The sequence below is a fragment of the Melopsittacus undulatus genome, chromosome 3 (genome assembly GCF_012275295.1).
Source record: "Melopsittacus undulatus isolate bMelUnd1 chromosome 3, bMelUnd1.mat.Z, whole genome shotgun sequence".
NCBI lineage: Eukaryota > Metazoa > Chordata > Aves > Psittaciformes > Psittaculidae > Melopsittacus > Melopsittacus undulatus.
In genome coordinates this window covers 20,336,226-20,440,168 of record NC_047529.1, presented here as the reverse complement: position 1 = coordinate 20,440,168, position 103,943 = coordinate 20,336,226, and the positions used below count along the sequence as shown (strand labels likewise).

The 103,943-nt window shown below is 40.7% G+C and overlaps 4 protein-coding genes across 6 annotated transcripts; 2 read left to right on the top strand and 2 right to left on the bottom strand.

Annotated features, from left to right (window-relative positions):
• Nucleotides 1-7,560: 7,560 nt before the first annotated feature.
• UBXN2A (UBX domain protein 2A) lies at nt 7,561-25,584 on the top strand. The gene is made up of 7 exons (XM_034060736.1): nt 7,561-7,693; nt 10,898-10,951; nt 12,374-12,506; nt 14,284-14,393; nt 15,861-16,001; nt 21,067-21,231; nt 24,001-25,584. Exons 2-7 carry the CDS (start codon nt 10,911-10,913, stop codon nt 24,278-24,280), a joined length of 870 nt encoding a protein of 289 aa, XP_033916627.1. The 5' UTR covers nt 7,561-7,693; nt 10,898-10,910; the 3' UTR covers nt 24,281-25,584.
• A 2,514-nt stretch (nt 25,585-28,098) lies between these two features.
• On the top strand, nt 28,099-64,125 carry MFSD2B (MFSD2 lysolipid transporter B, sphingolipid). The gene is made up of 14 exons (XM_005146442.4): nt 28,099-28,225; nt 32,001-32,117; nt 35,604-35,728; nt 40,718-40,841; nt 42,900-42,978; nt 47,004-47,173; nt 49,304-49,394; nt 49,489-49,610; nt 51,936-52,019; nt 53,705-53,785; nt 57,832-57,941; nt 59,244-59,387; nt 60,927-61,103; nt 62,117-64,125. The coding sequence occupies exons 1-14, from the start codon at nt 28,181-28,183 to the stop codon at nt 62,166-62,168; spliced, it is 1,521 nt and encodes a 506-aa protein (XP_005146499.1). The 5' UTR covers nt 28,099-28,180; the 3' UTR covers nt 62,169-64,125.
• Nucleotides 64,126-66,805: 2,680 nt separating this feature from the next.
• On the bottom strand, nt 66,806-75,686 carry LOC101868584 (WD repeat and coiled-coil-containing protein). 3 transcript variants are annotated; one of them, XM_031046673.2, is made up of 5 exons: nt 75,654-75,686; nt 74,972-75,057; nt 70,718-72,596; nt 69,429-69,546; nt 66,806-67,403 (listed from the first exon to the last, which is right to left on the bottom strand). In XM_031046673.2, the coding sequence occupies exons 3-5, from the start codon at nt 72,575-72,577 to the stop codon at nt 67,132-67,134; spliced, it is 2,250 nt and encodes a 749-aa protein (XP_030902533.2). In that variant the 5' UTR covers nt 72,578-72,596; nt 74,972-75,057; nt 75,654-75,686; the 3' UTR covers nt 66,806-67,131. The 3 variants fall into 3 exon arrangements, with proteins under 3 accessions (XP_030902533.2, XP_005146498.2, XP_030902532.2); XM_005146441.4 differs by lacking the exon at nt 75,654-75,686 and adding an exon at nt 75,215-75,593; XM_031046672.2 differs by lacking the exon at nt 75,654-75,686 and adding an exon at nt 75,507-75,581.
• A 12,123-nt stretch (nt 75,687-87,809) lies between these two features.
• Nucleotides 87,810-102,676, bottom strand: LOC101868416 (WD repeat and coiled-coil-containing protein-like). The gene is made up of 3 exons (XM_005146440.2): nt 100,757-102,676; nt 92,223-92,343; nt 87,810-87,976 (listed from the first exon to the last, which is right to left on the bottom strand). The coding sequence occupies exons 1-3, from the start codon at nt 102,674-102,676 to the stop codon at nt 87,810-87,812; spliced, it is 2,208 nt and encodes a 735-aa protein (XP_005146497.2).
• Between the last annotated feature and the right edge of the window lie 1,267 nt (nt 102,677-103,943).

The window sequence follows — 103,943 nt, the reverse complement described above, 5'->3', positions numbered from 1 at the left end:
AGTTTCAAGTTGACAAGCAGGTATTCTTTATTACGGCGCCGGGAGACACGGGGGATAGCTCCTCCTAACCTGTGTCCCCGTATTGCTCTAAAGGCCATCCTTATATAGTCACTGGGAATATTACATCATTTCCAGAAAGTTTCCCGCATTCATACAAAAATATGATGGTCGTTCCCAGCTTAATTAACATTACAGACATAGCAATCATCCTGTTCTTTTACTTATCAATAGGTTTTAACTGCTGCCATCCTGGCCATCAGCTAGTCCCAGGTGCTACCCACCCCCTGGTCGTTTTCCGTTCTGTTCTTGTCACACCTTTTGTATTGAGGTTCTGAGGACCTGAAACTGCCTTCAGGCAAAACGGTTACTTTTCATTACAAAGCCAAACTTATCATTACTTTAGAACTGATCACATTTTGTGCCTCTTTATTTCAATTCTCACCACAACTTGTTGCCCTTTCTTGAACTTAGCAACAGTTCTTGCACGTAAGCCCCAAAACCAAAAGCTATGTAAAAGAAACGTAGCTGAGTAATACAAGCGTAGAACTGTAGATGACAAAGTACCAACCTTTTGATTTTCACACTGATTTGTTTGGCACCACTGGGCAAGTTGTTTCAGTTGTTTTCTGCTTCTTTAACAAGAAAGAATAGTATAATAAAATTACTGATCATGTGGCTCTGGCTGTTAGGCTTGAGCAAGCTTTATCAAAGTATTTTTATTGTTTAAAGATGGAAAGTGCAATCATGTTTTAGTAAAGAACAGTAAATGCAAAAAACTATTATTCCACTTTACTTGCGTACTCCCACATCTTTTCAAGATTAATGTCTGAAAAAGAATGGTAGAGCATATGCTTCAAAATACAAAATACACAACAATGACATTAGGCCATATAATAAGAAAATAGGCTATTTAGATTTCCAAGCAAAAGTTTTCCTACTGTGAACAGTGACAAATTTTCATTTTTATGAGATACTGCACAGTACAGTGTGTTTTGGTGCAGGAATTACGGTATTTTTCTCATCTGATATTCTCTATTTAAGGCTTTGAATGTGCATTAGCAACAGTACTTCATCTCCTGTTCAAGAATCTGCAGGGTCTTTCAAAACTAGAGTTGTTCTATTCCATGAGATCAGTTATATTTTGTATCCTTTGTTTCTTCATTTAGTTGTTTAAAGGTTATGAAAGGATGTAGCAATTTCATGCATTTGTAGGCTAAAGGAGTATGTTAAAAACTTACAGTGGATTCTGAAACTGGTATTGGAAATCATTTCCTTTTCTCCTTCAAAAGTAAGAACAGAATGAAACCTCAAGAGACTGTCCCTTACCAAACACATTGTGGGAGTGGACCAGGAGATGATATTTACTAAGAGTTATCACAGCCGTACATATGATGACAAGTAATGTACTTTCCATTTTCTTGTCCTGTTTTGCTGATGGGCTGTGTAACTCAGATATGGTATCCAAATTCCACTGGTCTGAAAATTAAGAATAATGTATTTATCTTCTTAAAGTTTTTGTATGCATCACAAAAATATCATCCCCATTTTGGGAAAACCAACAGATCAATCTGTGGCCCAAAAAAGGGTCCAGACTGCAGCAGTTCTAGTGAATGTCATAACTCAGGATTGCAATGCATTGGCAGGACTGTTTGAGGAAACTTGCATAACATCTGTTTGCAACATGCCTGATTCAAACCAGCACTCTTTTCTCTCATGAATGCTGATGACTTTGAAAAAGTAAAATAAACTTGATTGTTATGCAAGCAATTGATTTTCCTGGGTGCCTATCCAGATCTGCTTGAAGCAACAGAAACACCACAACTTAAAAGCTATTTATTTTACATTTACTAAATTTATATATTTTTACCATAGCTATGTCCTTTTTTCTTCTTTTTAGTGTTCTGATCTCACTCCTGTGAGCCATACTCAAGTGAGTACTCTTTATGATGCCAGAGGGACTACTCTTGTAGAGGGATTGATGTAGTTAAAAATCCTTGCTCACTGCTTTGAACATTTTTAGTGCTGCATTCTTATTATGTTAGCATAGTATGGGACATGTAAACACATGCTTCAGTTTTGATGTTCACTCTCTAGGTTGCTTTTCACAGATGGTTTTATTTTCAAGTTTCTTAGTTGTCCCTCTTACAAGGTGTGGCTAGTCATTTTGACCCAAACAGCTTTTGGCTTAATAGCATCTATGTAAGCTCCATTGCCATATTTTAGTACTGATGATATAAATAAGTAAATCATTAATTACAATGTTTCCTTGTTTATTTGGAATTTTGCTTGTAATACAGAGAACATGTTGATATACGATTAATATCTTATACCACACATACTTAGAGATTTAAATGTGGTTGAATAATGAAAGATTAATTACTGTAGAAGTGGATTTAGACTAAATTCACTAATCCAAGAATTTACCCATTCCCACTTTTTGTTATCTGTATGTGCAGAAAAATATTTGTGAAAAAAAAGTAGCTCCAAGTAACAAAAGACAATGAAGAAACAGATGGGAGAAGGACTGGAGCCACACTCCACTAAGTATTGCATAAAAAAATTGTAGAGCTGATTCCCAGTAAGATTCAACTTCAAGATTTGTAGTTTGGTCTTACGGACTGATGTCTGAATGCTTCTGAAAACAAATGCCATTGGGAATGACTGTATTTCAAATGGAACCAATTTATAACAAATGTTGAAGCTTACAGCAGTGTTCAAAACCCTTTTATCTCTAGTTGTTCACAAAAGACATTAAGATATCTGAAACATGTATTAAGAAGCCACAACATCTGCTGTGGCAGGTACACCACTGGGAAATGGGAAAAATATGAACAAGTACTCGAGCAAAAGAATCTTGCTCCATTAAACATGGCTCAGGGAATAAAATCTTACTGGAACCTAGCAATGTAAAAAGACATTAAAAATGGCCGGGATGGAAAGGTTTCTTTGCTCCATGAGTTCTATTTAAGGACACAAAAATATTTGGAGATGGAAGATTTTGTTGTCACATGTCCCTATTTTACAAGGAAATCAGGAACATATTACAACAAAAGAAAAAGTCCTTCATCCCTTATTCAGAACTTCTGTAGAGCTTTTCAGCCTCATGAGGACCAGAGGGGTCTATTCAGTCAGTTATCATTTGCTTCAATCATGGGCAATTTACCAGAGATTACTTTGCAGTATCTCTGAATAGGTATAATATTCCAAAGAATGGAAATCAAATCATCTTTTCAGGACTCTATTTATAAGCTCTTCTGTGCCCCTCTCTGTCATGCTGTCAGCTCATCCTGGTTTCGGTTGAATCTTGAAATAAAAAAGATTCAGAAGAGATCTTGCTTTTGTAAACCTGCCCTAAGTCTTGTCCTGAGGGGATGTTAAGAAATTAAAGATTGTGTGATTTCTCCTTTGAGAACTGTCCATCATGAAGATGGGATAGAAGTTTGGAAAGCCCAAAGAAGTGGTGTCCAGTAGTCAGGATTGGTACTACCTTGAACTCGAACATATGTGGTGATACAATCACTCTACATTGCAGGCATTTCGCAGTGTTATTGCAATTTTAGTAAAGGTCGCTCATTTCTGAAGACTAACATGGTAATTTTTAAAATGTACAATAAATATGTTTTAGAATGAAATAGTTAATGTTCAGTTCTGTTACCACCACAGCTCTCTGAAGATTCTTTTCCACACTACAATAGATAGTATTGGTGCAACTTGAACCAGGATCAGAGAGTAGATTTCTCAGACTACATTAAATGGGAGCTGTAAGAGTTACCTCCTAATATTCCAAAATTTTTTTTCCATCACATCCAGCCATTAGCTTCCATAACATTTTTCCCCACTCAGCTAAGGTTACAGTAGATAGTTTTTCTAATACTAATAATTCTGTAAAACTCACAGGCTGATGATATTTTAAGCCAGGGATCTGCAGTGTCTGTTTTTCACTATCATTCAGGGTGTAAATGACTTCTATCTTGGACAAAAGTGGCAAATCATCTCACTTTGGTGTTTATGATCACTAATCATATGAAAGCAGCACTTCCAGCCTGTTACTACGCTGGGTGATGGATAGTTTTGTAGTAAGAAACAGATTCTGTCCTAAAATGCTTACAATAAAAATAGGCATTTATTAACTCATTTGTAGGATAAGCTTTAGGACCATAAGAATCCAGAATGACTTGATGAAGGTAACACAAGAAGCCTGTCAGAAATATCATTTGTCCATCAATCTCCCGGATCCTTACACACAGTCTTAACTTTAGAAGTATGTTTTCTTGTTACAGACCCAAGAATAATCTCATAAACTACACTTCCATGTTATAGTTGTAATTTCATTGAAGAGTGTCTTTGAGAATTCACATCCTATGTTATTTCCAGATCTGTGTTACCTGCTACAAACAGTTGCTTAGGCCATCCTGAATTTTTCATGGTTTTAAGCATTCCACTCTACTTGTAAAACTGAAGCTATATTCACTTCTCTTGTGGGTTTACAGACCAAGAGTCCAGCAGCATGTGTGGATACTCCTTTCATTTCGTGGAGGTAGCACCCTCTGCACAAATGCTGGTTCACCCAACATCTCCCATAAAACAACAACGCACTTTTCTATTGCACAGCAAACTCCCAGAAATGGCAGTTCCTTGAGCTTCTTCTCCCTGTGTGGCAGGCTGCAAGGTTTAACATTCCTGTGAGGAGCATGTGGGAAAAGGACACTGTGCAGAGGAGCGTGCTGTCTTTGTCAATGGAATTGCCAAGTACAGAATAACCAGATTCTGTTTATTCTACAGTCCCAGTTTCCTCCTGTTCCATTACAGCTCTGTGTGCACACACTTACAAAAGGCTTCAGGCAACGACTGCTATCTCAAGTTAAGGTCAATCAATATAGCTGACTTGCTGATGTTTAATTATAGGTAGCTGATGGTTTCCTCTGGCACAGATTAACCTTGTTAAATATATGGTTTAAAATTATCCCTTCAAAATTAATTTTCTGCTTGTTTTTAGATACACCATGTGCACTGGTTCTCCTGTGACCTTGATGGGATGGGTGGTGACAGCTAAAACATTGCTTCACTTCATCAACACTGAGATTCACTCCTACATTATAAAACAAGTTCAAGGGTTGTTACTGTCTTCCACACCAGTGCATCTGATCTCTCCTGACAAAGGGGGCATGAGATTGTTGTATTCATCTCATGAATACTCTGTAGAGTATGTCAGTGAACTGTTTGGGCTGTTTGCTTCTATTCACCACCCAGTAAGAAAAGGACCATTTGCTTCTGTTCATCTTGTGTACTATTTCTTGCCAGAGAAAAAGCTGTATGAAACACACAGTCTAAAAGGATTTTAGTGACATCCTGATTGTAACAACTTGAAAATATTCAGCTTTTAAGAAAAACTGATTTGCTACATTATACAGGACTTGCAGACACAGTAACATCTTCCTTAAGATTTTTCTTGCTCCTATACTTTGCCAATAGTTTCAGTCCTGAGAGAGAACAGCTGTACCTAGAAGAGCTTTTAAGAAACCACTATATTCACTAGGACACAGATGCCTATTGTAATAGGTCAGCATGTCTCCAGCTGTACTCTGATTTCCAGTAATAGACCTAATCTTCTAAATCAATACATGATTGCAATTGGGAAGCTTGCATCATTACACCAGGTAAGACCAATCTTGCCTCCCTCCATGCTTACCTGTGGGTCTGTGTAGTTTTTAGAGGAAGGGCCCCCAAGCAGGAGTTAAGCATATTACTGAACTTCTGTGTTTAATGACATGGAGCCAATGTGCTTAAAACATTGTAAGAAAACATAAAACAGTCCAGAAAATACAAAACAACCTTCTGAAGTTTTACCTAGGGCTTTGTAAATTACTTGGACTTTTCAACAGTGGTATGGTATGATAGTCATTTTAAGTTCTAAACATATAAAACCTCATTTAATAGAATCCATAAGTAACACTTGTGACAAACAAGTGCCTTCTATCCAAAATTATCAGTTTATTCAAAACATTAAATCCAGGGAGAACAGAATCTCAGAAATCTGTATGTTTAAATAAGACTTCATGTCTTTTATACCAAAACAAAGGGCAAATTTCTTATTATTTTCCCTGAAGATTCACAGGTAGGAGCTGTGATTAAAACTTAACAATTAATCCAAATTGCCTTCTAAAGACTTAGTGCATTGTGATGTACATGAAAAAAGAGGAAGAAATTTAAACTGTCAAGGGTCAGATTTTACTTCTTTTACCCACCTTTACTGAACTCTGAGACTAAGCAACTTATTTCAGTGTTTTTGAAGAATGTGATTGTAATTGTTACAATTAATAGATTGTGGGAATAGGTCCCACATGAAGGCGACATTCAATGGAAGTATCACCTTTGATCACACTTGTAAATTCACAGTGGATTTTCCATTAATTAATATGAATTAGCTGGTTGTGGCTGTTCAGTTTGGGTTAATTCTAAATGTTTCACAGTGCACCACTAATCATTGAAAAAAAACCCCCAACCTTTATTGAAAAGCATGCAGGTGCAACCCATGGATCACCCGGAATCTCTGCTTTCACTCCACTCCGTGAATGTTCCCAGGCACTAACTGCTCTGCTGCGGTGTTTGCTTTGGATAGCTCCTAGCACCACCACCCACCCCGCCAAGTAGGACTTCTCCAGGGGCCCAACACACCTCAGAATCACAGCTCCCAGCTAGCAGGGCAACTCCGCCAAATGCTTCTTGCCTTCCTGAGGATCCTGTCTCTTTCTCTCCTTTCTAATGTACCCTGGGGAACTCGGGGGCTCTGCTTTCCAACCACCACGCTGCTCTTTTGTCCTCCGTGCAAGGCCTTGGCAAAGCCTCTTTTCACATATGTCAACACTCGCCCTTAATTAGTCCTTCCAGCATAATGAGGCATTCCATCGCCAAATGGCTCAGTGTGCGGCTGTTCCAGCCGTCGCACGGCTGGAAGGACAAAGGGCCGGGCCAGCTCCGCGCCAGTGCTGCGGGAGCAGCCGGGCAGGCCAGAGCAGAGGTGTGGGCACAAGCCGGCTGTCACAGACACTGGCCCCATTCTCTGCTATTGTAGTCGCCGCTGAACGCTGCGGTTTGTCCGCTGCCCGTGCACATACAGATGTATAAACTCTCTTTTGTTCTTCAGCCAGGAGGGGAAAACTGCCTTGGCAGTAGAACGCATTGACTTAGCAGACAAAAGTCTACCCGCGCCTCACGGGTGACAGCAGCCCCGTACTCAGGGTCACCGGCCACGGTTCTGAACAAGGTTGCTGTCTGGACATTTTGTCCCCTGCCCTCAGAGAGGGGAGAGGAGGGCCGGGCCAGGATGCAGTGGGCCGTCAGTTCTGCCAGCCCCTGCCGCTCCCGGGAGGACAGGGCAGGGGAGGATAACCACCATGGGAAGCTACGCTTCGCCCCGCACGCCCCTCCGCACCCCCGCCGGTACGGGTCCCCACACCGCCCCACTCCAGACGCTGCGCGGCCCTCCCCCGGCCCACCCCCCGGCATGGCAGCCGAGGCCCCGCCCCTCGGCGCTGGGGGCGGAGCTTTGCCCCCCGGCCCCGCCTCGCCCGGTCCGGGCGGGGGCAGCGGCTGTCCCGGCCGTTGGCGGCCGCGCGTGCGCGGTGTGCTGCGGGACACTGGCGAGCTGGCGCGGCGGGGAGGCCGGTGTGGGGCTGTGGTGGCGGCTGGCCGGGTGAGTTGCTGTGGGGCAGAGGCCGTGCTGGTTGGGGCAGCGCGTTTCGCCTCAGCCGCGCTTCTGCCAGTCCGACTGGGTTTGAACTTTGCCCGCGGCCCCCCTGAGGGGAAGGGCGGGATGAGCCTTCTCGTTGCTTCTTCCTCGCCGCTTCGCCCCGCTCCGTCGAGCGGCCCCGTGTCCCGTCCCGCGCGGGGCGAGGCGTCAGAGCGACGTCCTTCGGCGCAGGCAGGGCAGGCAGGGGGTTGTGCCCCTGGGCTCTACTTACTCCGCCTTACAGCCCCGCTATGGTCTGGTCTCCTCTAGCAATGCCTCAGGCGCCGTCCCCCGCGGGGCCGCCGTGAGCTGCGACCGGTGACTTTAGACACTGGCTTCGGCAGGAAGCGCGGAGCGTTGCCCGTGCGGGGCTGGGCTGAGCGGAAGAAGCCCGGCCTGGGCACCGGCAGCGCGGGCAAGCGCCGGTGAGGCAGCCGCGGGGTGGGCAGGTTTCTTTGCAAAGTGCTCAGCCCTTCCAGCCAGCTGGGTGGGGGCAAGAGGTGTGCTGTGGTTTTACACGGGCTTATTGGTCACATTGAGGCCATTAGGTTTGATGTTTGTCTCGCTTTTAATTTGCGCTGGCAGTTTCTCTATAGCTGCTTGTTTATTTGTCGCACGGTAAAACGCATTTTTCAGTCATAATTTCTACGTGGTGTAGTGCTAGACTGCGCTGTGCTGTAAATAGCTTTCAACTTGAGAAGTTCACTTTCTGCCAGAGTTAGTAAGGCAGGCTTTCATGAGGCCCGGGGCTGTATTTGCTTGACAATTCCTGCCCTTCAGACCGAGGAAAGCATCAAAGGTAGTTTCTGTTTGCTTTTCTTGCATTAAAATAACCGGATGCATGGGCTGAACAATACTGAGCGGAAAAATTTCTGCAAAAACTAGTATGTCTGTAACGATGTAGGTGAGAGCTGCTTCTTTCCAAGAACCATCTATAAAATGTCACTGAAGGGTCAGCAGCCTGTTCCCCGTGGAGTCGGTTGCAGGGCTGGAGCTTTGGCTGATGGAAGGCCTTTGGGGCTGGAGAAGCTAATCTGAGCTGGGAAAGGCCAGGAGTATCCTCCCACAGTTACTAGATGTGGCTGTGGTGGGCTGCTGCCAGCTTCTGCTGCTTCCACCTCCAGAGATTAAATTTAAAATGCAGAAAGTTCCAATCTGTGATACTTTTTATTACTGAAAAACTGTGTACCCAAACTCTTAATGTTTCAAGTGTCACCTAAGGATGACTGTCAGAAGTTGGCAGGAGAGGTTGGTTGTGCTAGTCGGGTTGGCTTGTTGAAGTGCTTGCAATGCAGTCTGATCATTATCTTCTAATGGCTTTTTGGTCATAATAAACGTCAGGATGCTGTATAGGGTGATTTCTTTACCTTGATACATTAACACAAATGTTTCTTCTAAGCGTAATTGCTGTTGTACTTTAGAAGGAACAGTGAATTTCACAGCTGACCAGTTATGAATATTGTTCATGCACATTTGAGGCCAGCTTAATGTAGCAAAAGAATTAATTTGAAGAGCTGCTTCATTGTGTCTGTCTCTTTTAACAGCTCTGATGACATGTCACAGGGAATCAACAAAAGCAGATGGCTGGAGGTGGCTCTTGTTGCTTTGGGGAGTACTCTGTTGAGTAGCGAAAGATAAGAAGATAAGCACATTAACACAAAAAGTACTTTCTGCTAAAGTGTGTTAAAACTTGAGAGCAGATTGAAAAATTGTATTTTTAAGCACATATATTCGCTATACTTAATACTGAAAGTTCTTTTTTCCAAGTACAGGTACAAATTTCCAAGTACAATGATCAGATATGCTTATAAAGTCATAATGTACCAGCACAGCCTCGTAAGTGTAATGTTCTGGCAGAACATTCAGGAGAGATGACTGTTCCTTATCTTGTGTGACTTATCAAAGGTGTGCTGAGAATAATGTTTTGACCTAATATATAAGAGCATTGGTTATGTTGAGGGCTGCCTAAACTTAAAACCTGTTATGGACATATTTGTTGACTGTTTGGCCATCTTGGGGGTTTCCTGCAGGCTGATTATATAATACGTTCCTACAGAAGGTGTCTCACGAAGATTTAACGGGTATCAACCTCCTAAGGAACTTGAATTAGTACTGAATAACTGAATGGCTTTTCTTGCTAGTGCTGTAGTGAATATTCTTTCCCCTTCTTCATCTTCTTAAATTAGGTGTCAAGACCACTAAAACTTTATTTTAGTCTCACCATGCTTTTCAGAACAGTGGCTGTTACTGCTTGCTTTGACACTTAAGAGCTGTGCAGAATGTCATTACTTCATTCCAAACATACCAGGAGCAGAACATCATCTGTGTAACCTGTACTCATCAGTCTTCAGGAGTAACTCTTCAAACACAGCTGCAGTTTAAGATTTATGTTCTCCGGGGGGGGGCTTTTTCTAATTTTAGAGTGATTTTGGGTTTTCTGTATGGATTTTTTTTTTTGGGGGGGGGTTATGTCTCTGGCTTTCTGTGACTTTCTGTAACTTTTTTTCAGAGAGCTCAGAACTGAGTGTAATGAGATCAGTATGGCATTCTGCATTTCTTTGACTCTGCAGACTAATCCTGTAGTATATTTAGTACTTGCAAAGCCAGATTTCCCTTCCAGCTAAACGGGAGACCAGAAATTCACAGTTTCTGGGATGCTGCACCAATATGTTGAGGTATGGTAGGAAGCAGAACCTGACAAATGTTGCACCTTTTGATAACACACACTATCGAGATGAAGGTCATTAGAATGCCTGCAGTAGCAATGCAGTTTTTCTGCAACTGTCTCAGTGTGTGAAAAATCAGTGGCGTTTAAAATCATGTGGCTCAGAAAAGGCATATGATATTTTTGCTTAGCATAAGTAAGGGCATGTATTTTCAGTTCACATTATTATTGTGGAATTTATTTTGTACATTTCTGAAAAAGTAACCTTCCTTTTGAATATCTGAGACAGCTGCATGGTTCATGTGTCATTAAATTAGAAGCTGCAGGAAAACAAAGAACCATCTGGGGACTTGGTGGGGGGCATTTGGAGGTTTCTTGTTAAATGTACTCAACCCAGGAAAAACTGTAGTGTTTCAGCTACAAAAGGGTGCAGAGTGTGCTGGGCATTTTATATAATGGTTATAGTTTGGTGTTTTTTTAAACCATCTTCTTTTCATAATTAGGTGAAGCACCAGAATGAAAGACATGGACAATATCAAAACTGTCAAGAAAGAATGGTAGGTGCCAGTTCCTCCCACCCCCTTTTTCCTCTTCCTTTGCTATTACTGTTTGAGTGTCCTGCTGTGACTTTTCAAACTTTGTTAATTTTTTGTGTTCACCTGCTCCACATACATTAAAATTTAAAAAAAATGTTTTTCTAAAAGATTTTTTACATACTTGCAATGTTTTTTGAGATGGAAAAGGCTGCGTAAATACTTGTATTTAAAGTAGAAAGGCAGCCTGCAAAATGCTAACTCTGTGCATCTCTGTATTTGATATGGAGGTGTTTGGTTTTCCAGTTCTTTTTCCAAGGTAAATCATTAGTGAATACCCAGATTAACATTTCAAGTTTCTTTTGTTCCATTAGGAAACTAAAGTGGGGACACCCCATGTCTGAAATCTCTTCTTTCAGGCTGTTGAGTTTTTCTTTTGTTTAAATATGTTAATCTGTAGGGATTTTTTAGTAGTGCATAGATGCTCTGCAAACAATTCCTTTTTATGCAAATGTATCTAATTACCATTCAAGTAAGCATTGCTGCCCTTGAATTCAATGCAGTTTTACATAAAACTGGATATTTGTCAGGAGCTGCGATTTTTTTTCTCTTCTGAATTGCTTAAAATAGACTTTTCTGAATCTCCAATAGGAACAACTCCTGCAATGTTTACCAAAAGCTGCATAATCCTCTTACTATGGAAAGGATCTAAACTGAAAGATAGTTATTCATTCAGGTTGCATATTTCTGCATTTTGATTGGTGAAAATCGAGCAGAAATGGCTGTCATCTGTACAGTGTTCTACAAAATGATGTAGTTGACGCACCTTTTTTAATATCCTGGCAGTCTCCATAATACTGAGGTCTTCTATTTCATTTCTTCAGTGTGCTCAAGTAGTGTTGAGTTGATTTTTATTAAGTTTTCCATATGTACTTTCAAGGACATCAATGATGATTCTGTGATGGTGATGGGGAGGTCAGGGTAGGAGTGGGGAATGTAAATCCTCGGGCAGTTTTCTTGTATGTGATTTTCAAAGCTTATGGCAAAGGAATTCACCCAAGCCTGTACTGTGGAAATGCTTTAAGGAAGGCCTTTTGCTGGTGTGCAGTTACATGTTTGAGGGTCTGAATTAGCAGTATGAATCATCTAACTTGCGTTCCTTGCGCTGATACCAACTTTAGAAGCTTCTGCATAGATGAATTCATCTTTCCTATTGTAATTCTTTAACTTGTGCTTCTGAAATGCAAATAGTAGCAGTAAGAGATTCATAAGAAGTTTCTAGAAAAGGCACAATATAGAGTTGACCTGATGTTTTGTAACAGCTGAGTCACCTGGGTGTGAGGAAGCATCCCTTTTACACCTCTTGGTACTGACCTTCTAGGGTAATTGCTTGTCTTCTAACCTGTTATCCAAGGGTTCATTTTTACTTATGCCTTTGTTCTGCAGGTGTAAATCAGGAACCGATGATCAGATTTTGAATGGTACGGAACAAAACTGTGAATACTTTGTAGATAATCTTTTTGAAGAAGCTCAGAAGGTTGGTGCTATATGTATGCCCCCAACTACAGTCAAGAACCAGGTAGGCAGAGAAGACAAAAATACTCATATTTGAAGTAACAGCACTCCAGGGTTACCCCAGAAAACATGTTAGAAGTCCAGCAGCCTCATCCAGTGCATCTGTAAATAAGTAAATGCACGTGGGATTTAGCAGGAAGAATATCTCCCATCTCTTAGTCAGCGAGGCCTATGCTTCAGTGCTTCTGGCTCTTACTTATAGTGGGTTTAGTGTTGTTCTAGGACTTACACTGGCATAGGCTAAGGCAATTCTGCTTTATTAGTAAGAGGAGTGAGCTGATCATGAGGTGCAAGGAATCATGACAAGTACTGTTACATAAGAAGTTTAAGAGTTGTAGCTTTTTCCATCTAGAGGCATAGCCCAGATTTTTTTTATTCTCTCTCATTTGTATAGTTGTGGTAGTAGTGGAATGTTTACTATGGCTTGTATCTCAGTGATTCTGTCCTTTTCAGATTTTTTTGTTATTCCCCAAAGACTGGTCAGGGGCTGGAGAAACAGCCATGTAGAGCAAAAATATCAAGGAGAAATTTGCAGTCGGCACTGCTGGAAATCATGTTAGTGGATCCAGGAAATTGCAGTTCTGAAGTAGTGTTCCATGGCAGTACTTCTGTCAATGTCTAAATGTGCAGTTGGTGTGGAATAATTAGTTTATGTTAAACTCGCAAACTGGCTTACTGTAGAGGAACTCTCCCATGATGAGAACTTCCGTAGGCATAGGTGCCATAAGACACAAGACTTAATTTCATTTCGCTGAGTGCTGTGTGCCTTTTTGACAGACTACTCAACCAAAAGAGAAGGTATTTTCTTCAGCAGTTTGCCCATGCTGTGTGTTCTATCATCATCAATGTGTTTACCAGTCATCTTCTAAGAAGTTAAACCGCAAAAAAGAAAAAAAAAGATTAAATTGTCTAGTGTCAAGCCTAGTTCAAGTTAATTTCCAGCTGAGGTGAATTCTGCGTTTGTACCTGCTTTATATACCTCACATGCAGCCAAGTATCCATCAAGACAAGGTTATTTCAGGGATCAGACCTTGATGATCAAATGCTCTTTAAATGGTGTGATGCATAAATATGAAAATGTAATCCCAAATATATCCATGTTAAATTGAAGAAATTTTAGTGAATATTGCAAAGGCTACAAGTTAAAGTAGTGACTGTTTTCTGGCAAAGCTAGTAAGCTATTGTGAATTTTTTTTCATTACCCTAATACCAATGCTTTGAATATACCAGGAATTCCAGGGTGATATAAATGTATGACTGTCTGAAAGTAAATTTTCTGATACTTGCTGCATTTCCTGAGTGAAAAGCTTCTGCATGAAGTATTTCAATGCCTTACTTGCAGAAAATCCTCCTGAATGATTAAAACAAGGATTTACCCAAATAAATCCCCAGCTGGACTATTCTGGTTGCTGGTGTTCGAACACCAGGCATGTGTGTGCTCTCAAATTAGCTCTTGAAGAGTTGCAGCTGGCTGGGATATTCCAGCTCTTTTTTTTATTCTTTCTTTTTTTTTCCTGTTGAATTGAAGGAGTTCCTGACATAGGGAAGCAAAATGATTGGGTAAGGTTTATTTCTAACTCTGATTGACACAAGATATTTAGAAATGTCACTTACCCCTTGCAGTTGTTCTGCCTGCTGGCACAGAGCTGAAACAGATTATAGCAAGCCTTCTCTTGGTATTTTTAGTCCATGCAGTGGATGATTTACAATTATAGGGTACTGTGGGTATACCAAGCTGTTCTTACATCAGTGGTGTTATGAGAATTGCTCTTACTTTATAGGTTGATGTAATCATTAAACTTTGGAAAAATGGGTTTACAGTAAATGATGGTGAACTTAGAAGCTACACTGATGTTGCAAACCAGCAGTTCTTGGACTCCATAAAAAAAGGGTGAGTTTTGTGTTCTTAATCAGCCTGAGTTAGTGTGCTTTGGATATCACTTAGCTTATGCTCTAGGTTTTTTACATAGCTGCTTGGCTTTGCTGCACTGCAGTATCCCTGTAGGAGTGCAGGCCGCCGCCTGACTCAGTTCCTGCAGTGCTAATGGCTGTTTTAACATCAACAGGTTTAATATAGCTTTCAATTGCAGCACTCATACAGTTGCTGATGAAATAGATAAAAGTGAGTGTTAATGGGGGGCACAGCAGGTACAGAATGAAATAACGAATAAATCAGAGTACCCAGTAAGAGCTACTCATCAATGGTACTTTGGCTAACAAACTCAATGCACAAGTGGTTTAGCATTTCTGGTTTTATGGTCTTTGTTTCCTTTTTATTGATGAAAAGCCTTAAATGGGCACAGTTTATCCATATAACATCAAGAAACTCCAATCAGTCTTAAATTTCAGACAGCTTTCCCAGTCCAAACTTGCTATCTCAGTCATTTGTGGGTAGCAGTCCTACTGTTATCCCCTTGCTATCAGGATAGCATGATTTCTGGTATTTGCTAGTGTTTGCAATGTTACTTTAAAAAAGCAGGTTGACCATACAAACCAGCGTAATTTTGAGCCTTTAATTTGTAGTCTGTTTCCTTACCCCATTCAAATGCAGACGCAAATAAAATCTTATGAAGAATATAAAGTAATAATTCCTTTTCAAGTATGGGAAACTACTAATCCATTATAATTTCTGTATTTTGCATACTTTGCTAGCCCATCAAAACCGCTATTTTTACACTCTTTCTCCTCTGTAGCTGTTGCCTGTGTTAGTTGTAATAGCAATTAACTGCACTTTTTAAAGTGCTTTGTTTGCTTTGTGTGCATGCATCAAAAGTTTGCTGCCTTTCTTCCACTGTTTGCTTGTGAACATACTAATTACAAGATGGTTCCTGAATAATGGTTGATGGTAGAGGAGCACTTAGTACAGCCCTGTGCCAGCTGAGCCCCACCACCCAAAAATGTACTGTCTGCATCAGAGCTTATAGACAAAGGCATTGTTGTGTTCTGCTTAATGCAAATAAAGCATTACTGAGGTGGTATTACTACACTAGAAGTGTAGCTGTTGGCAATGATCTAATTTTTAAAAGCTGAGATTCATGTTTATTTGTAATTAAACACATTGTGTCTAAACTCAGTTCTTTCTCTTTAAAAGCCAATTGTCTTTTCTCTTGTTTCATTATGGGGATAAAATAATTGAAGTCTTTGCTGCAATGTATGGCAATACTGAACTTCCTGCACATCACATGCTTTGGAGTGGCAACTGCTGAGTAAATTTAAACATCATCCAACTTGCATGTTAATGTCTTTATTATTTGCTTTTTAGTTAATTTGCAGTTCAGGGACTGTAGATACCTATTTTGTATACTGAAAACAGGATATACAATGTAGCAACTCTTTTTATGACTTTTTTTTTTTAAAGGGAACTGCCTTTTGAGCTACGGAAAGTTTTTGATAAAGAGGAGGTAGACGTGAAAGTGGAAGATAAAAAAGATAAAGTGTATTTGTCATCACAAAAGCCAGTGTTTCATCCTTTTTCCGGACACGGTTACCGATTAGGAAGGTGAGTAGTCTGACGTGATCTGTGACTGAGTAGCTGAAGGGAGCTATACCTGTGGTAAAGGATCTCATAATTCAGGCTAGAGGTGAACTCTGGAGTTCTCTAATCCAAGCTCCTGCTCAAAGCAGGATTAGGTGTGGGAGCAGATGAGGTTTCTCAGGCTTTTATTGAGTTGGACTTTGAAATTCTGTATGAGTGGAAGCTGTGCAGCCTGATTCAGTGCTGAACTGAATGGGAAGGCATGAGGACTACTGGTCCTCATGGGAAAGAAAATTTTCCTGTGTCGATTCTGAACGTCTCTTGTTTCAGTTTATGTCCACTGTGAAGAGCTTGGCTCCCTCCTCTGGATGACCTTCTGGTAGACCCTGGCAGGCTCCTCTTAGGTTTTTGTCTTCCAGAGGCTGTACAATCTCTCCTCATCCAACCTCTCCTCACAGGGCAAATAGTCCAGCCTGTGGCTATCTTGGTGGCCCCCATGGAACTTCCTCCAGTTTATTTTTATTTTCGTTACCAAATCTGAGTGCAGTATTTAGGTGTGTCTAACATTTTGCTGCAGGTGTCCCTGCCCATGGCAGGGGGGTTGGAACTAGATGATCTTGAGGTCCTTTCCAATCTTAACTATCCTATGATTCTATGATTCTATGATTACTGGCTCTGACAATCTACTGTTTGCTGGTTAATACAACCAGGATACTGTTGGCTTTCTTTATTCAAGGTCTCAATATTAACAGAACTGTTTCCAGCTGAAAGGCTGTCACTGTTCTATTCAGTGATTTAAGAGAAAAGAATCTCTTTTAAAGCTGTATGTGCAGTACATTTTGCAAGAAGAGTGGAATATGACAATCCTATAAAATGAAGTAGTAAGGTTATTTTGCATTCTCTTAAAATTTCTTAGTATTTAACCATATATTTATTGCAGTAAGACATTATACTGTGTTACAGCGATCATCTTTTGTTTACTCCCTGAGTCTCTTATGGTTGATAAGTGTCAGCCACTAATGCCAGTGCTAAAACTTGGCTGGATTTATAACCAGACAGTACTGTATTTTGAAAGGCTGTTGCAGAGGGGCAGGCCAGGAATTCATGTATTTGATCCCTGTGACTTTTGCTTCCTCCAGCCAAATTATATCTTATACATAGCCGTGTGGTGTGAGACTTGCATGCCTGTAAGAGCAGACTTCAGCCTAGGGAACAGAACCCATTCAGTGACAAGGAGCCTACAGGAATCCTTCACAGGTGGGACTGCCTAGTGACCTGCTGGGTGGCTTGGCAGATTGCAACATGTTAGGTGAGAAGCTGTTCTGATTAAGCAGAAAGGTCTTTTTGCTAAGGCCCAGTGCTTACTCTGAGGGAAAGTATGACCTGGGTAGGAACAAATGAAGCAGCAGGGTAAGAAGATAATAATGTGCAGAATAAGAGACTGATAATAGTAAAGGATGAGTGGTTCCAGGCTGCCTCAGAGAAGTATCTGTGTTATCAGATTTATCCATTTCTATAGCACAACCATTCAGTTGCTGCATGCTTGAGTAGATACGGTCAATAGGGAAAGTCTTCCCTTGAGAGATGGATTAAATGCTGCAGGACTTGATTTTGGTAGCACTGAAATCCTGAGCAAACAAGAGTCAAGAGCTTAACCTTATATAACAGTAGACCTGTATATAGCAAAAGGAACTGTCTTCAGTGTACTGAGTTTCTGCTGCTAACCATTGCTAAATGGGAGGGTGTTCTATTGCTTGTCATGCTCGGTCATGCTTACAGCAAGGAATGATCTTGCTTCCCAGAAGGCAAGTTAGGCTTTGGAAGCATACTGTTCTGTGGATTTCAGTTGGCTGGTCGTGTACACTGAGAAATCCTGCAACTTGCTCAGTTTTGTGTTTTTTTTTTTCTTTATGGACTAGGTAAAATGCCTTTTTATCTACTCTTGCTCCAGTCAGTGCTATGCTATCAGAGCCTGTCCTTTAAAGATTAGTACATACTTTTGCTGATGTTGGAAACATGATCTGTAAGTGCTCTTACTCAATAAACTAGTGCTCACTTCCTGATGTTAATAGATGTCCATTGCATATGCTACTCTTTCAGCAAAAAGCTTTGTGGGGAAATAGTAGCGGTGCCAAGACCTGTAAGAAGTTTTAAGTTGTTTTACTCTCTTCCCACAGTTGCATTTGTGTGCTTAAACAGAAATGAGACATATGACTGAACAGTTTACTTCAGTTTATGACCCAGTTAAAGTTCTGCTTTACAAAACCATTTTTTTTAATAATCTATAGATTTTCTGCCAGTGTTCCCAGGCGGAGGGATTATGTGGCATACGAACCACTATGAAACGGTCTGTTGAGTGGCTCATTATAACTTTTCATAGAGGGAAAAATGGAGGAACTAGAAATACAGTGGTTGATATAATTTATGAGCTTGATCCCTCTCTTTGTTCTACTGGAGAAACAAATGAGACTTATTTTCCAGTGTACCTTATGAACCCATATGATTGATTGATGGCTTGGCTTCACGAAAGAAGATTTGGGAAGGGCTTGCCCACACTTATGCAAGCTAGCTAGGCCCTGGCAGATGATCCCATATAACTAATAGATATATTCTGATTTGTCTACCGCCATTCAGCTGCATTCAAGAATTTGGGATTATAACAAGATTTGTGACTACACTTTTCTATTCAGCTTATCAATGCATTTTAAGGACTGCCTCAGAAGCATGTTAATTAAACTGTTGACTGAAATCCCTTGTAGCAAAGTGGCCTTGCTCTATAACCTCATTCGGGTAGAACACTGTGTGCCAAGCTTCTTAACCATTAGTCACAGTAAGGTATGATACCCACCTTGGGTTTCTTATTTTTAGAAAATTGACAGGAGGCTCTTACGTGTCTTCAATTTTTAGTTCACATCTTCTTTGTATAATCTTATAACAGAAATAAGCCTTTAAAAGGGGTGATAATGCTTTGATCTGAGGCTAATAAGAGACTTAAGTTCTTGCTTTGTGATTTTGGTCAAAACTCCCACCACTAGATGGTTTTATCTGTCAATATGTGTCAGCAAAGTTATTAAGTATAGGAATGTTTTAAACCTTGGTGAATATAGATCTTCTGACTTTATCTTGCAGCTTCACTTAGTATGTTGCCTGCCATTTCAGACATACATGCTATTGAAAGAATCGTTTTCAGTGCCTACCACAAATTCTGAGATGTGACTGTGAGGGAAGTTGTTTTGAGAATGACACCAAAATCCGTATCCATTTGAGGCAGTTATGTGAACTACAACTGTGGCTAAGCTACAGTGTAGTTGAGCCCAGGCTAAAGCAGCTGCCTGGCAGCTGCATGGTTGACTACCACTCCAGCTTTCACTATACTGGGGTCAGCTGGTGCACACATAACTGCATATGCATCAGTGTCTGGACCTGGAACTGAGCGCCAAGGAACTGATAAAGTAGACAGCAAACGCTGATCACTGCTGGACTGAAGAAGGGCTTAAACTTTTGTGGAGGTTTTTTTCTCTGCTTACAAGACTGTTTAACAGTGTTGATGGTACTCAAGTGTTTTTTCCAGATCTGGAGGACAGGTAGGTTTGATTTTGTGTTTGGGTCAAGCATGAACAGAGCCTGGGTGTGAGATAAGTAAATTGGTAGAGGTAGGTGGATAATAGTAAGTCACCTGTACTTGGAGCACCAGGATATTATACAGATGTGCCTCTTGGAATATGTTCATGCCAAGTTCTTGTGCCCCAGCTGATTTCTGTGTAACACAGAAGAGTTCTGTGCTTCTCATCTGCTTCTAGTTGCAATGAACATCACTTACTACTCACTTAGGAATGAGATTCCTTGAGTCTCATTCTTTTTGCAGAGTTTCAATGGAAGAAATAAAAAGTGCCTCTACTGGCTGATACCCTGGAAGTGAGAGCACTTAACTAGGCAGTGGGTCATAAATTTTTTAAATACCTCAGACTGAGCAGGACTTTTGAGCCCAAGACTTTATTAGCCTGAATATATTAAGTCCTTAGCCATATTTGTTTGAGTAATAAATTTGCTGTGATTTTTCTACTTTATGATTAAGACATATACAAGAACATAAGGATGCAAAGCAGGTGTAGTATTAAGACTGTTGTTCTGTGGCCACTGGTTACCAACTGCTCTCTCAAGAAACAGTATCTCATCAATTTTCTGTAAAAAGAGAAAGCTTTTCAGTAAACCACCGTGAAGCGTTTGTGTAGTTTGTGACCACAGCTGAGCTCAGAAGAAATGGTAACTCCTTAAATCACTGCTATTGTTTTGCGAGCAAACATCTGGTTATACTCACGTGGGCTGAGGATATGCCTATTGGATCAGGTGATTACTTAAACAGTACATGCTGAACGAGCCTAGTCCTGGGAGCAGCAGTAAACTCTAGACATTTCTTCAGAATAAGAATTTTTGCCAGTAATTTATTGGTTTTGAGACCACGCACTTGGACTGAGGTCCCTGTATTCTGTGAAGTCATTTTATGGATCTTTGCCCTTGTGGTAGTGACTTGGAAAAAACCCAAAATGCAATGCTGTGTGCATCAGGCTGGATTTTTCATATGAACTCAGTTTCTCTGATAGGTGAGTAATGCTTCTAAGCTGAAATAGATGCTCCTGGGGTCTAAACTGAGGCTAACAGCATTCACTTAAATTGAATTACTGTAATCACATTACAGTGAAAATTAACATTGAGTATGCAAATTCAATACTCAAACCCCTTAAAGTTTCACCTGTGTGATTAGAGTACAAAAAACGCACGAGGAATGTTCAGACTGTTTTCTCTCTTGTGTATTCCTATTTAATCCTTTGATATTTAAGTTCCCTTCCATCTTGTAAAAATGTTTAACATGAGCAAACTGAAATTCTTTAGCACGTTGAAGTCTTCAAGAGAAAGTATTGGCATACGGTTTAACAGAAAAGCTGACATTTATGTCAGTATTCCTGTATTTGTTAGAAGTCATCAATGCACCCTGAACAGGGCAGAAAGCTCCAGAAGCAAAGATCTGGAGGGAGGTTCAAGCTCATGTAGATGCACAGAAGTGATAACGTTATCTGGCTTTTCTTTTCAGTGCTACTCCAAGGATAATCTCCAAAGTAAGAGATGATCATCAAGGACCTGACAACAAAAGGCACCTCCCTTTAGTACCCTTAAACAATTTGGAGCCTATCACTAACATCCAGATCTGGCTAGCTGATGGAGAAAGGATAATTCAGAAATTCAATGTTTCTCACAGGTAAGATTTATTTTAGCACTGTCATAAGCATTTGCATCTGACCTGCTTCTCTTATGCCTGTAGGTATGAAGTCTCTAATTTCTGTGAATCGTCTTACCTCCTCAGTTCACATAACACTGGACTGCTGTTCAGCTCCATCTAGAAAACTGCCTTTCAGATGTTAAGAAATCTTTTAGCTAATGAGAGGAGCATAAGGAACATGTGAATTGATGTTAACAGATAGCACATAACTGAGCATAAATGAAAATCTGAGGCAACTGTAGGAGTTGTTGGTAGGTTAGTGGAAGTTAAGGTGTATGTATTGCTCATTACTAGAGGAAACAGCTTTTTAAGATTACAGATCTCTCACAAAATGACTACACCTGGAGCAAATTCCTTAGCAAAAAGTTTGCTAGTCACTGGGTACAGGCAACACCACAGGTAGGAGCTGGAGGGTATGACTCTAGGGTTGAGCCACAGAAACATTCTGGGAGGATCAAAGTCAGTGCACTAAGCAGTGGAGGTTCATCACTGGCACATCAATGTGGACACAGTAGAATGTATGCAGTGTGTTTAATGCTTAATTGGTTAAATTTCCAGCTCTCAAAGAGGCTTATAAATGGGGATTACATAAGAAAATATTGGCACAGCATATGTCTGCAGGAGCTTTGAGAAAGTAGGATTAACTGTTTAAATTGTAGATCTGCTGTCTTTAGAGACCTTTCTCAAATTTGTAAATTAAGAAGTTACTCCAGTACTAGACAGTCACATCAGAGAAAGGATATGTTTCCTGTGCTTCTCCATGAAGCAATTTAGAAGTGATCATAGCTCTAATACAACCCAGGCTGCTGTCAAGGTAAACTGTGGTTGTCTTTGGCTGGTCAGAAGAAAAGCTCATCAGCTGAAGGTTAACGGCTATAACTTTTTCTGTGACTTGTACTAATTTATTACCGCTAGTGGCATAAGGTATGAACTAAAACACTGTTGCAATATACTGCTAAATGATGAACTGCTATTTCAGCTATAAATACTTCACTGAAGGGCTTAATATCTTAATTATCTCAGGTTTCACACATTTAGGTATATTTAGAAGCTTTTTGTCTTCATGGTAAATAGCAGTTTAAACAGCTGCTAAGTGCTTTTGGAGGATTAAAAAAAAAAGTGAGATAAGCAGAGCAACCTTACTGATGTGATGCTCTTTTTGAAGTAGTTTGAAATAAATACTCCATCATAACCTGTCCTTTCATCACAAGATCAGCATATTTGTGCTACAGACAGTATTTGAATATGACCTAAAGAGAAATAGGAGGAAATCCCTCTAGAGTCCAAAGCCTTAACCATTGTGATTGTATATGTAGCACTCCTTTCCATGGAGAAGCAGAAAACAGTCAACTCTGTTAATTAAATTATAGGTCAATAACCTGTAGCATATATGTATATTGCAGTGCCAGGGTACATAGATTACTTCTACCCTTTTACAAATAGGGTGTGTAACTGCTACTTTAGATAAGACTTGCTTTGTGATGAAAGATTGAGGTTACAGCATTGGGGCTGTAGTATGGGGAGTGGAGGAGACATGAGAGTAAAGCACCCAGCAGAGCAGTGCTGTAGGAACAGCACACCTAGCACTGTCTTGAGTTGAGCTGTGTTCTTCCTTGAGCAGTTGTGAAGTTAGTGTGACCCTAGAACATCGGCTATGTAGCCTGGACAGGAGCTTGTCCATCCTAAAGAATGTAGCTGGCAGCCAATTGCCTGAGCTGCAACTTTTATATCATGCGTGTAGACGCCTGTAAATGTCAAAACCAAAATCTATCCCTGCTTGAGGTTTTTCAGGCTTTAGGCCCCTAAGACCAAGCACTGTCTCTTGATTGAGGCCTGCATGCACAGGAATTAAAACCTGGCTGTATCTGGCCTAGTAAGTATGGCTAAGCCATGAAGGTCATCTGTGCTGTCTAACTGTTAGGATGGTTTTGCCCAAGCCAACTAGCACTTCCTCAAGCAATATCTAGGCTTGGTTTGGATCTTAGCTCAGATCACTGAGTATTCCAGGATGCAGTAAACCCCACTGGCTAACTTACGCGTGGTGGAGAGGAAGGATGAGTTTGATAATTTGTCAGTAGCAGGAAGCTGACAGGTGGCCTCAGGATGGGGGAATGACCATTGACAATGTTTATTTTACTGGTATAGATGTATCCTGTCATCTTCATTGTCTAATTAAATTGGTCAGTCCTGACTTCCATAGCAGAACCTTGGTCTTGCTCACTTGTTGCAAGGTTCTTCACAACAGGCAGATTGAATCTGTAATGAATTCACTGATACACTTGCTTGGGTTGAAGGAGACTGTATTTAGACCTAGATAAGCTATCCAGACAATTTTTGCAAACCTGTTTTTTTTTAGTGTTATGATTCTGCTACATGTACCACACACTGGAGGCATGTTTAATTCTAGGTCTTGGCTACAGAAACCTCAGGTAAGGGCTCCACCAGCTGGTTAAGAAATGATAGGCTTGTGTAACTACCATCTGAGCCACAGGGAAACGTTTGAGTGCTCAGAGTAAGATACTCATCCTTTTTTCCTTGGGAATGCTCTCAGAGCAGGTGAACCTTGGTTGTTGCCTCCCAAGTGGATCAGGCACTTTAAGATTCCATTCATCCACTCCTCCATTTCTGCGCCATCAGCTATTTCATGAAGAGGTTGTCTCATTCTCTTCTTGTGGTGACTGTGTTGTGCATATGGTCTGTATTGGCAGTGGAGTGCTCTAATGCTGAGTTCTCTTTCTTTCTTCTCAGAATAAGCCATGTCAGAGACTTCATAACAAAGTATCAAGGATCAGAGGGAAGTATCCCCTTTACGCTGACAACTTCGCTGCCATTTCGAGAGCTGCGAGATGAGACGCTCACGCTAGAGGAAGCCAAGTTGCAAAATGCAGTTGTTGTTCAGAGACTTCAGAAAACAACTGAACCTTTCAGGCTCTTAACGATGAAAACACCTGACAATGACTATAAAACTGCTGCTACACCCAATGGACAGCTCAAGAATGAGCAAAAAAACACTATTAAAAGTACATGATCAAATTGGCTTTTAACTGGCCAAAACCTGCATGCAGGTTGGAACTAGACAAAACCAAAAATGTAACCAGCAATATCTGGATGCACTCTCATCCTCCCGTACTGTGCTCTTAGAGAGCAAAATTTGTGCTGTGCTATCATTTGCTGTAATAGAAGTATTTTTAACTAAATTTGGTGGTTAGAGACTGGCTATAATGTAGCAGAGGTAACTGTAGAACAGGTCATCCCTAGAATTTCCTTAGGTAGAAAGCTTCTAAGTTCTTTAGTGAGTATATTTAAGTGGAACAGTTCTCTCAGACTTAATTACTACTGACAGCACCTTTAAAGGAACAAATGGTATTTATTTTTGCACTTTGGACAGTGAGACTGAACCGATTGTTTCACTTACATTTTAAAGTAAGCTGCTGCAGTTTGCATTCTTCTCACAGTAACTTTTAGGCAACAGATGTTCAGGGAAGCTCACATTTGAACTCTTATCTAACTTGTAAACCTTCAGTATCTTCAGGATTTAACTTCTTCACAAGATCTGCAGTGTAATGTTCTGTCACGTCTTCACATGGTGGTAGGTGCATGTGTGAGAAGATAGAAATGAGGTAGTCTGGCTCATACTGCATATGAAGTGCCTCAAAGAGAGATCTGAAAGAATTGTTATTACTAGTACTAGTGGTAGAGGGGGTTTCTGCCTCTCTCGTGCTGCTACGAGTGTCTTAGAGATTGTGATGTTAAACTACCTAGCTCATTAGGATAGAAATCCACTTTTATAGCCTTGTTGCACAAAAACTTAAACTTTTGTGGAGATAACCATACAGAATAGTGGCTTAGACAGATGTAGTTGGCTTCATACTATGTATCTGCCTGTGTCCTGAACTGAGACAATAATTGCATGTGGCCAAGTTTCAAAGATGCTGAAAATCCTTATTTGAAAACAGGTTTCTTTCCTTTTCCCCTCACTCCCCCTGCCCCATTTCCAACCAAATTTATTATTTTTGTATTCATGTACTTGACGCATAAAATCTGTAGCCAACTATTCCATGTTTTGCTAAAGGAGATATCAACATAAAGATTAAATATTTTGTACTGTGTTTGCCAAGTAGCATGTGGGTTTGTGAATGGAACTAGAGTCTCTAGTAAGCTTTCAATGAATGTTAACTAGTCTGTGCTACCTATGCAAACAGATGATTGTTGGATTGTAATTCTTTTGCATTGTAAATGAAAGATGGGTTTGAGATTTCCTGGTTTTGTTCTAATTAGAAAAATTATATAATTGGACTGACTTGAATTTCATAAAAGTTCTGTTAATTCAAACTAGACATGTGCTTGCTTCATTCCCAGGAATGTAAGAACTCTTTCGTTTCATCATCTCTCCAGGTATGTTTGAGGGCAGTAAAATGAAAGACAACTGCACAAATACCTATTCAATGTATTCAGAAAGCAAATCTCAGAAACCTATGTAGTTGACTGTTCTCAGTGCTATAAAGTTGATGTGCTGCTGTGTCATTCAGGTTTATGTAGCAAATAATCCCACTTGACTCCTCTACTATATGAAAAGCCTACCAGATTTCCCATAGTAGAAGGAATGTGCAGACAAATCTACTAGTAAAGTTGAAGAGACAAGTCACTCACAGACACGGATCTAGCCCTCAGTCTGTAGAACTTCCAGAATAGTGAATTTTGTTCATCAGTGCTTTTGAGTTTGTCTTAATGTAAAACTGCTGAAAAACCGTACATGCTTGATTGTGAGCTCAGTTGTTCTTACCTAAAAGGTGCATGAAATGTCAAAATACATACAATTAAAGCTAGTCATAATCAAATTAGTATATGCTAGTCAAAATAATATACTATTCCTGTATTTATAGCGTAGAAATTCAAAGGAGTAATTAGTGTAAGATTAATAAGGAGGGGAAGTGTCAAATTTTAACATTGGTAAATCCGTTTTGCTTGTTATCAAAAATCATGGTTTTGGAAAGGAGTAGTAATTCAACACTAATTCATGTGTGCTACCAGTACCATAAGAGACTGGGTAGCTTGTCTGGCTATCTATTGTGCTTTACTGAAATAGGCTGGTTTTGACTACAGCTTTGGTGTACTTCTGTGTAATTGCAATTTGAAAGTGTCACAATCTTAATTACAAAATGAGAGCAAATCTTTAAAAAATCAGGAGTGATGCTGACTGCACTAATCCCTGTCAGGCTAGAAAGTGCCTTTGAAAAAAAAGGCAACAAACTGTGATTGGGTAACTCACTAATTTGGAGAAAATCTTTGGAATGAATACAGGGTTCTCCTAAATCTAATTGGTTTCAGTTAGTCTGTAAAGACTGATTGGCTACCTGTAGTGCCTGGACAGCTTAATCTTTTGCTTAGTGGTGTAGAGAGCTATTGTGCATTGGTCAAACAACAGTAAAACTAGCCTTATCAATGCTTGAGTTTGTGAAACACACAAATGCTATTAGTTATTGTTTCTCACAAGCTTTCAGTGTTTTGAGTAAAGGCTGCGTATTTAACATAATTTACAGCAAAACTCAAATAGCCTGGAAAAGAAGAAAGGAAATGTTTTCTCCAGGTTTTCTTTTTCCTTTTCCAGATGCAGGTAGCAAAGATTTAACATGTTGTGAGGACATTGTGTGAAGAGAAAATAAGACCCTAAATGTTGAATTTGAATGTTAGATACATACCTTGTATCTAGCTTGGTATTTTAAAGAACTTAAATGTTGGGGTCAAGGGACTGAGCAGTCCACCTCTGCTTTGGAGCCTCAGACTTCAGGGGCCCTTTGGAGCCCCAAAAGCTTCAGTTTTCAACAAGGCCTATTAAGCCCACAATTTATGTTTTATGTTGAAGTTTTGTTTCTAAGATTTTTTTTAAACACCTTGTTCTTTCAGAATCTCACCATTTTTCTGCAATTGTTCTTGTCAAATGACTTTGTCCAGGATTTGCATCAGTAGTTCATGGTGTAGTTTGCAATGTCTGTCCAATACCAGAGTTGACCCTGTCAACAGCAGAGCTGTAAATCAGCTGAGCCAGGAAGCTTACTTGAGCAGATCACCAGTCCTCGGGTACTTGTTGGCTTGTTTAACCCATCTTTTCTCAGGCTGTTGAAAGAGTTCACACTTCAAAATGCAGTTGTTTTGGTTTTTTTTCCCTTGGTACGGAGCATGCTTACAAGCCCTTTTTCCTGTGGGCAAAAGGGGTGATGAGCTTTTGCTGCCTGAAGAAGGGTGTCGGCTCCACCGCCTCCGAAGGCAGCAGCACCAGTTCTTTCCACAGGCTGTTTCCTGGGTCAAGTGTGATCTCGGGTCCAGTTGACAGACGGCAGCATTGCTGGCAGGCGTGGTTACAAATTCACATCAGTCAGGAAACTGCATCTCTTTAAAGGGCAGAGCTGATGTTTTTACACTTGGAGTGAAAACAGCCCCAGGAACCTTCAACCCGATGAGGGCGCACTCCCTGCGGGGCCAGGCAGGAGCCGCGGTGCCGCTGAGGGGACCGGCGGGGCTGGTGCTGTGGTGGCCCCTGGGACGCGCGGGCTGGTCGGTGAGCAGGAACAGAGCTGTACAGGCAGGGTTTAACCTCGCGGGCGGCTCCCGCGGCAGCCACCGCAGGCAAAAGTGAGGAGCAGCCTTGCTCCTCTCCACAGTGGAGGTGGCATGAAGGGACTGAGGCGGAGGGGCTGCTGGCGCTGCAGGCTCGGCGATCTCGGCTGTGCAGCCCTGACCCGAGGCGGGGAGAGAGCTCCTCCCGTGGGGAATGCCCTCTCCCGAGCTCGGAGGGCAGCAATCAGTACCTTTGCCCCTCCAGAGGCTGCGGGAGGGCGGGAGCACGACGCCATGCGCTGTCCCTCGCCTTCCCTCCGCGCCCCGCCCCGGGCACGCAGGTGCAGGACGGGGGTGGTCTGTCCGCTGTGCCATGGCCGGGGCTGCGAAGGGCAGCCCGGAGCGCCCGGCGGAGGAGGTAAGGGGATGGGGTCCAGCTCTAGTTTTCATCGCCGGCAGGTTATGGGGACGACCCTGGTGGGCACTGTCGGGGGTTGGGGCAACCCGTGTGCTGTGTTAGTGCTTTTTGCGCGGCGCAGCCTGTCTCAGCCGGGTATCTGAAATAGCTCTTCAGCCCTTACCACCAGCCTTCTGTCTCACCAGGCAGCTCGGTGAAACTCTGGTATTGTCCTTCGAGTGCACTGCATGATATTTACTGCCCATCTCGGGGGTGGGTGTCCATCTAGGGTCCCTTTCCACACCCTTTCCTTCGGGACTCTGTGATCAAGGCAGGTGGGTTGCAGGAGAGGTGCGGGCAGGATGGGATCTTTCTCTTCAGACAGCCTCATCAACTTAGAACTTGCAGATGTGTGTTGCGAGGGAGAGAGTATCTAAATGCTTCCTCTTCAGGTGCCGTACCTGTCGAGAGAGAAGTTGGAGAGGGAGGTGAGAAGTGAGTGAGGACCCCTCTCGCTCTGTGGCTTTTGAGGGGGCATCTGATCAAACTGGAAAAGGGGAAGCTTCTAAACAGAGGGACCAAAGTAAACCTAACAATGTGGTGGAGGGCATTCAAACCATGGAGCTCATCGGACCTTGTGGGCGCACGTTGCTCTGGCTTGAAGTTTTGTGTTCTGAAAGTGTCAAAGAGTGGATTCGTGGGAGAAACCTGAAGATTTTTAGACAGATATTCCATCTTTGGCTCACAGAGCTCCTCAGTGTTAGGTCTGTGGCAGCTGCAAGGGTATCCTGGGAAAGAACTACTGTATCCTGCCTCATTCATGCCTTTGCTAGGTGTCTACAACCAAGCCCTGCTTCTGTCACTTCTTTCACTCAGGGGTGGGCTGATGATGCTAAGAAACCTGAATAGTCTTCAAGATACTTGATGTGAGAGACCTGGGATGCTGCCTGTGACTGTCACACAGAGTTGAGGCAGTTAGTTGTATGGTCACTCACAGAACAGAAACATTGCCAGTATTCTGTGTTGAGAGAAAAGCTGACTCAAAAGCTGCTCCTCCTTAGCTACATTTTCATTGTTTCTCAGATAAACCTAGACTAGTGTTTATCTTTGAGTCACAGGTTTTGCTCTCTTCTTACTGCTTTAAAATTACTCGTTGGCTCACTTCTGGACTCAACTGATAAAGAATAGCTTAGGACAAAATGGGGCTGTTCCCTATGCCCATAATGTGCATGCAGTATATCCACAAAGTTGCAAAGAGTTGTTTTCAGTGTGCTTAAATACTTTCTTTAGAAATAAGATGGTCTGTTATAACCACTGTATTCAATTTTTATTCTGTTGGGGGGAGGAACATGTACAAGAAACAAAAATAGGGTTTTAACTTACAAGAGAATTAAAAATAAAGGAACCACAGTGTATGAGATGCATTCATTTTCTATGACAATGTTCAACCTTATTCTTCTAATTAAGGAGCAAAAGCAAATCTCCTTACTATTACGCTTTCTTGGTTTACCATGAAACACAATTAATTTTGATGTGATGGGGGCATGTAGAAGTATAAAACTGTCAAATTAATCTGAGAACAAAAAAAGATTATAACTTAATTTGACCCTCCTTTCTCTTACATCCCACTTCATCTTTTCATGTTTCTTCTACAGCTTGTAGAAGCAATTTGATGTTGACATTCAACTACACCACAGGGGTCTCAAAACAAAATTTTCATTGTAAATACTTTGTATTTTGTTCTTTATTTGACCGCTGCCTACACATCCAGATCTCCAGTGAATTTTCTGAGTACTTACTGCCAAACTTACACAGGTGAAAGCTTTCACTGGATTTCACAGAAATTGAGCAATTTCTATTGCTTGAGGAAGCAATGCAGCAGGGAAGTTCAACAGGGAAAGCCCTGTTAGCTGCTCGTGGCTAGTGACTGCCATTGATCACACCGCTCTGTACAGATGTGATGTTATCTTTCTCAAGACAGTTTCTGGTGCCATTTATTAGCAATATCATGTAAAATCAACCAAGGCTAGGGGCTGAATCCTCTAGATCCTTAACAGACAACTTCCATGTCTGTCTTTTCTACTCTTATATGTAAGCCCAGGAAGCTAAAAAGAAGGAAAAGTACCAGCTTTACTGGTGCAGAGACCTACCTTCATTTTTACCACTGTCTCATAGGATACTGAGGTAGAAAACATAGTGATTACCATATAACTTCCATGTGGAGAGTCAAAACAGATTATGGGCTGCTGCTTTTGGAAAGTGACACCAGAATGTAGACTCTGAATGATTATTCCTCAGCAGATAAAAACTCAGGGGCATTCAGTTAAATTGCTAGGCAGAGGATCTGCAGTGAATGTGGTAGCATTTCTTTACATCGTAACTGTCAGTCATGCATAGAACTGCCATGGTGCATTATGGCTTAATAGCTGAATGAGTTCCAAAAGTAATTAGGCAAAATAAAAGGAAAACAGGTATTGAACAGTGATCAGGATGTAACCTCCATTTTACGAAGTTCATGAACTGCTGATGCCCTGCATTTCTGTGGGTGACTGCATGCAATATCTCTGTAGGCTGTGTCTGACAGCTTATTTGATTCTGTAAATAACATTCATAAACAAATTCTAGTGAAAACTCACCTACTTACGTACTGCTGTGACCAAAGTATTAAGCTAAAGGTGATCTGGGAATGTGATTCAGAAGGTAGTTGAGCAGCATCCTAGGAGTGTGTGGAATCACAGTGAGACTGCTTTTCTGAAAGATGTATTAAGATTGTAGATTTTATAATCATGAAACTGGTGTAAAGACAGGAGTGCTGCCTACAGCCTGTAAGTTTGGATCTTGGTTGACTGTTTCCTGTACCACAACTTTAATAAAAGTAATTGTTAAAATCTTAACATTCTTTGTGTTATAAAAAGATTTTGGAATTGTGTATGCTATATATAGAGGCATTTACTTTTTCTGTGTTATCTTGGCCTTAGCTATTGAAAGGACAAGGAGCAGTGGTTTATAAACTGAAAGAGGGACATAAGGAAGAAATCTTCATGGTGAGGATGGTGAGGCACTGGCACAGGTTGCTAAAGAAGCTGTGGCTGCCCCATCCCTGGCAGTGTTCAAGGCCAGGTTGGATGGGGCTTTGATCAGTGTGGTCCAGTGGAAGGTGTTCCTGCCTGTGGGAACAGGGTTGTAACTAAATGAGATTTAAGGTCCCTTCCAAGCCAGACCATTCTGATGCCAGGAGGGAACAGAGCACAAATATTTGGGATCTCTTCAGTCTGCATTTGACTGTGGAACTTTCCTTCTATGAATGTTGTCTAATTATGAGAATATGAGAGTATGTATCAGTTATCATGGTCTGAGATATTAATATAAGAAATTATATTTTTTAAAAAGTAAAAAGAAATCTTTAAAAATAATTTGATTTAAACATTCAAAGACAATATAGTGTAACAGTATATGTACGTCTGCGTCTTGCTTGTTTGTAGACTTGTTGGTTCTTAATCGCTTGTGAGGATCAGGGAGGTAAGCCTAGATTCCCTTGTAGGAACATAGTAATCTGGTTTTAGGAGCTAAATTAAGGAAGAGAGCCATTAAAAATCAAAGCAATGAGCATACAAATGTCTGTTGATGATAGGTGTTGAGGACATATGGATTTATTAGTGCAATGACTATGAAGTGAATCCATGATTTTGGAGTTAACCAAATTTTAACCTTATAACTTCTGTAGCTTTTAACTCCTGTACCTTTTTTTTTTTCTTACGTCGTGTAACTTATGTTTTTTCTGCTTCATCTTGAACAGGATTACAGGCTGTCAATTTGCAGCAAATTATGCTATGCAATAGGAGGCGCCCCAAACCAAGTGGCAGGGAGTGCTACTGCTTTCTTCCTCCAGATCTACCTGCTAGACATAGCCCATGTAAGTAGTACAAGAAACCTTTGTACATTGTAGACTTACCTCGGTTCTGATGTTGTCAACAATGTCAATGGAATAATAAACGGTGAGTTAGCTAATAAACCTTTTAAATTGTCTTGGTATTATTTCCTCTAGCTATCCAGCATCCTGGAAACTGCATAAACTTGTCAAGAAATAAATTTCTTTTTCACTAGTTTAGTTTCTGTCATGAAGTGGCCTTTACTTGCTTTTAGTTTGGGATCATTAGTAGAGCTTTAGGAGCTACAGAGCTCACATACTTGCAAACATGAGAGGAAGCAGTTCTCTTTGTAAAGAGTCAGTGTAATACATGAGATATCTGAAACATTAATAACAGCATGTTGAGATTGTGAAGTTTTGCAGATTTGGTTTAGTTACAAATCACTACAGTTGCATCAAGTAGCCAACATAATTTCACAGAAATTTCATTTGGTGTAAGATAATTTCTTTGCAAAAGAAAGCTAAGTTATCCTTTGTGAAGGTTCTTCCAATCTGTGGCTTTCTCATGCACGAGCAGACATGGTAAAACAAAGCAGTAGGAGTCGTCCCGTTCATCTGACTTTCAGCTGCTCCTGCTAGACCAGGACAACAGAGAAAGAAAATCAATCCATAAGTGTTTTTTACTGTTTTGGATTGTCTTGCACATCTGCACTGTAACTAGGTGGGAGCAATAAAATACTGTAAGATAGAAAAAAGGATTTTAGGGACATGAGGTCAACTTGCAGGGACTGTGAGAACAGCTGTAGCTGAAACAATACGTGTGGCTTTCAGCACTGATGACACTATTTGCTGGAAAGAGCGGGACGCTCTGGATTAGATATCATTTCCTGTTTTACTATTTAAGATGTAGAAAGACAGGATATTGTGACTGGGGGAGTGGAGGTGTCCGAAAGATTGGCTTTATGGTTTTCCCATAAAAGTCTGCTATCAGAAGCTGAAGTGGGACTTACTTGATAAAAATGGCAACACTTCCATTTGGTTGGATGGGTCTTTGAGCAACCTGGTCTAGTGGAATGTGTCCATTTCCATGGCAGGGGGTTGAAACTAGATGATCTTTAACCAACCCAAACCATTCTACGATATCATGAAACATGAACCAAATGAGAAAGACACTAATACAATTTTCTCAGGGTGCTTATAAATATGGCAATTTCCCAGCTCTCTGCTTATCCCAGAAACTGAAAACTTTTGAAGGCAGGGACTGTTTATTTCTTTCTGTGTTTGGAACCCCAGCTTTCTGGACAACATACACATTCTTGCATCTTTGGACACTACCTAAATAAATTACATTATTTTGTTAACAAGTTCCTACTGAAACCCAATAATTTTGCTTAATGTTTGTAATGATACACTTCCTGCTTCATTAAGGGGCTTAGTTATTTGTTCCTTGAGGGTTTAGTTTGTTCTCTGAAGTAATCCTGCTGGGACAGGTTTTTTTTAAAGGCCTAATAAACAGTTCTAAAATCCTGTGGTGTTTTCCACATATTTTCAGGGGAGAGCATGTAATGTTGTAGTTTCTACCTGTATTTAATTTTTGCCTACTTAGAGATGAATGAATTTAGCATATTTTATTAACACTGACAAGTTTCTGGTATTGGTGCTGATAGATACTGGCTGGATTTAAGGGCTAAGAAAATGGAGCCAATGGATGTGTAAGTCCAAACTGATGGTGAAGACAGTGTGACTGCACAGATGTCACTCCTAACATAAGGGAGGTTTTAATTTTCTTTAAGGCTCTCTGACACCTCTTTTAATATCTACTTACTTGCTTTCTGTCTATTCAGATTATTTGAACAAAATACCAGTGTGAAACCCACCTAATTTGAAGTTTTCTGTCCCGGTGTCCCTCATAACTGCAGCATTTTGACTCCCATATCTTTCTGACTGGTATTTTGTTCTTGTTTTGGTTTTCCCATTTCTAGTGACTTCTGAGCAGTTCCAGTGCAGCCTTCCAGGCAAGTCTGCCTTAGGGTTGGTAGGTTATTTGTCATCCTGGCTGTGGGAGGGCACAAGTTGGAAAAGGTGGATAATGTGAACATCAGCAAACTGCTGTATGACACAGTCCAAAGCTTAATCCCAGCCCTATGCTACAGTGTAGCAATAGGGTGCTCCAAGAGCCGCTGTCATTACCTGCTGCAGGCTACCATTCCCAGTCCTTCCCTGTTCATAAGCTTTTTAGTGCAGAGTATGGGTCTTGTAGGTGGTGGTGTCAGAAAGATTGGCTGCCCCTGCAATGCCTAATTTAGGCTAAAATTTAACAGGTGTGATTAAAAAGCACATAGCACCTTCATTTTATAAAGGCCATCCAGGACATTTAGAGATTATTACTTTCTTCTTTCACCTCTGAGGGAATACCTACAGCAAATCCTGCACGCTGGGACCTGCAGCACCTGGAAACTGTATGGTGCTGCCTAGGAGGCAATAAGCTCCATGGAAAAGCAGGAGATACTAGATCAAGCTTGGTGTTGTATTAGCAGCATTCACCAGGCTTCCTGCTGTGTCAGAGCACCAATAACATGAAGAAGCATATAGATTAAGAGGGTTTGTCTGTCACTGTTTAAGCTGCATAGGATGTTTCAGCTGTCTCTGATTAGTTGATTTAAGAGATATTCATATTTGTATAGTTCTCAATAACATTTTTCAGGCCTGTAGTTTCAGTGGCACAAACTGAGCACTTGGAAGAGAACCTACCTTTTTAAACATCATATGATATGAGTTCCTAAGCTCCCTACAGATAAATGGGAAAAATAACTACATTGCCTGGGATAAACTGTTTCTATATGGGCACTTAAGTATGATCTTCCTGGGTTAACTTCAAAGGTTTTTCTGCTTGGCCATTTTATTCTTATGTAATCTGTGGACATTTTTCAAGTGAGATTTGTTGGACATGTGCTGGCAACTTACACTTGAACAGATGTGCCTTATGCTGTTTGGTTGTCACAGTTCAGTTCTAAGAGGATTAAGTCTGCTGTGCTACAACCCCTGCCACAGCCACGTGCCAGTTGGTAATCTCGAGAGATGCAAAAACATAAGTGCATGTAAATAGCTTCCTCTACTTTCATTTAGGTCAGGTCAAGATAAAGATATGGGGAAATCAGCCTGTGTGGAGAACAAGGTGAGGGGATAATGACAGAGGGACTCTGACAGGTTTTTTGACTTAAAGAAGGACTTTAGTCTACTATTTGACTATCTGACTGATTTTCCTGGTTCTAAACACATTCATAATCTCTCCCTCCTTACACTTTTCTCTTTTTATCTCTTCTTGCCCAGTGCCCATCCTAATGTCTCATTTGTTTGCTATGGATAATCAATAGTAATTTTTATGACAGCAGCAGACTGTTTTGTAAATGAACTCTCATTATTCTTGAAACACTGTTGTGGGTTTTTTTTTTTCTGGAAAGTTGCTTTATACTGTTTTATTGTGTTGTGAAACAATGGCTGTTGTTTACAGTATTTTGTCTGTACTTTCAGATAACTCCATTTCATGCCTCTTTGGTGCTGTTCATTGGCAAAGCCTCAGGTGCAGTTACTGATCCTGTTGCTGGCTTTTTTATTAGCAAAAGTAGATGGACAAAAATTGGACGGCTTATGCCTTGGTAAGAATCAGTGTGTACATATATTTGCATATATACAGGAACATGTAGGAATACTGTGTGTGTGGTATGATCGTGCAGTCACCTTATTGAATTAGACTCATTTTTCTTTGCCTGTTTCCCAGACAACAGTGATTGTATTCATTCTATCTATAAAAAATCAAGAAGAAAAATTGTCATGTCATATATTTAACTTTGCCACCCGTGAAGACACAGAATAGATTTTCTACCACACAAACAAAAAAAGCCAAAACACCATGTTGTTAACAAAGCTGGAAGCTCAGATCTAAAACTTTCTTGAATCTGTAGTTGAATTTTCATCTTTATATAGATTCCTTTAGTTTGGCTTCACTCCTCCACAAAGTTAGAACTCATTTATACTTGTGTCCTCGTGTGCCTTCACTTCTCACATCAGCCTCCCAGGAGCTCTGTTAACTTTAAATCTCTACACTCTCCAGTTCAGTAAAGGATGTGTGCATATGTGTGGGACAGATGTGACATCGTAGTGCTGAAGGGCTCAACAACTAGCACTGCCCTGGCACTCTCTGTGTGCCTCCTTACAGCACTTGTTCTGGTCCCGCTTCTCTTGCATCCCTGCAATCAAAATACTTAACTACAAATCACCATGACTTTTATAATGATTGAGATGTAAGATTTTGATCGGTATTTCTGAAGGGACAGTGTGATGCTTCACTGTGATGTACTTATTCCCTGTATGCACTCTGGCTAGTACAATGTGCTGTCCATGTGCTACAGGGAGAGGTTAGAAGAATGAATGTTACTTGTGTGGGAAGGAGATTGGAAAGGATTGGTCCATGTTAGAGGAACCCAAGCTCGTCTGTGCCATAGGGTATTTATTTATTGGGGGTTTTATGTTTTGGAAGTCAAGGGGAGATTTGAGCAGGTTGTGAAATGGAGCAGTGCTGAAAGACTCCTTATCTCAAGCACTGTAAGGATGCATTTGTAAGATGTCTGGAATTGTTACAACCCCTACACTTGATTCACAACAGAAATCTAAGAGTAAATGTGTTATGCTGAGCAAAAAAAAGTTGAATTTTAATGGAAAATAAACCAGTTTTTTGGATAGTGGCTGTCTTGCTGTCATGTGGTTTTACAGCTACAGAAACTTGTCTGTGGGCACCTTATATCTGACAAAGAGTAGAAGGCAAGTACATGCTGGAGGATGGCTGAGAGGTCAACTGCTCCTGGCTCCAGCAGGAACAGGGCCTTCAAGTCAAAGATAAGCTTTTTGTCAAGAGCCCCATGGGAAAAGAGGAGCTCACTGCTGTTTCTCTTTTCATGATTTGGTTTGTGGCCAGGTAAATGGAGTGCTTTTTAATGTGCACTGACTTAACTAAGTAACAGAGTTAATGAAAAAGAAAGGAATAACATTTTTATACAAATGCCATTAGATGTATTCTGATACCTCTTCTTGTTTGTTGGTTTGGTTTTTTTTTCAGTTTTCTGAAAATACTGCAGATACATGTGTTTATTGTTAGTGTAAAATTGATGTTAGCATAACTCCGTTCTAACAGAAGCATCAAAAGCTGAGACCAGGCCTTTGCACTGTAAACCAACGACTGTACAATTAGTATTTCTTACAGGAAAGGTGCTTATCTAACCCAGCCTTTAATATGCGTTCATCAAACAGTGCAAAAATCCTTTCTTTCCAGAAGGATTTTGTCTGAGTCTTTTTGGCAATGGTAATTCTTTTCATGAGAGTTTTGTTCCTACACTTTGGAGATCAGACCATATTTATACAAAGCAAAAAATTAGCAATGGAATTAGCTCAGTCAGAAAGGCTTGCCAGCAAAGCAAGAACATTAGTAAAGAAGGTGAGCGTTTAACTATAGGTTAATACTGTGCTCAATATAATAAGAATTCATCCATCACTACTGATCTCTTTAATGTGATGTGTTTAAAAGGCATAAGCCAACATTGACTTGAAATGCCCAAACCTGGTCAAATATTTTGTCAAAGGAGATAATAGACAATCAGATATTAAGCAACTTCAGCAGGGCTCTGAAAACTCACTGACATTAACAAGAAAAGGAGAATGTGGAAAAAGGATGAGCGGGGGGGAAATACTAAAAGGGTTATTGCTGAAAAGTTGCAAGAAAAATTCACTATGAAAATATTTTACTGTGGTGACTTTGTCTGGATACCAGTCAGGAAGAGCTCACATGGAGAGGAAGGTAGATTCCCAGAGATGTGTTAGGATTTTATCCATATTTGTTTTTTCCATTGCTGACCAGCTGTATATGAACTATGTCCTGGGGAATGAAGGGAGAATACCAGAGAATACCAGAACCTGGCACTTGTAAATGCTCAGCTCCCAGTGAAGCTGTCCATCCCAAAGAGCACTGTGGGAAAGCCATTGTTTTACTAAACTATTTACCCACATTACTCTTTTGTATTCCAGGTTTTGAGTTCACGATTGCAAAATAATCAGCTGACCCCCAATGTCAGTAGTGCTGTTGTGAAGGGATTTATCTGTTTTCCCTTGTATGTGTTTGGACATTTTTTAAATTGGGATTTTGGTAATATAACTACATTGATTTACAAGAATGCAGGAAAGCCCTGATGCTGCTGCAGCTCAGGCTTTTAGGATGTAGTAGCGTCAAACCACTTCATATAATGATAGAATGGTTAGAGTTGGAAAGGACCTTAAAGATCACTGAGTTCCAAACCCCCTGCAGTGTCACCTTCCACTAGATCAGGTTGGTCAAAGCCCCATCCAACCTGGTCTTGAGCACTGCCAGGGATGGGGCAGCCACACTTCTCTGGGTAGCCTATGCCAGTGGCTCTCTCCCCTCAGAGGAAAGAATTTCTTCCCAATATCTCATCTAAATCTTCCCTCTTTCAGTTTAAAACCATTCCCCCTTGTCCTCTGAAGTCCTTATCATGTCCTTCCATATCATGGAGTTTGACAAGTGGTTTTTGCCTGAAATTAGTTTTAGACTAATATAATTAATTGCTGGTTAATGGCAATGTCTGGAATTTAAATTTCTGTGTTTCTTTTTTTTTAAAGCCACCTTCCTCACCTGAAGATAATCCTGTTTTGTTTGAAGTGATTAGGAGTTTGCTGTTGAGTTAAATAGAGCAAATTATAGAATCACAGAATCATAGAATAGTTAGGGTTGGAAAGGACCTTAAGATCATCTAGTTCCAACCCCCTGCCATGGGCAGGGACACCTCACACTAAACCATGTCACCCAAGGCTTCATCCAACCTGGTCTTGAACACTGCCGGGGATGGAGCATTCACAACTTTCCTGAGCAACCCATTTCAATACTGGAAGGCTGCTCTGAGGTCTCCATGCAGCCCCAGCTTTCTCAGCCTGTCTTCATACAGGAGGTGCTCCAGCCCCTGATCATCCTTGTGGCCCTCCTCTGCACTTGTTCCAACATTTCCATGTCCTTTTTACGTTGAGGACACCAGAACTGCACACAATACTCCAAGTGAGGTCTCACGAGAGCAGAGTAGAGGGGCAGGATCACCTCCTTTGACCTGCTGGTCACCCTCCTTTTGATGCAGCCCAGGATACGGTTGGCTTTCTGGGCTGTGAACACACACTGAAGCCGGCTCATGTTCATTTTCTCATCAACCAGCACCCCCAAGTCCTTCTCTGCAGGGCTGCTCTGAATCTCTTCTCTGCCCAACCTGTAGCTGTGCCTGGGATTGCTCTGACCCAGGTGTAGGACCTTGCACTTGTCATGGTTAAACTTCATGAGGTTGGCATCAGCCCACGTCTCAAGTGTGTCAAGGTCCCTCTGGATGGCATTCCTTCCCTCCAGCGTATCAACTAAACCGCACAGCTTGGTGTCATCGGCAAACTTGCTGAGGGGACACTCAATCCCACTGTCCATGTCACCAACAAAGATGTTGAACAAGACCGGTCCCAACACCGATCCCTGAGGGACACCACTCGTTACTGGTCTCCAGCTGGACATTGAGCCATTGGCCACAACTCTTTGTGTGTGGCCATCCAGTCAGTTCTTTATCTGCTGAATGGTCAATCTATCAAATTGATGTCTCTCCAATTTAGAGACAAGGATGTCTTGTGGTACACTGTCGAACGCTTTTCACAAGTCCAGGTAGATGACATCAACTGCTCTACCCCATCCATCAGTTCCATAGCCCCATCATAGAAGGCCACCAAATTGGTCAGGCAGGATTTCCCCCTAGTGAAGCCATGCTGGCTGTCACCAAGCACCTTGTTGTTTTTCATGTGCCCTAGCATGCCTTCCAGGAGAATCTGCTCCAAGATGTTGCCAGGCACAGAGGTGAGACTGACTGGTCTGTAATTCCCTGGGTCATCCATTTTCCTTTTCTTGAAAATGGGGGTTATATTTCCCTTTTTCCACTGCTGGGAACTTCACCTGACTGAAATAATCATATATTATTATACACCCAGGTAGATACAGGCTGTAGGAACTTTTGCAGTGGACTGTCCATTATCTTTTATGCTGTTTTCAGCATTTTTAACTCTATTGACATGTTTGCACTTGCTTGAAGTAGCAATGAAGAGGCAAAGTTGAGAGGAAAACTGAAGGCATTAAAATTGCAAGAGGGGATACTTGGTAGTAAGTAGGCTCATATAAAAATTCCTGAAGTACGCAAAGACATGTGACAATAAAACTTAATTTTCAGTGGTTCTTTCCAATAAATGTGTAGTCTGAAACATGTGCTAAGGCATGGTGTGCAGTTAACATGTATGCTGTTATGTGTACTCATTGCGATATTAAGTATAGCTCATTTCCTTCACATTTGCTCAGGTTTTTTTCAATTTTATGGAAGTAGTTGTGTATTTTTATACTAATTTGTGTATGTAATGCACTTTAATGTTTAATACTTTAAACCATGGCATTATTATAGTCAGAAAAATTGCACATAAAATAAATTGCATTATACTGACTTTTAGCAGAAAATTTTAATGGGTTTTGCTATCATTAGGTTGAGATTGTTGATGCTTGTTAATCTTGTTTGCAGGATGCTGGCATGTACACCCTTCACAATAGTGTCCTACTTTTTTATGTGGTTCCTGCCTCCTTTTGTATCAGGAAGAGTTGCATGGTACTTGACTTTCTACTGCCTTTTCCAAGCACTGACGACTGTAAGTAGATTACAGGCCATGATGTTCTCAGTAGTAATTTGTTTGTTTTCTGTCTATGTTAATGAATTCGGATTTATTAAATTGAAATTCAGAAAAGCTTCATAGCTGATGTCAACTTCCAGTGAGTTTAAGAGATAGGCAGATGTCGTTTTATCAGACTCTCTGATGGTTGATGGTTTCTGCCCATGCTTTCTTTGGCATACGACCTGCTAACTTGGAGAGATCACCTCCATTCACTTTCATTGGCAGTGCCCTAGATACTCAACTCATTCTTGTATAGATCCACAAAAACACTCAGATTTTTGGATTCCTAATTCCACTTGGATATATAACTTCTCATAACTTCAATTTTCAGGAGAAGATTAGGAGGCTGGGTAGGTTTGAGGCTCTAGTTCTGGGTATTTTGAGTCAAACTAGAAGGCAATTGAAAGTCAGGGTAGCATGGCTGAAATAGTACTGATAATAGTCACCACGATATTTTTGGTTGGTTAGGAAGAGTTTGAACAGATGATTCTTTTTTAATACAGCCCAGAACTTGCAATATTTATGCGGAAGCCATCATTTCAGTGGATCCCAAAGAACTTCTCTGACATGTTCCATACTGTACGTGTAAGGGTTGCATCTGTCTGTTTTGTCTTGTAGCCAGTATCAAGGTGAAACAAGGTCCCTTCAGTGCAAAGCAGTAGTACACAGCAGATTAGGACTTGAAGTGCTACAGCTGCATAGCAATTTGGCAGGGTGTATCATTGCTGATTGAATTTCACTGGATCACATCTTGAAAAAGTTGTTCCCAGACTTTTAAATTGTATTTCTTGTTTGACTTTGGCTTTTCTCCTCTATACATGTCTGTTGGACCTGGGAATTCTGTATTCTTCTATTAAGGTGGAATGTTTCCCTAGATCCTTTGTTTCCTCTGTAGAAAGATGGTGCAGAATACATTAATTAATTGATTAAAATAATTTCCTTCCTTCTCTCTTTTTGAAGGAAAAACACAGGTTTTCCATGGCAGAGCTTTAAAAATGTATACACTTGCCATGTTTGATGGAGGGGAACAGAAACGCATTTTGCATGAACAGAGTAGGGTGAGAAATACAAAAGTTAGTTTGCCTGATTACTGATATCTGTGGTGGTGGAAACACCACAGATATTTTGACTCCTCAAGCAGGTTCATGTCACACTTCCACTTTATGGTAGTCTGAGAGTTTGGCCTGTATGTTCCGAGATTTTAGAAGTGTTTTTTAAAGCTCAACTCTGTGGACATTGTCCCGCTCACCTGATTACAAACCAAAAATAAAGTCAAGCCTTTAATCTTCAGTAGTTATTTTCAGTGAAGTACTACTGGAGTTAAGGCTTCTCCTACAATAAAAGTGGGGCTCATTTACCTGGCATTGAAAAAAAAAAATATTGCCAGTGCATTGTTTCCACCCAGATTTTACAGCAAGGTATCAATAGCATACTAGATACAGTGCTGTAAAAACAAACAATCGACACTCCTCATCTACCTTTTTGTCAGTGTATGCGCACAGCAGTTGGGTGTTTCTACCTATTCTTAACTCAAATTAAGGAGTGTGCAACAAAATGGTGCTGAAAACAAAGTAGTTTTCACAATTATCTCCTAGAATTAGTGAGACAGATACTTGAAATTCTTTGATGATTCAAGTCTTCTATATTGAATAAAGTGGAAGATTGCGTTGTCTTCATTATGGCTTTACTTGCTGTTATTTAGCTCAAGCTAGGAACATAATAATTACCTAGCACAAAGAAAACTAGATGTTTCATAGCATATCTATGAAGGAAACTTACCCAAGGAAGCTGAAGGAGCATAGCAGTAAGGTACAGCCTCTTGGTAATTTATGATTTACTATTTGTGTTATGAAAGATACTTTTTTCCTTTTATATATACTTTACAAAACAGAAAGAAAAGAGAGGACCTTGTGCTAAAAATTACAGTGTTCTAAATACGTGAATTCCCAGGTGGCATTAAACAATTTTCCTGGACATCAAAGGAATACAGTATTTACCCTGACATTTCCTACGTGATGTTTTTATTTTACATAGTTATTCCAAGTACCGTACTCTGCCCTCACCATGTTTCTCAGCACAGACCAGAAGGAGAGAGATTCTGCAACAGCGTACCGTGAGTGTGATCTGGGCTTTCTCATGTGGATTAGGGCTGAGGTTTATTTCAAATCATTCTTTATCTATAGGAAGTTCCTAATGGTTTGTGTCCCTAAACTGGACTTTTATATGAGATGTTTAGTATCTAATGAAAACTGTTTTGCCTTGTAAATGCTTCATTTTTCTAGCTAAATGGGTGACATTATTGTTAAATTGTCTGATTAGCTACAAACTCTTTCTGGTTTATTGCTATCCAGGCAAAACAATAAAAATCAGTCTTATCCAACCCAGGGTAGGGAATAATGATTTAATTTAAAGGTGATTTGTAGTGGAAAAAACAAAGTGCTGGTCTTCATTAACATGGTCTAATGTGAGGCTTCCCTGCCCATGGACATGGGGATTGTAACTAAATAATCTTAAGGTCCTTTCCAACCCAACCATTCCATGATTCAATTAAAGAAAGCCTGAAAATAATTTTAAGTATTTCCTTTCTTTTTTTCTTTTAATATTTTTTTCTTTTCAGTTCAGATTTCTTTAGGTTTATGTGTTTCATGGTATAAATTCAAATCCCAAACCTGTTTTCTCTGATAAAATTTTAGAACTCATAGAACCATGACAATTAGCCTCATCAGAAAAGGAGAGTAATTTTGTATGCATGTTCACACCGACTGAAATCTCTCTTTTTAGTTCATTTGTGTTTGTTTAATTCTAATTTAAACCAAGTAGTTTAAGGACAGATCTTGCTGTGGTATAACTAGCATTCCGGATTAGTTAAAAGAATGAGGGCTTCCAGACCATATCTCTGGCTTTTAGCAACCAAAGCCAAACAGTTTTTGCTTCGAAGCAAATTGATCAGACCAAAAAAGTGTAATAAAAGTATTTGCAAGGTTTCCTGTATAGATCATAAATGGAATGTAAGAAGCTTCTTTCCAGCCTACTCTCTTCAGCTCTGATCTCACACCTTCTTTCCTACGTAACTGCTGTCTCTCGTGGCCACCAGCATTAAGCAAGGTAAAGAGAAAAGAGTCAAATATCACATTAAATACTTTTTATGTTTTAACTTGTCCTTCAGTATTGCTTTAGAGTAGCTGTTGCATCAGTTTGCTCTTCCTGGCAAGACCCCTTTTCTCTTCCATTAGTCCTAACCCTTAGCATACTTGCTTATGTTGAAAACTAGACCACAGAGGCGCAATGAAACGGCCAGAAGTACCAAAAAAGTAATGTCAGAAATTCTAGATACAGCACCCCCTGAGCAACCCAATCCCTTTCCAGCATATGGAACAGTTGTAATTTGCAGAAAGTCTGGGCTAGCAGTCACAGGACAGGACTGAACAGTGGGAGATTCCAGTTGTGTTATATTCTTTGGCACTGATGGTATTCTGAGTCATCTGGCCTAAATTCTAACTAAATCCATGTACCTAGTGTTTTCTGTTGTCTGGTTTTATGTCTTCAGAGGCTGTGATCCAACTAAATGTACTTTCCTATGTGCTAGTCCCATGCAAGGCTTCACAGGCATATGAAATCTGTGCTTGTAAAAGCTGTTGAACTCTATGGCTGAGAGGTGTATGCATTTATAGTGTCATTTTAATATTCAGAAAGGCTTTAACTTTTGAGTGTACAGCTGTTCTCCTAAGCCAAGTTAGGGTGAATAAATGAATCATAGTTTTGACGTTTCAAATGTTGATAATTTTGTATATTTTGAAATTATATTTGTTTGGAGCAAGTTTCTTGTAATGACAACGATTATGTGAGAATCTCTTCCCCCCCCCCCCCTCTTTTTTTAAGCAAGTGTTTTACTTAAATACTTCTGCCTCTCTCTGGGGATCATAGAGAATTCTTCTTGTTGATAGACTTTTTTTGGATGCAGTCAGTTGTTCAGACATTTCTTCAACTCTAAGGAAAACCAGCTGTGTAATATAAAGTGTGCTTTAAAAAAAAAAAAAGGTTGGGATCAGAGGTTCCATTACCCTCTGCTGGAGACAAGCAGAACTGCTCAGTACAAATTTTGTCCTGCTTCTCACTGTGATTCCGAAGGTGCTTTACCATAAATCCTACTTACATTCTAGGCAAGATATAACCTACTTCAAGGTACAGTCTGCTTTCTGAAACATCAGCTTTCTTGGCTAAGGTGGAAAGTAATAAATTCTAAATTCTGAGCACATGAGAACTTTCAAATGTACCTGTTCTTGCTACTTCTTAGAAAGTAAGGTTTCATAATGGTTGTACTTCTGTTGCCTCTAATGATGATTCTGAGTTTTATTCTATGCAAGTGTTTGGTAAAATGCAGATGTAGAGCCCTAATGAAGATTATAGATGTGTAGGTGGTGTTTTGAATGAAAGGTGTTACTTGGGTGCATTGCGTTTGCATTGAGTAGTCAACAGTTTTGAAGCTCTGCAAGGCCCAACTGAGACTGTCAGATAAGGCTGAGGTCAAGATTTTCACCATCTGTCAGCACTTTTGTATGTATGGACTGAACTGTAATATTGCCAGTAAAACTGAATGTGAAATTCGGGGAAGAAGTTGGGTTTTTTTTACTTCCCATTGGTTTCAGTTAATATCACATGAAGCCTCAAATTTTCTATTCAGAAACATTTTCTATTTGGGAGCATACTAGCAATGGTTTAAATGATCCAAAGTCTCCAAAGGACCCTCTCTTCCCTTTTCTTTACTTGATCTTCTGTAGCTACATACAGCCCTTGTTACTGCACTGTCTGAACACCTCACAGTATGTGTGCATTGCTCTCTCATTAGGTGGAGAAGCATTTTTATTCCATCACAGGGATACACAAAAAGGCATGTGCCTAAGGTCACCGAGGAAGTCTGTTACAGAGCAGGGAACTTGAATAAACCTGAGTCCAGGAGCTTTTGAAACTTCTGTCAGTTTCAGGAAGAGTATGATAACCACCAGGACACAACCTGCTATGGAACTTGTCCTTCAAAATCCCCCATGGTGATTCTAAGAGAGGAACATGGAGCCCCTAGAGACACTGAGAGAGAATAAATAGAAAAAAAAGCCTGATGTTTAGGTCAATGAGAAGAACATTCCTTCATAATCAGGGAGTCACAGTCCCTATTCCTAATCTGTTAATATATTCAACCCCATCTTTAAGCAAAATGTGTAAATAGTGCCTGGAGACAGAACAGGAATTTGGTTTATATCCCTGCCATGGGGATGCTGGGTGTGGCCACATTGCATGGAAACAGAAGTGGTAGGCTTGAAATCCCTCAGGGTAAGAAGGGACTAGAACCCAGCTTATTCACCACTTGCCTGCAGTGGAACTGTAACAACTAACCACCTTGTTGATTGATTTTTTAGTACATGAAGTATGAGCTGGATGTCCATGGTCAGATCTATACTTTCCCAAATGGAAGCTTTGATTGTTTTTTTTAGATGATTCCTTATTCTTATGGTGCTTGAAGTGCCAGTGGTCTGAATAATTCACTGAGACTAAGGTGGCTAGTTCTGCCTTACTCTGGTCTTAGACAGTTAAGAGCGGCATCTACTGTTTCCAGGAGCTTGGCAGCTGTATTATTTCTGACATAAGCCTGAAGTAAGTACTGTTTTATTTTACCATTTGGAGAGCCTATAGGTCTGATCAGATACGTGGCTTGAAAAATGTTTCACAAGTTACCGTCAAGCTTAAGATGAAAAGCCTGATGTCATGGCTCCTAGTCCTGCTTCGGAAGAGTGGCATTCAACACTGTAGTTCTGCCCTGGTCCTTGAGATGAAAGGTTCCTGTGTTATCCACTTGTGGCTCTTAATCTCAGCTGCATCCATCATGCAGCTTGAATAAAAGCAGATCTTCCATGCAGACGTCTAAAAGCTGATCAGAAAATAGATTACAAAATTCTTTTTCCATGAAACTGTTCTATTACTGCCCATCTTCTGTTCTGATGCTCTTGGTATTGCATTTTCTGGTTGTTTCCTGTAAAAGAAAATGGTTTGGTGAGTTTTCTTTTCAGTGGGACAAATGAGCAAGCTTGCAGTCTGTGGAAGAAACAAATTCTCATCCTCAGTGTGCATTTGTGCTTACTTCTTTAGGAATGACCATGGAAGTGCTTGGGACCTTGATTGGAGCTGCACTTCAGGGACAGATTGTGGCCAGTGCTCATGTCTCTCATCACTGCACTGTGAATCCCCCAGTAAACACAACTGACTCCTGGCATGACTCTTCCATCTTTCCAGACCCTTCAGATCCCCTGTCTCATCAAGTAAGCATCTATGGGAGCACACTAAAATCAATGGGGGGGGGAGGGGGAGGATTATGTCTGTAATAACATATCATCCAGCCTGATGAAAACAAACGTGACTTCCTTGAAATCAGTAACACTGGAGCTGAGACAAGGACCTTGTTGTGAATAAGATTTCCCATCTGTTGTCTCTGCAACCACTTCTCTATGGTGATAGCAAATTTACACTGATGAGCTTTGCTGAAGATGCCAAACTGTAAAGTAGCTAGGAGGTACATGGCCATTCTTTGTTTTCACAATGGGCTGATTCACAGTTTAAAATAGAAGCTTAGTGAGAAAAGCTTACTTTACCCTGCCAGGAATGCTGCTTCCTGTTCTGGGGTCCACAGCACAAGAAGGATGCAAGCCTGTTAGAGCAGGTCTCGAGGAGGGCCACAGAAATGATCAGAGAGAGGGAGCACCTCTCCTTGAGAGAATTGGGGTTGTTCAGGCTGGAGAAGAGGAGTCTCTGGGGAGACTGTTGTGACCTTTCAGTATGAAAGGGGACTCATAAGAAAAATGGAAAAAGACTTTTTATGAAGGCCTGTAGTGACAGGACAAAGGGCAATGGCTTTAAACTGAAAGAGGGGAGATTTAAATCAGAAATTAGGAAGAAATTCTCCACTGTGAGGCTGGTGAAGCACTGGCACAGATGGCCCAGAGAAGCTGTGGCTGCCCCATCCCTGGCAGTGTTCAAGGCCATGTTGGTTGGGGCTTTGAGCAACCTGGTCTAGTGAAAGGTGTCCCTGCCCATGGCAGGGGGTTTGGAAGGTGATCTTTAAAGGTCCCATCCAACCCAAATAATTCTGTGATCTGTGAAAAAAAATAGTGGCTGTAGTAGCATTTTTCAGATAAGCAGCACTGCTTTTCAAAGGAGTTATTGCTGGGATTCTCCTCTAAAGATTAATGGCTGTTATGTGAATGACACTGGAAGTCCTACTTGGATTCTATATTCTTGTGAAGGTACAAAGCACTGCTGAAAGTAAATGGTTTCTAACAGGCAATTAGTGGGAGCAGCGCTCAGTGTTTAACACATGAAATGAACCTAAAGAACCATGCTTGTTTATTTCATTTGCCACAGCAGATTTCTCCTGTAATCCTGCACAAGTAATTTAATCTCTTCATGCTTCAGTTTGCTATTTTTTGAGAAACAGAGAAGGTTTTGTATCTATGAGGAAATCCTGAAAGCTGATCCAAACTTCGGTGAACACAATTTGATAATCTTCCATTGTTTCCAGTGATCTTGAAACAGGGCCTGAATCAAACAATTACCTTGTGTAGTGGTTTGGGTTTTTTTCTGTGTCACTTGGTGAAATCATCAGTTTGTTAGTTCCATTTTTACGAGTTGCGAGGTTCAGTGGTTTTATGTTTTCATCTCTTTCTCTGTCAGTGCATATACTGATACGTAAGATTCCCGTGAAGAAGATTCCTTGACCTGAGTCTAATCTCAGTTGCATGGTGCAAACCAAGATGTATGTATCTGTGCTCTGCTTATTGTAGTTGAATATCTCCTATTACCAGTCTTCAGCAGCAATAAACAAGATTTCTGAATATGCTTGAGTATTTCACTAAGTAGCTGGGGTAACAAGCATGCAAGTAGCCATATTCTTAGAACACTGGCATGAAAGTGTGATTTGTAAAATTTATTAGAGTCTAAAGGAAGTTTTCTTATTGTTCTATTATACATAATACAGTAACTGTACTAATTATGCTTACATCAGCACTGGGGCCTTTCCCACCCAGAATGAAGATACAGATTGTAGTCTATGTAACTGGATCAGCTGGATTTACTAAAAATTAGAATCACTCTACTGATGCTGCACATTTTTGATAGATCTCTGTTTGTGTCTGTAGGTAGTCTCACAGCTTCTTTTTTTTTGTTTTACAATAAATCTATACTTACGTGCCTTGGATTTATCCTAAAGTATGCGTTGTTTATAAATGACCTGCAGAAGTGAACATTTTTCGGAGAGGTAAAACACAGGGAGTTGGCTGTCTTAGAGAGGCATTTCTTCATTTACAGATGGCTCACCAGAAAGAGGCTGAGATTTCTGTAATGGCTTGTCGTTCTTCTGTCACAATTTAAAGTATGCCTTTTTTTTCTCTTCAAAGGCAAAAGTTTATATGATTGCAGCAGGGGTCATAGGAGGTGTGTATCTTCTTGGAATTATCATTCTTTTTCTTGGAGTGAAGGAAAAAGATGGTAAGATACATTTAAATTTGCCTAGATTTAATAATAATTATTTCACATCCATCGCCAGAAAAGATTGTTATTTTATGTATTTTGCTCCTCTTAGATCCTTATGCCTTAAATTCAGACAGAGCAATACCTTTTTGTAAGGGGCTTGGACTCACCATGAAGCATGGTCCATACGTGAAGCTTACAGCTTCATTTCTTCTCATCTCAACAGCAGTTCAGGTAACTTTCAGGCTCTCTAAGTCTGTGTCTTGCCCTCATTCCATTCTCAGCATGGGAGAGTCTGCGACAGCTAAAACGCAAATGACTTTTGGCTGGTGTCTGGAGGTGGTGATCTATGGGGTGGTGCCTTCCCTTACAAATCAGTCGGGAGCCAGAGTCCTTTTCTTGGTGCCTGGGGTCCTGTGCAGCTGGAGATGGTTCTTTCAAAGGAGAAGCAAAACCAAAGTCCTGACCATTTAAAGATGGCTTGGTTTTTGTTTTTTTTTTTCTCCATAAAAGGCGAGGAGCTACTCCTAGTGACCCAGAGTGGGTCATTATATGTTATCCATCCGGTCTCCTGTGGTTTCAGTTGCTTAGAAAACACTTCTTCTCTTCTCTCTGTTCTTCTCTATAGTGTGTGCCCCTTTAAACCATTGCCCCTTTCCTTTGTATAGGTGTCTGTTCTCAGATAGTGGCTGAAATGGTTCTTATGGAGTCTTTATGACAGAAGGCATTAGATCAGAGTAAGATAAGATGATGTTCAAAGGCAGGAGGTCTTACCTGTCTCAGGACTAGATAGGGTTAATTTTCAAATTAGGACCTGCAGTTGAATGTGGCTCTGCAAAAAGAGGTAATACATCTTCCCATAGAGAGAATCTCCAGAAAAACTTAGAGCCACTCAGTAAGAAACCCTTAATCCCCATAGCCCAGCAGTCTTTTTAAGGCTTGAATTTTGAGCTATGTTCAAATCAGTAAATATGTTGTTTTAATGTGAATCTGTACATATCACTTGAAGTTGGCTTTATTTTAAAACACAAATGCATTTTTGTCAACAAATTCAGCATGCACCATTGATTGAGTGAATATCAGGACAGAGAGCAAGAACAGGGCATGTAAGAGAGCAGCACTGTGTTCACCAGCAGTCCTGCTGAATTAGTAAATTTCCTGGAAAGGCTGTTTAAAAGTCTGTTTCCCAAAAAAGCATGGAAGTTTTAGGTTGGCCTGGATTTGGGCACAGTTAGTAGGCTGTCCTTTACAGCATCTGTCAGTCCTTGCTGGAAGGTCCAAGGATGAGAAACACTAGCAGAAGCTTTTCTGCTTACCTCTGGGAGCTGCAGGCACAACAAGCAACAGCAGAGATAATGAGAAGATGAAACATCCCTTATGGTCCAGATCCTTCCAGCATCCACTCAGTCAGTAAGGGTACAGTGCACATTTGGTTGTTGGCAGCCAATTACTTCTTGACAATATCTAGAGAGGAAAAGTTCTCTTGGCTGTCCATATCTCTTGATTTTTCTTTTTGAGCAAACTAAAGGGAAGGTGTGAGGGGAGGAGGAAGCTGGAAGCTCTATCTCTCCAGTTCAGCCATTGTTTTTCAAGGGAGAACACTGACTTTGTGGAATTCACTTAATAGATTATTGTTGAACAAAGAAATAGGCAGGTAAAGATGCATTAGCCGTGATCTCATAGCGTGATACCCTACGTCTAAAATGAAAGCAGTGTAAACTGGGTTACAAACAAGGGAAGGCTTTGGTGGCAATGAAGAAGAGATATAACTTTTATCCTAATTTGTATACAGATTATTAGCCACTTTTAATCTACAAGTGCACAAAGGAGCAAGAGTTGATTGTAGTGCAGTGGCATGAGTATTAAATCCTCTGCCACTCCCCTTCTGCAGAATTGCTGCTGGTGGGCCTGAGCCATATTCTCGTGTTCAGAACCCCTTTGAGTTCTGCAAAAGCATGGTGGCAATGGCTTCATGTGTTATAACACAGAGCAGCTAGGTCTTCCATCCAATGAGTATTTGAATGAGAGATACCTGACCCAAAGCTACGTCCATAGCCAAGGCGATACACAAACCCAGCAGCTAGCTGCTTTACTACAGGAAGCTGGCATGAACATAATTCCAGCTGAAGAGTAAGTTGTTTCGAAGTCAGAACTCCTGGTGAAAGATTTATAACATTGTTATGGAAAAGGAAGGATGATTTCTTTCAGTAGTCTGCAGCTGTGGCTGTGACAACACCACAAGGCAATTGCAACACAGGGAATAAAGCCTTTAGATAGAACCCTCTCATAACGTGGTTCGTGGTTTGGTCATTTTTATGCTGTATTAGGTGCATGGTTTACCTCTTGCTTGACACAATACAATTGGCATGTGTACAATTACTCCAGTGATAGGAGGAGATTTGTTGCTTTAAGTTGTTGCAAATGCGGGAAGAATGAGACTCCCAAATGCTACATTTAACAAGAGTCACCAACTGTGTTTGATTGGTATAGAGCATGACATCGTTTTTGTCTTTTTTAATTTTTCTTTCTTTTTTGGTGGTCACCAAATGTTTTCAACAGTTGGAGCAGAGCAACTTTGTCCTGTTCTGCACTCATGCTGCTGGTCTTCACAGTCACTTCCAGTATTTGGTAGTGACCATCTTGGTGAGTTGCACATTTCTGTCCTGTATTTTTATTTGATAGCTGGTTCTCACTGGTTTCTGGCACAAAATAACGAAGACAAGGGGAGTTTTATGTCTAGACAGAGCTGTTGAAAAGCTACACTATCTTTTTACTTTGCCAGTTTGGAATAAAGCTGGTGTTCCCTGCTGTACTTCTAAAAAATTAATGCTTTGAAGCTTTTTATTTATTCCTTGCTGCTTTTACCTGTCAATCACTTTCTGCTCCTATAAATGGCAAAAGCTGCTGCCAGAAAGGAGGCCTGGAATTTTAACTCCTTTTCCCTTTCCCCACTCTGATATGCTGAAGATTAAACTTTAGTTTGTGTATTCATACATCTGAACCTTCTGGGCTAGGCAGCTTGCAAGGATAAATATTTGAGATATCCAGAGATATGAAGATTCCTCTCCAAAGCAGTCAGCAGTGTGGTAAAAAGATCCTTTTAGAAAACCTGTTTTTTCTTGCAGAGGTAGAATTCTGCTTGCTTAGGTGATGCTTATAATTCAGTTACACACTGCTCCTGTATTGCATTATTTATGTTATGATTACATGTAGTATTAGTTGAAAACTTCATGCTTCTGACCAAAGCCCTTTTAACATAACATTTAAAGTTGCATAATTCCTAGGATATGCATGTGCTGCAATTTTGAAATATTCTGTAGAGAATTTGTCTACCATTGAGAATATGGCAGTAGTCATTTTTACGGAAGCTGTTACATGATTTCTGACCCATTTAGCAGAGAGAATCATAGAAACATGTTAGGGAAACTTCATTTCCACTTATTTGTCCCAGCCTCCCACCCTTTCTACCCCTTTTTATTTTCCTTTCCCATGTTATAAGACAGATCTTTTCCAAAACCAAAATGTTGGAGAGCAAAGGATGACTGTTGGACATCTTGAGGCTCTGCAAGTATTAGACACCAATCAGAGAGACAAGAGACAGTAAAGTCGTAAAAGAGTGGAATATAACTGTAACAGTGAGATAACATTTGAATTTAGTTAAACTGTAAGACTGTCAGTAGCAATACTTCAGTGCATTGTTACTGTGTTGCCTTGTTGTAAGTGGTTGTTGTTGCTGCTACTAGGTGAGTATTAGGGTATATGAAATGGTAAGTAGCTATTAGTAAGCAGCAGAATGTAAGCAGCTATTTCTCTCAGAGGTTGTTCCTAAGACGAAACATATTGTATGGGATATATACTGTAGGTATATCTTAAGATAAGCATATGCTGTGCTTCAGCTATGATGGGGTAGAGCTGAATTTACTTATCGTTTCTGAGGTCCAGAGAATGAGGCAAGACACATTAGCATGAAATATGACTGTTTGCAATGTGTTTGAGCTTCAGTGACCCTACTGTCGTGTGTAGCTTTAGCTGTGGTGGCTTACATTAGGAAAAGGAAATTTTAGGACACTGCCTTCTGGTATTTGACTGTGAAAAACCCTCTGAGGCTTTTTTGTTTGTAACAATATATAATAGTGAATAATAAACAACAACAACAACAACCAAAAAAATCCCAAACACTCAAAGGATGAGGAGAAACAGGAACCTGCAAGTGCGCCTTCCTTTCAGGCTGTAATGTATTAGACAAAAAAAAGATGTCTGTGAGCTCTACAGCTGAAGACAACCGTGGCAGTAAGCACCATGTAGGTATGGTTTTTTGTCCACTGTAGGTATCAGCAGCTGTGAGCATTCCCTTCTGGCAGAAGATTCTACAGCGATTTGGCAAGAAATGTGCAGCATTCGGGATTGCGGTAAGCAAATCTTTTGAGAGAAAAATCTGCTTGCACTCACTTCATTTGACAACTGGAGCCACTTCAGGAGCTCTTTCAAGTGTTTATAACCTCAAGCTACATGAAATTTGCTCAGTTTCAGAGTTCATTTTAAATCATTGTACCAAATTTCAGACAGATTCCAAGTTTCCAAGAGAAACTTTTGAGAAACAGATTGATGCTGAAGGGAGACTCCAGTTTATTTAAGAATCTTTGCAAACTCTGCATTTGTCTGCACTCACAAGTGAACCCCAGCGAGGTTTTGTCAATCTGAGGCAATACAAATCTGAATTTATAAGTTACCTGTTGTACAAGGCTTGTTTTGGCTTTATATATGGTGCTGAGTTGACCACATCTGTAATCCGGTGGCAGAGGAGAAAGCAGAAGTCTGTTAGACGTCCTTCACCAGAAACATGGGAAGGAAGGGGTTTCCACATCCCTCTGAACAGAGATAGGCACGGACAGTTATTAGTGAAATAAAGAAATAGGTGACCTACCTGAGAAAAGAAGTCTGGTTTAACTATTACACAGCTCTGCAAAGACGGCTCAGTAAGCCTGACCTCATCTCTGATGGATTATTTTAAGTCCTTCACTTAGTGCAGACAGCAGCAATTTTCTGTCATCATCCTCAGTGAGTCATTGTGTAGGCCTGTTCCTCCCTATTTTTCCCGTTTACCTTCAATTACGTATGAAAGAGGAAAGAAAAATTGTCTGCCTTGTGCACAACAAAGCATGAGGACTTGGAAAATCCAGCCTGAAGTTGTATGTCAAAATCTGAACAAAGCTGAAAAATTTAGGTCTGGTGACAATTATTGAATATAATTGAACAGTTACAATTTTTGAAATTAAGATCTGTGTGTTGGAATGACTTCCAAAGAATCAGAAGTAACTTTAAAACCCAAGTTCCAAATATTGGAACATTATGTGTTTTGAAGTAGGCATCTGGAATCTAAGTCCCATCCTCATTTCTTTTTACCGCTTAAGCAAAGAGAATTGCCAAAAGCAGTATTGGACCACTGACTGGACCAGAATATGCAGACTTCCTCCGTAGGAAATCTCTGTCTACTTAGCTACAAAATAAGCTTTCTTCAACCAACTTGGCTCTGTAAATTTAGTTTAACATGACTGGAGAGCCTGTCAGCACCTCTGTAAACATGGTTTAACTTAATTTTACAGTCCAGTTGGTTGACTGTATTATGGTGTAAGTGGGGGCTGGACTGAAAAAAGTCATCTCTCTATTTCACCTTGTAGATGTTTCTCAAGGGATTCTCTGTATGCTCAGTGATGGATTTTGTGTCTGGCAATGCAGCACAGGGGCTTCCTATACTACCACCTTGTGTGATTGGTACAACTAATCTGTTCTGTCACTGTGAAATAAAATCACATAATTTAAGGCTCCTACTTTTGTCATTGGGGGATGTCCTTCTAGAAAGGAAGGAGACAGGGCAGAAAGCAATGGGGTTTTTTTTCTGCAAAACTTCAATTAGCTTTCAGGGTAAAGATATAATTTGAAACTCACTTTCCTGGGAAAAAATAAGATAAAAGAAAAGTCGTCCTGTTCGAGACTAATTTTTCCTGTTAAAGTGGTTGTATGCTGAAGAGACTCTTTACAGAGTATAGAAGACAGGGTAGATAAGCAACAAGAATCTTGACTTCCTTCCACAGATATTGCTCCCTTTTTACTCATTCCTCCACAAGAGGTGACCTGTTGGTCAGTCTAAGTCTAAGTCTGGACAGTCTAAGTACTGACTAAATATCTAAACTTCACAGAGTTTTAAAGCTTAGACTTTCTAGAAGCCCAGGGTCATACGCAAGCAGGATCCTCGATAGCATTCTTCCTATGATCAGGTGCACAGGATTATTGTCTTCTGCTTCTGTGTGCTATGTTCACTTAGATTGTCTGCTCTGCCCTTATGGGGCAAACATTGAACTTAAATCGGTAAGTCTGTCAGCTGGTACCTGGGGATAAAGTAATGAGAAATTTTAAGAAGTGTGGCAGCTTTCTGGCTCATGGTTTTGACAAGGTGTCCAAAAGTGGAAGATCGCGCTCTCTCACAACTCTAGCTCCCATCCTAGCCAATAATAGCTTTTGACTGTAGATTTTGGAGGATTTAGTAAAAAATAAAAACAAATCCAAAATGGCCACCAGTCTTTTAACCTTCCCACATATGCACTGTTGTTTATTTGCCATCTATCAGCACTGTGCAGCATGGAGGCACATCCTTGAATGAATCATGGCTGTGCAATCCCTTTTCCTCTCTCCATTCACATTTCCATTCACATTCTAGCTGCACCTTTTCCTGATTTGCCCCCTGTAACATGCTGCTGCCCAGGCCAGTAGTACCTTCAGTGTCACAGAAGAATGACCTTCCATAGTGCTGTTAGGGAATGGATGGAAGACACATGATAACTGTAGGATATTGTTTATGACTCAGAGGGCAGCAGCTCTGTGACTAGGGAGCAGAGTGCAAATAATGGAGTGCCTGCTCTGCAAGTAGAAAAGAAGGAGGTGCATTAGCTGTTTATTGCAGCAGGAACACTGCCCCAGTAATTCTGCTGCCATTGCATGAGTGAGACTTCAGGGCATTGTAGCCTCAGTCCTCTCGAGCCATGCTTTTCTTTCAATAGAAAATTACACTTACAGTGATGATTATTATTATCAATCTAGACTTTTGTTGAAGTGCTTTGTTTTCTGGGTGGGTGCCCCATGTGGAGCATAAGACTGTCATAAAATTGCTTATAGGCAACATAAAATCTTGTATTGATGGAGTGCTCTCTTGTGGTGAAATAACGACTTTGCTACAACATTGGGCTAATGCAAGGATTAGCTGTCTGTGCTGGGAACCTGCAGTCAGGAAAAAGTTATTTTCTGCCTCTTTAGGTTAGGATCAAATGCTTTAGATGGGAAATGCATTTAAAACATAAACATAATGGATTAGACTCCAGGACTCCCAGAATCACTTATCATACAGTTCTGTAAATAGCAGCGCTTAGGGGAATCACTGTCTGTGAAAGCTTTTCTCATACCTTCAGCTCCCAACCTGCAAGTATAGAGGATTGGAACACTTAAAGTTAAACTAATCCCCCATCATTAAAAAGCCCTGTAGATAAGCCCCTGGTTCTGAATTCTACATGTGCCATGCCTATGGTTCACAGGCATGGGAGATGGAGCATGTACAGGACAGCTGGGCTGTATGCATTAAATCAGCATTTAAAAGTGGATTTTCACTCCTGTAAGCCAATTGCTTCAAGCTGAAGTTGGGGAAATCTGGTGGCATATCTAGCTGTATGGAATGGAAGTAAACCACAGTGCCTTCTTGCTTTTAGTTATTACCAAGAGCCTAAATTGCTTTATTGTGTTCATTGGAAGCAAATGCGTAAGCAAACTCTTCATTCAAGACCCAAGTTATCTGCAAAATGGAATATTTACAGTTTAAAATGATTGTTGAGCCCCTGCCTCTCCCCTTGAAATGCAGTGTGATGATGTTTCAAGGTTTGTCTCTAATAGTAAATGAAATAGTTCCACTGGCCTAGAATAAAAATTGGCATTTGGTCATCTCTGTTACAAAATAGGCAGAAATATCTAAGCACAAGCTGATGAGCCATCTCCCAAGAAGAATCTGGCTACAAGCTGGGAACCTGCCCACTTAAGTGCTCTTCACAAAGTATTTGTATGGCAACGCTTCTTTTGGAGACTATGAGTGTTTAGGAGTATGAATGTGGCCATGGTCTGCCAGTTGGCTTTGGGACTGATAAATAGGCTCTCCGGACTGTTTAATTTACTAGTGCAGTTATAGCCCTAATACTGCTAACAGAAAAAGCGCTACAATGGCTTGTCCTGTTTTTTTCGGATTGTTTCAGATAGCTGAATACAGATTGGTTCAGGGCTCTCCAAAATACTGAAGTATTGGGCATTGCTGTGTGTGAATTGCTATGTAACACAATCTTGTATTTTGAAGGAAACAATCTATATACCATTGAGCAGTGCATACTGTTAAGTCAGCTGTACTGTTTTTCTTCTCCCTCAGTGGATGACTCCTTTTGCAATCATGCTAGTCACCATTCCAAACCTCATCCTGGCTTACTTTGTGGCCTTTGTCTCTGGTCTGAGCATCGCAGCATCTCTTCTGTTGCCATGGTAAGAGAATTTGATATTTGAGGTGGGGAAGAAGTATATGTCTACAGTACATGTATGTACTACTGCATAGAATTTACCTCCAAAAGTTATGGAAATTGGCAAGAGTCACTTCTTCCAAGAATCTTTATCTGCTTTTATAATAGATGCTATTTGCAATAACGTAACTTTGGTTACCCTGTTGCTAACAGATTGCATCTACTGTAACTGTAGCAGCTCTTTGTATGTAAGAGTGTGAAGATGAATCAATAATCTAAGAAGCTATAGAGCATGTGACAACAGCAAATCAGATGCTTACGTTTGGTTTGTAATAGAACTACAGGAATGATGAGTTAGATAAATCAATTAATGCTGAGCAATTAAGAACATAGCATAAGCATAACTGTGTGTCTCTGCTTCAGCAGTCAGTCATCTGTTATGGATCAAATAATACAAGGATACGACTAAAAGAAACTGAGAATTCAAGGTCCGTGGCTCTTGAAGACTGAAAATATGTGGGGGGAAAAAATACATAAAGATGCCCATGATCTTAAGGTCTTTTCCACCCCTAACTATTCTATGATTCTGTGAGCAGGATGGGACATGTCCTGTCCACATGAAATAATGATTATTAAGGTCAAATTGATCAGAAAGTAAGATGGTTGCTGACAGCACTTGCATTACTCATTTGCACAATGCCCTAAAAACTCCAAGAGATCGTGGAAACATAATTTGAAATAAGCTGTCAGACTACATAAGCTTTTCTGCAGAGACGGTGAGAAGCCCTTTTTTCCAGCAGTAAATCATGACATATACTGGAAATAAAATGTCAAGTCACAGTTGACATTTGAACAGCTTCCATTCTGATTCCCCATTACCAAATTCAGTCTCTTTGAAGTAGAGAGAGAATAGGTCTCATTGGTTTCTGAAAATTTTGTTAGCTTGTCAGAAGAGTTATTTCAGAGTAAAACTGTTCAGACATTGAGTCCCTTGAAATCTTAAGGAACATGGAGTTTTGTTGTTCTTATTTATTTAATATCACAACTTCTGATTGGAATGACTGCCAGTCTAAAGAATTCTGTCACCTCCCAGCAAGTGTTTGATAGTTTTTTGGTGTTTTTCTGCTTTGTAGCATATGGCCATGCATTTTTTACATGGATTTTTACCCTCCTGTACAGCAGCAGGAGTTTTATAACTGGATTCTTTTATGTGCATGCCTCCATCAGTCAGATCTTAAAAAAGGAGGGAGGGTGTATTCTTTCAGTAACTTTAGACTTTGAAAGGAGATTTTGGCTTGAGTTTTTCTTTTATCTTGCTCGTCTCTAGGTCAATGCTGCCTGATGTTGTTGATGACTTTCGCCTGCGGAATCCTCATGGAAAAGGACATGAAACTATTTTCTATTCTTCTTATGTTTTCTTTACCAAGATGTCAGCAGGAATTGGCTTAGGAATTTCTGCAGCTGGACTGGAGTAAGTAACACTATGTTTCCACTTAGTGGATCCACTCTGAAAGCATTCTGAGGTTACACTGCCTTTACCCTGGGGAGTTAATTGCCTTTTTGCCCTGAGCCTGAAAATGCCAGCAGCTCCAGATGGCTGACCACTAAAGATGGGATTGTTATCTAGGCCACACCATGAAGTGTTAAGTCGCTTGCCCTAACATCTTTCAGTACAGAAGACCTGACTTTTCTTTAGATTTTTCTGCTTTCCAAATTACTCCTGTACATTTTAGTGGCTTATATGAATAAAGAACTAAACCCGAAAGCTCAGCAGATGAAGGTCCCACACAAATGATACAACTGCTTTGTGCATTCCCTGTTGCATCTGGGTTGGACTATGTATACAAGCTTGTTAAGACTTCATGTGGATTTGGAGTGCTTTCAGAGGTGCCTAGTGGCCTGTTCAAAGTAAAGGATCACCAGTCCTGAATGGTTTTAGGGAACTGGATACCAATCAGAATCAGGAGCAGTCTTTCTAACAGCTCTGCCCATCACCTAGACTGTGTCAGTTTGGAAGATGCTTTATGTTCTCCTTTCACTTTTGCCTTGTCTGTTATGACTAGACAGGCTGAGAAGCGGTCAGCCATCTTCTGCCCTACTTTTGTACATGACCTAGCAGAAGGGGTCTTTGTAGCTTCTACAGCACACAAGCACACAATAAACGCTTAGAAGGGAACTTGTCTGAAATACTTGGAGCCCTTGGCTCCAAGTTAGGTTTTAGTAACCAAAATGTTTTGCTTCAGGGCCTTCAGCTGAAACTGCTAAATAACAGGCAGTGCTTGGCTGAACATTTTGGGCTTAGGAATTTTAGATGCTTGCTGCTACCACCCTCAAACAAATCACTGTTTACCCATTATCCCCTTTTCAATTGCATTCCATTTAGCTCCTAGCAATTTCCCAAGGCAGATGTTTGTGGGAAAACAAAGGAGACAGAGCGATGCTGAATGAGCTATAGCTTTCATAGGTGCATGTTCAGAGGAATATAATCTCATTCCACAAATTGGGAATGGGAATTTGAATATATCAGCAGTTGTGGAACTGCATGGAAACCCTGAATCAATGAACTGCAAGTGTTTACCTAACTCTAAGCACTTGAGTAAATTTGTCTATCTCGAGAAGAGTGCTTAAGGGTGGGTTTAATTTAAAGTTAATTATTGCTATTGAAATTGGTCAGATTACTTACATACTTTTAAAGTGGAGCTTAAATACTTTGCTGAATATTAATAGGAAACACATAAAAGAGCGATTTCCTTACATAGGATTCTATGTTTCTCTTAGTAGTTAAATGTTACATAATGAGAAAATACAGTTATCTGAAATTGAGCCCAAAAATGAGATTTGAGCAACAAAATTTGAAACATGTAGTGGGGGGAAGGAAACAAGAGAGGATTAGGAAAAACTGGGAGAAAAGTCTTGAAGAGTGTTGGGGGAAAGAAGGGAACCTTCAGATGAATAACTCCCATTTAGCTTTAGGCATACATACACACCACTGTTATTTCCATTTGTTTAGGTTTACTGGATACAAGCCAGGGTTATGCAGACAACCCAATGATGTGATCCTTACACTGAAAATCCTCATTGGAGCGGTCCCTGCTATCCTCATCTTTGTAGGCTTATTTATACTTCTTTTCTACCCAATCACTGAAGAAAGCCGAAGAGAAACAAAGCTTGCACTTGAGGTGTTAAGGTAGGTTTGAACTGACAGCAAACAGCAGTAACATCACTACAGCAGCTCATTGTCATACTGAGCAAAAAATTGTTAGTTACCAACATACACTTCTATACTCCTTACAACAAAACAAAGTAACACTCTATTAGTTGAATCATGGAATGAATGGACCCTTACGTGCTCCAGCATCTTATTTTTGTAGTGTAATACTACCTGCTTAGAGGGCTATTTGTTAGATATGTCAGATATATTTTACTTTTTCTCTGGTATGGTGCACATAGCACTATTGCAGTAGTGTTTCAAGCTCAAAATGAAGAATATTCTACATAGATAAAATACGATTTACTTGTATATAAAAGAAAATGGGATTCTTGACTGCATTCTTAGTGCTTGTGGCATACGAGAAACATCCAAACCATTTTAGAGGCGTAGGCAGGAAAGATTGTGGGAGAAAATGAAAGGACAGCTTTGAGCTGTTCTTTCCCTTTTTACTATTGCTGTCCTTTCCTCCCCTATCTTCACTCTCCAACAAAAATCTTGCATAGCTCAAAATCATCTGCCTCTGTCAAACGAAGCCTTGCTACACTGAGGACATAAGAACAGTTTATCCTAGCAGACTGATGGATTAAATATCAAAATATGTTGTTACTCTGTCTTGTTTTTATTATCCTAAGTTACTGAAACTGGAAACAGATTTCCATGCTAAGGGAATAATTCCAGGGCCTGAGCATGGGTATCTGGGATCAGTTAATTGCCTGAAGGTTCCTAAGGTACCTGCATGGAGTTGGCAGATATGCCACAGGCCTCTTGTGCACCAGCTGCCTTCTTGAGAAGCAGCTGCAGACTGGAGGGGATAAGCTAAACCATCTAAAACAGGACTGGTCCCTCTGATTAGGTACTGTAGTCACTGTTCAGAACAACTGAACCTTGCTGGTGGTGTTCAGTTGTTTGAGATTGCCAAACTATAGTTCAGTTAGTTAGCAATAAAAGCCAGAAGTCTGTTCACGTATTCTTTGTTCTGTTTTTAACAGGAGGAGCCATCAAAGCACAGACACCCTGGACAAAGAGGATATCTCAGTCTGAAAGCTCCAAATACAGCGACTTTCCAAATACAGTCTCACATCTCACGCACAAACTCTGTGAGAGTCTCCCAGGTCATTTCTCTGCTCACATTTTATCAAAAAGGATAAAGGATGATTCTGACACAGTCAGAAATGAAATCAAGAGAGAACACCACCGTGCAAAAGAGATATCTAACTTTATGCACTGTGCTAAAAAAGACATTACAAGTGTTCAGGAATGTGAGCTGTTGAAGGCTTGGGTTTTTTTGTTTGTCTGTCAGTGATTAATGGAAAGCTATGATCTCACTGCAATGGGAGATTCTATGGACTTGTAGGTCAGGGGAAAAGGATGTAAATATTATGCACCACCCAAATTTTAACTCGTGATATATTTCACCCTTAGGGGCTGGGATGGATTTTGAACATAATTTCTACCTATAAATTGCACACTAGTGTATTTGGAAAGCACTTTGGAATGCTAAAGTATACTATAAAGTTAGGATTTATTTTGTTTTTAAATGAAGCAAATCACTGATGCAGACATGTTTTGAGGATTTTCTCACAGAGTTTTTCTGAAAAAGTCAGGGATGCCATCATGCTTTAGATACATTACCTGAAAACTCATTTTTACTATAGATTCTGAACCCTGCCGATTCTGAACACTGAACCTATTTTATAGATTCCTAAGCTTAGGTAGGTCTTTCACTTTCTGGAGCACTTCATTTCAGACTGGTCGTTCTGGGTTTCTTCTATAGAGAAATGGAGACATCCAGAGGCTGTCTCCAAGCTTAAGCTAAAATGATTGGACTCTGAAGTCATATCTATATCTAGAGGGGAGAGTGATGAATCCAAGAGTTGAAGGCTTGTTCGCCTTGAAGACATTAGCACTATGCAAGACAAGATATGAATTTACAGCCCACTGGCTTCATTCTCTGAGTATGTGGGAGGGTGCCTTTATTTTGTACTAGAAGTGCCTTTGGCTTGCTGCTGCTTGGGAGCACTTGCAGTGAGTGTGTCACTGGGGACAGTGACCACAAGTAATTCACTCCAGGCCATCTGGGAAGTGACTCAGTGCTGGGACTGGAAACTGAAAGCTTTTACTGAAAGAAACTGTGAAATATAACCGGTGCACCCACTGCGTGTCTCATTAAGTTTCATACTGAAACCTTTTCAGGCAAGTTTGAAGTCTGCAGCCTAATGAACTGTACTAATTCAGCAAAACACTTGATTATGAGTGACCTTTTAAGGATATATTTTGAGTGTGTGTTGGTAAAAGTTAGCTGTGTTTAAGACTTCTGCTGTATTGACATCAAAGGCTGGGGTTTTTTTTTTCTTTGTTTCGGTTCTTGGACAAATCAAGATTTGTATGCCTGGGGCATATGTGTTTACAACAATAAAAACCATAAGCCTGTTTACAATTTTGAGTCTGATGGAATTCGAAATAGCAGATTGACTGCACCTTGAAGTAGGTAAGTTATGTGGTAATCTCACATAGCTCCAAAACATCTTAGAAAACAGCTTTGAGGGGTTGATTTATTCTGTAATATTTGTAATATTCTGTAATATTTCTGAATAGTTATCTTTAAAAACAACCAGAAATCCCAGTAAAGGCTGGTTATGTTTTAGCTGCTATAAATCTGTAGCTACAAGGCAATGGATCTGTGTCAGTTTATGTAAGCCAAATACTTAGCCCAGTGATAAAAGGGTTGCAAAAACTGCTGGCTGTGCTTGATTGGAGTAATTTCAGTGTGGCTTAAGATATTATTTCTAGATCAGTTATGCAGCTGCCTCTAAATTGCACAATGCCCCACCTGAATTCAGTCACTTGTAAGATAAACTTGGTTGATTGTAAACCGATTTCTTCTTCTCCACAGAGACAATAATTATCTCACAAAGATGTACTTGGTCCTCACTTTGCATATGGAATCAATAATGGAAACTGCCAAAATAAAGCAGAAAGCCTCCATAGATGAATTTTAGTAGAGTTTTTTATCTTTTGAGCATCTCATTATTTTGATTATCAGAGCTGTATTTTTGTTAAGAAAATGAATGTATTTTTGTAAATAAAAAGAACGGAAGAGTAAGGGCAGGGTAAGGTTTTTTTAATTATTATTTTTATTTCAGGGCTCAGTGTTGGTGCTGTAAAATGAATGAACTTCCTTTGTCTCCTTGTCAGTTTTAAATGACGTGTATGCCTCCTAGACAATTCAGGACATATGACTGAAAGAAGCAGATTCTTACATTTACAGCCATTCAGATTAAACACTAATCTAATATAAAACTCCTGCCTAGGACTGAATGGCAGTAACAAGGGCCAGGTGAATCCTCAGGGGTTCTCATGCAAGTAATACCCAAATACAGTCGCAAATACGTGGGAGATTGGATTAAACCAGCTGGGTGCCTAATGGACAGCACTTCCCCACCTGCATGCAAACAGTTCCAACAGCTTTTCACAGACTGAGGAAGAAAAGGATAACGGAACTACATGTCAGCAGTAGTCCCCCGTAAGGCAAACTATGCCTGATCCTTGCCCTTGCTGAAGTGTAGTGATGGCAGCCCAAATCTTCTATGCTGGGCTGATTGCTGGTGTAGTCAGTAGCTGAACGAGTCACTGTTCTTCTCTTGCAGGTTCACCCCCCCTTCTAGTTCCTGCCTAAAATCAATGTTGAAACTCACCAAGGTTATGCCAGCTTTCAGTGTTCTGCTGGTGACCTGTCATGCTGCAGGTTTCAGCTGCCAGGTAGGTGAGCTGTCATCCCCTCCCAGGAACTGAGGGAGACATTGCTGTCAGCACCCAGCACTGCCGTGTCTGCTGCCTGGCTGTGTCCTGCCTGCCCCTGGGCTTACTGACCATCCACAGCTTAGGGGGATTAGATCGCTTCTGCTGAGTCCCTGACTTTGAGGGGTGAGTATCACCTTGGACATCTGTTCCAGGGAGTCCAGAAGTCTGGGACCTTCAGTGCCAGGTCACTGGGTTTTCAGGCAGGGCTCTGTAGATTTGAGTACTAATTCCTTAAGTCATTCCTGCGCCGTGTAAGAATCTCTGGTAGATTCAACACCAGCTTCATCCTTTCATCTCTATTCACCTGCATTCAAAGGAAAATGGTTGAAGTGGACAATGTTTTAAAGCCAACCCCTGCTTTTTTGGGTTCATAGATTGTTTCCAAATATCACTTGTTAATCTCCTTTTCTACTTGCCTTTCTGGGCTTTAGATAGAAACTGCAAAATTAAATCAGTCTTCTTGAGAGGAAGAGTTTCCTTAAGGGAAACTGAGGTCCTCTAAGACCTGGTATTTGTCCAGCTCTTTGAAGATGAGGAAAAAGCAAGTTAGTTCCAAGTCTCATCCTGGGAGGTACAGCCAGCAGCAGCCTAGTATACAGTGGCCAGTCACATACCTCATATGAATTTTGTATCATAGTTATGTAAAAACCAGTATCAAAGTCTTACAATAGTCTCTCCCTTCAGAAAACTTCTGGAGTGTTTCTTTACATGTAATCTTTTCTAACCCTTCTGGTGAACTGTCTGGAAGAGGTAAGCTGGTTATCCCAGTGCTTTTATTCATAAATGATACTTGGTACACTTGGAGCATTATGCCCCACATCACCTATATAAAGGTTGTTATTAACCCGTATTACAGCTCAGCTAAATAGAAAATCAGTTAATCTACCAGTGGTATCTTAGCAAGAGATAACAGCCTGAGCTGCAGGTTCTTTCAGTTCTTGCCCCATCCCCGTGTTCAACCATGGTGACTTCCACCTGCTTGCACATCCCTCTCCAAAATTTTCTGCATTGGAAAGTAAATTCTTGTTACCATCAGCATTATGCTTGATACATTTTACACCTATAATGACATACTGGGTCTGGCTGGGATGGGGCTGATTTCCCTCACCACAGCCTGTAGGGTGCTTTGGATCTGTGACCAAAGCAGGGCTGGCAACATCCTGATGTTTTGGCTACTGCTCACACAGCATCAAGGCTGAGGCTTCCTCTTTGTCCTGCTCTGCCCCACTAGTGAGTAGGCTGGGGGTGCCCCAAACCTTGTAGGTGACAAAGCTGGGACAGCTGACCCCAGGGATATCCCATATGGCATCATGCTTAGTAATAAAAGTTGTGAGAGAGGACAGCCAGGGTTATGGCACTTGTTTTGCCAAGCAACAGTTACACATGCTGGACCTTGCTTTCCCACAAGCTGCTGGACAGCTGCCTGCAAACAGGACATGCTGAATAAACTTCTTGTTTACTTGTACATGTAACTTATTTTATCTATTAAAGTGCTTTTATCCCAACCCCTGAGTTCTTGCTTTTGGCCTTCTAATTCTCTCCCCATCCCACACAGAAGCTCAGCTGCCAGCTGGGCTCAACCCACCACAGAAGATGACAAATGTGAAGTCACTTCCCCAAATCCACACAGAGAAACAAGCAAGGAGAAGCATCATCAGTGAGCACAGGAAGGGAAAAGGGTCTTCTACATGCTCAGGATATCCCACATGATCCTATGTTGTTCCAAACTCTGTACACCTGAACTAGTGCTTACACCCTTAGTAACACTGGTGCAAAACACATGCACTTCTGGAGGCCCTGTTCCTAAATAACATGTGTCTTATTTCAGGCTTTGACAAAAGTGAAGAAAGGGAAAACAATGCAGCATTTTCCAAGGATTTATTATGGAAGTTTACTCTCATCTAAAACCACCAACATATCAAAGTCCAAGATAGAAAATTTAGCTCAGAAGCTTCTAAGAATATGTGTTTTCAACCACTGGTACAAAGCCCTAGTCTTATGCAAGAGGCTCATTAAAAAAAAAAAAACACTGCTTAGTATAAAAAAGTTACAGTTTTCAAAAATCAAATAAATAATTTGCAACAAACCCCCCTATGGAAACCCAACAGATGTGAGACAGACTGCTGTTCGGAACTGCAGTCCTATGCAGGGAGTTCAAAACTCTCCCATTGTCAGACAGGCATTACAAAATCACTGTCAGGAATCACATTTTACTGCTGGGCTGTTTTGAAGGACTGCTGTCATCTAAAGCCTTGGAGGAGCAGTCTATGAGGACTTCCAAGGAACTTGTGATATCCAGACTTTCTGAAGAAGCAGGTCTGCACCTTTCTGTGGAACTGATGATGTCCAAAGTTTTGGAAGAACGGGAACTGTAGCCTTTTGCACTGGCATCTCTCACTACTATCTCCTGCATGGAAGTAAACAGCAGTGGAACAAAGCCCTCGCTGTCTGCGGTGAGAACAATCCAAGATGAACCTGTGAAGACATGAAAATACCTGTTCGTAAGTTTTCATGTAATTAGGTATGTTTGAGGTATAAAACACATTACTTCTGAAATTAAACATGCTTCTGTGTGTTTACAGTTTTTCTAGGGGGAAAAAGTATGTGGAGACACAGGTTGCATAATCTCAAACCTACAGGACAGTTGACAACTATGTGAAATACCTCCTTGACCAATTGGAGATGAGACTATAACAGATAGAGACTTCAAATATGGAAGAGGAATGAAATTCTGAACAGAATCCATAAGACTTGTTTTAGGTAGGTATTTATAACGTACTTCACACTTCTTAATCTGTGCAGATACTGTGAACAGGAAAAATTAAATGACAAATGAATAAAAACAATTTAGAAAATGGAAGGCAGAAATATTGCCCTGCACTGTGCAAACCCCATGTCTCTGGTCCCTTTGCTACTTGACTTCACATGATCAGTAGCATTATTTTTACCATTTGAAATAATTTACTGAATCAAAACTACTGATTTCTACCAAGTCATAGAAACCAGAAGATTTTCACACTTGTACCCATTAAGTTGATGAAGAAATAAAATTGAGCTCAGGGAGGGTGAGGGAATTTAGAGAAATTCAGAGAAACATTTCCAGCTCTTTGCAAGTTTACATTACGTAATTCATGTCACAAGTAAGGTCATGCGAAGATTGTATCTTAAAAGCATGCAACCCCTTAATCTTTTGGCTTAATAACTCATTTAGATTAAACTTGAAAATCAATGCAACTTGGGAAATTGAAAATACCATTCCTACTTTGCCCATTTATTTAGTAACATTTGTAAAATTAATAAAGAAAATGATGGCAATACTGCTTGCTTTTAAAATGTATCTAGCAAGGTTAGTCATAGGATGACTGGGGGGTGGTGGGAGAGATTTAGGTTAGATAGAAGGAAGAAATTTATTACCATGAGGGTGCAGATAAACTGTGGCTGCCCCAACCCTGACAGCATTCAAGGCCAGGTTGGATGGGGCTTTGGGCAACCTGGTCTAGTGGAAGGTTCCCCTTCCCCCAGCAGAGGGGTTGGAACTAGATGATCTTTAAGGTCCCTTCCAACACAAACCATTCTGTGATTCCATGATGACTATTCATTCCTGGGCAGCCAATTCTGTTAGTTTTAGAAAGGAGAAGCTGAACTAACACAGGTAATGGGGTCATTTTTCTTGCCAGAAAGAAAAGTTGTTCAAGTCTTGTAGCTCAAATTAAAATTCCAGTCTGTAAAACTAAGAGATCAGTGTCTATGAGAGTGCCTGCTGTTATCACTGGGTGTATCACATGGTTCTGGGTTGTGCCACAGCATAGGGACAGTTGCTCAGTAATCTTGAGCAGACAGCAGACACCAAAGGCAGGTAGCTGGAATATCTGTAGTACAGAGAATATCTGTAGTAGTAATATACCATATTCCAAAAGTATATGATCTACCTTTGCCAGAAGTAAGAGACAGAATTGACACATACCCAGACACGTGGGATGAACAGAGAACAGCAGAGAAGGTAACAGCAATAGAAAGGCAGTTAGTTCTCTTCACAGCAAAACCAGAAGTGAAACATACTGCTAGAAGTTACAGAGTCACTTTTGTGTTTATAAAAAATGACAAGATTTCTTAAAGGAGACCAGATGCTGGAACTACAGATTAAAACATAGAAAACTGTATCCCAAAGCCACCAGTCACCTCTAACCTCCTCACTACTCAAACTTCATTACTTAGAATAGCTGAAAACATAAATAAAAATACTGGGTGACAGTAATTTTCCTGCACAACTATTTGATAAGGGGGTATCAATATGTAAACATGGGCTATTTTTTTATGATGTAAAAAATAAAAGCCCAGAGAAGAATCTTCATGTTATAAACCAAATGAGAAAACTGTTAATAATCTTTCATTATTTATTCCTTGGGTTTTTTTCCAGATGGGATGATGCGTATTGCTACTGCTCCCTGAGAATGCTGCCCATGTTTAAAGCGCTTTTATTATTGAATAATTACAACATACCGTGTTGCATTTCTACAAGAGAGAGATTAAATATTTGCTGGACTGTATTTAAACGGAGTTTGCCACCACAAAGAATAACAGCTCGTCTTTCATCTGAATCACTTCTGGAAAGCTGCTTCTGTAAAGCAAGAAAGAATCATTAGATACCATGATGTATATTTAAGCAGAGATGGCAAAACAGCATTAATCAAAACAGGATCACAGACATCCCTTCAACTGCAGCATTTACAGAAAGGCAAGTGCTACACTGATTCAGACCCATGCATGAGATTTATACTCCAGTTCCTCAGCTCTCAAAATGACAGCCTGTGAGTGATGGTAACAAGTAGCTGTGCTAACTCAGCATGTGTCAGAACAATGGATAGGAAATCCTACACTGCTGCTGAAGAAACCATGAGCTTCCTACCATCTGTGAGGGACATTTTCCTTGGGAGTCTGTAAAACTGCAGGTTTTCCATCCTCCCCCCTCCCTGATCCGCAGCTTCAAAGGAGGTGAGAATTCCTGCCCATGAAAGTTTGGGATGAGGAAAGAACTGACAAATCAGAAGGGCTTCTCTGCCTCACCTCTGATCATCACTGCCCCAAACCTTAAAATCGGGAGGTGTCTTCAAAGCACATTCACCATGGAGCAGAGCAAAGCCTTTTTAAAACCTGCCAAAGAGCAGTTGTTACCAGAACTATAAACTCCATGTTGGAAAAAATGCACACAACCACATCACTTCCCAGGGAAGCCTTGATAACGCCTCCAGGTCATGACAAAAACACAAGGGAGTAAATTCTGACTCCTCTTCCATGCTGTGGACAGACCCATCCACACACAAGGAGGGCATGTGGTGCCTGCTGTCTGCGCAGATTACTGTCCCTATGCTGTGGCACAACCCAGAACCATGTGATAACACCCAGCCTCACCACCCTCACAGAGAACAGTTTCTTCCCAACATCTAATCTAAATCTCCCCTCTTTCAGCCTAAAGCCATTTCCCCTCGTCCTATCCCTAACATGCTCTTGTAAAAAGTCCCTCTCCAGATACCTCTTTAGGTACTGGAAGCTGCCCTAAGGTCTCCCTGGAGTCTTCTCCAGGCTGAAGAGGCTAAATAAGACTCCTCTTGGATTCACCTGCATGCACTGAAATCATTCATAGATATTGATTAGCAAAGATTAAACATTCATAGGATGTCATCCTCTCTGCACACAATCTGACAGGACTTCAAGTTTTAAATCCATGCAAAGAACAGACATCCATAAACAGATTTTTTTTTTATCATCAAGGCTTCCAATATTAAAATTACCTGGCAGGTGATATTAATAAACGAGGGCTCCTGAGAAGATGGGTATATTGGAAGGTTTCTCTTCCCAGATTTTAGCAGCTCAGTTAATTCACAGAGATGATGCTGTAATTCTGTGAAGTTACCAGACAGTTTTTCTACATTTTTTGAAAAGTAACTTGCTTCCTTTTCACATAATAAGTTATTCTTGTAAGAATTGGGTACTTTGAAAGCTGCATCTGCCTGTCTTTTTGGAGATGTTGGCTTGACAGAAGATGCCAGCGACATGGCAGACAGTGCCGCTGCCCGATTAACTGGTTCAGCGTCAAGACACTCAACTGCTGAAGAACAACTCATGGAAATCTTCTTATCTTTGAGGTCACTCATGTTTGACAAGCTTTGTTCATAAACAGGACTCTTAATTTCTTCAATGAGTTTCTTTTTACTGGTAGGAGACTGAATGGCAGCACAATCTGGCATCAAGAGTCCACGACTGAGAGGGTGAACATCTCTAGAGAAACCATGCTGTATGTTGGAAAGGTTCAAATCAGAGCTCCCATTAACTGATGCTGATGTTGAAGGACCCATTTCAAATATTAGTTCCTTAATCATCAGTCGTATCATATATTTGTCTGATCTTGAAGAGGGAAGAAATGCAGGGTCAGTGAATCTTTGTTTTCCAACCAGTATCAGTAACAATTTATTGGTCAAGAAGCACAGCCCCTTTGGTTTTTCATTTTTCTCTAGCTGAATTTGTTGAATATTGGGTAAATTGGATGAAGTCAGTGCATAGACTAAGATAACGTTACAAGTATTGGAGGCAACTGATACAATTTGTGTTTGGGGGTCAAAAGCCATTATATCAGGAACCAAAATGCCTGGGATGCTAACTTTTTTGGTAGAGGTAACCTTTCTTTCAAATGTCACCAAGATGAGATGTGAAGAATCCTGGCCACTTCCCGTTAGATAGTCCTTGAGCCGCAGATGCAGAAGGGGATTGGAATCAGTGCCCTGCTTGCTAGAAAGTATGTGAGTTAGATCCACAGGGGATGCAACAACAGACAGGGACTTCTCCGAGTCCAGTGACTTCTTCCCCCCGTCCATGGAATACTCTTCCTCACCACATAAGCTGGACTGTGAGGGGAAGGACTCCGTTTCAGTGCTGGCTGGAACTTCAAATGCCACACCAGCATTTAAGCCACAGATCTTGTCCAGAGGAAGTTCAGTAGCAACAGCAACTTGGAAATTCAGAGTAGCTTCCACAGCACAGACGTAGCCTCCCACATCAAAGACTGGGCAAAAAGAACAAGCACTCAGTGTTTTCTGAGCATCATCCCAAATGTAAGAATGAAGGGCACTGCCTACTCCCACCACTAAGCGATTGCCTTCCTTCGTCCAACAAGCGCAGTGGATGAGGCCACTGCCTTTAATATCTGCATTAACTCTGGAGCTGTTGAGGTGAACAGAGTGTAGGACAGAAGCATCCTGTGTAGTTAGCACAGCCAGGATCTCCTTCTTGGGATGCCACACACAGCCCTGGGGGAGCACTGGGAATGGCTCACTGATGTCGCATATCTGAGATACCAAGAGCTTATTTCTTTCTGTAGCATTAAAACAGAGCTGCCAGATGGTGATATGCTTTTTGTGTTGCACAGCGAGCAGAGCTGGAGCGTCAGGGGGACATGGGCCCCAGTAGAGTCCATGGACATGTTCAAACTGACCAACAACACTTGAGTCACCAAATTCTGGGTCTCCTTTATTAAGGTGTAAAGCAGTCAGTATCACCTGTTTCCCATCTGTCCAGGCAATGCCATGCACAGGGTGAATTGCTTGATGTAAGGCGTTAAGGCCAGTTCTCAGAAGTTTTGCCCTTCCCAGCTCCATGATTTTTCATGTGAGATATCTGAATAAATCAGAACATAAAAAAGAAAAAACAAATTTATTTTGTAGGGATAAATTTTTCTGTAGAGGACAGAGGCCAATACCCATACGAGCATTTAGATTGTGACCCTGCAGTGCTGGGCTCCTCCTTCCAGTAAAGTCAATACACACATAATGTTCATCTGTGCTGAATCCCCAAGAATGTTTTGTTTATGGTGTTTCCACAATGAAACACAATTCTAAGGAAAACCCTCTGCAGTTTACACAGGCTCAGTCTACTGCATTTCCACAACAAGACCAGTCCTTCCATTCACATCAACAGGGTGCTGCTTCTCAGTATTTCTGAACGACATCAGCATTAAAAAGTCTCAAAATATCAGCTCTCACTCTCAGCCTCATAGGCAGTCTCTGCTCAGACAATGTAATCCCTTATAAGTATAACCAATGATTAATGCATTATCTACAAATCTGATCCTGTATTATAGTGGGTGAGAACAAGGCACCTGTATGCTTATTCCAGAAAGCTCTCTCAAAAAGCAAATGGAATTTTGAAGAAAGTTAGGCTCAAAGAATACTTTTCCTTAGGAAATGAATGAGAAAAGAATTTAAAATAACTTATAACACAGGAGAGGGACAGACCCACCTACCTCAGGAACCACCCGTACTATAACAGCATACAAATGACTCCCAGTCTTCAACATTCTCCAATGCAGTGATTATCCCTTTCTCCCTTTTCCCAAGTGATTCAGCACCTTTCTGTCAAAGCTCACAAAACACTTTATAGCTCACTACTGTTTGTTGGGTAGAAGGGTTGAAAGCAGTAAGCAGCTGACTGTGCCTGCAGCCTGGTATTTCCATATACCTACATATCCATACAAAACTATAGAGACACTTTTAAATGCCTTATATACATATATATATATTTAGTATCTGAAGTAATTCTGGGAACATTTTCATAATTTGGATATTGCTTTAAGAGTACTTATTTTCATATTGTCCTGCAAGTAGAAATTACTGGTTTATAGGAAGGAAATGAAACCACAGAAAACCTTCATTCCACTATTTTTGAAAGATGGGTTACATGATTTGCCTGATTAGAGTATTTTCTACATAAGAGCTTCAAAAAGGAGCATGGGGAGCTGCCAGCAATAATTATTCTCCGTAACCTGGAACCAGCGACATCCAGAAGCCACATGCAAAACACCAAAACTTCAGAAAAGTTCAGGATTTCACATGTATTTCTAGTTTTTTAGCTGTGAGCAATCCCTACTCTGTGCACAGAAGCCAATTCAAAGGAACTGATGGTTTCCTCACTTAAGATTCTCCATAGGATTTGACTCAGCTGCAAAGCCACAGCACAAGCTGCAGCTTTAGTAAGATATATGACAAAGAAGAAGACTGTTTAAGAAAGTCGAACAGGAAGAGCTTATCACAAGGTGCAGGGCCTGACATTACTTGGTATTTTAATTAACTATTTGTGGGTGACCCCAAACTTGGAGGAAGAAGGTTGGGAAAGATTTCAGAGACTAAAATTAGATAGAAAAAGTTGTGTAATGATGATCAAGACAGCTTCTTCTCAAACTCACAACAAGTGCAAAATTATATACCTAGCAAAGAAAAAACCCAGAGCCTTGTTATCTCCTGAGTAATAACTCCCTGGGTAGCAATATAGCAAAAGAATCTGTCTTACAAATCACAAATCAATTTGGATCACATACTGAATGTTTCACTTACGTGAAAATGTTGCCAAGTAAGAGTATCATTCTGGAATGTTTTTAATAGGGATTATCTCAAGGGAGATAATGGCCCCACTTCCACAGAGGTAACAGTATCTTCACTGGAGTCCTGTGCCTAGTTCTGAGGTTAGTAGTCCAAGGATGATGGAGATGCTTAACAGAGCTCAGGGACCATAGAAACACAAGAAGCAGGTTCACTCAGTTTGGAGGAGAATGTGAGTGTAAGCTTGTACCCACCAGTCTGCTGACAAGAGAACACTGATCCCCTTGTTCCCTATGTCTGCTCTAAATAATGAGAGATAATAATCAGCTTAGTTTCAACAAAGGAGATTTAGGTCAGCTATTAAGGAAAAATTATAAGTGATAGCTAAGCACTGAAACAGGTTACCTTGGAGAAGGGAAGAAGGTATTCCATGAATTTTACTATCTGTAAGTCAGTTAAGTAAACATCTGTGAAGGATAAGTTCAAGTACACTGGATCTTGCTCTTGCTAAGATAGCATCCAACATACTTTCCAATTAACTTCACCATCTACCTGGCTCTCCTCTAAATTCCAGTGTGACCGATCCCAAACTTGTTCAGCAACCGCCACTTGTAGGAAATCAAAACATTGGTTGTTCACTCTTTAGTGAACACATGCACGCTGCTTGGCAATACTTACCGGAGATGATACTGTGCCTCCTAAGATATATCACGGTTCAAAGCCTCCTGTGATACACCAGCCATTCTGTGCTCTCCCAGGTCCACCTGGAAAAGCAAAAGCAGCAAGATGCTCACTGCCCAGTGCCCAAACCACTCGCCCTCCACCACTTCCACAATGGCACCTCAAAGCATGCAGCCACCGGCGAGGCCCGCCCCAGCCACCTCCCTCCTCACGGTCCCTCGGTACCTGCCCGGGCCTCACCTCACGCCCTCGTACAGCGCCCCGGCGGAGGCCGAGCTCCGCGGAGGCACCTGCCCAAGCCCCTCTGGCGGGCACCGGGGAGACGCTGTGGGGCTCTTGTGGTGGAGCACCGGGCGCAGAGAGGGTCCAAACCCAACCGCCCGCCCGGCGCTCCCTGCGCGGGCCCGCCTGCACTGATAATCCCCCTTTCCCACAGCAGCCCGCCCGCTCCGCTTCCTCCGCCGGGGCCGGCAACCTCACGCTCCCGGCGGCTCAGCCCAGCTCCGGCTGGGCGGTACCCGCGGCCGCGTACCGGAGCCCCGCTGCGGAGACAGCCGCTCAGCCCTGCCGAGCGCCTACCGGCCCTGCCCGGCCCCGCCTCCCGGGCTGGCCCCCGACACGCCGCCACACCCTGCGCTCTAGCGGGGCACGCTGAGCTCTACGGCCCGGCCGGCGGTACCTCCGAGAGGCGGCTCCACAACTACAACTCCCGGGAGGCAATGGGGCGGCGCGGTGACGTATTTCCCGTCAGCTGTCTCACCCGTGCAGCCCCTGCCTTGGGGGCCGTGTGAGGCTGGCGGTTCTCTCCGGGGTCAGCAGCGGTGGCCGTGGTTGAAGGGGCCGGTCGGCTCGGCGGGGCTGGGCCGCGGACCGTGGGACATGTCCAGCCCACGGCTCCCTGCCCCGCCGACAGGAGTGCCCCGTCGCGGGAGGAGTGTGTGGACACCAGCAGGGTGACTGGCCACCAGGGGGCGGTTCAGCCCCTTGCGGCAGGAGGGTATAGCATAGGGTGGCTCCTACGGGCCGGCAGACAGGACACTGGTCTGAGCGCAGAGCATGCAAGTGGCAGCAGTTATTTGGATCCTTCTGCGGAAGATAAAGATGCAAAATGGAACATGTGCCTGCAAGAAATCGGGAAGGGGACATCTTACAAGGGCATGTAGGGATAGGACAAGGGGGAAGGGCTTTAAATTGAAAGGGGAGATTTAGATTAGGTCTTAGTAAGTTCTTCCCTGTGAGGGTGTTGAGGCCCTGGCACAGGTTACCCAGAGAAGCTGTGGCTGCCCCATCCCTGGAAGTGTTCAAGGCCAGGTTGGATGGGGCTTACAGCAACCTGGTCAAGTGGATGGTGTCCCTGCCCATGGCAGGGGGTTGGAATTGGATGAGCTCTAAGGTCTTTTCCAACCCAAACCATTCAGTGGTTCTGTTTGTTTTGTGTTTGTTTTGTCATTTGTTTTCTGTTGTGGTTTTGTTTGTTTTGGTGGGTTTTTTCCTCCTTGGCTGAAAGAAGCATGTAAATATGTTACAGAGCTACTCCAATGCATCTTCTGTGGTCCTGATTTATTGTGTTGGGCTTAACCTCTTATAAGTCTCTAAGGCCACTTTAAAGTTATCTATATGGTAAGACTGTGCCAATTTGTCACTATGTAGTACTGCAGGCAGTCTGATTGTCCAGCTCTTGAAACCCATACTTTTGATTGGAAAAGATGCCTCAAGCAGGTGTCAAAGGCGTGAAAAAAAATGCTTGAGATGGTTACAAGGTGAAATATGTAAATAGATCAAAGTTACTGAAAGAACACTAGGGGGTGACTTGGGTATACTGCATGAGTGCCTTTACAGAGGAAAACATCAGAGCTGAGGAGTTCTTTACATGAGTGAAGGGAGGTTTTGCAGGATCTGTGGATGGATTGACACATGTAAGACACAGCTGTGAGTTTGACTGATACCCAGAACAGGCTACCAATAGAGCAGATCCTCTGTGTGCATCTTCCAGTTGCAACCTGGTGACTTTCAGGGATGCGTTATTTAAATGTAGAGTTTGCCTCTGTCCCAGGAAAATTTCTGAAATCAATAAATGGATTTTAGATGAAATTCAATGGCCTGTGATGCACTGTAGGTTGATAACTATGTATGATGGGATGCAAAGTAAAATTCCACAAGCTGTTTCTATCAAAAAATACAGTCTTTTACATGGTTATACTGGCAAGGGTTTGTGGAAGAGAAATTCCTGCCATTAGTTTCCAGGTTCCTTTGGAAGCTTGTTCAGCAAAGAAGTGAACATGTCAGTGACATGGATAGTGGGATCGAGTGCATCCTCAGCAAGTTGCTGACAACACCAAACTGTGTGGTGTGGTCGACATGATGGAGGAAAGGGATAACATCCAGAGGGACCTTGACATGCTTGTGAGGTGGGCTGATGCCAACCTCATGAAGTTTAATCATGACAAGTGCAAGGTCCTGCACCAGGGGCAGGGCAATCCCAAGCACAAATACAGACTGGGAGGAGACTGGATTCAGAGCAGCCCTGCAGAGAAGGACCTGGGGGTGTTGGTTGATGAGAAACTTAACAGGATTCAGCTTCAGTGTGCGCTTGCAGCCCAGAAAGCCAACCGTATCCTGGGCTGCATCAAAACGAGTGTGACCAGCAGGTCGAAGGAGATGATCCTGCCCCTTTGCTGTCATGGGACACCACCTGCAGTACTGCATCCAGCTCCAGGGAGCATGTGGAGCTGTTGGAGTGAGTCCAGAGGAGGCCACAAAGCATTGAAGCACCTCTGCAATGACAACAGGTTGAGAGAGTTGGGGTAGTTCAGCCTGGAGAAGAGAAGGCTCTGGAAGACCTTAAAGCAGCTTCCAGCACCTAAAGAGGCTGACAATAAATCTGAAGAGGGACTTTTTACATGGGCATGTAGTCGACAGGACAAGGGGGAATAGTTTTGAACTGTCAGAGGGGAGATTTACATTAGATATTAGGAAGAAGTTCTTCACTGTGAGGCTGATGAGGCCCTGGCATAGGTTGCCCAGAGAACCTGTGGCTGCCGCATCCCTGGCAGTGTTCAAGGCCAGGCTGGACAAGGATTTGAGCAACTTCGTCTGGGAGAAGGTGTCCCTGCCCATGACAGGCGGTTGGAGCTCAATGATCTTTAACGTCCCTTCCAACCCAAATCATTCTGTAATTCTATGTTTCTATGAAGTGGCCATAGAAAAGGAACAGGGATGGCTAGAGAGCAAGAATAGGATTTGTTTGAATTTTCGTGTTTTTGAAATTAAAGTACATCTTTCCGCCAGCTTCAGGCACTCGATTCTGTGAGTTGCATTACATAAATAAATGAAAAACAAATCTGAGTTAATGAGTGGATTTCCAAGGTTACATTTTTAGTTTAGAAAGACAAGAAGTGGACCCAAATGCCAGCTCTTCTGCATTGCTCCATAAATACACACTCTCTGGTGTATGAGGATTTACCAGAAACCAATCACACGTTTTGATTTCTGTGCGCTGTTTTCCTTTTCCTCTGTCATTAACAGACAGGGTGCAACCATAGAAAGAACAATCCCAAATTAGCCCAGAATGGGAAAGGAAATTGAAAAAATTCCTGTAGAAATTTATATATTCACAATATGTCTTAACATACTCTCAGGGTTTGGCCTTAGTATGTTGTGCCTCAGAGAGAGGTGAGCAAAGCTGAGCCCTGCCTAAGAGATGGTGATGATGATCATTGTATTTGCACTTGTTCTTTTTCCTCTGGGAAGTACACGCTTACACAGGAGAATGGCACAGCACTAGGAATTCCTGCTATCCCTTGCCCGTGTCACACCTTGTGGGTTGGTAAGGGCTGTTTTCTAGTTCTGCTCCCTTCTCTCTACAGGGTTTCATGTGCTTGAACATTCAACACTGTCTTACATCAGCTGTTGGTGCAGAAGGTGCCTGGGGTGCTTGGTCCTGTGCATTGCAGAGGATAAGACAGAGCCTGTGCTTTCAGTCTCGTTCTTCCTATGGATAACAAATAGGTGACACAAAAATCCACCTCCTAAAGTACTAATGATCTGCCCTGTGATTTGTTTGGATTGATGGCAATGTGGTTTGCAAGTGCTGCCCAGGCAATAAGAAAAATTTCCGGGACTTGTTTACGGCAGTGGGGCTGATGTGAAGTGTTTGTACTGTGAAACTGAGACACCAGGGGGCTTTACGGCACAGGAACAGATCACTGAGCATGGTCCTGCTTCTGAATCTCACAAAGAATCTTGTTTAACGTGAATGATTTCACATTTTTCTCTTTTCATATAAACAGAAATTGACTGTCCATAGTAATGTATGGAAATAAAACATTTAAAAATTATTTTATCAACTGAAGATAACACAATTTGAGAATGCCTCAGAAGATATTTTATTATTAAATGTTTATTTTTGTTTCCGATATTTATAATTATACAGGTGTTTTTAAGGACTTTTATTTTCATCATGTAAATTCTCTTACATGTGTAAATGCTAAGTAAGTTATACAAATGAACAAAAAAATATCACCAAACCTTGTATTTTTTGTGAGTCAGTAGAACATGGTAAGTTGTATGTCTTGATTGAAATGGAATTATCTCAGTCTACCAGCATGCTAGGATGATGTGTAGGAGGGTAAATTTAAATTAGAGCTTAGGAAGAATTTCTTCCCTGTGAGGTTGGTGAGGCCCTGGCACAGGGTGCCCAGAGAAGCTGTGGCTGCCACATCCCTGGCAGTGTTCAAGGCCAGGCTGGACAGAGCTTGGAGCAACCTTTTCTAGTGGAAGGTGTTGCTGCCCATTGCAGGGGGTTGAAACTGCGTGATCTTGAAGGTCCCTTTCAACCCAAACCAGTCTGTGACTCTATGATAGTTACACCTGAATGCTTATTTCTGTGCCCAACAGTGTGTACCTTATTTACGTAACCACAGGCTAGTTATTTCATGCTGTAGAACAGCCACATTAGCTATGATGTGCATAGCCACAGCGGTTATTTCACAGTAGCTGTAATGCAAATAAACATCTCTTGGTTTCTTTCTCTCCCCCTGCCCCCCAGACATTTCAAGCTGTTTACTGCTGATATATATGATGCATCTGTTACTTCAGGGATTTAAATGATGCAAAACCCCTTAGGAGAGAGATACGAGGTAGAAAGTGGGGCAACAAAATTATACAAGGAAAAGTGTTTAAAAAGCTGAAATTGTAGAAATTGTTTCCTGTGGTCATGCTTATTTAAAGCATACATCTTGTCTTTAAAAAATACGTGCTCACATTGAATCAGGCTTATCCTTAGACACTAAACAGTCTCACAAATCTCTTTTTGGTCCCTGCACTGAGAACAGATTTGCGTTCCCATAACTTGATTTGTTGTATCATTTGGGCGTCTGCTTTTCAAATTAGCTTGAAACACAACATTAATAAGAATATAGGACAGTCTGACAAAGAAGAATGATGAACACCAGTTAGAGGGAAAGAAAGGCAGGGAAAGAAGGTGAAATGGATGTGATGGGGAAACATGCCGTAGAGTTTTTTTTAATGCACTCTGTAGATTATTTTTTTGGCTATTTTTTTCTTATTGAATATGTACACATTCAAAGAACATAATGTTATAAGGTACAGAATAATTTGAAGATACATCCTGTTAACTTGATTAGCATCATCTTTTAAAAAATATATTTAATCCAGCTTATGGATGCTACTGAATGAGCAAGTTCAGATCTCATCATCATGTTTCTTAAAGATAAAACTTAATGAGGCACTGTCATGTATTTTAGACCCTAAAATATCATATGGTAAAGTCTGAGATCAGTAGCTAAAAGGTACAGATGTTTTATGTGCTTTTTGTTAGTACATTAAAAATGTTTCTTCTTAATTTTGGGACGTGATTAGTAATAAAGATAATATACAATGAGCAATTTTGCAGAAAATTGCCTAGACCCAAGGCAATATCATGCTGTTACCAGAAGGCTGACATGCTGTGAGATGGGTGAACAGGATCATTGTGTGTCAGACACATGAGTATCTTGTCTGTTCTACTTGGCTGAGTGAAGCCAGAAGGGTCACAGTGTTTGCATAGTGTAGGCAAAACTGAATTTTCTGCTATGTAGCACCAGGCCTTGCAGGGGGTTCCTTGTGGCTTCAGGCTTTGAGGAATGGAGAGGATCAATGACAGTTTTGGTGATTAAGACAGTGACAAACTAAGTGGGGCTTTCTGCTTTTGTTTGCAGCGGTAGCTACCATGCCTCACCTAACACAAGCAAAGCCTGCTTTAGCAGGTCAGATTTCAGCAGGTCAGACATTTTGCTTGTTCTTGGAGAGACAAAGGAGACACAGGCTGTGGTCTGAATTAGTTTTCAAACAGCTGATTGTTACCTACTCTGGGAAGAAGGAATCAGCAATGGAGAAAACTCATACTGCAGTGTTTTGTTATCCCTTGTTCATGCTGTGACAGCCACATTTTTCTGTATGTTAAAAGTTACACCTTTTTCATGTCTGAAACAGACCTTCAGCTTAATTTTCCTAACCCTGCTGCAGTTTGAGATACTGAATGCTAGCCTAGGGCCAAGTAACAGGAGGTCCACGGTGGATGTCTGTGAGAGAAACTGAAGGTCTCCCTGAAGCCTTCTCAAGACTGAACTCAGCCTGTCTCCATAGTGTGCTTCAGTCCTCTGAGCATTTCTGTGGCCTCCTCTGGACTCGCTTCAACAGATCCACATTCTCCTTATGTTGGGGGCCCCAGAGCTGAACGCAGAACTGCAGGTGAGGTCTCATGAGAGCAGAGGGGGGAAAATCACCTTATAATAATAGTGCTTGTGGGTTGTGTACCGCCTTTGATATTTTTTAAATGTATCAAGTATATTTGATCTGGAAGAAGTGACTGTTGCATCTGAAATGAACCAATGGTTTGCATTAGTATGGAGTTTTGGTTCATTTTTGTCTATAGCATTACGTTGTGTGTTTAGATGTATTGCTGTCTGGCTGTACTCCCTTTCATTTGAGATGCCATGGTGCCTCCTGACAAGTGGGATCACAGAATCACAGAATCCCAAGGGATCCTCGATAAAGACCAGAGGCTGTTGAGTATTAATGGTTTTAATTGGCAAAGTCACTTCCCATGCAGGAAGCCTTTCTGTGCCAGTACTCAACCTTGGCACCACATACCTCCAAATGTTTAATCACACCTGACTGTTCACACATATGTGTCAAATAGTGGAGGAAAGGGAAGCATAAAGTTCAAGCACAGTATTGGCTCTGTGCAAACAGAGGCTGAATTGCACTGAGCACTTTGGAAACTCCTGTGAGAGGTACCCAAATGTCATTAGCTGGGAGATAAGGGCAGTCCTCTGCTTGTTCATTAGATAATAGTACCAGCAGGGAGGTACTGGGTGAGATTTCTTTCAACATATTGTAAAATTGCCTCAGTCTGTTAGAAAAATGAAACAATGATATTGACTAATTAACATCTGTAAACATATAAAATAACTATTAGCTTGTAAATCACTGATGCATAAGTTAGTTTCTGAAATATGGGACAATGGAAAATAAATCAATACTTTCATGTGTGAAATTGCATAGCTCCTGGGATTTACTTTGCCTGACTCCACATGCTTAGAAGTTAGGGCAGATGAGTCCAGGTCTGAAGGGCTGGTTTTGTAATTGCAATGTGGTACTATATTTTGGGTTTTTAAGAACAAGTTAGATAAAAGTCAGGAGTTATTTAAGAATCATTGGCACTGTCTCAGGTAAGAGAGAAAGACTCTTCAACTACATATTGGCATGGGGAAATGGACAATGCTTCTCGTTTTCTGTTAAGACAGGAAAACCTGAAAGTAAAAAGTGGCTAAAAACATGTTTATTGTCCAAGCTGAGAAAACAGATAAAAATGAGAACCAGGAGAAAGAAATTTAGGCTTGATCATACTGCTTATATTATTTCAGTGGTTGAAAAGATATTAAAGGCAATTCACATGAGTATAGGTAATAGTATTCTGTAGTAATAGAGGAGAAAAGGGAGGAACTAGTTGCAGGGCCTCCTTCATATACTTCCTGCAGTAATCTCTCACTTTTTAGCTATTCTGAAGAATATCAAAGTAATATTTCATTGTGCAGTCAGCATCATAGATAGGCCAGTAGGATTTCAGCTGACTTTGATTTTGTCACAGTTAATTTTTATGTTGTTTTATTATTGTCCTCATAATTTTTTTTTTTCAATATCAAAAAAGAAAAAGCCTATTTGGCATCTAGAACTTCTGTTGTTAGCATTTTCTCAAGAAGTGGGTCAATACAAGAAACCATGAAGAGTAAGTAAAGCAGACTGCTGCATGCTTAGCAGCAAACTTATGGTAAATGAAAGGTAAGTTTTTGACTTTGAAGCAGATCGTACTTACAAGTAAAGATATGCCAACTCCTGAAAACATAGCAGGATGCAGAAAAATGTGCTGGATAAAGATGCAGAGTAATTAAAATGGAAATCTAGATATGTTTAGTCCCCACAGGGAAAATGTTGGAGGGGAACTGGTGCATCATTTAGTCTTCTGAGCACCACTGGTATGGCATACTGAGTGAAGCCATTCATCTGATTTAAACTCTTAATTTCCTGCCTTTCCTCTGTTCTCATTACAGAAGACAGACTCTCTTACTGGGTGCCTCTGGACAGGAACCTAGTACCAGTAGTCTCACTATTCTTCCAGAGGAGCCTGTCATTTCTGCTGGTGAAGAAGGAGCTCAAAGAAGGGGGTTAGCACCTTCAGGAAATGTAGGTGATCTGAACAACTCCTCTTTTTCTGAACTAATTGATTTTGGCCCTGTAAGATGGCACTTCTGGAGGGTGGTGAGCACTTCTTGCTGCTTTTCTCCTTTTCACAGCCTGCTGTCTGCTCTACTCATTTTGTCAAACTCTTCCTATCTTTCCACATGTCTTTATCACTGTTTGTGCAAAAATCTTCTGTACAGCTTGTGCTTAATAGAACAGTCATCTTACATCTCTCTTCTTCACTGATTCTCCATCTGTTCTCCATCCAAACCAAAGCTGAAAATTTATCCTGTTCTTTGCATAAATCTCTTCAGCACTTCTCCCAGTGCTTTTATTGCTTTCAATTTTAACTTTACAGCCCTGTGATAGACACTATAGTAGATAGTTACGCACTGCACTGCACTCCTAAATCATTACCTGCAAACAAATATTTCTTCATTTAGTTGTTGTCCATTTTTAAGTGCGTGTATATGATTTAAGCACTTACTTTCAAGTAAATGCACATAGTAGTATGTTCATAAATTGGAGGGCAGTGCTATTTAACATTATATGGTTTTAATTGATCATAGAATCATAGTAGAGTCAAGGAATGTTTCAGGTTGGAAGGGGCCTTAAAGATATTCTAGTTCAAACCCCCATGCCACAGTATATGCTATAATTTCCCTAAGCCTTCCTAAAAAATTTTAAGTGTCCAACAAGATGAACTGGGGTCCTCTTTTGTTACCAGACTAAACGTGCTGAGTGCTGATAGCACCTTCGGACACTGATGATCGGGTGCTGATAGCACCTTACTTAGGGTCACTAACCCTGGAATCATGCAGCAGGGGAAAACAATGTTACTCAAAGTGTAACAAATCCAAAAGTTCATTAAGCATCACAGAACTAAGATTTTTAATTTTACAGCCAGTTATTCCCTGAAACTAATTGCTTTGTAAGCTAAAAGTTTATTTGCCTCTTTTTATCTCTGCCAAACCAAACCAAGCCAAACTGATTCAGAGACGCTCCTTTCACTCCTGATCTTCTCAACATTCAGAGTTACAGAAGACAGAGTGACAATGATGTCTAGTGATAATTACAAGTTGTGAGGCATCTTTGATGTGTAGACATTTGCCAATCTCTGCTAGTTAAGATTTTCACCTTCTCATAATTCCCCTTTTGTCTGTTGCAACAGCACAAAGGCACGAAGATGACACAAGGTGGAATGTTAGTATTCTTCTAGCAACAAGGAGGTCCTTATGAATAATGTATACATATAATGAACTCAGAGAAACTCTACTGTACAAACAGAGGTGTGTTGGTATGTTATCAGCCAATGTTTCCTTAAATTCATATGTTTAGTGTGCAAGAATGTTCCATATACTGGATTTCCTGTGTTTCATTAGCCTCATTTCAAGTGGACCAAACTGTGGGACTACCACCCACATAAGATAATATTTGTGAGAAAAATTTCTTTTAGTATTTTCTTTAGTTGAGCCTAAGTAGTCATCTAAAGTATATCCTCCCATCATTACAGTTAGTTATAATCAAGTTTTATTTAGCATAAGCATTGTAAATACCATATACTGTTGTGAGACACAAGGATGATGTTCAAGTGTATTTGCAGGATTGGAAACATCTGCTGCTTCAAAATGTGCTGTGTCTTTTAGAAACCTGATAATGCCTTCCCTCACTATACTAAGTCTGTGAACCTCTGTGTTACTTACTTGGTTTCAATGTTTTCTGCTGATTTCTGTGAAGAAAAGTGTGGCTTACACCAAATTTTTTAAAGCAGTAATAGTACAAATACCTTTTTGAAACTAGTTTTCATGCTAAGTAGCTGGAAATCCAGTTAACAAAATAACTGTAAAGTAATAGTTGCATTTAATGGTTAAAAGGTCAGGTTTGTTTTGTTTTTTTGGTTTTCAAGCAGGAATACTCCTCAAGGCTTCTTAGAAAGGTCTTTTTGAACAAGGTAGTACAAATATACCCAGCTACATTGCTTACCAGTGGTTATAGGTGGTATAGAATGATTCCTTCGTCTCTGGGAGGACACATGCATGAGAAGGACATTTTTTAATTCAGTGAATTGAAACTGTTCCTCATGGGATTTTTGGCTGTACCCTAGTAATGCCAAACCTCCAAACCCATTCAGTGCCTTCAAACCACCTTCTCGATTGAGCCTTCATACTGAGTGAAGTATTGTAACTGGATTTTAGCGTGTCTGTGCTCTAGAAACAGGTTTGCCATTGTTCCCAGGCAGGAGATAATTAAGATAATGTCCGAGATTATTAACAGGATCCAAAATGCACAGTACGGAAAATAAGTCTTAGTAGTAGCTTAAACAAGTCTCATCCTTTTTATGTTTCTCTGAACATATAGGGTGAAGCAGGCATGCCCTTCCATGGTTTCTGCAGGGGCCTGTCCAGCAGTACAAAATGCTAGGCTGCACACCCATGGCTGCTCATTACACTTTATCCATCTCTTTCCATTTAGAGGATGAAAAGTTAAGGAGTTCATTCGGTTCTTCAGAGAATCATAGAATCACAGAATGATTTGGGTTGGAAGGAACCTTAAAGATCATCCAGTTCCAACCCCCTGCCATGGGCAGGAACACCTTCCACTAGACCAGGCTGCTCCAAGCCCTGTCCAACCTGGCCTTAAACACTGCCAGGGATGGGGCAGCAACAGCTCCTCTGGGCAATCTGTACCAGTGCCTCAGCACCCTCACAGGGAAGAATTTCTATCTTATAGCTAGTCTAAATCTCCCCTCTGTCAGTTTAAAGCCTTTCCCCCTTGTCCTGTCCCTACACACCCCTGTAAGATGTCCCTCTCCAGATTTCTTGTAAGCCCTCTGAGGGTGCTCTAAGGTCTCCCTGGAGCCTTCTCTTCTGAGAAGGGATGAACAAGGCTGAACAAGCCCAAGCCCAACCTTCTCAGCCTGTCTCCATAGCAGAGGTGCTCCAGCCCTCTTAAGCATCTTTGTGGCCTCCTATGGACTTGCTCCAACAGCTCCACGTTCTTAGTCTGGGGCTAAATGCAGTTCTGTGGCTGGGGTCTCACGAGAGCAAAGTAGAAGGAGAGAGTCATCTCTCTCAACCTGCTGGTCACACTTCTTCCCTCATGCATGTTACTGTCACAATAATCATGATGGTTTCATTTTCACAAATCTGTCTGCCCGCTTCTTGGTTGTATCTGTATTTCCTCTTCTCTCTGAGCATGAGGTTAATCTGACTAAACATAAATGTGTTTAAACTAGTTACCTTAGCTTGCTTTTGCAGTCAGTGGCAAGGAATAGGCACTTACTTAATAGAAATGGTTCACCACAATCAGTTTTAGAAATCTATATTAGGGCATGAGTAATCTGCTGTAGAAGTGCTTTTGTTTTTTTGACTGACCATACAGGAGCCTGGGTGACAAGTTCAGTGTAGACACCTGTGTTCAGCCAAATGGAATTTATGCTCAATGTTTTTGATCCATAATTTACCTTGTAAGGTATTTTCTTTTCTGTGTGCATATATAAATCTATGTGCTGTGTAAGATGCTGACAGGAGACACTGATGCAGCCTTTTCAGTAATTGAACATTTTCATATAAAAATGAAGCATCTCTGGAAAGTTGCAGGTTTCCATGGGATCCAGCTGGAACAGGGAAGAGAGCCTGAAGCAGTTTTCTTTTCTTTTTTTTTTTTTTTCCTTTCCCAGTTTTCCTTAATGAATATAAATACTCTTTAGTTGTATTTTCTTCAGCTTTTGTGTGGACCATGCACCTGTATTAGCTAGATTTGTTGTTCCTACATGATTTTTAGCAGTGTATCATTTCTCCAAGAACATCCTGACCACAACTAAAGTAGAGGATGGTCTCCTTGTTTCAGTTCACTGACAGCCATTAGTGACCACAGCTGTGGTAAACTTCACTATAGTTCTCATCCTTCAGAAGAAATCATGAGGGTCCAGCCAACCTTAGGATTTAGCTATAGTGTAACCATGCCATGGAGTTTACTGTTAAAATGTATTGAAAGTATTGAAGACAGCTTCCTAGTCACTCAGTTTCTGACACTGCAGAAAGTCTCTGCATCCTATTAGATGAGAAGGTCATTGGCTGTCTTTGTTCAGCAATTATGTCACTCTGCTTGGTGGCTGAGTTGAAATGCTTTTTTTGTAGGAGTGACCTCCCCAGACTTCTGAACTGTCAGTTCCATCCCTTATGATTATCTCTTGTGCTGCTTTGAATGTTAATGGCACAAAGCCATCCTTGTCTGCAGTGAGCACAATCCAAGAAGAGCCTACAACAAATAAGCAAAAAAAGAACATGAGTGCACTGCTCTGGTTACATAAAATGTACAAGCACGTTTTAAAAAGCCAGCCAGCATGCGAGCAGGGCAGCCTGTCTTTTTGTGCACTAAAGCCTTATTACGCTAATGACATTAAGGTCTGACAATCCATGCTGAACACACCTTCATGTAAATGCAAAGAGGGGCTAAATTAAAGGTCTTGAAAGGTTTGAGGCATTTTGTCCCTTATTTAGATTAAGTTGAAAAACAAGATGCATCCTTGCTTGTTCTGATGAACAATAAGGCTCTCCATTTTCTGAAAACTCAGCCAGCCTTTCTATGCTGACTTTTATTCCACTGACGTCTACTTCTGCTTACCCTTTTTGCTCATCTGCTCTACCTCAATGATGAAGAGATCATAAAAACTGGAAAAGTTGGCGAAGAAATGATTGTGCTGTATTTGTTCTAGAAGAAAGCAGGGGTTTCCATCTCCTTTACTGTCAAGCCAAGATTGTTCAGTATGTTATCAAATTCATATGGAAAATGAAAGGAAGTTACACCTTGAGGATTTACAAAAATATCATGATTTACAAAAGACTGTTTACAAAAGCTGATATAATAACATTTCTTTCATTATTTATCAAAACTTTTCATAAAGAGAATGAACAAAATCTGAATGATGTTTACAATCTTTTTCTTTCCTGAAGTTAAAAAGAGACAAGATTAGAAACCAAAGACATCAAAATCATTAAAGTTCACTTTATGTATTACATAGAAGCAGAAAATAAACCTTTCCTGTCCTTGCTTTTTTACTTTCCTTTGCAAGTCAGCTTGAAAATGAAGCTATATGTACCATATATTTTTTTTCTAGTGATCCATCTGTTTCTTTTTGGACTGGATATTGCACTTCTTATATAAAATAGTAAATTCTCTATTTGGCTTTGTTTTCAGTTTGACATTTTATGAAAAAGAAAAAAGTCTGTGGCAACTGAAAAGCATTGTGGGAGCCTTTGTATGAAGCATTTTTCTTACAGCATATGATCCTGTCCTTATGGAGCAGAGGCACTAACAGGAATATGAGGTAGAGAAAGCCCTGATGTGTTCTGTTATTGATTTTTTTTTTATTTGGGGACATAAAGGTGTGTTTTGAAAAGGAGTGTGAAAAAAAAAGGAACTGTAGAAAGTCTAGGAGAACCATGCTTCAGTTTTGTCAGTCATGACAAGGCATGTTCCTGCACAAGGCAAACCTCCCCTCCTTGTACTATTAACAAAGCACTTTTCCAGGCTGCTACTCTATTTCATGTTGTCTTGTCACCTGTTACATCATAAGAAGATTGTCATTCCAAACCATGAATCTTTAATCTTCTACTCTTAATTCTTTCTTTCTAATTCTGGACAGACTTCAGATTCTGTAAGCTACGGGCCTAAAAGTGGAAATCCTGCTGTCCAAACTGATGGTTGCATTGTTGTCAAATGGATAAAGCATTTTTGTCAAACTCTTGGGACTTTTTCTTTTCATCTGTTGAAATACTTGAAGTTCTCTGTGTTGTTGACAACATTTGCTTTGAAGGATATCCCACAAAATATTTAAATGGTGGAAAAACCCTGTATGGAATGTAATACCCTTTTGATATGGACAATTATTATGATGACACCCTGCTGAAAAGAGAGACTTCTGTGTGCTAATAGCAGGGCACTATATGTCAGGCTGCATTTAGTACAGATAATGGCATTACAGTCCTGGGCTTAGAGTGCAAACAGTGAGGCCAAGTTCATTGCTTGTGTAACTCTGATGATCTTCATAGCCTTGCTGTGGATATTAATTTGGCCTACAGCAGTGAACATTTTTCCCCCAGTATATTCAAGTTTAAGTGTTTATTCAAAGTAAAAAATGCCAGGCTGTCACTGTAATACGAGCACACTCTTCATTACATCCCCTTTAATTATATAGTATTAAAGGATGGGAATTATATTTTTAAACTTCACATTTAATATTCATGCCTTGTGGCAAAGGAAAAATTTAGAAACATAAATCTTTACTGGTCAGAACTGAATAAGGGCTACAGAAACTGCTTCTGCCCCAAACCTGGTAATTTTGCAAGATTTTGGTGAGTTGTAGAAAGATTCTTGTTTCGGTTGTTCCTTTTGCTGTCAACAAACAGACTCAATTTCAGAAAAGCCAAGCACCCCGTTGAACGTAAAGAGAGACAATTTATGATGATTCTGAGACACTGTCTTTTTGGTATTTATGAAGTCTAATGCATGAAATTGAGAAGTGATGCTGTGCTAATTAAGTATTACATATTCAACTGTTCCGTAGAGCTGAACATAGGTTTTCTCAGGCCCATTATTCATTATCTTCATGCCAAAACCTTAGCCTCTTTTTTCATTATAGGCATTTGTTTCCAAAATCAAGAGCTGGAAGTACGGGCCAAAAAACGTTATCCTCCTTGCACTGCAAATCTGCACTGTGTTATTGCGGGAGCCTGCTGGGAAATGTCTCAGGCCTCAAGAGCAAGCAGAGTTTTTCATATATGCCTCCACTGCACTGTACAGGTGAGAGAGAATGCTGACAAAAATACAAACCCTGCATATCCTTATCTTCTGAAACAACTCTCTGAAACTTCTGTAAGCCTGGGGAAAACTGAAATGACCAAACATGTCTTGAGTAAAGATAACTCCCCTGATCTGTACTGTAGTTGTAGCCCCTTTCTTTCAATCTTGTGGTGGTTTCATCAACAAGGAGATAAGCAGAATATGAATGGCAGAATAGTGTATATTTTGAATCTCTTTCTTCCAACTGTCATAGATTCCAGCACCAGTAACATCCCAGGCCTGGTTTCTTTTTCACCAATAAGCCTGTTATTTCAAAGTCTGGTATGTAACCATTATTAGTTAGAAAACTACAGCTTAGAATATTACATTTTTCTTTTTTTTTTTCTTCATAGAATCATTGAATCACAGCATGGTTTGGGTTGGAAGAGACCTGCAAGATCATTCAGTTCCAACTCCCCCCTGCCATGGGCAGGGACCCCTCACACTAGACCAGGTTGCTCCAAGCCCCGTCCAACCTGGCCAGGGATGGGGCAGCCACAGCTTAGCCTCACCACCCTCCCAGGGAAAAACTTCCTAATATCTATTCTAAATCTCCCTTCTGTCAGGTTGAAGCCATTCCCCCTTGTCTTGTCACTACAGGCCCTTGTGTAAAGCTCCTCTTTGTATTTCTTGTCAGCCCCTTTAGGAACTGGAAGCTGCTCTAAGGTCTCCCTGGAGCCTTCTCACAGCCTGTCTCCATAGCAGAGGTGCTCCAGCCCTCTGAGCATCTTTGTGGCCTCCTCTGGCCTTGCTCCAATAGGTCCATGCCCTTCCCACGTTGGGGTCCCCAGAGCTGGATGCAGTACTGCAGGTGGGGTCTCACCGGAGCAGAGTAGAGGGGGAGAATAATTTCTTTTGACCTGCTGGTCACACTTCTGGTGCATCCCAGCATATGGTTGGCTTTCTGGTCTGCAGGTGCCCATTGCCAGCTCATGTTGACCTTCTCGTCCACCAGCACCCCCATGTCCTTCTCCTCAGGGCTGCTTTCAGTCCCGTCTTCACCCATCCTGTATTTGTGCTTGGTTGCTTTCACCAACAGTTCAATTCATTTCTCATAAGACAGAATATACTGGTTAAGCCAATATGTCTCAGCCTATCAGGGGCTAAGGCAAGGGATAAGACAGAGTAATTTATGGATCTGTCAGTGTGGAAACCTTGCAAAGATCCTAATTATAGTCAACTACTATGTACTGTAAGATCATAATATATTTAGACCCTGATGAGGAAAGCCACCTGAAGCATTGTACAGAAATGGCTAAAAAATAATAGTATGGGTGTTGCTGAGAAGGTAGCATATGTGAGAAGACAGTGACAAGGTAATTCTGTTGTCAGCTCTGGGACATGCTTGTAAGGATGGGCAAAGAAAAATGCCAAAAAGTGTCAAGGAAGCATTCCTATTTCTAGGTAATACAGCATACTGATTATTTTCTCAGCCTTCCTCTAATCTAACGTATTATTCTGATAATGGGTAGTTCTGCAGTTACTTAGCATTTAAGTGATTTCAAGACACTCTGCCATATTTCAGGCAAAGGAAAACACACACTTATAAAAAAAAAGTTAGCTATCTCAGTTTATTACAGCATGGGGTTATTATTCCACCACAAATGCCTTTTACATTAAAAATCCCAGGTGAAATCAGATACCAGAAATAAAAAGGACATACCGTGCTTCATTTCAATAACAGGCAGATCAAACAGCTGCTGGACTAAATTCAAAGGGATCTTGCCATCACAGAAGAGAACATCTTTTGTTTCTTCAGAAACTGCTCCATTTGAAAAACTTTTCTTCAAATGCATGGATGTAAAAGAAAAGATCTTGTTAAAGGCTTAGACATTGTGCCTGAGTCCATTTAACCATTCCTCTGCCCTTTCTCCTTTTGGTTCTTTAGCAGTTTGCTTTTTTCCTTGTCTGTGTTTGCTGCAATTTATAGATGACACCATCCTGCAGTGAAATTCTAAGCACAAACTCTTAGTCCCAGGTGAGGAGGAATATGACTCTTTGCTTTCTGCACTTATGCAGCTCAAAATTACATCAGCCCTGTATATGTAATGTATCAGTTCCTGTATGTATGTGGCCATTGGGCCTTTCTGCCTGAAGAGTCAATACAGGGGAAGGAAATGCATCATGCCTGGAATGAAGTTGTCCAAGATGCTACCAGGGCAAATGAGTGATCTGCTCAGTTTCAGTTGTACATGTGGGTGGGTTTGATAGTCGCTGATCAGCTATTTCACCCCTCAGTTCTGGCACAGAGAGAATTGCAGAGAGACTGGGCATAGCAACAGTCTCTGAAAAGCCATCATAACAAAGCAGCTTGGGAATCCTGTGACTTTCTTTGGGAGAGGGAGAATGTATAGATTTACAGCCCTGGAATTTGCTCTGTCATTCACTGAAAGAACACACACATACAAAGGTGCTTCATGATGTTTAGCTGGCCTTGAGAATCAACACCTTCATGTTCCATCATTCTGATTATTGCAAAGTGCAAGGACCACAAAATGGTTGAGCTAATGTGGTTATGGAGTAGATATATATTTGCATAGAGATTTTCCTATCAGCTATCATTTGAAAGTTGTTTTTACATTAAAATTTTCCAGAGACTCAATGCCATTAGAATATATATGTGAATTGGACATTTTCTTCTGGATAATCTTGTTATACTTTGTCCTCTGAATTTCATTTCGTTCTTTCCATAATTACCACCTGTGTAGTTACCATGTGTTTTGGGTTTTTTTATTTCTTTGGCAACCCTTATGTTCGCAATAACCCCAGATTTAACAGATTTTATTTGTTCTTTGAATTAACAGTTTTACTTATCCCATCTCCTAGACTTTTCTGGTTTGCACATTCAAAAGGGATTCAAGTTAACATTTTAGAATGGATTGAAAAGATGTCATCTATTCTAACTCCTGTTTTAGTCCTGCCTTTTCAGTGTCTATTTCATGCCCTTTCTTGCTACACAAAATGCTGAATGGATTCATGACATCATCTATTTCTGTGCAGAATAATCTAACCTTTTAACTGAATAAATGTCCTTTTTAATGCTTGTCTTTTTTCTAATTGTGCTGTCTTTTGACTCATTCACTCTCTCAGCGAGTGTGCCTTTTTTCTGCCATGTAATGTGTAACAACCTTTCTAAATCAATCACTTTCCCTTTTCTGTACATAATACGTGTGCTGTCACACAGCCACACTGGATTCTGTAAATGCAAATGTCTGCCAACTGTTGCAAAAGTATTTTTCCCCCCTCTCTCATAAATTGGCCATGGATCTAGACTATGGATGGTTAGTTATTTATGTATTAGGATTGACTGAAGATGTCAGAACTGTATGGGTATAGTTCTGTTAAAAGTGTAAGCTTCCCAGCTTTCAAAGTTCTTCTCATCCCTTTCCCCATTCAAAACAGCCAGAAATTAGTTGCTGTGTAATTAATAAGGAATTAATCAAAGAAATGTATTTTTTTGTTGTCATAAACCTATAGTAAGTTTTTATTACAGCTGTAACTATATAACAGATTTTCTTTGTCCTTTTTAGTCTCTTCAAATTATACAGTAGTATATTCTATTGAACCTAAATGCACTTAAAACTCAATGGGCTCAAAACTAAATGTTCAGCAATAACAACTACTACATTTCCTTGAAATCAGGTTGAAATAGCAGAGTTTATTCAAACTTATACTTCAGTTAATGAATTACAGTAAAACGTGGGCTGTAAATGAGACAAGTACATTGTCTTGACCCAAGTGGTTCATTTTTTCATGTAGATATGCTTTAAATCAGAATTAACAAGAAGACAATCTATATCTGCCTCTCTTGACTTGAAATCACTTAAATGGAAATCTATCCTAAGGATGACTTTGTTCTAGTATATTTCCTAGTTAGCTTTGCAAGTTATTGAAACAGCCATTGGAAGTGGTAGATGGTTTTGTATATGCAGAGCTAAATGGTGTATATATTTTTTTTATCCTAAGCAGTTTCTGAAGTACAAAGCTTAAGTTTCGGAGTTGTTTCTTTCATCACTTGTGAGCATTGATATTAGTTATTCTCTCTGTCTTTGTCATATGCTTCTGTTTATAATGATAAATTTAATCACCTTTACATTTATTTTTGTCTGCTGGCAAATTCTGTCAAGTCAAGAATCTTTCTCTGTTTTAATCCTCTAATTATTTTGTCTTTTTTAATTTAAGTGATGATAACATGCCTTTAATGTTTAGTTTAAATGACAATAACATGCCTTCTCTTTGAGGAATATGTTCACACACATCATAACATGGGTTAACTGATTGAAACTCTTGTCTGTTTTTGAGAGGCAGGTAACTGTTAGCATTCCCTTTTTACAGATGATCAAACCATTACACAGGAAGATTAAGAGATTTACTCAAAGTCATGGAGGTAATTTGTGACAGTTATAAATACAAATAAAATCTCACCTTAGTACTTCCTATTTTCATGCCTTAAACCAAAGACAATTTTCTAGTCAAATCTACTTTTAATCCACCTCTTCCCCAAATAAGTGATGGTTTTGCTCTGTTGCTGTTTATCTCCAATAGGAGCCAGAGGACTTGCAAATCTCAGATTAAAATCCCCTAATGTTAGTTGTTTTATCCTAACCCAAAGTTTATTGGTAGACTAAGAGCATATTAATCACAGAAAAATCAAACGGATTTCCATTTATGTGAGAGGATATTTTCAGATTAAGTTTCTTTAGCCAGCTTGCTGCAGTATGCCAAGTGCAACTCTCCCTCAACAAAATCCAACAGAAAGAAAGCATCGATTCAATAATTGTTTTTCCTTCATCCATGTCAGCCTGACCCTTGATCAGAATTTATAGTTTATAAATTCTGATCATGACAGATCTGGATTTATGTCTATAAATCTGGGTCTTCTGGGCAGCAGCCAGACCATTGCAGCGTTGCCAAACTGTCTTTCAAAACTCATGTTTTGGAATGCAAAAAGGGTTCCCGGATTAGATGTTGTACACCAGAAGACTGCATGATAAATAAACATGTCTTTTGTCACTTTTTTGAACCCCACTGTCAGCTAGTTCTGCCTCTTGACCTTTTTCACTGTTTGTCTTGTGTTTCCTCATGTACTGCCTACACCTGCCTGGATGCTAAAATCATCTTCATGAATTTGAATTCAATGACTGATGAAACAGTGAGGTAAATATGAATATGCTGCTAATCAGAATTGGTTTTACTCATTCTGGGTAAGTAATGGATTTTGCAGTTTGAATTTGTCATGCATGTGTGTCCTGGGTTCAGCAGTAGCAGTCATGTTTTCTCCTTCTTGGTAGCTGGTGCAGCGCTGTGTTTTGACTTTTGGGCTGGGAACAGTGCTGATAGCAGCGATGATTTTAGTTACTGCTCAAATGTTTGGTTTGTCCAAGGACTTTTCTGAGCCTCATGCTCTGCCAGGGAGGAGGGGAGGCCAGGAGGAAGCAGAGATAGGACACCTGACCCAGGCTAGCCAAAGAGGTATTCCATACCATAGCACGTCATGCCCAGGATGTAACCGGGAGAGACCCAGAAGGGCTTGTCCTTATGTGGGACATTCCAATTGCAAACCTAATTAAGATGTCAGAGAAGCATAAGCCTGTAAAATATTTACATTGGAATAGATCTGATGTGCTCATGTGTGCTTAAATCCCAGTGCAGTTTGCCTTCATGCATGTTGGCATTTTGGGTGATATGCTAGGATTTCTCTACGCTTGGCTCCCTGTTGATAGTTCTGCAACTACTGGTTCAGGTTGATTGTTGTCTAAGATATACCCTTTGTCCTCATGCTTGTGTTTTCATTATAATTGTTTTCAGTGTGGATTTGTGGTTTGTTTGTTTTTTTTTTTTAGCTCAGGTATTTACTTTCATTGTATAGTGTGAATATTTGGATTAATTTTTGACATTACATGTGCAATGTCCACTTGCAGCCCAGAAAGCCAACCATATGCTGGTCTGCATTGCAAGAAGTGTGACCAGCAGGTCAAGGGAGATGATTCTGCCCCTCTACTTTGCTCTGGTGAGACCCCACCTGCAGTACTGCATCCAGCTCTGGGGCCCATAAGAAGGAAGCGGAGCTGTTGGAGCAAGTCCAGAGGAGGCCACAAAAATGCTCTGAGGGCTGGAGCACCTCTGCTATGGAGACAGGCTGTGAGAGCTGGGCTTGTTCACCCTGGAGAAGGCTCCAGGGAGACCTTAGAGCAGCTTCCAGTGCCTAAAGAGGATGATGAGAAATCTGGAGGGGGACTTTTTATAAGGACATGGAGTGATGGGACAAGGGGGAGTGCCTTTAACCTAAAAGACTGTAAATTTAGATTAGATATTAGGAATAAGTTCTTTACTACGAGGGTGCTGAGGCACTGGCACAGGGTGCCCAGAGAAGCTGTGGCTGCTCCATCCCTGGCAGTGCTCAAGGCCAGGCTGGACAGGGCTTTGAGAAACCTGGTCTAGTGGAAGGTGTCCCTGCCCATGAAAGGGGCATTGAAACTCAATGGCCTAGCAGGTCTCTTCCAACCCAAACCATTTTGTGATACAGTTCTATGACATTCCTTTTCTTGTGCATCTGTATATCCAACAAAGAAATACTCTGCTTTAATAAAAGGTACTGTGTCTCATGTACAAAGCCTGTTTGTCTGCTATTGATCAGTCTCAGAACATTGTTATCGGAATTTGTTTTTAACAAATTCCTCAACCTTTGCACAAAATGTTACCTCTGCATTAATCACACCTTCTCTTGACTACTGCAGGTCTTTCTTTTACAGTCATCCTAAATCTCTTCCTTCTAACTTTTGGATGGCTGACCAGTTTCTTACTCCAGGGAGCAGTCAAATTGCCTTTCTCTTGCATCATTTTCATGACTTACTTTCTATTGCTCAACCCAAGACAAAATTGCCCCTTAGATTTCAGATGGGTTCATGGTCTTATTACAGTGGATCCTTGCAGCTTGGTCTTTGCTTGTTTACTGTGCCACCCTTATTTCCCCCTTCTTTATTCCATGTATTTCTATCAGAAGAACTTTATTGCCATATGTTTGGATCCTTTCTATTTATCTCACAGCTCTGTGTAGAAAAATTGTTTCTTTTATAGCTGACCTTGGCAATAAGGTTTCCCATAGTAAATTGTATGAAAATGCTATAAAAGTATAAATTGACTTGTATACAATTATTGGTGAGTGCTAAGAAAAGGAAATCATTGTGACTAATTGCTGAAAAGATAGTTATTTCCTGTTTAATTACGCAATATATGCTTTCAGTGACATATGACTTTTGACATAATACTGCTTGTGAACAAAATGTAGGAGTTCTAAGATATTCTTCAGATTAAGATGAATCTTACTCCTCCTGGAGAGTTTGCCTAAATGACATTAATTTCAAACCCAGATTGGCTTTATTTCCACTGTAATTAGCTTCTGAATGAGACTAGTTTAAATATTCTGCAGCTGTTTCTTTTCTAGGGGAAAGGATGATAAAAGTCTCTTCCTGCAAAATGAAACAGAAACAAATCTGTGACAGATCCTCATCTCTTCTTTGTTTTGGGTTTTGTTTTTTTTTCTAAATAATATCCTCTTACTGCATTTGTCTGTCTGCCCTCCCACAGTACCCTGAATCACAAGTCTGTATGTGATGAAAGAGCGATAATATTCGCTTTTCAGGGTTGAATGATCAAGTCACCTTTTGTGGTTGAATGCTATTACACAAGTGATAGTGCAGTGACATTTCCAAAGTGTGAGTGATCATGTTTTTCTTTTATAGCTATGGGCTCCAAATTCTGGTAGTGCTGCATGGACGTGACTTCAGAGGAGTTATAGGTAGGCTAGCAGTACAGAATAAACAAAAGGGTTTGAGGACTATTTAGTGAACATACATTATGAATTTTAAGTAATACACATTCTGCTTTATATTAAGGATTTCTAAGGAGAACTGGAAACATACATAAACACATCAATAATGCTTCTGCACAGCAGTGTTCATAATTGCCTGTTAATTATTACTACATTTTAATGTTATGTTTTAAACTTCCCTTTAATGTTTTTAATGCATAAATATGGTTATGCAGTAGTGATCATTATATTTTATAGTACAATAGATTTCTCAGTCAAGATTGAGCCTCTGCTGTCCTGGGGATTATATAAACACTTAGGAAGACATGCACTTGGCACAAAAACATGAAAGATAATGGCCATATTATTGACTGGACTGCAGTGTTCCTAAAGCTTAGAATGTTTTCCACAGGCTGATATTTCTATCATAAGGCAATAAAGCTATTTCCTGACTTTTTGCACTGTGAACGTACAGCCTGGCTGTAACCCACAGCCCAGCTGGTCTCTGAGCTCACAGAGCACTAATCAAGTCCTGAAGGAGGAACAAGGTTCAGATGTCTGAATCCAAACTAATCAAAACAACGATTTTCTGAGAAAATTATTAGCTGCCTATGAAGCAAATATTTCCCTGTCTGTCTGGAGGCCTTTTGCGATCAGTCTATTTTTCACTATTTTTTGGCACCATGCTTTGATCCTGTTAGATTTCAGAAGAGGGGCTGAGCTATGCAAAGCACTAGTTGAAACATACAGAGAAAAGCTGTGTGCTTCGGAAGGGCATTAAGTGGCTCTGAGTCACTATAATGTGGTACTAGCAATGTTTCCTGCTGGCTCAATGTGAAACTAACCTGTTCAGATACATAAGAGTCTTAGTTTCTAAATGCAGTTAGTCTAGCAGTATTTTAGAAGCACTAATTATTTTTTTTTCTTCAAAGGGAAAAAACAGGATAATGAGCTCTTACTGCTTGTGCAAGCAAATGTGCACAGTGACTTCAGATCTTAGATGAATGCTACCTGTCAAAAACAACACCTAATCCAATCAAATTCAAGAGATAGGCCTGCTTGCTAAATAAATAAGTTGATTTATGTTAAGATATCAGAATTAATTTGAACATGCTGGAGAACAGAAGGCCTTGCTTCTTGGCAAATAAAATCCTGGATTATTTAAAATAGACATTGCTTCTTTTGCCATAATTTGTATAATGTATTCAAGTTAAATTATTGACTAAAACAGACCAAAAGCTTTGCTTTTATTCAGAGTATCTAAGATAGTAGAATCTGCTTAAAAGCCAAGTAAACACTTGCTAAAACATAATGAATATGATGAATTGAGTCACCATTCCCTTCATGAGTGTTTAAGGAGAAGTACTTAGATGTCTGTATGGATTCCTTTAAAGTAAAAGGGAGTCAAATTGTCAAATTTGTTTGAGAAGTACATGCTTGAGCATCATCACAATTTAATATATTGCTTTGACATAGTGCTGCTTATGTTGCAGTAGATAAGAATGCATTTATAATTGGCATCTACATCCTGAAAGCTTTAGCAAAAATAACACCAGCCTCAGCATGACTAAAAATATTATCAATATAATGTATTACTGCAAGTAATACTAGGAATAATAACCAGAAATAATTACCCAAGCTGCATTCCTTAGTTGAAATTCTTACTGAAACCAGTAGGAATTTTGCCAAAACAAGGGCAGGATAGGAACGTGGTGGTTTGACATTCATCTATTTATTTAATGAAATGATAATTGCATATTGACAGATTATTTTTTTCCTCCAGAAGTCTGAAATGGTGATATGCTTTACAAATTGAGCATGTCCAGCTCTGTGAAGATTAGTGGGGAGAAATTAAAGTAGAAATAGACCAACTTCATGTCATGCCCATGTAAATTTTCCATAAATGAAGATTCAATACTATATTTCAGTCTTCACCAGAGTCTAGTTATCTTCAGACTTTGGATTTGAGCTCAGGTTTGAATTTGTTCTATTTCTGGTGGGCTACTGTACTGCCTTACTCATAGGCTCATCTCTACACTGAACGAACATATAAACTTTCTGTACGTTTGTGACTGTTTGGCTCTATACTCTGTCTTTGATAGGTGCACACAAAATCAAGCACCCAAAGCAGTTGTGCATAATCAAACAAAAACAGACACAAATCTCCCATGTGAAATATAGTCTTAAGTTACCCACATCATCCTGAGTTATTGTTTCAATGACACATTATAATACCATTTCAGATTAAGCTTGCTGCCGAACTCAGTTTACATTTCCTATGGGTTGCTAAAAATTAACTGCATCCTCTTGGTTTAAAGCTAAATAAATACAAGATTGGTCCAAAACTGTGTCCCATCACAATTTATTTGAGCTGACAAAAAAGTTACCTGGTAAGTGATGTGAACGACAGGTGGTTCCTGTGAGCATGGATAGGTTAAAGATATCCTCCTCCCATTTTTAGCAAGGTCTTTTATTTCAGAAAGACTCAGCTGTAACTCACTGAAGCTGCCACAAAGTCTCTCTAAATTTCTAGATATATGACTCATTCCTCTTTCACTTGAAAAATTGTTGTTTTTAGGAGAACTTGATGCTTCTTGGATCACATTCAACTGCACTTTAGGGGAAGTTGGTCTACCAGAAAGCTGGGTAGGTGTTCCAAAACCGAGAATAGACACTGAACGATTGGTAGGTTCAGCATCCAATGTTTCCAAGGCCACTGAGGGGTCACTTGGGAGCCTTTTTACATCCAGGTCAGTCACACTTGATGAAGAGCCCTGCTCATAGCTAGGGTTCTTTATTTCTTCAATGAGTCTTCTCCTGCCACTGGGAGACTGAATAACTGTACTTCTTGGTACTAAATGCTCCCTGCTTTGAGGCTGCTCTCCTGTAGCAAGATTCTCAAAGAACTTTCTTTTTCCAGGAATATTAACAGAGGATTCAAAGTTATAGAACATATTCTGTTTAGTCTCTGGTAATGCTGAAGAATCTTCTTCCAGCATCAGTTCTTTGATCATCAGACGCATTACGTACCTGTCTGAACTTGAAGATGGAATGAGACTAGGCTCAGGGAACTTCTGCTTTCCAATCAGGATCAACAGGAGTTTGTCTGTCAAAAAGCATAGGCCCTTTGGTCTTTCATTTTTTTCCAGCTGGATTTGTTGAATATGAGGCATGCAGGAAGAGGTTACTGAATACACTAAAACAATGTTAGAAGTATTAGAGGCCACTGCCACTATCTGAGCTCTCAGGTCAAAAGCCATTATATCAGGAACCAGAATACCTGGGATGGTGACTTTTCTGGTGGTGGTTACCTTCCTCTCAAAAGTCACCAAGATCAAGTGAGATGAATCTTGACCATTTGTCATTGCAGAGTCTTTGCATTTCAGAGCGATGAAAGGACCAGGATCAGACCGACGGTGGTTTGCAAGAATATGGGTTAAATCCACGGGACCTGATGAAGAAGAGGCAACTGAATCAACACCTGATCGATCTGAATCTGTGGACTTTCTTCGCAGGTCCATGGAGTATTCCTCATCACCAAGCACCAGAGCAGACTGTGAGATTAAAGAACCAGTTTCTGTACCAGGTGGCACATCAAATGCAATGCCTGCATTCAAACCATAGATATTATCTAAAGGAAGTTCAGTAGCTACAGCAATTTGGAAATCCAGTGTGGCTTCTATAGCACAGATATAACCTCCCACATCAAATACAGGGCAAAAGGAGCAGGTATTTAGAGTTTTCTGAGCATCATCCCATATGTAGGAATGCAGGGCACTGCCTATAGCAACTACTAAACGATTACCATCCTTAGTCCAGCAAGCACAGTGGATAAGCCCACTGCTTTTAATATCTGCCTTAACTCTAGTATTGTCAGTACGAACAGCATGCAAGACTGAAGCATCTCTTTTTGTAAGCACAGCCAAGACCTCCTTCTTCGGATGCCAGACACAGCCCTGAGAAAGCAGTGGAAACGGCTCACCAATTTCACAAGTCTGGGAAATCAAGGGTTTGTTCTTCTCTGCAGTGCTGTAGCCCAGCTGCCAGACACTAACATGCTTTTTATGCTGAACAGCAAGCAGAGCTGGGGTGTCTGTAGAGCAGCATGGGCCCCAGTAAAGCCCATGAACATGTTCAAATTGACCAACAACGCTTGAGTCTCCAAACTTTAGCTCTCCTTTATGATAGTATAAAGCAGTCAGTATCACTTGCTTCCCATCTGTCCAGGCAATTCCATGCACAGGGTGGATGGCTTGATACAAAGCATTGAGGCCAGTTCTCAGCAGCTTTGCCTTTCCCAGCTCCATCTTTTTAAACTTTCTGTCTACTGGTGGTTGTTCCAAAGTAGAGGATCCGTGGAATTCACTTGCAGATCATGACAAGGAAATTTTTTCTCTTATCTCCTTCCCTTCCAGAATCAAGCTGTTTTTTCTGCTGATAATCCAAGAGCCTACATTGTGAACTCCTTCCCAGTAAGCCTGCAGCTGGTCTTCTAAGTATAAATCCATGTCAAAGCTGCTTTTGCTATGCCTTTTCCTGGGAGGAGTTATCATCTTCATGTGATGGCTAACAGGTTTAACCAATTACTGTACCTTTTCGTAGAAGCCTATTTTTAACTCTTCACTGCAGGGAGTATATTTAAAAATAACATTCTAATACCTTGACCTTCAGAGAATGAAGGTCTTTGATGAAGACTGAAAACAGATCATATGCTGCTAAGCCCAAGTATTAAGCTACAACCTGAAATAATGACCTGACACTTCTTTCAGCCAGCCTTTGAAGGATAAAAAAGGATTTAAACATACCTGAGAAAGGTACAAGGCAGATTGCAATCTCTGATGGACAGCATCTTTCAAAGATACAAGATCCTAAGTGCCTATGAAAGTAGAAAAGGGAAATCATGCTTTGTTCTGTTGATAGTGGCAAAAAATGGAGGAAAGTGAAATTTAAAGAAAAGCAAAATAGACTAAAAGCAAAGACAGCTGATTAGTGTTCATTTTACTGGGACAGATTTCCTAGCTACAATTATGTGTTGATTTCTTTTTTGGTGTTCCCAGCCACCTCTACCTGAGGACTGTTCCTTCATCGTATAGCCAAAATGAAAGAGAAAGCCAACATTCTCCTGTTTCCCTAAACTCTGCAGTTTCTACAATATGTAGCATAACATCGTGCAGAGATCCTTGAGCTGACAAAGACCCAACCAGTAAGCTCATATAACACAGCGGGGCCATACAAGGATATACCACTTTGGTTTGGCTCTATTGTTTCAGGACAAGAGCTGGTTCAACTCAGGTGTCTCCATTCTTCCCTCCTCAGCATATCCTTTCTTGGGATAATTTGGACAGAGCTCACATATCACTGAACAGAAATTGTTATGGTGAAATTCATTACCTAAATATAAGCAATCATTATTATTTTCATTGCCCTAGGATATCTGAAACAGCTACTCTGGGATGGCAGATATGGCACAGGACTTGCAGAAGAGTAGTGCCATTCTGGAGTGACAGCTGGCAACAAAGAGATGATCCCTGGATAGTCCCTAGACAATGTAAGATGGTATTAGAAGCTTATTTA

What these genes read in the sequence shown, in the direction of transcription:
- MFSD2B (XM_005146442.4), top strand. Translation starts at nt 28,181, where the DNA reads ATGGCCGGGGCTGCGAAGGGCAGCCCGGAGCGCCCGGCGGAGGAG. An exon ending in TTTTCCAAGCACTGACGACT is followed by an intron (nt 40,842 to 42,899) that starts GTAAGTAGATTA and finishes TATTTTACATAG; the next exon opens with TTATTCCAAGTACCGTACTC. An exon ending in TGGAGTGAAGGAAAAAGATG is followed by an intron (nt 49,395 to 49,488) that starts GTAAGATACATT and finishes TGCTCCTCTTAG; the next exon opens with ATCCTTATGCCTTAAATTCA.
- LOC101868584 (XM_031046673.2), bottom strand. Translation starts at nt 72,577, where the DNA reads ATGGAGCTGGGAAGGGCAAAACTTCTGAGAACTGGCCTTAACGCCTTA. An exon ending in TTATTAATATCACCTGCCAG is followed by an intron (nt 69,547 to 70,717) that starts GTAATTTTAATA and finishes CTTGCTTTACAG; the next exon opens with AAGCAGCTTTCCAGAAGTGA. An exon ending in TCTTGTAGAAATGCAACACG is followed by an intron (nt 67,404 to 69,428) that starts GTATGTTGTAAT and finishes ATGTCTTCACAG; the next exon opens with GTTCATCTTGGATTGTTCTC.
- UBXN2A (XM_034060736.1), top strand. Translation starts at nt 10,911, where the DNA reads ATGAAAGACATGGACAATATCAAAACTGTCAAGAAAGAATG. An exon ending in AAAACTGTCAAGAAAGAATG is followed by an intron (nt 10,952 to 12,373) that starts GTAGGTGCCAGT and finishes TTTGTTCTGCAG; the next exon opens with GTGTAAATCAGGAACCGATG. An exon ending in TTGGACTCCATAAAAAAAGG is followed by an intron (nt 14,394 to 15,860) that starts GTGAGTTTTGTG and finishes TTTTTTTTAAAG; the next exon opens with GGAACTGCCTTTTGAGCTAC.
- LOC101868416 (XM_005146440.2), bottom strand. Translation starts at nt 102,676, where the DNA reads ATGGAGCTGGGAAAGGCAAAGCTGCTGAGAACTGGCCTCAATGCTTTG. An exon ending in TCGTTCACATCACTTACCAG is followed by an intron (nt 92,344 to 100,756) that starts GTAACTTTTTTG and finishes ATGCATTTGAAG; the next exon opens with AAAAGTTTTTCAAATGGAGC. An exon ending in TGTTATTGAAATGAAGCACG is followed by an intron (nt 87,977 to 92,222) that starts GTATGTCCTTTT and finishes TATTTGTTGTAG; the next exon opens with GCTCTTCTTGGATTGTGCTC.